The following is a 133617-nucleotide window of genomic DNA, read 5'->3' as shown; positions in this document are numbered from 1 at the left end:
ATTTATATATTGCGAACGTTAGTGCACATAATATTTTCTAGAATGTTTTGACAGACCATACATCGTATACATCTTAACATAAATGTATTTGTTGTGTTGTGATTAGTTTTGGGATCCAGATATCCCAACTTTGTCAGGAAGTTCAAATTCCCTATTGAGGAATTTGCCTCAGTTGAAAAACACTCTCAGTTAAACTAGTTAATAGACATTTGTCTTTTGTGGAAATCGTTGTTTTAGAAAGGTCTAGCTCTCAGCAAGTCTTCTCTCTTTGTACAAGGACTGCAGGATGTGAAGACGAGGAAGGTGAACTAGGTTGGCAAGCAGGGGATAGGCCACCGTGCGTAGGCTAATGCTCCAATTTACAACTTTTCGATCTGTGAATGAGATTTTCAGTTGAATTGACACTAGCCTTGGCTGTGATATTCAATGCAGTGCATTAACCTAATTACACACAGTGTGGTCTGTTGGAGCGACTACTAATAATTAATATTCCTCCCGTGTTTGCCAGATCAATTAGTTGGCAGCTTTATTTTTTCACCTTACATGGGCTACCATGATTGGCTTTGCACTAAGAAATTCCTTGTGTTTCAAGAGGATAAATGGAAGATGCTCATGATCCCTTTTCTATCACTACCAAGTGGATATCGAGGCTATTTAGCTAGCTATTTCATGGTGTTATACTACATTCGACCATTACACGTTCCCTTTGCCCGATGAAAAGCCTGTCACAAAATGGCGGAGACAAACGTTAGTGATAGCTAGCAGACCAGTTTATCGTACTGGTAGACTAGTTATCCGGGGACGGAAAATTTAATTTACATTGTGCTACCTACTGTGATAACGTGCGGTGAGGAAATTCGTGCTGGAGTCGGAATCATCTTGTGTGCAATAACGTTAGCCTAGCTAGGCTAGCTAACATAGCCAGCTAGCCGGTGCCCCAAGCTAACGCAAACTGCTTCAGCTAGCAAGACTAGGCTGGGCGAGTTAGCCACTAGCTAATAATTGACACGTTTTGTATGCTAGCTTGTTTACGATATAAACTAGCTAGCTAAAGTTAACTTACATAATGTACAGAATATCGTTGGACAAAGCAAATTATCATGGGACTAACTTAAGCTAACGTTAGTAAGTCACTCACTTTAGTATAGGGTCCGAGCATTGTGCTAGAAAACCGAGGCGGTTGCTAGCACATCTGTACGTAAAAGGCTAAGATACGACATAACTGTCTCGAATGTAATTTGTCTTGGACACATACATGTATCTGCTGCTAAAATACGAATAACTTAGTGCATACACAGGCTGTCACCCACACAGGCTGCCACCCATACATGCACATGTGTACACAATAGCTAGTGCTACATACATACAGGTTTTGGACAGTGTTCGTTACCACCAGTATTTAGCTAGCCAAGTAAACAGTTGGGTGTATTATATATTTTGTCACACGTACGGCTGCAACATTATATGCAAGTCGTCTTCATGAACTGTCATTATCTAGCAAGTTCCAAGTTGCATCTAACAACGCCGGCTAGTTCGGCAGATAATTTTGCTTGCTACTTAGTCGGGGCGGGGGTGCGGCCTAGACCGTGGTTGACAGTTTTTCTAGCAGGCCTCATTCTAATCAAACGGTAGGCCCACTACGCGTTCGTTTTGTGTATGGACTAACAGCACTGCCTATCATTGTTTTACTCTCCTGAATTACTTTCGTTGTTTTGAGCAACTGACGCAAATAGATAGGCCTGTATAAATATGCCAATTCATGTAGGCTAATGCAGGCTATCATCAGTGTTGGGGAAAGATAAGCTATTCAGTGAAAATCTATCAGTTAACATAAGAAGGATCCTGTTTGTGGACTTAAGATCTGCTTTCAACCCTCCCGCTCACTCTGGAGGGCGTGCCCAACCCCACCTGCAGGTGGGTCACAGACTTCCTGTCTGACAGGAAGCAGCATGTGAAACTGGGCAAGCATGTCACTCCAGGACCATCAGCACAGGCTTCCCCCAAGTCTGTGTTCTTTCCCCTCTACTGTTCTCCCTGTACACGAACAGCTGCACCCCTAGCCATCAGTCTGTCAAGCTCCTGAAGTTTGCAGATGACACCACCCTCATTGGTCTCATCGCCGAGGGTGACGAGTCCGCCTACAGGTGGGAGACCGACCAGCTGCTGTCCAGGTGCAGCCAAAACAATCTGGAGCTCAACGATCTCAAGACTAGACATATTGTAAACTTAAGAAAGAATCCAGCCCCTCTCCCCCATCACACTGAATGACACGCCAATGACCACCGTTGACTCCTTCCTTCGGTGGAGCTACTCCGAGCCTACCATTCAAATAAAAAAGAGAAATATAGGCTAGTTCTAGTTAAACTAAAGTGGCTCCCATCGAATAAGGGTAGCCCACCTACAGGAAACTAGGCCTATTTAAAGCTGAAATTCCATGATTATCACTGAACAGATTGGAACAGTAATGCAAAAATGAATGGCCTTTTCTTACTAGGCTATATTTTGTAAACAGCTTTGTGAATAGGAAAGACCACCTCATTTTTGAAGTTGCCATGCTGAAGATATAAGAGTAGGCATAGCCTACATTACATGAAATATAATTCAGATTGATGCAACAACTGCCACAAGAGTGCAGAGAGAGAATGCATAATTGAGATGTAGGCATACCTGTTATTTGTGGTGGTGGTGGTTGGTGATGCAATCCAAAATCAAATGCTCTCACAGGACACTGATAGATAATCCTACTGACAAGAGTTTAGGCATTATTTTTTTAATAATGGCTTCAACTAACCAATACCCAAATTATGTTTTGATGTTGGCATCTAATGTTGTATGTTTTTAGACTTCAAAATGTTTTAAGTGCACAAGTTCTAACCCCTGTTTAGTGGATCTACTCAGCAGTGGGAGTGAGATAAAATTTTATGAACTCGATACTTTGTTAATTTAGAGACATTGACACATTTCATTGTTCATGGTATACCTGTATCTTATATAATTAATTGAATCAAGTATTCCATTTGGTATGGCTATAACTGTATACTTCAATTTACTGTAGCCTACACAGTTGTAATATTGTAATGTACCATCCTTGCTGATTGGACCTCAAAATTGTATGTGTGCCTTGAAGCACCTATCAAAACCTACAGTAGGCTACATGGTCAGTTAAAATGTGATATTCTGGACTTAATTCAGTGTGACAGAGCGAGCATATGGTACAATGGTGGAATGGTCCATGCTCGCCTCAGACACAAAAAAAAAGTTTCAGTGGGGTGCAAATCACAAATAACTTCCTCTGTGAGAATTCAATATAGGGCCCCAGGAGATTCCCAATTTGGAAACTACCTCCCTCTGGTGGCAAGCGCACTTGTAAAAAAAAAAAAAAATATACTTTTTGTCAGATAATGTCAGATACACTTGCACTATTAACCTGCCAAAACACAAACTTGAGGTGCATAGTGAGTAGTGAGAGCCTGTTTCTACAGCCAGGCTATTCACCTAGATTTGTTACACTTTGGTTGTGTTGCAAACTGAAATGCATTTAATTTAGGCTAGCCCTTATCCACACAAACTACTACATTTTTTACTGAGAGTTTTTAAGCCAGGTTGAATTCGTATTCACCCCCTTTGTTATTGCCAGGCACTGGAGGATGTTTCTGGAGCAAAAGTGTCTCATTAAGCATAATAATTTGCACAAACTCAACCAGTGCACAATAGTTATTAGCATGATTTTGAATTTGTATGTAAGGTATGTAGATTCCCCATACATACGGTACAGTGTTATGGTCCCATTTAACCACAAGGAGATTTTCCAACAGTTCAGAAAGTAGGCACTAGCTGCGACTGCGCAATGGGTGAAACATTTGACTGGAGACATTGAGTGTCCATTTGAGTTTAATAATCAATCCTGTAAAGACAGATTATAAAGATCTATCTACTTTTCCTCACTATATTATTTGAGGGGAAGGGACCTGACTAAGGATGTAAGGCTAAGGGTGATCTAGAAAAAAAATGGTTCAATTGAGGGCCTGATGGGAGAACATTAGCATGGTACAAAAGATGAGAGATTTATTGGCAACCACCAAGTTAGAATGTCAGGATGGCTCCTAGTACTGAAGATAATAATAATAATACATTTTATTTGTAGTGCGTTTTGCATTCCGAGAAATCTCAAAGTGCTATAAAACCAGGCTCCACATCCACAGCCAAGTCACATCCAACACATTAGTACAATAATAGGTAATACAATAATAAAAATATACAATAATAATAATAAAAACATGACGCAAGCATTACATGGCACATACAATATGAAGATGACATGGGAGAACGGTCAACAGAAAGCTTTTGTGAAGAGGTGGGTTTTAAGGTCTTTCTTGGAAGTACCCACAGACTGAGGTGGTCGGGGAGGGCGTTCCACAGCCTGGGAGCAGCAGTGCCGAAGGCTCGCATCCCCATGGTGTTAAGCTTGAACCAAGGGGGTTTGAGGAGGTTGCCAGTGGAGGAGCGGAGGGTGCGTGAGGCGGTCTGAGGGGTGAGGAGTTCCTTGAGGTAGGGGGGGGCATTTCCGTATATGCACTGGTGGGTGAGTAGGGAACCCTTGAATTCAACTCTGATTGAGATGGGGAGCCAGTGGAGTGACTTTAGGATGGGGGTGATGTGGTCATATTTGCACACCCTCATCAGGATCCTAGCAGCGCTGTTCTGGATGTACTGGAGTTTCTGTAGGCCACTAGGGATCCCGATGAGGAGTGCATTGCAATAGTCCAGCCTGGAGGAGACAAAGGAGTGGACGAGCTTCTCTGCATCTGCATACATCTGCAAGATACACATCTTTAGTAATCTATCATATTTTACAGTGCATTCTGCCCTGTAACCATTAAATAATTATGAAACTAAATCACCACACTGGTGGTGCCATTAGTTTCATCTTCTAATTGATTTTGATTTAGACCACTAGGTGGCATAAGTGTCACTATGTTACCATTTGCACTGTAAATTAATTCTTCAGTTTTAGGCCACACAACCGACTACAGCTCAGTGTTTCCTCTAGGATTTTTTTCAGCAGCGAGGGTAAACGATGTGTAATCACTACATCAGGGTGTAATCACTACATCAGGGTCACATACCCTGGGTTCCTCATCCCCCAGGGGAAACAAGTTGCAAAGGGGCGGCTGCAGCTCAGTTGGTAGAGTGGGTCGTTCAATGATTGAAGGGTCAGTGGTTCAAATCCCAGCTCCGACTGTTCACATGTCGAAGTGTCCTTGAGCAAGACACCTAACTCCAAAATTGCTCCCAATGAGCAGGTTAGCACCTTGCATGGCAGCTACCGCCATTGGTGTGTGAATGGGTGGATGAGAGGCCATTGTAAAGCGCTTTGAGTGCCGCTAAGGTGGAAAAGCGCTATATAAGTGTAGTCCATTTACCAAAGAAATAGGCCAAATCCAAGAAACATTTAAATTGTTAAATAGTAAAAGGTATAGTAAAACTAACGTGAACCTCAAAATTACCACCCTTTTTTTTGTTTTGTTATTAGGCTATTTGGTGTCTTGATGATGATGATGGTCGTCGTGGATAATGCCGTCTAACACAGGAGAACAGTTCAAATGTAGAATACAAGACGTATAATGTTAAAGCAGGAGAATGGGATTGCTTCATGTCGATCAAATGTCGATCTTGCAACTAATCAGCCACAGTGCTTATTGCCCCCAATAGCCTAGTAGGCAGTAGGCATAGTATAGTAGCCTAGAATAGTGACAAACAAACCCAAAATGTGTAGGCTATAGAGGCAATTAAGGCAAACCTCGGAAAAACTAAGGGGAGGACGCCAAAACAGATGGGACCAAAATAATAATCAGGAGGGGGGGCTAGGCTACGAGTTGTGAACAGGTATGAAAACAAACACAATACAGCAGGACTAGTGATCAAACTAAACACAACACAGTAAACCAACATACAACAATAACGTGTTCTGAATGTAAAGAATGAATGTTCAAAGAATGACACTATACCTAACCAAGAGGGGTAGCGGGAAGGTTTAAATAACACGCACGCCCCTCTGGTAGGGCAACAGACAATCAGGTAGAACGACGCCATTGGAGGACGAAACACGCGGGAACCAGTTGGATGGATGATGGACCGGACCGCAAAAGATGATTGACAGGGGCAGGGAACCAATCCTGGGGGAGACGACAAAAAAACAGAACAGAAAACACACAACACAACAGAAGTAGGCCTACAAAACGTGACATTCTCCTATCTCGAGTATTCGCTCTGACTCTTTCTGCATCCGCATCGCTCAGCCTGATGTCACCTCGCACCAGTGGATGTCCACCAGCTCTGAAGAGTGCTTGTGACTAAGTGAAAAAATCTCACTCCAAATTTTTGGTCAATCTGTCAGTCTACCCTTTGTCTGTTACGCTGTCCTCCTGTCTATCAATCTGTCAGTCTCCTGATTAGGCCTATAGTTATGGGGGCATGTCTGTAGGACCCCGTTCCGTTACTGCTTGTGGTTATATATTTTTTGCTTTTGTCATATTAATGATAAAATGGGATCAGCAGTAGCCTACTGGCTGGGTTTGCGAGACTAGATCAGCAAATAACTTATCCTACTGTAATTTAAACTTTTAAATCTACTTAATGTTAATAAATATTCTATTTAGAATCATTGAAGATTTTGATATTTAGTGATAGTGAACTATTGACAATGTGCGTCTGTATCCGCCATGGATGTAGCCTATTAATAGAACCAGAAAATTATGAAGTCCTCCGCGTCAGCCTTTTACAGAGTAGCCTACAGACTCCCCATCAGGTATCCGCCCACCTGCTCCTCCCGCGGATCCGTGACTCCATGCGTGACACGCCCCTAGTCCATTGGGAGAATTAAGTTGACTTTGGTTGGCTGTTTCAAACGGTGCTGCTCGCTCGACATCGTGTTTCGGATGGCGTTAGGGCAGTGGAGTTCAAAGAATAACACGTTTGGAAATTATGAGTAGCCTAGGTTACTGCTTGACATCTAGCGGATAAGGTCGTAACTCTTGTAAAACTTGAAATTGTGTTTACGGGATATTTGCAAAGACCTCGATTCAGGCCAATGCTGGTAAGTTAAGCAACGTTTAAAATATGTTCCATGAACTGTAGAAGCATGCTGTGCATCCGTGCTGTGAAGAGCGCTATATAAATAAAGCTTACTTACTTACTTACTAGAACGTTAGCCTAAGTAGTTTTCTCTATACGATGATGCATGTCATGACTGTGGAGTATGCTACACTGTCGGATTAAAGCTGACGCTCTTTGGAGGGTTAAACAAAAACTTTTCGAAAATAACTCGCTAAATAACACTTTTGGTAACCTTGCTACTCGTGCTCAGATAGTTGATTAGAGGAAACTGCGAACCAGTCAAAGTTTTAACATCGCTGTTTAAAATCATGTGGGGAAAAGTAACAGCTAGCTCATAGGCTACAATATAGCCTATAGGCCTGCGTTTAAGCATGTTCCCACGCTTCCTGGAAAACGTGGAAAAGAGGACAAATTTCCAGTCATAGAAAATGCATGGAAAATGAGAGGAAATGTCCTGAAAAATCGTGTGTTGTGCTTGAAAATTATTTCAACATGCTCATAGTTTCCTTTAGCTGAGAATGAGAGCTCCCCAGACGGATAACATTGCCACCTGAAAGAACATTCAAATGGTGAGCGCGAGTGTTTTGAATAGCAAATGTAAATATTATGCATTATTATGAGGCCTAGTCACTCAAAAAAGGTAGCGACTATGATTAGCCTATAGCGTCTTTTTGTAGGCTATTGACTCAATGTAGTTGCGCGCCGCCGTAAGAATAGCGGGGCACCTCTTCTTACAGCCACCATCTATTAACCATTCATTTCAAGCATTGTATCCATATATGCATATTTGGGTTAGAGTAGGCTAGTCTGAATCACTGGATGTAGGTTTTGGAGATAACCGTCATTAGTAGGTGGGAGCAGTGGCGACGGGTGCCACTGATTTGAGGCCGGGAGGTTCAGACTTCTCCCCTTCTGCTGTCTGTGTGTTAGGCCTACTGTTACTACTACAACAAGCAACTCAGTGAGCGGGCCCTCGCACCCCACGCGTGTCGGGCAGCGGCGCCGTTAAAGGGTGTGCTATTTCGGTGTTCAGTACTGAGGGAAACTTCCTGTCACCAGTAGGTGGCGCTCTAAGCGGGACTCAATACCGACGCATAGATGTGTTCAGGACGGTACCTTGATGAAGCGTGAGAAATGTGTAAATCGGACAATGTATGTAGGAGTTATGATGACTTCCTGCTTGATCTGTAGGCGGCGCTATAAGTATGACTCAAATACTGACCTACAGATGTGTTCAGGACGAGACTTTAATCAAGTGTGAGCAATTTGGGGTAAATTGGATAATTTGTGTAGGAGTTATGAGGACTTCCTGTAAGCAGTAGGTGGCGCTATGACTCAATGCTGACACACAGATGTGTTCAGTATGCGACCTTCATCAAGCGTGAGCAATTTGGTGTAAATCGGATAATGTAGGAGTTATGAGGACTTCCTGTAAGCAGTAGGTGGCGCTATAAGTATGACTCAATGCTGACGCACAGATGTGTTCAGGATGCGACCTTCATCAACCCTGAGTAATTTGGAGTAAATCAGATAACGTATGTAGGAGTTATGAGGACTTCCTGTTTCACCAGGAGGTGGCGCTGTAGGTATGACACAATACTGACTTATAGATGTGTTCAAGATGTAACCTTCATAAAGCATGAGCAATTTGGAGTAAATCGGATAACGTATGTAGGAGTTATGAGTACTTCCTGTTTCACCAGTAGGTGTTGCTGTAAGTGTGACTCAATACCGACGCATAGATGTGTTCAGAATGCAACCTTCATGAACCGTCGGCAATTTGGTGCAAATTGGATAATGTAGGAGTTTTGAGGACTTCCTGTTTCACCAATAGGTGGTGCTATAAGTATGACGCAATACTGACACATAGATGTGTTCAGGACAGAACCTTCATGAAGCGTGAGAAATATCGGACAAATTGGATAATGTATGGAATAGGGTTGCAAAATTCTGGGAATATTCAAAGTTGGAAACTTTCCATGGGGATTAACAGGAATTTATGGTAATTAACGGGAATAAACAGGAATTTTGGGGTTATTTATACCAACTGTATCTACCTTGTCATAAACAGACATAAATACTTATGACTGCTGCTTATGGCATTTTGTTTTGTTATAAGCAGGCCATGCAGGCAAACATTTCTAATAAAACATTTCTAAATTACATTTTTTGCTTTTAAATCTATTTGTGAGTAGAACTTTAATGGATTCTACAGCCCTCTTAGTGTGCAGGATGATGGGAATCAGCTGTGCATTGGATGGAAGAATAGACTGCACATGTGATGGATGAATGCATAGTACAGGGATGAAACTCAACTGAATTTTCATTAAATCATGAAAATTCATTAAATCATTAAATCATGCTGCAAGATCTAGAATTGCATTTTATGTTTTTTCCCCAACTAGGCTACATTTAAGTTCCCTGTTATGGGGGTCTGCGGTGGTGTAGCGGTCTAATGCATTGTGTGCCGGTGCAGCTGCCCACCGGGAACCGCTGGTCTCACCAGATCCGAGTATGGTCAGATCCCAGAGGGAGCGGCCTATTGGTCCACCGCTCCCCGGGCATGGTTAGTTTAATCTTGGCTTTAGAGTTCGTCACATAACGGTAACTCTGCCTGGTGTCAGAATTACAGTTGCGAGCTGAGATAGTCAAGGAGTTGTCTCTCCCTTTGACATTGCCGACTGGCCTGGTTGTGTGACGAATCCTCAACAGTTACTGTTGTAGTAGTAACTGGACACTAGGTAAGGGTCAATTGGCTACCAAATTGGATGAAAACGGGATAAAATCCTAAAATAAGTTTGTTTTTTTTTGTTTTTTAAATGTTGGGAAAAAAACTGTTATAGGCTACAAAAAAAGGTCAAAATCCTAAATGTCCGAGCTTAACTTCCCATGGAAAATTTCTGGAAATTTTTCGCCCCTTTGCAACCCTAGTATGGAGGAGTTATGAGGCAAAATGTCAAAATTTTGTGGGGCGCCACGGCAAGTGTTTGGTGAAAACTCAATTTTTTTGATAACTTTTGATCACAAAGGTCTTAAAGGAGTAGTAAAGGGAAAATGCATGTTTAGCCCTGTTTTAAGGTTACTTATGAACAATGGTTAAGATCAAAATGTTGACAAAACTAGCACTTTTGAGAAAGTCTGATAAGTCTGATAATTGCTCTACCACCGTTTAGGTCATACAATGGATGTGGGTGGGCACCTTCAAAAATCATTCAAAAACATGTTAAACTCTCGATTTCAAATACATTTTTTATTGTACATGATTTAAATTGCAATAAAACAAATGCAGTTTAGTTATTTTTAGTAACCGGTAAGGCATTTGAAAGCTCTCTAATCCGGTTAACCCCTCCCACCACTACTAGGTTGTGCAGGTGCTTCCGACAGAATGGCACTCGGAGACAGTCGGTTAGCCTACCGAGACATTAGCCTACTCCAGGCATAATTACAGAAGTCTGAATTATTGTTTTATTGCCAGGAAGGTTTACACTATCCCTGGTCCAGGTAGGTATACTGAAGCAATAACTCATGCGAGAGTTGTGGTATATGGCCAATATACCACGGGTTATGCTGGTCAACGGCATGATCGCAGCACAACCTGTGGTAAATTGGCCATACACCACAACCCTCGTGAGTTATTGCTTTTACTTAACAGGTTACATCATCGGGAAACATTTGAGAAAATACCTACTATTTCAGTACCTTAATATTTTAGTGAAGAAAGGTAGCTCCTAAAACTATAAGTTGCTAAGGAGTTTCAAAACGACGAACAATGAGGCCTAGCAACTAAAACTAGCCTAATAGCTACTCCTGACCAACCTAGCTAGCTATGAACGAAGTGTAGCCTACCTTTACTGTGCAACTGCGAGTTGCAAAAGTGGTGACGATAAACCAGAGTGATAGGCTACAGGGCGGATAGAACAACTCAAAATTGACATTGAATGTTTCAATTTTTACTGAGGAGAAACCGTATTGTAATCAACAGACGGTTGCGCAATGGAACTACTGTTTTGAGGCAGTAATAATTCACTTTATTCACTTCAGCTGCCATATTGGTCAGTCTGATGTAATTGGTGGTACGGATGCGGAAGTGCCCGTTGACTCCAATGTTAAAGGTTCACTATAAAAACACCAAGGAACCAAAATAGTCAATATAACAGGCTGAATACATTATCGGGGTTACAAACTCATCATTACCAGTCTGTTTTTCACTGCCGTTGTTTTCGCGTTTGGAAATACATGGAAGTGAATGCAGCTGACAGCCAACTGTGGCTCATTCACTTCCATGTATTTCCAAACAAGAAAACTATGGCAGTGAAAAACAATCAGTCTGGTGGCATTTTTCAAAAATTGAAAACCTTTTCTCCAAGGTGGCTACAGCTGAAACCCCCCACCGTTCATATAACAACATTTTGCACTTAGCACATATGTACCATATCCACTCAGCTATTGTGGTATCCACTAGTCTGGCATCGTGACCCTTATGTGATCTCACATGCTGTTTCTAGATCTTGGAGAGAGATTACATGATCAGGCTTGCGAAGCCAGGGTAGTGGACATCGGTGGATGTGTGCTATTTCGGTGCAAAAGGTGCTTTTTAGATAAAAAGTGGGGGCTACAACTAGCCACCTCGGAGAAAAGGCTTTCATCTTTCGAAAAATGTCTTCACTTCAGTGAGTAGCGAAATAATATTGTCTGTAGATGTGTGACCCCACACAACTCCAGCTTAGTGACCCCACACCAGTCCATATGGGCTACATGGTATGGACACAATGGAGATCAGAATAGAATCTTGGATTACCCCTCATTTATTTAGGGCACAGCTTAAAGACATGGTGGATTCAGCGAGGAGGGTAGAGACAGATAAGCAGGGGAACAGTCAGGAAGCAGGGGATATTTCATGAGCATTTATCTATAATTTGCCTCACATCTTTAGAGCCTTTCACACTAGACTTAGACAGACGATTTTCGTTGATCAACATTCAGGGACTCCTGTTGCTTTTTTGCTTGTGTTCTAGATTGTCCATGTCTAAGTGAATTAGGATGCAAAGCAATGGTAAGCATTCCAGACACCCCTCTGCAGTTCTAATGATGAGGCTTTAATTTTATGAGTTAGCCTAAAATGCATAAATTCTGAAGTCCTCCGCATCAGCCTTTTACAGAGTACAGACTACCACCCCATCAGGTTTAAATGGGCCATTAAGTTCAGATATGTGAATGCCATTAGGTTCAGATATGCGTACACTTCAGCCAGTGATACTTCAAGACTTACTTCGTGACCTCTGTGTCCCTGAATTTTACCAGGAGAACGACCTAATGTCCTAGCCTAATGTACAGTACCATTGGTGTGTAGTTTGGCTTAGCGTTGACAAATTGATATTGGATTGACAGGTGGCTCCCCTCACAAGCCACTAAGAGGGGCTTTACCAAGACATACCCAAAGGACGAATGGGTTGAGCCCAAAAGATGTCAGAGTGAAGCTTAATCCTGCTTGATGGGACAGTCTACCTACTTATAAATGCAGCACTAGAGTAAGCACAAGAGTAATTGTCCATGTGAATGTCTGTTCTTTTATTTGCTTATTTTATTGCTCTTATTATTTATACTTGCACCAAGCAAGCACAACAATAAGCTAGCTTACCCTATTTCTGTTCAGTGTACTTGCTTCAAGGGTGACATAATATCTGTAAGAACAGAGATTCTGGCATCAAATTAAAGGTTTAGTTGACAGGCAAAATAAGTCCAGACATAAATGTCTCAACAGACCGTTTAATTGAGGTGCAGCTATACTTGGGGGGGGGGGGGGGGGGGGGAGTTGGTTGAGCAGATCTCTATTGAGGTGGCTGCCCATTTCATTCTCACACTCACTGCTGGAGATAAACTTGCTCAATGCTTTTTGTAAACAAATAAATTGTCCCGGCTAATAATTTCTTGTGCCAACGAGGGTCATTTAGGCTTAACTTTACACCTTTGGCTTTACATTATGTGCCCTTCCACATAGGCTTCTGGTACAAACTGTCATCCCCTCAGGCCCCACACATTTGCCATCTGTGTGTTGTGATTAGAGATCGACCAATAATCGGCTCGGCCGATAATTACGGCCGATATTCACGTTTTGGCGTCATATCGGCTATCGGCTTTATAAGGCCGATATTGCGTCACTACGAAAGAGCCATATAATGTTGGTGAGCAAGAAGCGTGCCGTGCACATCGCCGAGGAACGCGGAGGGTCTCCTAGGCTACCAGCCTACTCGGAGACTGCATTATTTCCAACGGTAAGTCACACAATCACCGAAAAATAATAGTTTTGTCATGTTAAATTGATTTTCATAATAGGCAGCCTCCAATAACGTGGAAGTAATGCAACTAACGTTAGCTAGCCTTAACAAGCTAGGCTATGCTAGTTGCTAGAACTTTCCCTTGGCTTGAGTCTGACTGATAGCTAGCTAACGTCACCAATTGGCTCTCCCATCCTTGTAGTTCAAATCAAAGTCACTCAGCCATTTTACACCTTATTAGGAAATGGTCTGCTAGCTAACTTAACATGGGTCAGTAAGTAGCCCACCGGAGGAATTACACCAGCTCAGCTCGGGAGATTTTATGGAGCGGTTAAACTGACAGGTTCAGCGGGCTAGCTCAACGTCTAGACTTTCTTTCCACTTGTGGACAATGAAAGCGCATTGTAAAGAGGGGAGACGGATCTTAAAAAAAACATTTAATTCAGTCTGATAAAGATGTAATATACATCGAATTTTAAGACTATTTGAATCAAGGCAAAACTATGCACTTCTAGACATATAGGAAAGCGGAAGCGCATTGAGAGGCATGGATGTGAGGGGAGGAAGGACGTTCGGAATTAACTGTTAAATCAATTTTACTCTTATGAAGGTGTAGGCCTAATGTACATTAATGTAACTCTGCGCCACAACAAAAACGATATGGCACCAGCGAAATCTCCCATGCTGTTCTGCCATCTCCCTCTCCGGAGAGGCACCTACGGCACTTGCTGATACGCGGTCGTATCCCATTGAGCTGGATCAGCTCATTCACTTGTAGGCTATTACGCACAACTTGTTGCCTAAAACGATATGATGTCGGATGCAGTGAGGGGAGAAGGACGTTCGGAATTAACTGTTAAATCAATTGAACTCTTATGAAGGTGTAGGCCTAATGTACATTAATGTAACTCTGCGCCACAACAAAAACGATAACTGGCACCAGCGAAATCTCCCATGCTGTTCTGCCATCTCCCTCTCCGGAGAGGCACTTGCTGATACGCGGTCGTATCCCATTGAGCTGGATGAGCTCATTCACTTGTAGGCTATTACGCACAACTTGTTGCCTAAAACGATATGATGTCGGATGCAACTCTGCTCTTCCCGTTGTCAAATAGTTTATTAATTAGCACCGATGAATGCAAATGAAAACAAATGAGCTACATACATTCAGCTGTTAAAAAGAGGGTGTCTGTGCACAGCGTAGGCTATATCAAAGGTGCAGGTATAAAGCCAGAGCTAGTCATAAGAAAATTGTTACATACCGCACACTTAGACAACATAGTCTATATTTGAGGAGGGCCTGTTTAATTGTGCGATGCGTTTCGCATGTTGCTTCTATAGACTCATCGAAGCAACATGCGAAAGGAGAGCATGACGAAGCGAGCGAAACGCATCGCTCAATTCAACAGACAACTCTAATATACTGTTGTCTAAGTGTGCAGTATGTTACAATTCTGTCATGAAACATTCAGCTGTGTTGAAAAGTAAAACATTGAAAATCAGTCAAAGGGACAATTCTGTAGTCTGCTCCCACTGGAGAAATAGCCTACATTGTTGTGGTTTGCTGTAGTTTCATATAGACCTTTTTCTATGGAACGTCATTATCCCGTTTCGAAATTGCCTACATATCGCTGTAATGAGTTCATTCTTTTGTTGCCAAAATGCGCACACTAAATTGTTTACCAACAGTAAAATGGTCTATTGTCTTTATTTTCTTTTAGGTGTCTGCAATAGGCTCAATACTAAATTAAACGGGCAGGAAAAATGTCTTGAAACGTGGTGACTTGACTGGAGTTTAATTGGATATTAACCTGTGTGTTTTTGTCTTTTTTTCTTATATATTTTTTTAGACTATGTCATCAAGAGTGACCTCATTGACCACATGTATGATGCCTTGCTTGGCGTCAGGTCAGCAGTGGTTAGTGTCAGGGCCAGCCTGGAAGAGCAGCTAGAGCGGTACCTACGAGAGTCAGTGATTGACCATTAAAGTGATCCACTCGAGTTGCCTATTTATTTTTAATTCATTTGTAATACAGTATATGAGAGCTGTTAAATGTGTGCCCAGGTGAAGACCAAAATAAAATATTTTATTTTATTTTCATCGCTCCTTGTCATTTTGTAAAAGAAAAAAAAAAGTGAATTGGTGATATTAAATATCGGCCTTAAATATCGGCTATCGGCCACCTCAATTTGCCAATTATCGGTATCGGTATCGGCCCTAAAAAATGCATATCGGTCGATCTCTAGTTGTGATGGTTTTGAGGGAGTATGGAGGAGGAATTGTCCGTCTGGAATAGCCCCTGATCCTCTTAAATGATTACTCAGATTCATTGGAGAGATGACCTGTGTTAAGAACCCCATCCCCTCTCTCACACACATGCGCGCATAACCCTTTATCTTCTATGCTCCATGGAGGGCTTGCCTAAAGCCCCTCCAAACATTAACCTCTCATTAATTCACAAAGCGAGCTTCAACATCTTTAGTTGTTGGTGAAGGCAGATATTATAATTAATTTGACCATCTGTCGATTACCCAATGTATGACATTAATGCATCATTTTGAGTTACTGAACAGCCATATATCATGCTCTATGCCTGCAGTACTCGCACTAGGCGGGTCCCCACAACAGAATTTTGCCCTGCTTACCCTTAGTTTTTCACTCTGATCAGAATATTTCATCTGGGACATATACTGTTCGATGGCCTGAAACCATGTTGTAAGCATTGGTGAATTTATGATATGTCTTTTTAAGAAACCAAGAGATAGATTGAAGTCTGAGTACTAACCCCAACTGTGCTTCTGGGATTTGCCAAAACCAGTGTTCCTCCAAGAAGGCTTATTTATCCTTACACACTCAACAATAAACCAATCTTAATTTAGGAGCCGAGGAATTACGGATTATTTAGAATATTTGGTCATAAGAACAGTATAATATTCAAAAACCATCTTGCACATCATATTAGGAATAGGTCTGCAGTTCCAGGAAATCTCAAAGTTGCTTGTCTGCTCCCTGAGAGAAACAGGAAGATGGTGTGAAGGAGGGATGAGTACAGAGAGAAAAACAGCATTGTCCCAGCGACCGCCAAAGAATTTGCGTGGCAGCACCATGTCACTGTGTCAAGCTCTGCCCTTTCCACAGCCCCTTCTAATTCACAACCCAAGGCATGAAGCATCTGGTTTTGCCTTTTTCTTTGTTTCATTTCTCTCATCCTCCCACTGCTTGGCATTTGATGTCATGTACATGTGGACTTCTTGTCCGCATAAGGAATCATTCTCTCAGCATGCTTATGAGGGCACCAGATAGAAACGGGACGTTTTAGTGCTTCCCTTTGTGCTCTGGCTGCGACCTTCTGTTCTCCAGTACTCTGCCTCCACCCTCACCCTAAATTCAAGAATTATGTTTCTCCCTCTACACCGTCCTTTCACAAAAGTAATTTAACTCATTGGAGGAAATGTTATTGTCAGGGTGCTTGCCTGGTTGGCAGACTGACAGGGAATCTGCAGGCTTCCCCCATAAGATAAGCATCATTGGCAAACACTGTTGGCCAAGATTTAACTTTGGTCCATGCTTGGCCTATTATTATTTTAAGAATGTAAAATTGGCTACACTCACTCATTTGTTGAAAACACAGTGGCAGCTGGCTAGGCGTTACTTTCAGGGAGGTGTGTTTAGAACCGGCATGAACCGTATAACAGGACATAGATGATTATGGATGACAACTGTGATCAAGAAATAACAACTGTCACAACCATTGTAATGATTACATTTCAGAAAGTATTTTCCAGCTTAATTTCAAGTAGCCTAAGTTTCATTGTTTTAAGGAATGGGCATTATAACGATTACCTCCATCTTGTCCACAGTCCATCTATCAAACTATCTTTTCCTTCCTCCAACACTACTTGCCTCTCAAACCCAGTGAGAGGGAAGTGAGGGTGGAAGCAGTACTGAGTAACGTAGTGAAACCTGTTACAAGAGCATTCCTTAAGATTGTAATAAGTTCCTTCATCTTACATTCCATTCTTTCACCCTAAACATCCCAGTGTTTTCAAGGAGAAGACAGAGGGTGATGGGACAGAAGAGTCTGTAAAGAGGAAGTGCCTTGTTCCCCTGCCCCCAGCCTCATATTTCTGCTGCACTCCCCTGGTGGGGAGCTTGTGTGTGTGTCTGTGGGCGCGCATGCGTGTGTGTATGCAAGCGCACGTGTGTGTGTGTGTGTGTAACAATGGGTGCTTTGTGAGGGGGTTCGGCCACAGCAGGTTTTGGAGGCGGTGGGGTTAGAGCGGAGCCACTTCATTAGTCAAGGCTCTCAGCTTGCACACCAACCCCTCCTCCCTCTCCGTTCTTTTCTCTCTTTCTCTCCTCCCTCTTGTCATTTTTGCTTGCTGGCTGACTCACTCACAGCACGCATACACTGAAGTCCAAGACCAGCGAATTGGGACTGTGCATGGTTGATGAGCGCTGGTGGTTCGTCACAGGGTGGGGACGTAGTAAAGAGTGGAGGATTACACGCAAACTGGAGTTTATACAGTCTCCTTCATACAGAAATAGTTTGTTGTCCTGTCCTGAGGTAAGTCTTCTCATACACTGTCATGCTGTCCTTTGCCAGGATGAAAGCGTTTACAGCGAAGATGTGTATAGATTTCCGTTGCTGCTCAAGTGCCTGGATACAGATTTGGAAGGGAGGGGGGTTGTGCCTTAACTGTGTTGTCTAAACTGTCTCTGTCAGAACCCTTTATGCTGGTCTTCAGGAGGCAGCTTGCTATTGTCTCTTCCTCACACACACTCGTGGGGTAATCCCGTATATCCTGTTTGGAAGACACTGGTAGTGCTCTCAGACTGTTTCTCGTGAGAAAGTCTCCTCAAATAACATGAGGTGTGTGGTTTTGATTGTCCTCAGCACATATATTTCTACACACACTGAACTGGCTGTACATGCCAAGTCATTACATCTGTCTACTGAGCCATAGCCTATTTAATAAGAGTCTTTCTTAAAGGTAGTAATCGGTAGCATATCATGCATTTCACGCAATCCAGTACTCGGACGGGCTATGCTCTATGCTTGTCATAAACATCACCAATCACAGCAGTGCAGAGGGGATAAAAAAGATTACATTCTGCTAATGGCTATTGTGCCAAACGTTACAATACAATTCAACTTTGTCGGTCTGTTTTTTGTTTTTTGTTTTTTTGCAGCAGTAGAAATTTGTGCCATTACTTATTATAGGAATCCCTTTTAAATTTAATTGACAATTTACACTGACACTAAGTTTGTGCTGCCAGCTGTTTCACAGCCCTCAAGTCTTTAATCATCTCACCATATGGTGAGATGTTGGTCAGGTGCAGATGTTGTTAACTAGCATACCCCTGATGAGCTGTCTTTGTTTGCACAAGAAAGGATGATATGAGTCCAAAGATCTCGACTTAAACAGTGAATAGGCCTACCCCTTCAAGGAGAGGGTTAACCAGTATAGCTGAATTAAGCAACTGTAACCCAAGCACACTGCTGAAGATTAGCTGTACATTAAATTGTTACATTTAGTATTTCTATATCGGTATAAGATACTGTACGCTGAGTGTACAGATTCTACATTATGATCATGCCGCTATAAGCAAGCAGTACTGTATTACAATAATATCTTCACTCTTTTGCAGAATGAAGAGGTGAAGTTCCTCTGATTGCAGTGATGGCGGTGCAGACTGGTATTCAGGTAAATTAAATATGGTTTATTTATGCTCATGTACACCTAGCGATTAAAGAACAATGTTAGCAAGACAATACAGTACTATATAACTGTGTTAGAACAACAACTGTCTTCTGCCCTTCAATCTCAACCCCCCACCCATGGCATCCTTGACATTGCATACTACATTAGTTTAGTCAAGCACAGCCAGCAAGAGCCGCACCCCTGGATGTTATGAGCTACTTTTGGGGTTCAGTGCCTTGCTCAAGGGCACAGCGGGCAGGAGTATTGATGGATACTCACCCATCAGCCCTCCAGGTCCGTTCCCACCTTTCGGTTTCGGCCACTGGTGGGATGCTCTGACCACTGGGCCATGTCATCTTTGTGTCAGGTCCTGATACAGGTCACTTAATTTTGGCCCTTCCATGTGTCTTCTACTTTACAAACTGTTTATAGTATGTTATCAGGGGAGACCTACAGAAAAATATTAGCAGAATTAAAGCCCAGGAGAAGGCTGGTTAGGGTTGGCAAGAAAGAGATTTTTCAACTGAATTGCACTTCATATACAAAAGTCTAAATTTTTAGGAAATAATCATATTTTTGGACACAGGTTTTGCTTTTTTTCCCTTTCCTACTGAAAGAATTGGCAGCATGATCAAACTCATTTGGCATGTGTAGTCATGGAATGCTAATAAAGTTTAATTGTACCGTTTCCCCTCACTACCACCGTACCATAGGGTAGAAATTCAACAATATTTGCCATCAGCCATGAAAAAACAGGAAAGGCCAGAGAGGATTGACATTTCTGGGATGAATTTATGAAGACCAGTTTGAAGCGCAGTGCTGGCTGGATTCCTAAGAGACATCAGCCGGCCACTACAAGCCGGATACCCTTATATGATGGTACAGTCTGTGATGATAGCGGTTCCCATTTTAAATCTGCAGTTTGTGTCTTGTGAACACTTGAGCTCACAATTATAGCCTAACCAGATAATATGCTTTAATGAAGGATATGCTAGAACTGAACCTCGTGTCTTTGGGAAGTCCAGAGTTGAAGAGCAGGTTAAAGACTGTTCATGTTAAACTCAGTCAGGTGATTGTGTTGAGTGGAGGTCCATGGGTAATCCCTGATGGATTGCAATTTAATATAATCTGTTATGTAAAATCTGGACAACCCCTTTGTCACCTTTCCTCTAATTAGCTGGATTTCCTCTGAGACAAAGAAAGACATGTTTTATTGAGCAAAAATTAAATCAAAAGGCTCAGTTTGTGGTTATAGGGCTAGAAAAGGAGAACAAAAAAGTTGGTTCTTGAATGGAAACCAAACACAGATCTCGAGGACCAAAGGTGTGTAAAAAAAATAAACAGAATTGTTTTCTGTGACCTTTAGTTTGAAATTTCCTGAAGGAAAGCTACCAGACATAAGTTTCATTTTATACTGCTTGAAGAGCAACTGGTAGTGTGCTGTGTCCTGATTTTAAACCACCAAAAATATCCAAATTACAGCTATTCAGAAATTTTGTTAACGAGTGATTAGCAGCAGCAGCTTTGGAGATATTTGGGCTGTATGAAAAAACGCTTCATAAAGAGATCCCCGGAGAAAAGTTGCGCAATTGGAATGGATGTTGGACATTGTCACTATTTCACGTTCTGAATAGAATTGACCCACCACTCTAACATTTAACTTGTAGCATCCACATTTATACTTTTATGTCAAGCTAACCAGCTGGAATAGATTTAAAAGATCGGCTTTTACGATCGCCCAATTTGGCAACCACAGATCAAGTCACTTTGAGAGAAAATTGGCCAAATAAATGGTAAATGGACTGCACTTGTATAGCGCTTTTCCACCTTAGCAGCACTCAAAGCGCTTTACAATGGCCTCTCATTCACCCATTCACACACACATTCAATGGCTGGCGTGGCCATGTTTGGGCGGCTCATGGTTCCGCCCTGCGATTCTGATCCACTCCAGAATTTAATGGGTTTTTAGCAGTGTTGGGCTCGTTACTCAAAAAATGTAATATATTAGTTATTACTCATTACCCTTTTTAAAAGTAATATCGTTACTTTACTTATTACTCCCAGACAAAAGTAACTAGTTACTTATGCAATATATTACTTTCCCAGTACACCCCTGTGTGAATCTCAGATGACGAGACACGACCTTTTAAACACCTTCTGTTATTTATTTAAAGCTGAAAGTGAAACGACAAATCAAAACATTAGGGCCTACATACAATTCAATTGAATAGGCAATGCTATTTGTCCTCCTGCTTAATATGGACCTTTGGACATGTTATATCCTTTACATCTTTCAACAACCTTTTAAATAACTTAAAGCTGAAAGTGAGATCATAAGACAAACACAAATCAAAACTGAGGGCCTACAGCACCAATTAGGCCTAAATACAATTCAATTGAATAAGCAATGCTGTTTAATGCTCCTTAATATGGAGCTTTGGACATGTTATATGTTTTCTATCTTTTCAACAACCTCTTAAATAACTTGGTAGCAGAAAGTGAGAACATAATAGCTGAAAATGAGAACATAAGACAGCAGCAAAAAAAATCAAAACTGTAGGCCTACAGCAACAACTAGGCAAAAGTAGGCCTACATTCAATTCTGCTTAATAAAGACCCAACCTACTACTACTTCACCGCAAGCTTATTTCATTGTTCACATAAGAAATGTCAAAACATTGAATAACGCACCTACTACTGCTTTTTGCATAACCATTTTCTGTGAATGTTTTTGACATAATATAACTTGATCTGCGCCCCGAATGAGCAGAACGTTGTGTTTTGAAAATGCGCTCAGCGCTCAGTGAGCATTCTAAGCGTGAGCGCTCAGTTACTTAACGCACCCAGGGGGGGGGAGAAAAAACTCACCACCACCTTCAGTCTACAGGGCGTTTGCTACGTGAGTGAATCCAACTTCATCTTCCTCCTCATGTTCTTCTGAATCAGTTTACATCTGACGACGACATTCTTGTTGTCATCTTTCAGCTCCACAAAATCAAAATAATGTGCATATTTCCAGCCACGGAATGTTATCGTTGTTTGGTAATGGTGACGTGACATGCACGGAACGTTCTTCACATCCTAAATCAAAACTTTATTTCACCCTTTGTAAAACGAAAATAAATAGAGTAGGTCTACGACAAAAGTAGCGAGCTTTCTGGGGGGTAACTGTAATATTATTACTGAAATTTGATTAGTATCTCGTTACACCGCTCGTTACTGGGGAAAGTAATATTGTTACTGTAACGCGTTACTAGTAATGCGTTACTGCCCAACACTGGTTGTTAGTTGACCCATGCTACACCCGTCCACCAAATTTCATGATAATCGGTAATCAATAATCTAGTAGTTTTTGCGTAATTCTGCTGACAGACTTACGGACGGACACGCCACCTGCACTTTTGCTAGAGCTACTAGGTGGTTTCCAGTGTGATGTCCCACAGTATCCAACCCGCACTGTTTTATGTGACCTCCAATACCTCTGATAATGGCCACAACTGTTCCCTGCCCCCACCACATGTCAGAGGGCACTTACATAGCATCATGGAACAGCTTCCCAAAGCCCTTGTTCTATGAGACTTGGTCTCAACGCCAGACCCATGACAGTTCTTTCGCTGATGCACTACGTAAGCTACGCTAACTACGTTACTGCATGCTGCAGATCTCTATGGGTCTGGGACTCTTCATGCAAAAATCTGCTGCTCAAATCCTGGCAATTCATTGCTTTTGCATTAGTCGACACCAATCAGTAACGACTTTCGCGATCAGGCGTTCCCACCCATAGATATGCGCCACCAATCTAACTGGAGCGAGCGTCTCTCATTCGCTGCTACGACCTGTCACTCTTTCAATTTTGAACCGTTGATACGGCCTCAGGATACCAGCTTGGGCGGCGAAGTGGCACAGACTCTGTTATGTAGTATGCGGAGCGCAGCGATTCAATGTGATATTTGAGTCTGGAGAGAGAATATGAGACTGAACCCTCAGTAAAAGTTTGTCGGTTCTATGGTGTACATCACCAGATAATTGTATAACTGCATTTACTGTTAAGACCCTATTGTCCACATTACCATTTCAGTTTTAAAACTATTTGCACATTCAAACTCATAACAGCCTGCTTCCATTACCGAGTTATCAGAATTGAGTTCAAGACTGTCTTCAAGAAACATTGTAATTACCGGTACTTGGCATTCCTAACACCAGGGGCGGCTGTAGCTCAGTTGGTAGAGTGGGTCGTTCAATGATCGAAGGGTCAGTGGTTCGAATCCTAGCTCGGACTGTCCACATGTCGAAGTATCCTTGAGCAAGACGCCTAACCCCAAATTGCTCCCAATGAGCAGGTTAGCACCTTGCATGGCAGCTACCGCCATTGGTGTGTGAATGCGTGTGTGAATGGGTGAATGAGAGGCCATTGTAAAGCGCTTTGAGTGCCGCTAAGGTGGAAAATATAAGTATATTCTATATAAGTGCAGTCCATTTACCATTTTACCAGCTACTTCCTTATAGTCTGGCTCCAGCCCCTGAATCGCACGCCCACATTAATTTTTGCTAAATGCTATTCAGGGTCTAGTGTTGCTCTCGTCCAGAGTGATTTCTCTGTTGGAATTCCAACCAGTCCAATCAGCCTCCTCTAAATGTGATGACGGAATTGTGATTAGGGGATTAACTAATTGCTGAGGACTCATTTGGCAACGCCCATCACGGAAAACGGCTGCAATGGGAACACTTTGAAACGGAATGATGTAAGTGAAACAAAATGGCAATTCAGTCTGAGTGTCAGGCTAACTTCATGATAGTCTGGACGCAAAAGCTGTTTTAGACTTGCACATACTAGTGAAACGCACAAATCCTGGTCTACATTGCGAGATTCATTGTGAAAGTGATATTTGTGGTCTTTTAGTTCTAAATCTGGTTTGTTTTCGCCCGTAGTGGTTCAGCTCTACAGAAGAAATGTATTATGTTGTAGCACCAGTAAGTGCTCTTCTGTAATTTCAGGGGAGCAGCTCTGTATGGAATACAGGTCTATCTTAATAAAAAAATTAAAAAATTTGGAAAGATTGGGCAAAGGCTGAAATAAGAGTAGATGGTTGGCTTTTAAAAGCATGGATAACCACTAGTTTAATGACTTCTGTTGGAACTCTTAACTACAACTCTTGAAAGCTTGAAATCAATCAACAGACATCAACATATGTCAGCGATCAACTAACAGATGTTTCTCATCAAACAGAGAAGGCCCCTGGTCATCAGACTTTGGTGATACTGGGCCATGAATGACTATCAGAGACATGTCTGGTCATGAATAGATGGACTTGATCTCTCATAGTATAGTAATAGACTGATGTAAGTGTTAGTCATTTGTAGGTATTCTTATTTGTTATGTTTTCTTTGATCTTTACTGTGAGGTCTGGGTGTGAGATGGATATAAAGAGAAGTAGACAAGAGGAGAGGATAAGCCCATAAGCCTAGTTGTGTACAGAAAAATGAAAGTGGATGTGATATGACAGCAGAGACGACTGTAGGATACTAACTTGCTCCGGGCAGTCTCTCTGCCTCCTCAGCTGACTTCCTCTCTATACTAGAGGACTATTGTAACTCCACCATGGCCCATTTTCAGTCGTAGAAAAAAAAACAGGCCAGGTCCAGCCTGGCTTATGTGCGTGGCTGGCTTGTTTCTGTTCAGGACTGGTAGGATGGAAGCTAGTCATGCCACTGAAATAGCTGTGAATTGAAATGACATGAAATAATGTCTGATAAATTAAGAATGGTCTTGTCACCTGGACACATCAGTTCCAATGCTTCCAATGCTAATCCAGCACAATAAGAGCGAGATAGCCAGTTAGCTCATGAGTTCACAACAACTAGCAGCAGCTTCCATAAAATTAATGGTAGCGGTCAGTGGCTAAAGCAGTTACACTGATGATTCCTGTAACGTTAGCAATTTTGCTGCAATTGGTTCAGTTTCTGGACAAAGGTAAGGAATAATCCCAGATAACACAAGGCTAGCGGACCTACAGCGGGTCCCCGATGGACGAGTTGGCGGACCTCCGGCGGAATATAACAAGGCTAGCAGACCTACAGCAGGTCCCCAATGGATGCTCCACCACCATTCCACCGGTAGTTTATTGTCTATATCCTAGGCCTATTGGCCGTGGGGTCCATGGCATGGTGGCGAGACTCCGCCCCCTCGTGTCATATTGGGTCGGGGGCAGTGGAGCCCTCTCCGGGCTACCCACCTGCCCCACCGGTGAAGACCGTGTTTCTCTCGCCCTCTCAGGGGCTGATTTGTGGGGTCCATGGCGTGGACAGTGGCATGGTGGCAAGACTCCGCCCCCTCGTGTCATATTGGGTTGGGGGCTGTGGACCCATCTCTGGACTACCCACCTGCCCCCACCGGTGAAGACAAGTGTGTCTCTAGCCCACTCGGGCTGAGTTGTGGGGTGCATGGCGTAGTAGCGATGAAAATCAGACATTGCTTTTGAATTGTGGTTCAACAGAATCATTTAAAAACACGACAGATTTGCATTGTGGTATAGTGGAACATTTGTGGGGTACATCATTAATTCTCTCTTCAATTTGTCATCAATTTTCCTCTTGCGGCCGCATCCAGGGAGTTTGGCTACAGTCCCGTGGACCTTAAACTTCTGAATAATATGTGCAACTGTAGTCACAGGAACATTAAGCTGCTTGGAGATGGTCTTATTGCCTTTCCCTTTAATATGCTTGTCAATAATTTTCTTTCTAATCTCCTGAGACAACTCTCTCCTTAGCTTTCTGTGGTCCATGTTCAGTGGGATACACACCAAGGGCCTGGGTGATGTGATGCCGAGGGTCGAGTGCAGGGGGAGGGGTAGAGGCTTTCTGCCTGCTTTCTGCCTTCTTGTTTGGGTTTGGCCTTTGCATGCCTTGGGTGTTTTGGCGCAGAGGGTGAGGGGGGAGAGACTGTTTCCCTGTGTACGCTGACCTTCACGCCTATCTTGTTTGGGAGCGACATTCCAAGACGCAGTCCCTGACGTGAGAGTCAGGTCCTTTTTAGCATCTCATTACATTAATTCTATTTTGGTACATATCTCTAAGGACCGATTTCTCTGCATGTCTACATGCCACATGATCATTCCCCAGGCCTTTCATCTGCCTGGAAGGCCCACCTTTACCATCAAGTCTGTGTGGGGATTTCTTGATAATTCAGCTATCTATGAAGAACACTCACAACTCTTGTTTCTCTCTACACCTCAGTTTCCAGAAGAATGCCCCCCCACTACACTTGGTGTAAGTAGGCTATGTAGTCTGTGGACTACTGCACTCTCCCAGGATGAAATGTTTAGGCTAAAGCCTACAACCCTCTCCCTGGTTGAAGTGTGTAAGCTATAGACTACTCCCCTATCCCAAGGCTAAAGGCTACTATCCTCTCCCTGGATGAAGTGGGTAGAATGTAGGCTACTACTCTCTACATGGGTGAAAGTGTGTAGGCTAAAAGGCTACAACCCTTTTTCCTGGGTGGAAGTATGTAGGCTATAGCTCAAATCAAGCTTTATTTGGATTGTGCATTTCATACACAGATGCAACACAATGTGCTTTACAGAGAGCAATGGGAGGGTGGGCATAGGTCCCACCACTACATATTCCAGAGGGAAGAAAAAAAAACAGTTTCACCTGGGGGCCAGAAAAGTGAGCTGTAAAGTCTTCTTTGACTTCTCTCAATGAGACAATCAAGCAAGCTCCTGGAAAATGTGTCTATTGGCTAAGAACATACAGTATACAGAGCAGTAAACTTGGGCTCAATACTTCATAAGAGAGACATGGCTAACAGCAGAGTTGAAGAAAAGTTGCCTACATCGTAGGCCATTGTGTTGGCTATCCATGTAGTCTAATATGAAAGGCCCCCTGCCTCCTTGTAGCTGATAAAAGTTATGGGGGGTTGCAATTGTATCAATTAACAACGATTTACACTTGAGGTGTTGAAATAGGCCTAGCCTACTAGGCTACTAATGACTTTTGTGGAATGTTTAGTCTCAAAGTTAAAATTTGGTAATTTGCATCCAATTTACCTGAATGATTACTTTCAAACTAAAATGGAGTCCATATGCATTCATTTGTAGCGATCTTGGTTATTTCAGAATGAAATACATTTTTATATAAAATTAATATAAGAAGAGGCAACACACATTGTTATAATTGTAGCAATGAAAATACAATGAAAGCACAATGAGGGTGCTTTTGCACAAAAATGCTTATATCGACATCAAAATGTAATCTGACGTGTAATCTGTGTCCAATTAGTAGGTTGTAGAGCATGCCATCAGCTACCCATACAAGCAATATGAACCCCATCTGGCAACGGGGCGCTACAGCAATCGATTGCGTTTCAGACACTTAAGCATTTTGGCTTGTTATAGCGCCACCCTGTGGCCAATCTGCTTCATATTTCTCCAATTACCTTAAGATATGTCCTGGTACCACTCTACTAGGTTTCGGAAAAATCGTCTTGGCGGTTAGGCCTACCTAAACAGGAAATGAGCTCTCTAGTGCCTCCCTTTGGATTGATTGGGCCAATAATAGAGAATTAGCCTCTGGTTATGTTTTTTGATATGCCTATCAAGTTTCATGGTTATTCAGAATAATAATAGGAAAACCACCAATTGCAATAGGGTGCCTACGCACCTTCGGTGCTTGGCCCCTAAAAAAATCAGCCTTGTCCTGGTCTACCCGAGACCCCTGCGGATACCCATGTCATATACTGTAGGGAATGCTGTCAGGCCGACGGTGTCTGATGAATGTCCGGATAGAGGGAACGACGGACAGTGGACAGGCCAGCGGATAGGCTGGCCAAGGGTAGCTCTATTATAGTATAAATACTGTTATACTTCGAAAAATGCTTACTCCCTTATTGTCACTCATTGTCTCTTTCCTATTTGTCTTCTGCTGTAGGTGTGGTTTGGAGAGAAATTTGACACACCCCTGCAGAGACCCCATAGCCCCCTGGCCCAGCGCCATGGTCCTGGCCTGGCTGACGTGTTCCAGTATGACCAGTGGCTGGCTGTGCGTCATGAAGCAACACTTGTGCCCATGCAGGAAGACCTTGCCATCTGGCTGACAGTCATGCTTGGTAAGAGACGAGGGAAGGTTGTCGTGCACTATCACCATTGGTGTTACCAATGAGCTGACTGCACATTATTGTATTTTAGACTGTATGGCTGCATGCTCCCATACGTGAACAGTAACACCAGATATTTTAACTGGGACAAATGTTCTGGCTCTGTGCTCCAACAATCACCACCAGGAGGCATCAATGAGTATGCCCAGCAAACGGCTGTAAATCAAAATGCTCTAGTAGCCGAATGGTCCATTGTCATTGCCATTCACTTCCCTTAAAGGTCCAGTGTGTAATTTGTGGCGGTATCTACTGGTGAGGTGGCAGACTGCAACCAACTGAATACAATTACATGGTGCAACATTGACATTACATCCTAAGCTACTTAGAATAATTGCATTTAACCTAGGTAGTGAGTGTACTACTACTCGCCAGAGCTCACAAGTGAATCTCCTTTCTAAACAAGTGACTAAGAGCATAATCTAGTGCTGAAGCCAAAGTGCAAGAGTAGCAAAATATAAAAACAATAGATGGTTAAGAGGGAGGATCCTGGTAGTACTGGCAGTACATCTTTAAGAGGTGAGTTTTGAGCCTGCGGTGAAAAATGGGCAGCGACTCTGCTGTCCTGATGTCAGTGGGCAGTTCGTTGTAGGGATTGTTTGATATGTTTTTTTTCAGGGCCGATACCAATTATTAGTAATCAAGGAGACAGATAACCGATATTTTAAACCAATATACATTTGCAGTAAAAATTAAAGTATTGGCGTCAAAATATAGAATAGCATAAACTCATACATTTAACTTTGTTGAAATGCCTTTAAAGGAGAATGCTTGTTTTTGACAACCTGGACCTTATTTACGGCATATTATAAGATGTTTGACTCACCGAGATAACTTTGGTGCAATTCGGAGGCCTGTAGAAGAAATTTAAAATCCAGCGCGAGCCAAGTATATCCATGTAATGGCGGCGGACGGGGCACTGAGAATGCAGCTTCTAAAAAATCTATTTTCTGCCGAGAAACGGTTGTTTTCATCAATCTGTCTTTATGAATCGCTAGTTGTGCTTACATAGAGCGAGGGCTTGTTGTGGTTTTTCACATGCCTCTGTAATATGATCTTTAGAAACGTTTTTAGAAACGAAATAGCTTCCCCACTTGCTCCAGCACGCATGCGCACAGTGCATGTGTGTGCTCAGAAGACGAATTGTTGTCTTGTTGATAATATATCCAAAATATGCACTCCGATATATCCACACGGTCGATTTCTTCGCAGCTGCTATAGCACTTACTAATATTACATGTGCACAGAGGCATTTGTAGTGTGAGTGACGCATACTGTGTGAGCGCATACTATTTTATTTTTGATGCGGTTATCTAGGCTTTGTAGACTAAATCAATAAAGAATAAACGGAATTCTGAACTGAGAAACAAATTCTGAACATTACTAACTTGGAATGTTTTAATTGAGATTCGATTGTCAACACGACAAACAAACCTTTGAACGTTCGGGGCCAGCCCTAGTGAGCGAATGACAGAAGCACAGAAATCATGACAGAACATGGCAGCCTCCGTGGGAGGACTCGCACTCACCTCAAGTACGTCCTCCAGAGATCACTCAAGACAAATTGAAGTGATCATGGAATCATGTAGATAGGGAGGTGTTTGGTGTTTTTTTCACCTCAAACATATTAGCCTTTCATTTTACATTGCATTGAGTCATTTATGCTGTACATTATTCCCATGAACGCCTCATAATGCTAGCCTAATGTCAATGTCAGTGTATTCATTCTGTATCTGAATTGATATGTTGAAACATGCTCGCTCGCATCTGTCTTTCACCCACCCGTCCAGGAGAAGAAGTGAGAGCAGAGCATTTCATGGAGGAGCTGAATAACGGTGTGAAGTTATGCCAGCTGATTGGAGTGCTGCAGAGCAAGATCGCCCAGAGCTGTCCCCCCGACATGAAGGTGAGAAGGAGAAATGGGAAGGTGCAGGATGACTTGCACATATTAAAGCACAGTTGTCTGGTTTTCCCGATAGGGTAAACCAGCCTGTTTCATGTCACAGATCAGTCTGCGTTGGCATCAGTTGATGTTTTGGAATAGGATATTTCTGGCTGGACCAATCGGTATCCTCTGAAATTCTGAGGTACGATGCAATAGGAAGAGACACATGGACTGGGTGAAAGCATTTGTGTTCCTTTCCACACAAATAGCTCTGACAAGTAACCATAAATCAGTCTTTGTTGTCCCCCACCTGGTATTCCTTTTACCCCTGTACATTAGTGCATTTGTTCATCTATTCGTCTGTCACGTGTGCCAGACCCCAACATGTAGGGACGTCACAATTAATTTTTTCCATTTTATTTACTTTGTACATAAAAAACAGTTTGGTGTCTCAGTAAAATTATAGTCTGTTCTATTTAGCCCGTCTACTTTCTAAATCCACAGAGTTCATGGCTTGAGGTGTTTAGTAGCTCTTTTGGTGGTTATCCTGAATGCCAGGATATGTTAGTATCATCAGTTAGTATCAGGGTGCATTGTGAGTACAATTATTATTAGTTATAGTTATATTCATAACATAGATCAGATGACTCTTTAGGTAGTTTGGTTATATACAAGATACAAGATCTGTATGTTTTCCAACCGTGACAATGTTGGTCATGTCGTTAGCTGGGGAGTCTGAGAAACCCAAAAAGATCAGGGCTGAAGCCAGGCAGCCCTGAACTGGAGATTGATTTGAGCGGAGCCTCTACTGTGTTTGGAGTTTGTTGGTCCGTCTCCATTCTTCAACAAGCCAGTGCATTGATGCTGACTGACAGACTATTATATCTGGTGTCTTTGTTAAATCCTTCTTTTCTTGCAGTCATTTCCTGTGAGGAAGGTGGCATGTAAGAGAGACGCCTCACCGGGGTCCTTCTTTGCCCGAGACAACACGGCCAACTTCCTGGGCTGGTGCAGACAAATAGGCGTGGAGGAGACTTACCTGTTTGAGTCTGAGGGCTTGGGTAAGGAGATTTGTGGATTAGTGTGGGTGCATGGTGGGTTATGTGTGAGGAGACAGGATTTGATACAGCTCTTTTTCCCAGCATGGCCAAGCCGTGCACCACAAACACGGAATTCAGGACATGGGCCGAACCATGGTGGGATGAAGCACACTAGCTACATCTAATGTTGTGGGTGGCAACATATTTATACTTGTTGGATATAAAAAGTCCAGAAAATGCCTGTGGTTTCCTTTCTTTACAGAATAATCTTCAGGGGCAAACTAAAGCAATAGTTTGGGACAGAATATACTCAGCCTTTTTACCCAACAAAAGACAGCTATCTTAGAAAATGGGTTTAAGGTGCTACATATAAGATTTTCTATTTTAGATGTGCGGCACCAATTGACCCTTCTCTAAGTTTCAACCCCCTTGTTGCTACGCCTGTCAAGCCTGTCAAGCTTTCACACGTCACTATGGCATTTTCAACTATATCAGTGAGATATTCCAAAGTATATAATATTCTAATATTTCTGGAATAATAATTCTGAAATATCAGAGAGAGGTAGACAGAAAGGAGTACAATATGCATTTGAGAGCTACATTAACAATATAATGTGTTGGTGGACTAAAGACATTATTCGCGAAACCCGGAAGTAGCTACAGTATGATGAATGACCAGAGCAGCCACGTCTAGTGTGCTAGTTTATTGAGCACAGTATGGCTTCATCACGATACGAAATAAAAAATGTTTGATCGGAGGTGTGGATTAGGGCTGCCCTCTGAAATTTGACCAGTCGAATCATCAGTCGGAGACCCTTAAGTCACCTGAGATTCTTGGAAGTCGAACAGTCATTTCTTTTGCTCCACTGTCAAGATGCGCTGGTGGACTAAGACAACTCCCCTGACTTGTGATTTATATAGGACAGGCAATCATTCGTTTTAGACCTAGGCCTTTACCATATATATTTATTGAGCAGTAAAAGGAGACTTAAGACTGATACAGTGGAGAGAAGAAGGCAGGGAACCCCTCTCTCCACTGCTGTGAGTCTAGCCTACGTGCACTTCCCAAAAGGAAAATCACAACACAGAACTGCTTTCTTAGATCAATCTTCTTGTATTGACTAGGATATCCGCTGGATCTTTTTTCCATAGACAGATTGAGCTCTAAAGTGAAAATGCTTCAGTGACAGCCAAAACATTGGAAATTCTTAACTTAATGATGTTATGTTTCCCCTCAGTGCTGCATAAGGAGCCTCGCCAGGTGTGTCTCTGTCTGTTGGAGATAGGCCGCATCGTGTCCAAGTAAGTCTGTGCACAAGGATTTTCTGTATTGTAGAAATGCAGAAAGGGAATTTGGTGATCTCCATCTACAATGAAAGAATCTCTCCGCTTCTTGATACTGATACTAAGCGTGCTTACACACCTACACCGTTTGGTCTGTGTTAATCGAACCATGGTCCATTTATTAATTTAGTCCGGTTTGTTTGGAGAGGTGAGAACCTGCATTCGGACTCTAGTGCCCAAAATGGTCTGCCTGAAAAGCTAGGTTTCAGTCTGGTTCCAAGTGTAGTGCGATTTGCTTTAGTTGAGAATGTAATTTCTTAATCCATCCATCCATCTTTATCTGCGGTCGGGTCGCGGAGGCAGCAGTTCCAGCAGGGGACCCGACATCCCTTTCCCTAGCAGCATCAACCAGCTCTGCCTGGGGAATCTTTAGCCGCTCCCAGACCAGTGCAGAGATGTTATCCCGCCACCTAGTCCTGGGTCTACCCTCCTCCCAGCCGGATTCGCCTGGAACACCTCCCTAGGAGGCATCCTCACTAGATGTCCGAACCACCTCAACTGGCTCCTTTCGACGCAAAGGAGCAGCGGCTCTACTCCGAGTCTCTACTGGATGACTGAGCTTCTCAACCGATCTCTCAGGGAGACCCCAGCCACCCTCCAGAGAGAACTCATTTCAGCCGCTTGTATCCGTGATCGCGTTCTTTTGGTCATGACCCATAATTTGACTTTATATAGGACCTACTATAGGAAGCAAACTAGAGGTCAACCAATTAATCGCAGATGGGACGTTTTTAAAACTATCGCTATTGGCTGAACTGGGCTTCGATAGTGGCCAATGGCGGTGCAGCCTCTTTTGTATGCCCATTGTAAATAGACCATATTCAAACGATGTAGGCCTAATCCACCAAAATCACACTTAAGGATGTTCTGTTAAATTTACCTCTTTAAAAATGTTTTAGTTGACAAATTAATTGACAAGGATCTGGACCACAGCCACCCAACAACTGACGAAAAGGAGTAGGCTACTTCATTGATTAAAGACAAAAATAAAGAAATGGGATTTTAACAAACTTTTCTAGATATAGCCTACTCTTGGGTGTGAGGAAGACATTCTTAGATTCTTTATGAACTTTTTTTTGCTCTCTGAGCACCGTTTCTAGTTGGACCATGCTACACGCTTCCACCAAGTTTCATGACAATCAGTGTGGTAGTTTTTGTGTAATTCTGCTAAAGAACCAATGGATACATGTCACCCCGGATGGCTCGTGGACCCGCCCCGTGATTCCAATCCGTTCCAAAATGTAATGGGTTGTAGTAAGTAAAGTAAAATTAGCACCCTTCGTAAACCGAATGCACAGAGTGCTTTACAGTGGGAACATTAAAAACATCATAGTCCAATGAGATACATACAAGTGCACTGAATACATTAAAGAAAAAGAGTGCACATAAACATAGTTACATGAAAGAGGTCAGTGTCAGGGGAAAACAGGCAAGCCAAAAGGAGAGAGTGTGGCAGGTAGAGACAGCCTAGCACTCAAAGACTTGTCTGTATAAGTGTGTCTTTAGCTGCCCTTTAAAACTGTCCACAGAAATGGCAGCTCTCAGATCCTCTGGGAGCGCGTTCCACAGTCTAGGAGCCACAGCCCCAAAAGTCCAATCCCCTGTTGTCTTTAGCCGCGTCAGAGGCACTGTCAGGAGACCCTGGTCAGATGATCTCAAGGTCCGGCTGGAGGTGTGGTGGTGGATGAGGTCACAGATGTAACTGGGGGCTAGTCCGTGGATGGCTTTGAAGGTGAAGAGCAACACCTTGAACTGTATTCTAAAAGAGACAGGTAGCCAGTGCAGGGCAGCGAGTATGGGTGTAATGTGACAAGACTTTTGTGACCTGGTAAGTAATCTGGCAGCTGCATTTTGGACAAGTTGAAGATGATCAATGGATGACTGATTGAGACATGTGAACAATGAATTACAGTAGTCAAGCCTGGATGATATAAATGCATGGACAGACATTTCTAGCTCTGAATGGGACACAATGGAACGGAGTTTAGCGATGTTTCTCAGATGGTAAAAAACAGTTGCGACACAGAGACTTGACATGTTTGTCCAGGTGCATAGACTGGTCAAAGTGCACACCAAGGTTCCTGATATTAGGGTGGATGTTGTTTTTGAAGGGCCCCAGATGTTCTTGCACCCTGGCTGTGACACTGTCAGAGGCAATGACTAGGACCTCGGTCTTGGCAGCATTTAACCGTCAATAGTCGCCAGACACTCGAGGAGAGTGCTGAGCCTCTGCATGTTCTCTGGTTTGAACGCAAAGTGGAGCTGGATGTCATCCGCATAAGTGGTGAGAGACACCAGGGAATTTACTGATGATGTGGCTTAGGGGGAGCATGTATAGGGCAAACAGAATAGGAGCCAAAACAGAACCTTGCGGAACACCACAGTGAAGGGGGTAGGAGTCGGACTTGTAAGGGCCGACAGCCACAGAGAAGCATCTATCACTGAGGTAAGAGGCAAACCACTCTAGGGCAGTTCCCGCCTCACCCACCCAGTCCCTAAGCCTATCTAAATGAATGCTGTGATCAATGTTGTCAAATGCTGCACTTAAATCTCGGAGGACTAGCACAGAGCATTTGCCTGAGTCCGAGGACATCATAATGTCATTGGCTACTCGGAGGAGGGCAGTCTCGGTGGAATGGTTTTTAAGGAAGCCTGACTGAAATTTGTCTCTGATGTTATTCGCCGTCAGATAGGTGGTGAGCTGGTTTGCCACCACTTTCTCTAACACCTTGGAGACAACTGGGATCTTAGATATGGGTCTGTAGTTTTGTGGTGAGGAGGGGTCCAGGTTGGGCTTTTTCAGGAGGGGCTGGATGGCCACCTGCTTGAAATATGATGGGACAACACCAGTGGCCAGGGATTTGTTTATGATGGTGCCTAAGCTGAGGGCAACAGAACTGATGACTTCCTTGAACATGGAGGTGGGGAGGATATCTAAGGGGCTATATGAGATCTTCATGGCGCTAACTATATCCAGTAGGTCTTCCAAGGAGACAGGTGGAAAAATGCTCAGGGATGGTAGGATGATTGGACAAGGTACAGGGCGCGGGGGATGGGGTGATGCTCGCTCTTACATTTGCAACCTTGTTCACAAAAAACAAAAGAAGGCTGTTACAATCATTATTTGAAAACACAGGAACAGATGGAAAAGGGGGGCTGACAATTGCGTTAATGGTGTTAAATAACACTCTAGGGTTGTGCTTGCTAGATGTGATGAGATTGGCAAAGTAGGCAGCCCTAGCTCTTTTAACCAAGTCATTAAATTCAATTGTTAGCTCCTTGAAATAAAGCCGGTGGACTTTGAGGTTTGAATCTTTCCATTGCCTCTCTGCTCTGCGACGTCTGCGTCTGAGCTCACAGATGTTTTCATTCAACCAAGGGGAAGAATTTACAGGGCGGGCAGAGCGGGTCCCAAGAGGAGCTACATTCTAAGTTCGACCATGATACACGCTTCCACTGAGTTTCTTGAAAATCGGTTTGGTAGTTTTGCATAATTCTGCTAAAGAACCAACAAACGCACACCTGCACTGTCGCTGGGATGGAGGTAATAAATAGGAATGGTCGATTCAGGACTGGAATGAAACGTCTGTGACAGAGTATTTGTGCACACTAATAAAAACAACCATGTGAGAGTAGTAAATATTGCCTTCATAAAGTAGTAAATATTGAACTTTTATTATCCGTAGTACCATCTTAATTGGTTTTAAGAAGGAGTAGGTGCTGTTGGTTTAGTTAATGTTCTGACTTTTCCTTGAAGGTATGGAGTTGAGCCTCCTGTGCTGGTGAAACTGGAGAAAGAGATTGAGTTGGAGGAGACCCTGCTGATGACTGAGGAGCCAGCCCCAGCAGTCAAAACCTTCACAGTGTGCTGCCAACATGGAGGCCTATACCAGCCTGGGGTAGGTCGATCTAACACTTCTGTCTCATTCTCTCTTTCTCTCTCCTTTTTCCTCACACTTTCACTTTGCATTCATATCAACTAATTCTCAATCAACCCCATCAACTACAAGATCTACGTTTTTTATGCCACTGGTTATTTGGATGAATCACAATTTGGCAAAAGTGCTCCATGTGAGGGCTGGGATTTCAAGCCAGTCCAAACATCAAACAGTGACACATCGTAAAGATTTTTGCCTTCAGCTTCCTATAGATTAGTCTTGTCACATTTGTCTGTGTTACCAGTGTTACTCGGTGTTAGCTAACTAATTAGCCTTGATCCAGTTGTAGGCTATTACTACTGGAAATAGTACTATACAGGCAACTACTATCGGAGTAGCCTGATGAAGACCTAAGGGTCGAAACTTTGTGTATTTTCAATAAAGTGAACCCGGGAGATAACAATGTGCGGATCTTTCCTCTCTCACGTATGTACTCTAAGATCCAGCACCTGGCCTACTAAGGTTGGATGTGCGCACAGCTCTTTTCCCTTTTGTCTATTAATGTACATAAACTGAGGCGTGACTTTAATCATTTCAACTCAGTTACACCAACAAAAAATGTATGCGCAGAGGCCTTTGCTCTCTGAGCACCCTTTCATGTTTTATCTTTTTCTCACTCTTTTTCTTTCCGTCTATGTATCTGTATGTTCTCTTTTTCTCTGATCCAGGAGCCGGGTATGGACGACCCTCCATGTAACTGTGCCAACAGAGTATCCATTGAGTATCTGTCAGAGGGTCGGTACAGACTGGGAGACAAGATCCTCTTCATCCGGGTAGGACATGCACAAATGCAGACAAACAAATATTTTTTTTTTTAAAGTTTGGAAACGTTAGTTTGGTCGATAATTTCTCCCCATTAATAATACCAATTGGTATTGTATTTTATATAGTTGGAAAGATTAATTAGTCATCTTTACAACAAGGTACAACTGGTAAGGATTCTGCATTTGTGGAATGAGCAACACAGCTAAGCCTGTGGGTAGCGCCCCCCCCCCCCAAAAAAGTGCCAAAATCCCCTGCAATATTCTTCTGTTGGTATTCACTCTTGTTTTGGGTTGCTTGGTGGATTGGATGATTACACTCTCCCACAATAATAAGGAAACCAGGCCAGGTCCAGCCTGGCTTATGTGCGTGGCTGGCTTGTTTCTGTTCAGGACTGGTGGGACGGAAGCTATTCATGCCACTGAAATAACTGAATTGAAATTACATGAAATTATGTCTGATAAATTAAGATGGGTCTTGTCGCCTGGACACATCAGTTCCAATGCTTCCAATGCTAATCCAGCACAATAAGAGCGAGATAGCCAGTTAGCTCATGAGCTCACAACAACTAGCAGCAGCTTCCATAACATTAATGGTAGCGGTCAGTGGCTAAAGCAGTTACACTAATGATTACTGTAACGTTAGCTTTTTTGCTGCAATTGGTTCAACTTCTGTTTCTGGGGTTCAGCTTCTGTTTCTGGACAAGGGTAAGGGATAAACCCAGATAACACAAGGCTAGCGGACCTACAGCGGGTCTCCGATGGATGCTCCACCACCATTCCACCGGTAGTTAATTGTCTATATCCTAGGCCCATTGGCCGTAGGGTCTGTGGTGTGGTGGCGAGACTCCGCCCCCTCGCGTCAGAGAGGTTCAGGTGTAGTGCAGTTACTTCTGGGCAATCTCCATACACTCACTGGTGAAAACCGTGGGTCTCTAGCCCACTCGGGGGCTGAGTTGTGGGATCCTTGGCGTGGATAGTGCCGTGATGGCGAGACTCCGCCCCCTCGGGTCAGAGCTGGTCGTGGACAGTGTACCTCTCTCCGGGGCACCCACCTGCCCCCACCAGTGAAGACCCTGTGTCTCTAGCCCACTCAAGGGCTGAGTTGTGGGGTCCGTGGCGTGGATAGTGGCGTGATGGCGAGACTCCGCCCCCTCTGGTCAGAGCTGGTCGTGGACAGTGTACCTCTCTCCGGGCCACCCACCTGCCCCCACCAGTGAAGACCCTGTGTCTCTAGCCCACTCAAGGGCTGAGTTGTGGGGTCCGTGGCGTGGTGATGAGACTCCGCCCCCTCACGTCATATTGGGTCGGGGGCTGTGGACCCCTCTCTGGGCTACCCACCTGCCCCCACCGGTGAAGACCGTGTTTCTCTAGCCCTCTCAGGGGCTGATTTGTGGGGTCTGGCGTGGACAGTAGTGTGGTGGCAAGACTCCGCCCCCTCGCGTCATATTGGGTCGGGGGCTGTGGACCCCTCAATAAACCCTTTATACACATTATTTGACCTTTCAATTCTCTTCACTTACATAAACAGACAATGAGTGTGTGGTGTCTGAAACAATAAATAAATATAATGTATAACTAACAAATACTTACACAAATAAACTAAATAGCCTAACTCAAAAACTCATTGAATTACTGAAACAGAACAAGGAACAGTCTTTTTAAACCTGTTGCTGCCCACTGAACAAGGAACACAGTCTATCTAAGCCTGTTGCTGCCCTCCTGTGGCCGAAAACGGTAAATGCTCTTGTGGTAGCAACATAGAACTGCAGGTTCTGGGACCACTGCTTGTTGTGGTAGCAACATAGAACTGCAGGTAAACAACGGGACAAAGGGACACAGGGAGTGACGACGACTACTGGACATTTGCTATTCTAGCTGCGCGGCTGGCCAGCCACGCACAAAAACACATTTTTACACTTTTACACTACGCAGCCACAACAGAAGAATATTGCATACTTGGCCTGTCATGTTACTGTCAATGGAAAGCTGTCAGCCATCAGCTGGAGTTGATAGGACTATGCACTCTGTCATGCAGAGAGTCTGACCCAGGTTACAGAGTGTCGTCAACAGAGCTGCTACAGCGCCAGCAGCATGTGACCGTCTAGACTTTGTTTACAACCCAGTTTTAACACGAGTCAGACAGTATGCCTGTAAAAGAGGCAAATGGATACTCTGACAATGTATTATGGTAATTATATACTTAAGACACTGATAGCACCATAAAACCAACCAAGACAAGTGCAAAACACGTTGAACACCTAATGGGACTGTACATTGACAAGATGGGCCTTGTGTAGTTTCAGCGTAAACACCAGAGTGTGGGAACTTTATCCCTATCCACTGCTCGCTTATGACCATCCATCGCACTGGACTGACATTACACCGCCATCCACCAGTACCTGTTCTCTAAGGTGGAGCTAATAGTACTACGGTGACAATTTCAGGGAACCCAGGCTAAAATGAACTTGCTGTATTTAACTAAAGAAATGTTCGATCCTGAATTTCACTTCAAAATTGTGTCAGGCAACAGAGGTCCTACCCCTCTTGGTAATAAGTAGTTGTGTCTTTGTAACTCATGCAAGACTTGCAAACAGGCAACGAACTCTGTCTCATATCCTCCCCCTCCCTCCTCTCTCTCATGTCCCACCCTCTCTCTCCCCCCGCCCCTCCTCTCCTTCCCCCTCTCTCTCTCTCCTCTCCTTTCCCACCCGTAGATGCTGCATGGGAAGCATGTGATGGTGCGTGTGGGGGGAGGCTGGGACACCCTGAGGGGTTTCTTGCTCAAATACGACCCCTGCCGTGTGCTCCAGTTCACTACTCTGGAACAGAAGATCCTGGCCTACCAGAAGGGTCCACCTGGCCAGGGCAGCGCCATCAGCGTCCACCCCCCAGCCCCCCCACCTGATATGGATCCACTGGCCGCTGTCAACCTCATCCCGTCCTCTCCGTCATCGTCCTCCTCATCCTCTGCTTCGGCTTCTAAACCATTGTCCATGACAGCTGCTGGCCAGGCATCTTGTCGATCCCATGCCCCTTCAAAAAGACCAAAGAAAGCCAAAAAGACCCTCCAGTTCCCTCCCTCTCCCACGAAACCCATCCATCTACCCTTGCTCATACCTAAGAAGACAGCTGCCGCATCGCTTGCAGGTGGATCAGTGAAGCCAGTCTCATCAACATGCGTTGGACAAAGTCAGCATAAATCAGTGGTCTCGGTGTCCTCCTCTGCCATGACCCCCTCTGCCCCCAAACTGAAGGTCAAGCCTTCACCTCGTGGTGCCGCCTCTCAACCCAGGAGCCCGGTGTGTCCCGAGCCTTCCTGTAAATGTCTCAAACCCTCCACCGCACCCTCCGTGCCTCGCCCTGCCACCGCTCCGTCACGGGTCCCCGCACAGAAAGATGCCTGTCTCCCAGCCGGCACCATCCAACGCTCTCGCCTGGCTCAGAGACGCCCCGGCTCTCCTGCCTCGCGTCTCCGTCTAGAGGGAGGAAGGCGGGCGAACCCAGCCCAGCAGGTGCCAGCACCAACCCCAACCCCCCGACCGGCGTCAGCTCAGTCCTCCAGGACTGTGGCCCCCGGGACTACCTCCAAACCCCCACCCAAATCCACCACTTCCTCCACCTCACTGCCTAAGTGCAAAGACACGTCAGCCAAAAGCAAGGGGCAGGCCCCAGCCAGGGCCATTCCCAAAGCAGTCATGCCCTCGCAGTGTGGAGGTGGTGGTGTCCCCGAGTGGGCTCCAGGAGTCCTCAGTGGCTCCTCCTCTTATCCCAGAAAGGCCAATCAGAGAGCAGTACCAGCCACACAGAGAACTGGCCAGAGGCAAATGGCTACCACTAACTCCCCCCATTTTGGGAGGGTGACAGTTAAGCAGGCATCAACTACAATGGTACCCCCAAAAACCAGCCAGAATGTAAAATCGATTCCCTCGCAAAAGAATACCCAGCTTGTAAAGAAGACCCCTCAACTTACAAAAAAGACTTACCATCTCAAAAGCAAAAGCGAGGAACCTTATTTTGAAATGAACAGTAAGAGAGGACTGAAGATGTAATGTCAGAGGCATTGTTTGGATTTTGTGTTCTGTTACAGGGGATGTGACATCATTATACAAATGCTCCTCTGGATAATTGCTAACCAGGTTTTAGCCTGGCTCAAGCGCCAAGCTACTCTAGTGGAAACTAGAGTCTGGGAAGGATCTTTAATGTCAGTATGATCCACCAATCAGGAAGGGGCAAAAGCCTGTGCTGTTTAAGTCGGTTAGTTTACCCATTTTCAAATATAATGAACCACCTGTTTGTTTATGGTTTACAAGTGTCAGTTTAATTACTGAGGGAGCTTAATTGGAACATGAGCACAAGTCAATGTGCCCGTACAAAATTCAGTTTGAATATTGCCATTAAACATGGGAGTGAATAGGGGGGATAAAAGCAGTGTTTCCAGACTAGTCCACAGTCAGTCTAGATTGATTTAGCGTAACAGCAATAAAACCCCACATCTGTGACCAAGGTATAGATGCTAAAAATGCCCCTCTATCATCTACGGTTTTAAGTTTGTGAATTAATTTTTGGTTATCTGTCAGACTTTTTATATGGTCCTCCTATTTATTTTGTCTACTTTTATGATCAAAAGGGTTACGCGGTCGTGCATTCAGTTGCATTAACTTCAGTCAGTTTTACCTCAGTTTAAACTTGCAGACTTAACACAGAACCATGGTTACCAATGCATCCGTCACCATCGTAGCACTATTAAACAATTCCATGTTCAAAGCCAAGCTATATGCAGTACAGATTTACTGAGCATCTTTGGCAATACGATCTAGTCTAAAGGCAAAGAGCTTTAACTGAAACATATATATTTGTAGACATATCATAACATTTATGATCAATATTTCTGTGCAATGCAAACTAAGGCAATATACTTTTTAAATCGTTTTTTAATCTGTATTAATATATGTAGTTGTGTGTTTGACTTCCTGCATCAAAACTGGATTGGATGTTGCAAGGTTGTCATAAGAAGCTATTTTTCCTCAGTGAGAGGGAAGTATTCCATTGATACTACTACAGTAGGATGGTGTCTGCTTTTAAGGGGTCAAATGAAGCACTATTAGAATGTTCCTTGTGTGCCTTTCAGAAATGTCTTCTGTGTGGCATTAGAATGTATTAGAGGCTAGGATTTGCTGTTGATTTCTACTGATAACAATTGCACAAAGTACAGTACAAGCACTCTGTGATTTTGATTTCGCGGTCAAATCACAAATTAAATACTACTGATGGGCCATAACATATTTTTGGCCAAGCAGATGACTTCATTAAGTTACAGTGGGAACATATCCTGAAATAAATATTCTTAAATATTTTAAAATGTTTTCTAATTACTGTTTTGTTATATTCGAGTCATTTTCTGTCATATCCTAGTTTTATTTACTGTCTACATGTTTTGTTAATTTTTCTGTTTTTTCCCCCCAGCACTTTGAAACCTGTTTGTCGCAATTGTAATGTTGCATTTGTCATTTTGTTTAATAAAAGGTCAAGAGTTTTATTCATCTTAACTATAGTTTCTGTACTGTATAAATGTGATCATCAGGAAAGGGAATGGGTGGTTCACAGTGATGGTTCACAGTGGTTCATAGTGATTTTTGGCAAGGTATACATCAGAGTTAGAATATATGTGATTACACCAATGGTAGCTTTGTGTGCTGCCATGCATTTTATAATACTATCCAAAAATAAGCATTTCTGAAAAGTAGCCAGTATAAAGTACAATACATATATTCAACATAGTGGCACTTTTTCACCATTGATCCCACTACATTGAAATTTGACACAATGATAGCTGAGTTCAAGCACTTTTCATTAAACATTGTTATGCAATTATACATTGAAAACTGCACTTGCAGTACAGTGCCCCATTTTAGTAGAGTGGATCTTTTTATTTTTAGAAAAATGTTTTTCTGTATAAGGGTATCATAACACCTCTAGTCCACAACTTGGGCTTCGGATGGTTAATTTATCTGTGCTTGGTATCAAATCAAAATCTCAAGCTTTTGTCATAGCATATAGAACTACTGTACAACATTACATTAGTCATTTAGCAGATACTTTTATCCAAACCGATTTACAATATTTAACTTAGCAAGTCAGTATACTACTACTCGCCAGAACTCACAAGTGCATCTCCTTTCTAAACAAGTGACAGAGTGTTTGTATATATTTCAATATTTCATATGTGGGGGTTCCAGACAGCCATAACCTAGGTCCCATTTAGTTGTAAAATGAATATATTTAATCAAAGACTGTTTTCCATACTTTCATCATAACCTTATAATCATACTGTCATTCTTCCACAGAACTGTCGTTCTTCATCTAAATGTTCCACACTGAGGTGGATGCCTGGTTCTCAGTCTACCAGTCTACACATACGTCATCTGATCCCATTTGCAACAAACATAAATTACATCTTGGGAGTGGACAGTTACAGGCTAGTAGATCCACGACGGCATTGGGTGCTGGCTACATAATTAAGAGTAATTCTGCTGCTCTGACAGCCTTCCCTCAGAGCCATACCCAGAATTGCTGTGGCCACATCTCTGAAAGTAGCTTGATGGTCCAAGGGGACAACCAAGGTGCCATCACTATATGTCTAAACAAAGACCTGTCTGCTTTCAAGATTACTGCCCTCCTTGGTTTTATTGGGTCATGGAACTTTTTTACTGGTGGTCTTCCTCTAGTCGTTCATACTTGAAGGTTGCATAGCATTGCTCACCAATCTCATATGCTTTCATCAGTCAGGCAATGTCCTTGGGGGCTACCCTTTCCATAGACATGCTAGTAAGATCCAATTTCTCTGCAAATGGTTTGAACCATTAGTCCGTGTATAAGTATGAGGCATAGCATAAGGCATAGGTACTGTATGAGGTATACCCAGCAATATCTTGTGAGATTGGTTCTTGGTCCCTGGTGCTGATATTCAAACCAGTCCAGCTGTTGTTTGATTCTCTGGATCTGTATGCCTTGCAAGTGTCCAGTAGGTTCTTCTTGCAGGCAAGAAGAGCAGCATCCTTGATTTCCTGGACACTGTTCCCTGGTTTATAGTGACTGGAGAGAGAGAGAGAGAGAGAGGAGAAGCCATGTGAGGGAATGACAGAACCAATTGAAGAGGACCCAGGACTGACCCTTGTGGAACTCCTGTAGGCAGACTATGTAGTTTCGTCAGGTAGGATGCAAACACGGGGACGAAGATCCTGCAACGCCTTTCTCACCGAGGGTGGAGAGGAGGATCTGGTAGTCTACTGTGTCAAACATCCAGTAAATACTTTAACCCCTCCCCCCCACACACACACACACCCTTCTTGGTCTCATCCGCATGATATCACTAATGATGTCATCCAGCCTATACAGGAAGTGGTGAGGCACGTCCTCCTTTTGCCTCTGGCCCATGAATCGGGTATGCATGAGTCTGGTACATATGGTGAGTAACAGAGAACAATTAACTTCACAGCAATGTGGCAAAGCAATTGGGGACAGGTGGTGTGTTCGCACCCACTTTGTCACAATAATGAAAACAGAAGTCCATCTTATCTTTGCACTTTTAACCTGTATTTATCTTATAGCCCACCTCCCCTTGCCCCTCAAGTGGCTGCTGTCACTACTCAGGCTGCCATTGTAACTAAGAATCTGTTAATTGACTAGCCTGTTAAGGTTTAAAAAAAAAAATAAAAAAAAAAATAGAAATCTTATGTACTGTGTAGTCATCCCGTTTACACCTTGCATTAAAATGCGTCTCGTATCAGTATCTAGATAATGATTTAGCCTGATTTTACACCTGGCATTAAAGGCCCTACGAGGAGTTTCGGGAAGCGGAAGTGTTTTCCGCCCAAAAACACCACATTTCCCATTAGCCTCCCCGCGCACTGTCCCTAGCTAGCTAGCAATGTTACTTTTGACAATATATAATGGTATATTATGCTCACGCTGTCTCTTGTCGGCGGCGTAGGCCAGTGCAGTAAATCATTTCGTCATTCCAAGGAAGTTCTGGACGGCCCGACCACGAAATAATAGTCTAAAAATAAACTACATACAAGAAACGACATTTGTCGAAAATGGACACATAAACAAGTGTGGGTAATGTAGATTCATCCACATTAAAATGAGACTGTTTCGTAACATAAAATAAACTCCTCGGGGGGTCCCTTTAATATGCGTTTCGATTATCTTCAACCAGACCTGTTTGAGATCCGATTGACTCTGTCCAGCTGACAATCGAATGTCACATCCTGTTTATGCTTGAATATTTTCGTCCGACCAAATTGAGAGTAGACACTTTTGTCTCGCCCAACTTTTACCGGGATCCATTTTAATGCTTTCTTGCTAGCTGCCATGGAAGCCTGCTCCTTGCTGGTCTGGAACCGGCGCGTTCCAACGGCTACGTATTTCCGCCCACGTTGTTGATATGTGGATTAAAAACGCATTTCCATTTACACTTATATTAAATGTGGTCGAAATGCGTCCCTAAACACCTCCGGAGGTGGTTTGGCTGATCGGATCGCAATCCGTCCTCAAAACATTTTGGGCGCATTTACACCTGTATTTTCATGTGGTTTAGCACGATCAGATTGCAATCTGATCACCAAAAACACATTTTAATGCAAGGTGTAAACGGGGTCTCTTTTGTCACTGCCAGTATAGCATTTGTAGAGATGCTTATTTTAACAACTTTAAAGAAAAACATATAGTGTGAGCTATATTCCCATCAGTTTTCGAAGAGAACCATCAGTTTGAAGCAGAATGAACGCAAAAATGCAACTTAAGTCCTTGATGATGGTGGGTCTGCAACAGTGGATGCGGTGCAGAAGCATGCAAAGGGGGCTAGCAAAAGGAATAGCAAAGAGAAGTCCAGACAGTCCCGCCTCTCCAGACATCCAAACAAGCAGCAAGGGCCAGACAGATGAATGGCACAAACACAACAACTGAGCCCCTGAATGGATGGACAGAGGAATTACACCGACTGAATGCCTCGCCTTCGGTCACAACCTTGGGTGGATAACCTGGAAGACCCTCATTAGACTACTTGTGGAGCAGGGGAGATGCAAAGCACTGATGGAAGCCTGGAACTATCAAACAGAAGACACAGGTAGCTGTGGACTAGTGCAGACCATGTCCCACCTGCTAGAATGTGTCGACGCCCCCCCGGTATAGCCCACAGGACCTGGCTGAACCTTCCCCATCAGCGGTGGCCTGTGCCCGATACTGGCAAAACGACATCTGAGATTGCTACAGACTCTAAAAGAAGAAGCTTCAGGTTTTGGTTTGACTGTCGGGCTACACTTTTGAGCTCCTCAAACATAGTGGAAGATATCAGCGTGATATCAGCAGCAGTATCGACCAGTGCTTCAAGAGTGAGATGGTTCTCAAGTGTAATGGACAAATATAGCTTGTGGGTCGCCCCTTTCTCTGTTATGCAAGGACTGCTGGCAAGGCTGTGCAGGTGTGCACCTTGAGGAGCCAGACTATGCAGGGGCGGCCTCTGAGGCTAGCTGAACTACAAAGATGACACAGTCGGGCTGTGTGGTGTGGTCGTCAGGAGAATCCTCGGTTAGACTCTCCAAAGAATGGTTCTTGGTGAAGCCAGTGTGAGGTTTCTCCTTGCTGACAAGCCAGGCTGTTCCTATGATAACAGAGTGAAACCCTTTAGATTTTTTTGATTGGAGCCTTTTATGCACTGAAAGTGCGAGGATTGGTCAAAATTGCGAGCTCTCACATAATATGTGCTAATTGGTTGATTTTGCATTGAATTCTGCCATCACAGAATTGTGGAATTCTGGAGGGACTGACTGAAGCATTTGCCAGTTATGAAGTGCAGTGCATAGTGACTACATTGAGTGATTTTAGAACAGTGATAGCAGCAATCTTATGCTATTCAGTGAGGCATGAATATAAAATAAAATGATCTGCTGCTGCCCAAAAGAACAGGTGAAGCCATCACCTCAGCCTAATCTACAAGGCTTTGCAAAACCTCCACTGACTATTAGGTCATTAAGCCACACAGGAACATTTTTCACTGTAGTGGTATAGAAATAAAATGTTGACATGAGAAGAAGATAGTTTAGATGGAGCGATGTAATAAGCTAACTTGGTCACATTGCACACAGCTGGGCTGGCTGGCTGATTTGCTGTGATTTCTTTTTGTCATGAGAAGGAGAGAGGCAAGCAAGTTATTCATTTTGAAGACAAAATATTTATTAAATATCAAACTCAAAATGGTTGAGTCATCACATTTCTTTCACAAAAATAGAAAGAAACACATGGTCTTTGTCAATTGTAAAACCTACATGAGAAAAGATCAGCTCTAAAGAGCTATAGTGAAAAATACTGAAAGGCATTCAAACCAAGCAGACCAAGAAGAAGCTTCCATTAGTAATTTTAGTGCAAAGAAGACCTTCAGGGAGGAAGTTCAACAGTGTGGGTGGAAAGTTATGGTGGTTGTGTTTGGTGTTAATTCCTGAGAAAAGACAGTAAATGGTAAATGGACTGCACTTATATAGTTCTTTTATCCAAACCGCTTTACAATGGCCTCTCATTATTATTATTATTATTATTAGTGTTATTATTAATAACAAAAATACATTTAAAAAATGGTATCACACCTTCAATACAAATAAATGCAGCTCAAAGGGCTTTACAACAGAGAATTAACATGCATAGAGTGCTTCACAGAAAAATAGACAAAGTGAACAAAAAGCAGGAAAAATAAAATGGAAGATAAAACATAATAAAATAAGATAAAGATAAGAAATCATTCACCCATTCACACAGATATTCACACACCAATAGCGGCAGCTGCCATGCAAGGTGCTAGCCTGCTCATTGGGAGCAATTTCGGGTTCAGTGTCTTGCCCAAGAACACTTGGACATATTATGGACATTTTGGAATGTGGATCAACAAGGTTAAATGGTTAAACTGTCCCCCAATCACAGACAATCTATATCAAGAGCAATACATACCGCCACATAATTAGAATTTCATTCTAGTGTGCAAATCACAAACACTGCCTGGCCCTAATCCTAACCCCTGCCCAGCTCTGAGAGGCGAATTGTATATCAAACACATAAGTGGCTAAAATACATAATGCATCTAGATATACTTAATTACTCTTTAAAAGAGTGCACAGTATCTCAATTTAAAGAGCCACTACATAAAGACAGAACATTAGTAAATGTATGAAAAATTGGCATTCTTTCAAGGTGAAGGTGGTCCTAAGTACCATAAGACAAGGAAATGTACTCTTATGTAAATGACCCCAAAACAGGGACTTAATGTGGCCTATTTACCTAATATTAAAATATTAATATTATATATATATATATATATATATATATAATGAATTTATATATATATATATATATATATATATATATATATATTTATAATATTAAAATACAAACAATTTAAAATAAAATGATCAGCTGTTGCTCAAAAGAACAGGTGAAGCAATCATCTCAGCCTAATCTACAAGAATGAGGTCATCAAGCGACACAGGAACATCTTGCACTGTAATGATAGAGAATCAGAAAAGATTCTCTAGAATGATAGAAATCATTTTGATTATATTCTCTTCTCACCCTAACTAAAATGTATTCCTAACTCAAATTCATGACCACTGTCACCTACTGTAGGAAAAAAGGGTTGTTTTTTTCTTTAAAGATCAACCTTTTGTCAGTTATCAATTAGAACCAATAATAGAACCAATTACATTGTCTAAAAAGTGCAAGTTCGGCCCAGTCAGATAAAAAGGATATTGTATATCCCTGACCTTGACGACTCAAAACCCAGTTAAGTGAGACGGGAGTCAGTGTTATTTCTCACTTTTAGATGTGTTTACACTAGGAGGAAACAGAAACACCTGCACACTGTCTTGACTTGCTCAGCAATATCCAATTAATGATATACTGTATTGGTACATGACCTTCTTCGGGTGTACTGTATACACTATATGGACAAAATTATTGGGCCACCTACACAATACAGGATCTTTTATGACATCCCATTCTAAAGTCATAGGCAATAATATGAAGTTGGTCCCCCCCTTGCAGCTATAACAGTTTCCACTCTTCTGGGAAGGCTTTCTACAAGATTTTGGAGTGTGAATTTTTGCCCAATCATCCAGAAGAGCATTTGTGAGGTCAGACACTGATGTTGGACCTGAGAGCCAATCTTGCAATCTCCGTTCTAGTTCATCCCAAAGATGTCTGATGGGGTTGAGGTCAGGGCTCTGTGCAGGCCAGTCAAGTTCTTCCACACCAGCCTCACCCAACCATGCCTTTATGGACCTTGCTCTGGGGTACAGTCATGCTGGAACAGAAAAGGGTCTTTCCCAAACTGTTCCCACAAAGTTGGGAGCAGAGAATTGTCCAAAATGTCTTGGTAAGCTGAAGCATTAACATTTCCCTTCACTGGAACTAAGGGGCCTAGGCCAACCCCAGAAAAACAACCCCAGAACATTATCCCTCCTCCAGGCAGGTAACATTCTCCTGCATTCGACAAACCCAGACTCGTCCATCAGACTGCCAGATAGAGAAGTGCGATTCGTCACTCCACAAAACACGTTTCCACTTCTCCAGAGTCCAGTGGCGGCATGCTTTACACCACTCCATCTGACGCTTGGCATTGCGCTTGGTGATGTAAGGCTCTCTCGTCCAACATCAGTGTGACCTCACAAATTCTCTTCTGGATGAATGTGGAGAAATTCCCACAGACACACTCCAAAATCTTGTAGAAAGCCTTCCCAGAAGAGAGGAAGCTGTTATAGCTGCCAAGGGGGGACCAACTCCATATTAATGCCTATGAATTTAGAATGGGATGTCATAAAAGCTCCTGTAGGTGTGTATACTGTAGGTGGCCCAATACTTGTGTCCATATAGTGTATATGTATCAAAATGTTGTATATTATTAAATTGGATTTTGTTGAGCAAGTGAAGACATTGTGGGTGTTCCTGTTTCCTCATAGGTGATCACCACTGATCAGGTTTGGTCCTGATGTCTGCAATCCTCAAAATGCGCTAGAGGGCAATATATATTTTTTTTTTTTCTATAAAATGAAAATTGAAGTTGTTAAGAATCCACTCAATATAACAAACAACAGTTATAAGTGAGAAGTGTAAACAGCTTTGAAGCCCGTTTTCTCTGCTTAGTTATTTCAGGTGTAACAACATTCACAGAAGCATATCTTCTTCAAATATTTGCAGATGTCAATGCATGGCACAAAGCTTACAATTTACACTTTCATAATCTGTAAAAAATATTAAAAAAATAAAAGAAAAATGACCTTGGCAGACATCAGGACCATACCTCCAGTGGCGGTCAAAACTTCATCTACGCACCTGTCACTGAAATTTGATTCAGGTGTGCAGAGACTTTCAATTATTATTTCAATGATGTGTTTACACTACCATACTGTACTGTACCATACCTGGAGGAAGGCATTCACAAAGAGAAGAAACTTAGACAAAGGTGCAAAGTTGTCTATCCCTCAAATCTGTAAAAGGTACGTTTTGTAAAAGAGAATTTTCAGTTGATGGTAAAACTGCTTTTCTATAAGCACAAACGAGTAAAACGTAAGTTGTTTTCATACACAAAAAGTGGAAGCTACAACTTAAAAACATAGGAGCTGCATGGAACCTAAAACTTACACAACAAATGTTTTCTTGAAAAATAAAACGCAACTGTGACCAGCAGCCCTTGTTCTAATCAGGCTCTGTATGGTGCTAGGTGAATAGGAGGCCTGACTATTTTGTCCATGTTGTTCACTGTTCATGTCATGTTCCTGCTGGGGTGAGCTAAAGCCGACTGGGTACATTGTACCTGAGTGAGTGACATGTATGATGGGAAGGGGCTAAAGCAGGAGTGGTGTGTGCTCCTCGGCAGGCTGTGTCTGGCTGCTGAGCTGTCTGAGTTGAGCTAAGAGGCGGGAGGTGAAGGAAGGGGTGTGGTGGCTGGGGTCCAGGACGTTGGTCCTCCGGCGCTCCTGCTCCTGCAGCCACATGAGGTACGGGCTGGGGGGGAAGAAGGGACGCGAGCGCTCCCTGTAGAGCTGGAGGGCTATACCTGAGACACCCAGCACCACCCACAGCGTGATCATGATGAAATCTGCAAGTTGGAGGGGGGAATGGGAAAGCAAGAGTGAGGAGAGAGAGAGAAAGGTTTGTTTTAAAGTCCAAATTCAGAAAATATGTTATCAATGTCCTTGATAGGGCTTATTGCAGGAATGAAAAAGGACATAAAACATTTTTTTATCCATTCGCAGATATTAGAGCGCAATCTATAGGAAAAAATATTTTTTCCAGCGGATATAATAACATTGATCTAGGGAAGCAATTTTGTGTTGTGATATTTATTCTGTTTGAGAAAAGGAGATAGCCGGCGCATAGGAGAGGGGTCCCCTTCTGCCTTCGGTTTCCCTCCGCTATGTCAGTCCTCAGTGTTTTTCCTTCACAACAAATAGTTACAGAAATAGCCTTGGTCTAAAACTAATGATGAGCCTGTCCTATATACATCACTTAGCCCACCAGCACATCTTGTCAGTGGAGCACACTGACTGACAAAAAATCACACAAAACTCATAGACTTTCATGGGGCAGCCCTAAACAATAGTAATAATGTTGTGATTGTTCCTCATCTTGAATGACATCCTTAGTTGTTTCCATGGGCAGTGAGATTGACTCCATCTGAACATTTTAGGGCAATCATGTTAAGTCTACTCTTTTTTTGTGTGCAAACGTGCTACCGACAGATTTTGTAACAGTACTTTATGAAAGTAATTTAGAATGTAAGAGAGACACATTTGGTTAGCCTACTTTAGTGGAAATGTGGAACAAGAAATGTAACACTCACTTTCACAAAGTCCATTGTGTAAGTACATGGTAACGGTGAATTAAGGTATGATACAAGTGCTACACAGAAAGGTTTGGATAAATTAATATGTGCCATTATGTAATTATTGTTGCGGTAGGAATAATCTCTATCAACATCCTAAAATTATTTGCAGTAAACCATTACTACAGTACATATCACAACAAGTCAACCCACTGACTGCTATTCAGATATTTCTGATTTTTTATTTTTTTTATTCATTTATTTAACCTTTATTTACCCAGGCAAGAAATTAAGAACAAATGCTTATATACAAAAGCAGCCTGAGGAAGGGGGAAATGGGAGGCTGAGAATAAACATGTTATGTGCACATCATTTACATCAACAATAATAAAACACATTAATATACAAAAATAATGTTAGAAATAGAATAATACAAGAGGTTAAATGGTTAAGGTTAAATTAATTCTGGAGGCTTTGGAAATTAATTCTGGACTCAACTTGAAGGAAGTGATAAAATGTTCTTTTAGTTACCAATGTTCTGGAAAGGCACAGCAGTGAAAGCTGAGCTGAAGTTGTTGTTGAGGAAACGCTTGAGGATGTTCAGGGTGATGTATGACAGACTGGTGTAGATGTAGGCATTCACAGCCAGTACCACAGCGTAAGCACCAGCAAACCCACATGTGGTGATATTACCCTAAACACAGACATATACGTATAGATTTATTATTACATGTCTGATTAAAGATGTAGTATGCAGTTTGCTCAGAAGTACTTTTTAAATATTTGCAATTCTTATTACATCCCGACATCATCATCGGATCGTCCAGAGACGGGCCTCCCATCTTTGTCTCACGTTATCCCGATCCTCCATACACATCCTGACAGCAATCAATAAATAAAGTGATCTGACACTAAAATGAAATAAATGTGGAATGTGTGGAAGTTGCAAGACTGTAATAACAATAATAACTAGAAATGTTGCTCAGAGAGCACAGACGTCTGCCCCCAAATGCATTTCGTGGCTCTGCGTGCCAAAATTCAATGGGTTCTAAATTGGCCAATGCTACACCCCTCCACCGAGTTTCATGAAATGCGGTCAGGTAGTTTTTGTGTAATCCTAGTCCTTGTCCAAAAAATGAATGGAAGTGAATGGCCAAACTGGACGTGTTTGGGCATCTCATGGACCCGCCCCGTGATTCAGATCCACTTCAGAATTGAATGGGTTGTTAGTTGACCCATGCTACACCCCTCTACTGAGTTCCATGAAAATCGGTCTGGTAGATTTTGCGTAATCCTAGTCCCAAAAATGAATTTAGGTGAATGGACAAACCAAGAAACGGCTTGTGGACCCACCCCATGATTCAAATCCACTCCGGCATTTAATGGGTTGTTAGTTGACCAATGCTACACCCCTCCACTGAGTTTCATGAAAATCAGTCTGGTAGTTTAAGTGTAAACCTGGTCTAAAAAATGTATGGAGGTGAATGGCCGGCCGTGTTTGGGCGGTTCGTGGACCTGTCCTATGATTCGTATCCGCTCTAAAATGTTGGTTCTAAGTCAAAAAATTGGTTCTAAGTTGGCCCATGCTACACCCTTCCACCAAATTTTGTGAAAATAGGTCTGGTAGTTTTTCGTAATCCTGCTGACCGGACGGACGTATAGACAGACACGCCACCGAAAACATTACCTCTCGCCCTGCACTGTCGCTGAGCCCCGAGGTCATAATTCAGTTGTCAACTTAAAATGATTGGATGGCTTACCCGCCTGTCAACCTACCTACCTGCCTAGCAATTGTGATTTGTTTTCCCCCAGTTTGGAAGAGTGGCTTTGGAGGGTGGCCTGAAGGGAGGGATGGGGATTTCATCGGTTGCATTTTTCAAAATCTTTCAACAATTTTTGTAAGTCTAACAGGAAACCACAAACCGCATTCAGCACCTTTAAGTGGTTGACATATTGGTTATAGATCAAGTTATTTTATCCACCATGGATAATCTGGTTACTGCAGGAGGTTACTTGCAGGTGACATCCCATAGAGTTTCCAACTTAAAACTACTGTCACATTCAGGGGTAGCTTTGTGAGACCATCCTGATTTTGCGAGCTCACGTTGTTACTAGCAAATCAGTCTGGGTACTCCGATAAAGAAAGATTTGAGCCCAATCAGGAAACGATGTCACCAATCAGCGTTGGTTTTGATGAATTTAAAATACAAACAGCTATGGAGGGTGGGTTTATGACATCGAGGAGCAGTTGAATTTAGCGCTGATAAGACCTTTTGAGATTTTTTTCTGATGATTCATCCTACTGTATCACCTGCCAAGTAGTTTAGAATGTGCCTGCCCTTTTCCAGTTACCAACAGAGTTCCAAGATGGTTATGTGAAGCAAACCATCTGGCAGCATCAGATTAATGCAGGGGTGGACTTTGGGCAAAACAGGCAGAACTGTAAAATGTGTATCTCATTAATGTAGTAGTATGCAGGCTTGATCCAAGGACAGCTTTTTATACTCCATATAAGAGAAGACACTGACCTTGGAAGACAAAATGTACCACAGTAGACATTTCTAAAATAAAAACAGGTTTGACCTCTAATTCAAACCATGCCTGGGAAACTGCACCTAGAGCCACATGAACACACAAAGTATCAAACAGAGCCACATGCATACTAGAACATGCACACGCACAAACAAACACACTGTAAAGTTTGTGGAATTAATATTATTTAACTTAGTATAATTTAAGTTAAGAATTGAAGTAACTACAACTATTATTTTATTATTATGTAAGTGCTCAAGAAAGGGACTTACTTCCCGGGGCCAGCGCACAAAAAATAGCGGAACCGCCAACATGATGCAGCTGAATGTTATCCAAAAAAACACACCTGGGCGGAACACGTCCAAGTCACCTGAATGGGCACACAAAAATTCTAAGGCACGGAAACACCAAAAAGACTGAAACCAAAAACCTCTGACCTATCAGTCCAAAGCCTCTTTTCAAATAGAAGCAAACACGGTTGTTGATACAGAATCAACAGTAGCCTAATCGTCAGTTCAACATAGCTAACATTAGGCCTACTAAATACATTAGATGTTTTTCGAAACCTTAATCAAGAGAATTCAGGCTCACTATTAAAGTGCATAACTTTTAAATCAGTGACAGATATTTTTTTCAATTAATATAAAGCACTTAATTCCTTTGCTTGTAGTCTATATTTCTGCACTAGATCTCATCTATGCTCAGGCATATGGAGGGACAGCACAAATTATGATGATTTCAGAGTGCTTGTTAGTTGTTGTTGTTGTGTTTTTTTTTTAAGTGTATCATCTATTTATTTTATTTTTTTTATTGATATTTTGACAGTTACAGTAGGTACAAACATGAGCAGTCTAATGTATATATCTTCAAATAACTGTCATCATGTTCTCCCCTTTTAAGCCCCCCAACACAAAAGCCCCCAAAAACAAACTACACATTGACATACCCAACCCCAAACACAATCCCACTGTGGCAAAACAAACCAGACCCGGTGAACATGGAATCTGTTCAACACATTCGCCCGGAAGAACCAAACAAAACAAAAATATAAAAAACCTAAACTAAATTATAGATATAGAAACATACAACAACAAAAACACAACAACGGACAAAACACAGTCAACATGCCTACATTCTTACCTACAGACCAATTCCCTCAACATCCAGCATTAGATTACAAACAATCCCCATACTTCATTAAACAAGTCCTCCCTAACTGCAACTCTATATGTGACTCGTTCATATGTTGCCATTTTAAACATTGCTTCTAACCATTAATTGTAGGTGGAAGGGGCGGAGGACTTCCAGTGTCTTAAAGTTACTCTACAGCCAGTTGTCATAGCCAGTTGCAACCTCAACCTCTGACGATTTGACATTTTAATATCGTCTGGTATCAATCCCAAGAGACAGAGTTTGGGGGTTTTGATCGACAGTATCTTCAGAATCCTATTTAATAAAACAAAAATCTTATTCCACATGCGTTCTGTTTTCTCACAATAGAACAATAAGTGCACTAAGGTCCCCACCTCCTTATTACATCTCCAGCAGATGTCACTGTTCCTTAATTTCAGTCTAGCCAACTTACATGGAGTCCAATAGCTGATTATCTTATAATGAATAAGTTGTGATTGCATTTCACGTGAACACTTATGCCAGGACGCAACAAGTTTATTCCAATCAGTACTTGAGATCCCCTCCCCAGTATCCTTTTCCTAACTAATCTTCAGCCCTTCTAGTCGCGGTGTGTGCGCATCCCTAAAATGCTCATAGAATATTGAGGCACCACCCTTTCTATGCCATGTTACATGGAATAATTCCTGAATCCTAGTTTGTTGATTTAATTTAGATTTTACATTGGCAAATATACAGTGCCTTATTTGTAAGAACCTCCAGAATTCAGATTTGTCCAAATTATATTCTTTCTTTATCTCGTCATAGGATCTCAATCATGCCTTCCGAACCAAGTCTCTGAGGAGATGGATACCTGCCTTGGCCCAATGTCCCCATATGAATGCCTTCTTGCCTATCAAAAGTGTCTTATTGTACCATATGGAAGCTTTAGGTGTGAGAAATGGGCTAGATTTTGTGTAATGATGTGCCATTTTCCAAGATTCTCTAGCAAAAGACAATACTGGGTTCTTAAATGGTACCACTCTACCCATTTGAGTTAGAAAGGCCTCCAGGGAGGATGGATATACTAGCTCTTCCTCTATCCTCACCCAAGCAGGAGCCTGTTCTGGCAGAAGGTTCATTTTAGAGAGTTGGGAGAGAGAAAAGGCAAAGTGGTACCAGTCAATCCTTGAGAGCGATAATCCTCCCTTATCCTTAGCTGCATATAATTTAGTATGATTAAATAAGGGCTTTTTTCCCATCCAAATAAAATTATTCTGCTGTATCGCTTTAACAACACGTGTGGAAGTGATAGCGGTAACATGTACGCAATATATTGTATCTTAGGAGCTATAATCATTTTCACCAAATTGATTCTACCCATCAGCGATATACATCTTAGTCCAATTCTGTAATAGAGAGTCAATATTTTGAATAATAGGAGATAAGTTGGATTCCATTATCTAGTAAGTAAATATTAAAAAGTAAATACATTTGCTCATTTTAACTAGTTAAACAGAGGTCAAAGCTAATCTCTGACAGGTCAATATGCCTCTTGCCGACTGTGAAACATGGCTGTTAAAGACAACAACCTGTGCACACCAAAAAGATGGAGGCCAATCTGTCTGCCCTCAGGTATTTTTGACAATCAGTTTGGTGTGTCCTCACACAGAACACCATAAGCAGATTGTGTGCCTTGTAACTAAAAAGAAAATAAATATTATTGAATCCAGTAGGGCTGTCTTCAACCAAAGAAAATCTTGGTTGACTGACAGGCATCCCCCCCGCCAACCAACCAATCGATGTTGGTCGATTTTGGTCTTTTTTTTCCTTCAGGCCTAGCCTATATTTCCAAATTAGGCTGATTTTTCTTTAGTATTCATTAGTAACTAACTAGTAATTCACTATTTGACATAAGTTATTCTTTATGGTATTTTATTAGGATGTAGCATTTTCCATGTAGCTTAGGCCTGCTTATAGGCTGCTTATAGGCCCTGCTTGCACATAAACCTTGAGTTTCCGCCAGACTAGGCCTACATCCCATTTTACAGGCTGCCTATCCATCCAAATTATTTAAATACATTAAATTGCATGCCCTGCCATTACATACTTTAATTTGATCATAATCGTCTTTATTATGGGGCTATATGCCTAGGTAGGCCTAATAATACAAATAAAAATAACACATATGATAACGCGCAATGGCAAATGGGCCCCACATTCATTCCTCTCTGAATTGCAAGATGTAGCCTAAAGGTCTTGATCTTAAATGAACCGCAACAAAAACAAATTTACTACCTATGGACTTTTTTATGACATTGTGGGGTTCAATTGGGCTTCTTGGCGTGTCGGCTATGAAGATGTCGCTAGTGCCTTCTGCGATAAAATTATGGCCAACACGAAAACTGGAATGTTTGACCTCATGTCTTAATATAAACCATATAATTAGGAAACAAGAGGCTGACAGGCTGTGTGTGTGTGTGACAGGCTGCGCGCCTGTGTGTGTGACTTAGGGTAGGGAGACAGAGCTCTGTGCTGGAATCCTACAATACTACAATCACACTCAGGGCTGTAAAATTACCAGCCCATTCTCGACATCATATGCCAAATCACAATTCTGCATGTAATACATATGCCAAAATCAGAGTTTGTGCTTGGTTGTTCACCTTGGAACACGTGATACAAGTGGGGTATATATTTGCGAGCTTGTGCTTTTGAGGGTAGGCTGGGTGGGTCAGTTAATGCGAACAGAGCTAGCTAGCTATAGCTAGTGTACGCTACACAAGCACCCTCCACGTCAACACAGGGGTTAGAGTTGGACACAGGGATCAGGCTAATTTATGAAACTGGACCCAGGAGTGGAGGGCTTAGTGGGCAGGCTCTGCAAAACACAATACCCCCTCGCTGCCTGAGCGCCTCCACGCGGTTTCGGCGTATGTATTACACGCAGAATTGCAATTTGGCGTATGATATGCACGGTGAAAAGGCGTGTTATTTATAGGCAGATGGGTGAGATCGGGTTGAAAATTACACACCTGGACAAAATTGTTGGTACCTTTCCGTTGAAGAAAGAAAAACCCACAATGGTCACTGAAATAACTTGAAGCTGACAAAAGTCATAATAAATAAAAATGTACTGAAAATTAACTAATGAAAATGAGTGCAGTGATTGCCTCAAAATTGCAACAAAATATTAAGTTAAGAGTACCATCATTTTTGTCCAGGCCAGTTTCATCAGTTTGTTTTTGATTCTGTTGAACCACAATTCAAAAGCAATGTCTGATTTTCATTAGTTACTTTTCAGTAATTTATTTATTTATTATTACATTTGTCATTTTCAATTTCAGTGACCATTGTTGTTGTTTTTTTCTTTAACGGAAGGGTACCAAATATTTTGTCCACGTGTGTATGTTGTGTTAAGGTAATTCAAAACACTCCTGTTTCGCCCATTTATTTAAATGAGTGTTATGTATTTTTTGTCTATCAAAGTATAAGCTTTGCGATTGCTCAATCAATCCTGGTCGGACAAGAGCATTTCAACCAAACAATTGACCAGTTGAGCAATCGGAGTCAGCTCTAGAACCCAGGTTTAAAGTCTCAGTATGGGGACTAATTTACTCAGATCCATTTATCAAAAGTTAGGATCCGGGTGTTCATGAGATAATACAAACAGCATCTCAAATGTCTTGTTTGAAGGAAATCATATACCTGTAATCTTAACTAGTATTATTACATTTGAGGTGTGTAACTATTTCATAATTTAACCCATGAAGCTTTCCTGTTTGAATATCTGAATATTCCAAGTTCTACAGGGACTTTTGTTGTGCTCATACCGATAGGTGTGAAGAAGAAAGTGGAGGAGATGAGAAAGCCAAGCATTAATCCAACAACGATGACACAGGCCATAACTGAGCCGAAACGCCACCAGCACATCACCAGGACAACACCCCCTACTACGCCAATCACTGCTGTCAGGGCCAAACGGACTGAAAATGAGAATATTTGTAAAAATTAATAAAATTATAATCATATTATAAATTATTACATTTAAAAAATGAGTAGCCATACCTTCTCACAGGCAAATATATAAACTGCAGAGGCAACTACTGGAGCAGCAAAAAGTTGCAAAACAGCTGACAACTGAATCCTAAATGTAACTATAATGTTGTTTTAGACAATAATGTGATTAGGTCCCATCAGGTGCACACTGAGCTAATTTAGTGGCTAATTTCATTCCAACTATTATTTGGAGACATTAATCAAAACAAAATCAGAGGATACATTAAAACTACAGTATAACCAATACACGAAAGAGCAATTGTTTACAATGGTACATAGTCGGATAGGAAGGTGGGGCACCCCATGGAAATATTATAAAAAACTTTATTTTTTTGTAATCCTCAAGGTGTCTAGTAAACAAATGGTGATGTTCCCAACTCAAAATATTGTCCCATAGTCTGTTTGGGGGCCATCTTTGTGGCCATGCTGTATTTTTGATGAAAATGTTGACATGAAATAGGCTCTGTGCACCAGCTTCGCTACTTCCTGAAAGTCACTTGGCTGCTTTATTTCCTGTCCAATATGATTGGATTAAGTGATTAATCAGGTGTGCACTGGGTCTGCCGCACACCTGATAAACCACTTAATACAATCATATAGGACAGGAAATAAAGATGCCAAGTGACTTTCAGGAAGTAGTGGAGCTGGTGCACAGAGCCTATTGATTGGGATGGTTATTGTCATGATTGTCATGAAGTTTGTTGTATAATTTACAAGATGTTGCAGGAAGTAGGCTAGAGCAAGAAAGCCTATTATTTACGTTATATTCTGGTTTGTGGAAAATCCCACAGTGATTTTATATCTATCTGTGGAATAAAGAATATCACCGGCTTGATGCTTGTTGTGTACAGAATGATAGTTGAACAATGGTTCAATTAATTGTTGTAATTGCTGATGACGTTGGTGGAGTGGTCTGCCTCTGGCTAGTGTAGCAAACTTGAAAGGACTCCTTGAATGGTGGGAGAACCACGAACACACAGTCCCATAGAGCGCATGGAATGCATACGCTCAGGACTGAGGGAAGATGCTGAGAACACACCATTGACAGCAAATTGACAATCGCTGCTGAGCTGGACTCTTTTAGAGAAACTTTGAAAACTTGAATGAACCTGAGCTGGGGACAGTGCGCCTGGGGTGGTGTGGCTGTCATTCGGCTTGGAAGAGTGACTACACTGGAGTTAGCCGTCTCGTCAGCTGGATGGGAGACTGAGGACACACAGATCCAGCGCCTAGAGCTTTCATTGTGGGTGATGGGTAGGCCAGTACAGTATGTCAATTATCTGTTATGTGCCAAAAGCAAGCCGGTGACTTTGATGTATAGGTTGGTGAGGGAGGAATACGGGAGAGGTTTTAGAGTAAGTGATGAATCAACCCTAGACAATGACACGATTGTTGACAGTTTTATGGCTTGCTGATTCTCACTGCCCGGCTAACTTTACATGTTGCGTGTTAGCAAGCCTCAACACTGTCCAGAATAGCCTTGTTGTCATAGGGTTGATTCATCGATAACACTAAAACCTCTCCTCTATTCCTCCCTGACCAAACCTATACATTGATATCACCGACTTGCTTTTGGCACAGAATAGATAGTGGACAAACTGGCCTACCTGTCACCCACGATGCGAGCTCTTGGTGCTGGATCTCCGGTTCGTCACTCTTCCAAGCCGACTGACAGCCACACCAGCCCTGGCACACTGTCCCCACTCAACCCTGAGCATCACTGATCCGCACTCACAACAGGCTCACTAGAAGAACAGCCTGCCTCTACTTCTTCCTCACTCAACACAAGCTGACATGCTTCTTCCTGCTCTACAGAGCTCTGTTGACAAGAGGGTTTACAGTACTGTCCACTGCTAAGGTCTCAGCTACCAAGGGCTCATCCTCTATTACTCCGGGAGGCTCAGCCTCCAGCAACAGCTCCCCCTGCTGACCTGCGTCCACCACCGCAGGTTCACACACAGGCTCAATGCAACCTAACACCTTCACTAAACTAACTGACTGGGTGCTTCTTTAATCACCTCACCAGGCATTAGGTGGAACATAAAGGTGTCAGATAGATCTAACACTGACTGCGCCTCCACCTCCTTCAGGTGACCCATGAAAGTATCTCTGAGATTTACTAAAGGCCTCTCCTGTACTTCCTTTAAGTGAACCAAAAACATATCTTCCAGCTCCACCAAGGGGTCCCGCTCCTCTCCAGAAGCTACATCAATAGGGGACTCTGCCCACGCATGCGTCACAACACATGCCATCAAGACCTCAGGATATTCCCTATGTTATGTTATGTTATTTTTATTTATAATGCGCCCCCCAACCAACTGTTACATCAGCCCGGGGCGCAGCCCGGGTACAAACAAAAACAAGGGACTGCAGAGACACAAAATGAAACTACATTTAAGACACAAGACAAGGACATAAATTATAGATCATCTGTAACAAAGAGGTGAGTTTTAAGCTGTGCTCTAAAAGAGTCCAGGGTGGTGGTGGACTTGATGTTCAGAGGAAGCTTGTTCCATAGCCCAGGTGCCATCACAGAGAATGCACGGTCTCCCTTTGTGACAAGTTTTGACCGTGGGACCTTCAGGGTCATCTGGTTGTCAGATCTGAGCCGGCGACCAGGCCTGAAGCTGGTAGGTTGGTCCAGGAGATCTTTGATGTAAACTGTGGCGAGACCATTGAGGGCCCTAATCAACTTAATCTGGCAACGCTACAGAGCCAAATGAAACAAAGGGGCGCTACTACTGTACCTAAGCGTCCCTTGACATCACTGCACTGATGTGGCAGCTCCAGGCCCCTGGGTCCTAGCTGCCAACTTCTCACTAACTAGTGCTCAGCGCTGTTTGGGGGAGACATCAGAAAGTTCTCTCCCTCTCTCACCTGCAAAGTCATTAACTGACAGCAAGGAGGAAATTGGTACTAACTCAGAACACCAACTAACTACTCTCATGGGAGCAAGGTCAAACTCATTGTCACGTGACCTAGCCTGGATCTTCTCCAGTTCCCACTGAAACTGTCTCTCTCTCTCCTCCCCCTCAAGGTTTCCTCTGTTCTGCTCACATAGCCTGTAAGGAGAAGCGCTCCTTAAGCAAAGCTATCCAATCACTCCTTGTCATAGAGGAGGCCTCCGTTGCACCACTCGCCTTAGCCAGCTCAGCTAGCCGTGACCCAGTAAGATTCATAAACTGACTGACCGCCGTATAAATGCACCAGCAGAAGCCAGGGAGGTCCTCTCTTCCCTATGTTCGTTAACACCAGCCATAGCTACTCCCTCTAGCATCCAAGCTAGCACTGTACTCTACTGGTCTGATTCTAACCAGACCCACCGTCTGACCGCTACACTCAAAAAGATACACATGCAGTACACAGTCTCAACTGGGCCCAATAAAAGATGCCCACCGGTCTACAGACTACCAAAACCGAACATGCAACCCCGGCGCCAGCTATAGGTCGCAAATCACAGAGGAACTCCTCTTCAGCCTCGAGCATCGTCCGGAGTGCCACACAGACCACTACTATCCTGCTCTCTCACTGACAGGGGCGGACTGGCCATCGTGAGCACCGGTAATGTTCCCGGTGGCCTGGCGCGGCAACTGGCCTGGCCCGCGGTGAATGGCCTGCCCCCCCCCCCCCCCATCAACAAATCGCGCAGCACCCCTCCCCCCCGTCAACAAATTGCTTTTTTCTCTTTTTAATATACCTAACATGTAAAAATCATGACAATAACCCTCTCAATCAATTCCTCATGTCAAAATTATACAGAACATGGGGTCATTTGTCTCTGTAAGATATCTAGTTCAAATGCTATGTTGATTTTACATTTTTGACGGAAATCCAAGATGGCCACAAAGACCAATAAATATTGGACAATATTTCGAGTTGGGAACATCAAAATTTGTTTACTACATACCTTGATGATTACAAATAACTAAGTTAGAAAAATATATCCATGGAGTGCATGGGGACCCCACCTTCCTACTAGACTAATACTGCAGCATCTGCTTGAAACCCCCCCAACTAAATACAGTAACTGTTAAATAAAAAAACAAACATATTACCAATCTTTTTTCTAAGAACACTGACTTACTGTCATAGTCCAGGTGTTGTGCAGTTCTTGTGACCAGTATAAAGGAGAAAAATGCAGCAAATCCAAAGCCCATACAGAACAGCTCTATCAAAGCAACAGGACAGGAACAGAAGAAGAACAAAAAACAGAAAGGGTCATTCAATTAATTAAAACAGACATCCAGGGTCTCATCATTATAGCCACACAGAACAACTAGAAATGGTACTTGGAGAGCACAGACCACCATCCATAAATGCACTTTGTGGCTCTGTGCACACACACGTGTGCAAGCAGGAAGTTTGGTATTGCTGCAATCATTAGCGCATTAATGCATTAAAGGCAACAAGTCGAACATGCTATAGCCACATTTCAGCTATGTGGTCATTGAAAATGTCAATTAAGGGGGTGGCTAAATCTGGCAATTTTGTGTCCAGTTAGTATGTTGTAGAGCATTCCATGACTTTTTCAGACAAGAAATATGAACCCCATTTGGCCACAGGGCGTGCTACAGCAATCGTTTGTGTTTTAGCCACTTTTAAGCATTTTAGCTTGTTGTAGCGCCACCCTGTGGCCAATCAGCTTAATTTATCCCCAGTGACCATTAAGCATGTCCTTGTACCATTGTACCAAGTTTTGGAAAAATCAGCATAGCGATTAGGCCTAAACAAGAAATGAGCTCTCTAGCGCCCCCATTTTGTTTGATTGGGCCAATAAAGGAGGATTAGTCTCAGTTTAATGGTGGTGACATGGGTACAAAGTTTTGTTGTGTTTTGTCAAATCATTCAGAAGTCCTGTGAAAAGCCACGCCCTCCACAATCTTCATTGGCTCATAGCGGCTCTTTTCTTTAACTTTTCAAACTTTTGCCAAGATGCAACTTAAAATATTGATCCCTAAATTATGTGTACCAAGTTTCATGCATATTGGCAAAACCTCTTAGGAGGAGATAGAACTTAATGCGTTTTTTTCAAAAAAATTCAAAGTGGCGGAAAATCTACATAACCGGAAGTAATGGCTTCTTGAGGCAAATTTGTTCCTCATGAGGACATACTTATGTTTCATGCCTCTAGATTAAATGGGGCATGAGATATGACTATTCAAAATTTGCTATTTCAATCGGTTACTATAGCGCCCCCTTTGGCCAATCAATGTGAGATTTGTTCCAAGGCTTTGAGGCACAAGCCTCTACCAATCTACCAATTCTACCAACCTATACCAAGTTTTCTAAAAATTTACCAGTTGGCTATCGGTCCTGCCTTTGACTTCCATGGCGGAAAAAATAATAATAAATGGGTCGAGAAAGACAATTATTTAAATAAAATGGCAAAAAATGCCAATTTAAAGGACTAGTAAAGGGAAAAATCATGTTTAGCCCTGTTTTAAGGTTACTTATGATCATATACAATGGTTCAGATCAAATAGTTGACAAAACTAGCACTTGAGAAAGTTGATAATTGCTCTACCACCGTTTAGGTCATACAATGGATGTGGGTGGGCACCGTGAAAAATCATTCAAAAACATGTTAAACTCTCGATTTCAAAGACAAGAAGCTCACCGAGGGGGTAATTGGTGTCCGCTGGTGTTCTGACATCAGATTCGCCGCAAAGTATGAATCCTATAGGGTTTTATTGATCATTTTATGAAATCCATTGACTTGTATTGACGCAACCATTGTATGTAGATCAATCCGCAGAGGGGATTCAGGAAGCGGAACTACTTACGGTAGCTATTGTTAATTTTGATGTTGCTAGGCTACCTAGTTTGCGGAAGTTTACACACGTATGTGCTGCGACTAAATAGTTATATGCTAAATATTTAAAAAAGTATTTCCAGATGAACTAGAATCTTACTTTATGGCGATTTATATGTCAGAACGCCAACTAACACCTCGGTGAGTTTCTTGTCTTTGAAATTGAGAGTTTAACATGTTTTTTGAATGATTTTTCACGGTGCCCACCCACATCCATTGTATGACCAAAACGGTGGTAGAGCAATTATCAGACTTTCTCAAAAGTGCTAGTTTTGTCAACTTTTTGATCGGAACCATTGTATATCATCATAAGTAACCTTAAAACAGGGCTAAACATGATTTTTACCTTTACTACTCCTTTAATGTAACATTATGGAATGATAAACAAATTACTCCCATTTCACTGTTGTTTTCCCATTACCATTTGTTGTCAACCTAGAAACCTGAGCCAGAGTGTTAAGTCATATTCACCTACAGATACAGTTTCAGCTGGCCTTGATAGCCCCCAGCAAGAAGGAGAATTTAAGCTTTCAGATGTTGCCAGAATCAATACTATTAACTACAAATATTGATAGGGTAATGTCTTGCAGTGTTTAAATAAATGCACCCATATTCTTTTCTCTCAGACCCCAGTTTGAAAACCACTGTCTTTGGCCTTCACATAAGATTTGTTTGTTTGTTACTGGTGCTCATATGAATGAACCATGTTTTTTTCATTAGCCCATGAAATCTTGAGATGATTTGCTCCATTCTTTAATTTCAAGAGACATTTTTCTGACTCACCACATTTGAAGAAACGGTGCCCGAAGAAGCAAACAAACACACCAGCCAAGCCAGTGATAGTGAAGAAGACTTTTGTGGATATCCTCCCTGTAACAAAACACATGACACAAATATAGCTGGTGTGTCATGTGTTTTTCTATTCATACTGTTAGGAGGGAAATGTCAGACAAAACACAATACAAGACTGCTGCCAATAGAAACAATAAAAACCAAACAAATTCTGGGATGGAGAAATTGCCACATTATCCATGACAGTCTGGTGTAGGCGTTAAGGGTTTAGGATAAGGACACTGAATTTCATGTTTAGCCCTATTCATGGCTTCCCTGGCATGTATCTGACTAGTACAGGTTAAAGGTTTCTGTTTTGTGCAGTACAGAGTTCTGTGTCAATAACGTTGGCGCGCGCACCCTGGCTCGTTGCTAGTTATGGGCACACTCGGATTCGGATGAATTTCGCGGAGGTTTAAAGCGTGAAGGGATGGCTGTTGTATGTTTGGTGAAATTAGTACTGTTTACAAGTTTTTCGAGTTTGCCCATAGCTAGCAACGAGCCAGGGTGCATGCGCCAACGTTATTGACACAGAACTCTGCTCTGCACAAAACAGAAATATTTTAACCTGTACTAGTCAGATACATGCCAGGGAAGCCAGGAATAGGGCTAAACATGAAATCCAGTGTCCTTATCCTTTAATTAACCACAGCCACCCAGACTGAATAGTGAAACTCACTGAAATTAAAACCATATCGATCACTCACCAAGCGTTGAGCAGCTATCCAGGGTGGATGTGAAGCTGCAGGCATAAGTGTGAATGGGAATATAGGAGGCTGAGGTGTTCCACAGCGGATCTCTGACAATCACAGAGAAGATCACACCTTGTCCCGGAATGGAGCTGAACGAAGCAGTTGTCTTCTCATCAGAGGATAATGTCAAGAGCTAGATGAAAAAGGCAAAGTAAAGAGATTTGAAGAGAAAAACAATATGAACACTGTCTTCTTAGAGGTTCAAGCTGCTTTAACTCTTGTAAGTGGAGCCCAATACATAATTGTCATGCATCAAAATTAGTAATCTCACAAAGGGCACTGTTATGTCATCTTCAAGGGATTTTATTTATTATAGCTCATGCACATTATCATAGCGCATATACATAACTCACCCATGCCCCCTGTCCCTGCCCGGGTTATCTATTTATTATTCATATCCATATGTAGCATGTACATAAACTGTAATCCATCCAGACCTTTATCTATCCCATCCCAGCTTAATTTTATACTTATATAGCCCGTTGCTCCTAACACACTCAATGGATCCATACAGTAGGTGCATAGACAAAATCCCTCAAAACACCATAAACTCTCGTTTTCAAAGACAGGAAAATTTTGGTTATTTACATAACCCCAGTTCTCTGAGCAGCATGAGTGAGTGTCTCATCAGACCACCCTCCTCCCTCCTACGGAAGCGAGGAAGAGGTGTGCTTGTTTTGAATGACGACTGACGCCTTATAAAGGAGGAGGGTCCTTCTCCTCCGGACATGGGCATCATCTGTGCCAGCAAATGAGGAAATGAGGGCTGGCGCAATGTTATTGAGCTTCTGATGAGGACACGCAGGAGGCGTTCCCCATGGTAAATAACCTAACGTTTTCTTTCAGAGCATTCGTTTCGTGTCTCACTATGGGAAAATACTGACTTCAAGATTGCCAGACATGCCTGCAAAAAGACATCTGTTCCCAATGGACCCCCACACAATAGAAGCCAAGTTCTAAGAGGAACCCAAACTGAGGACTGAATGTGCTAGAGTTGGTGACATGACATGCTTGCTGACCGCTGAAGGGGAAGGACATGTCTGCTGCTGCTTCCTGCTGCTTAGTGCTGCTTCGCACTTAAAAAAAACCTTTTTTATCGTGAACATTTTATTAAACTGTGCACTGTGAAAAGCCGGTAATGGTTTGAATGCGCAAATCATATGCTCTGACCTAGTATGCTATTGGACAATAGCCAATCAACAGGTTTCGATCATACAGTACAGGAAGTTGATCGAGCGGTCATTAAAAATTAATTTGCATTTGAAAAAGTGCTCAATCCGCTCAATCTGATCTTGTGGTCAACAGAGGGGTATAGAGGCATGCTAGAACTCTTATTTGGAGTGGTATTTTCTGCAAAATACTCAAATACTCAAAGACATGGGGACCCCAAAGACTTATATTAAATTGTTGAAAATTAGCATAATAGGACCCCTTTAATGAAAAATAAATTGTCTCTCATAATCATCTTATTCAGTTATCACATAGACCTACATTTTCTTTAGTTGCACCAAATCCAGAATAAAGAGCAGTGGAACTGGGGCTGATAATGTGCAATGGGTAAAACTATTTAGTCTACTTATTACATTTACATCTAAAAGTGGGGAGTATTTGTTGTGTAGGCTACTTTTATCTTTCTATTTCATTTGATTTGACATAGCCTACTGCTACATACTGTCAGGCAACTGACCATATGCATCTTTGATGTTTCATGCCTTTGCACCTGCTCTGAGAGATGATAGCCTACCTATAGCTACCCAGCAAACATGCGACGTCAGGGAGACGTTCAGATCATGTCTTAATAACGTCCGTCAGTCCAGCACCCCATTTGTAAGACGTCTGTGGACGTGTCTTTGCTCAGCGGGTACAGTAGTTGTCCATGCAGTGTCCGACAACATTTTTCAGCCAAATAGGAAATGGCTACATTGACGGTGATTTAAAAAAAAGGCCTACACACATAATTTAAGCATTTAATCCAAATAATTAATGACTGAATTGAGTTTGAATTGCTCTTAATGCTAGCCATGTTGAATGTGACTCTAGCTTGGGGCCAGCTGTGTTATTGTACGTACTGTATGACGTAAACATGTAGTGCAAGCACCTCAGGAACCGAAAGAGATTGCATTACAGGGCCTACAGTACGAAAAAAAAAGATTTTATATGTAAGTCTGTCAGAACAAGCTGGACGATTTTCAACCAGACTGAAATCATCCGAAAGGGGCGGTTCTCCACAGAACACAACTTGACGCTGATTGGACTATGATATTCAGAAGTAGGACAAACTAGAATTTATTGTTGTTTGTTGTTAAGCTCACCTTTCTCCCATGTTCTCTCATGCTTTGTACATTAGCCACACTCTGAATGCTGGAGATGAGGCTCTGTTCGGATAGGTCACTCTCTGGCAGGAAGTACTGATAGATGTCATATTCCAGGTGCCTTTGTTTGATGCCCCCAGTTGCAGCATCACATGCTGGTGGTGTAGCCCCTCTGAGGACGCAGAGACAGTTGTGAATGTCATAAATATGATGGTTACGTATTGTAACCCCAGTTCTATGAGTAGGGCAAAGTTCCACAGGGCAAGCTCTTACTGGCTTATCCAATTGTAGCTAGCTACTGAAAACAGAAAAAACATACACGCACCTGTGACCAATCAGGTACCCCCCTATTTAAGGAGTCTGCTCCCACATATCCTCTCCTAAGCTGGAACTTTAAGCAAACAGAAGGGTGGTCAGCAACGTTTGTACCCTGTAGGGCTTCGCTCCACTCATAGAACTGGGGTTACAATACATAACCATTGTTCTATTTCATCGAGCTCCACCCCACAGGGCTTGTTTCTTATTGGCATAAGCGGATCTACACAACCGCACCATACACTCTTGCTGGACTCATTAACAAAGAACAGGCCAGCCAGGTCATAAAGCCAGGGCTCAAAGGTAATTTGATCACATTGGTGGTTGACATAACCCAAGCACTGGCCCTTATCCACCCTACTTAGCCATCTGAAGGCGTGTGAGGAGAGAGCCAGACAGGGAGCAGTTATGCACCGTAACATAACCCGCCAGGCCTCACCTAGACCCATAAGGGACAGAGATGGTCTCACCCGATCAGTGGGGTGAAAAGCCAAAAGAGGTCACTCATGACCGATGCTGACTCCCACTGGCAGATGCCAAGGAGACAGCGGACATGCTCAACAGATAGTAGCGGACAAAAGGGTGAAAGTCGTTGCCGCACAAATGTCCACCACCGACACGCCATTAAACAGGGCAACCGACGTGGTAACGCCCCTCTTAGAGTTTGCCCCAGGCAGAGGGCAACCCACAGTCTCATAAGACTCGGTGATTCCCTCACATATCCATTGGGAGCGACGCTGTTTAGACAGCGGTGAACCCACGTTCCCAGCACAGTGACAAACCATCAGTTGCGGAGTGGTCCAAACTGCAGCTGTGTGCTCGACATAGCAACCCAGCGCATGCACAGGACACAACAGGTGCAACTGAGCATCTTCCTCACTCGAATGAGGCGGAGGATAGAAAGCACGCAGCTCCATGTCCTGCGTGCTGAACATGTTCTGACCGCCAGCAGATAAACTCTAGTGTCTGGATCCAATTGAAATAACTGTAAACCTTCTTTTCATGAGCCGGGCTGTGCACTCTGAACCAGCAAGGAAGACAGAAGTGGAGGAGGAAGCGCCTGGTTGAGCACCCTGAAGACCGGTGGCAGAGCTGGACCTGCTTCGTGGTCTGCTACGACCCACTGCAGTGGCTGGGACACAGGAGTGTGCTGAACCACTACTCCCACCAGGAGCGGCGAGGTGGCGAGTTGTGGTTCAGCACTCCAACATTGCTCCAACAGGTCGGACATCGGCACTCCAAACAGACTTTTTTTCTCACCGGAAAATTGATGAGGACGGTGGCCATCACTCCCCTGAGGCAAGCAGCGACCCTCGGTCCAGCTGCACCCCTGGTGGCTCTCACAAAGGGACGCAGCGGAGCCTTCCGCGATGCCGATTCTTCCATCCTGACTCCACAAACGTCTCCAGATACGGCATGGCGAGGAGGAGATGAGGCGCAGGTCTTGAGGCAGTGCTGTAGCAGACGGAGCTCCAAAGAGACAACCCCACTTCAGCCACTACCTCCGGGAGGGGAATCTGCACACAATACATGGCTCTCCTTAGCAGCTAGGGAGGTCGTGATTGAACGACCCGGCCCCAGACTCGCCAGAGATGAAGCCACTTGCATCAGGAATGTTGGAGGTGAGGTCGCCATCGTCCGCAGAACCTTCTTCCTCATCAGACACGGGTAGGGACAGCAATGGCTCCGGCTGCTGGACCGGAAGGCCGGCATCCTATCCCTCATCGAAGCGGCCCTCCGTGGAGACAGCATTTTTCGCCGGAGGCACACAGTCGAAGATGTGCACCCGGCAAAGCCGCTCGATGGGCTTGAGCCAAGCGCAGGTCTGGCAGGCAGGGTACCCAGACCAGCTTTGGAATTCTGCCGATGCATACACATCAAGCAGAGGGGATGTCCTACGACGTTGTTGACAGTGGTGCAGATGCAGAACTTCTCAGGAAGAATAGGCAGTGGTGGCCAGGGCACCCCGAGGGACGCGGCCGGCTTGTCGGTGAGTACTCATCTTCGCTTCTTCTTTAGTCATTGCGAATTGAAAGTTTCTAGAAGAAGATATGTGGGAGCGGACACCTGTTCTGATTGGTCGCAAGTTCGTGTAGGTTTTTTTCTGTTTTCAGTCAACGTACTGTAGCTAGCTACGAATGGATAAACCAATAAGGAATAATGAAATAGAACGAAATAGAACTGCAATCATCAGCCTTTTTTTTTTTTTTTACCTTTAAAATATTCAAAAGCCTACTCCCGAGGGAAACCTTGGCCCATATAGAAGTGTCAGGGTCCTCTACATGGATTAAGACATTTTCTAGATACTTAGCTTTTTCAATGGTATTGATATCATTACAAACAAATATTGTGATGCCGAGTACACATACAACACAACAACAGCAATGATAACATGGCTTATACTGCTAAATTCCGAACCTGTCATTTAAATCCAAACTGCTCAGACATATTTTGTGTCATTACCGTTCATATCCAATGTTTGCTTTCGCGAAACGGATAACAGTCTCATAAAGATTGTAGTGGAGATAGACATTTGGATCAACCTCTAGACTAGACTCGATATTACACGCTCCAGGGACAGGGTCTAAAGAGAGAAGACAAACATGTTTCAGTAACACTTTATATTAAGTACATGTTTATAATGCACTATAAGGTGTATTATATACACCTATATGTACATATACGTGTGTGTGTGTGTGTGCGTGTGTGTGTGTATAATGTGCTGACACTGACTTTAAATTCCTACGTTGACTTCATAAAGTATAATCATTACATTGGCTTGTAGAGACTCATGAACACATGAACAGTGATCCATAAAGCTCTTATGGCTTGTATTAAGATAGTAGATCTTGTAAAATACAGCGAGTCAATACTATTAATGTGGTCATAATTGAAATCCAAGCAAACGTACAGGAACTGTGGTGTAATGAAAGAGGTAGGGGATCAAAACAGGAACAACATCACCTCTGCTGGTGTAGGGGAGGATCACCCCTGTGCCCGCCACAGCACCTCCGTCAGGTGACAACAGGAACCAGGAGAGAGAGTTCTGAGCTGGAATTAGGGGTGATAGAAGACCCACGTCAACCGCTGTGAGAGAGCCACCCAGTTCTGGTATCTGCCAAAAACAGGAAAAAATCCATGAGTGTTCACAAAGCATCCATAAAGCCTTTATAAGTATGCCTTTGTATTTTTCTGAATCAGCTCTATTATTAGTATTATAATGATTTATTATTATCACTATGATTACTTTTATTATTTAATATGTGCTTGATAATAATTTATTCCTATCCATATTCATATTGTTATTGTTAATATTATTAGGTGGGCTAGCTTGTAAAAGCTAGCCCAACTTGTGATATTCCCACTATTTCTTTCTTTCTTTCTTTCTTTCTCATTCTTTTTCTCTATTATTCTTTTTTGGCCCTTAACTATTTCTTCATACTTTGTGCTAGAAACTTCATTCAAACTTTAAAATGTTCATCGTCTTAAGCTGTTTCCCAGATGTATTCAGATTTTTTCTATTTTTAGCTTATAAATTATTAAATATACAATATCAATCAACAGGTTTCGATCATACAAGAAAGCCCAAAGGGAGCTATAGGCCACTTGCCCACTTCATCTAGACGTTGTCAGACATAGGCACACAAAGGATGTTTAGCGGGTTGAATGTGAGACGATTTGGTGCATTTATGACCTAGTACTGTGGAATTAGGTGCGTTTTACGCGATTGACCTGTCGCTTTGAACGACAAAGTAATCTAGATAAAGGTTAGATTTTGTTGATCCATCGCTTTGCACGTCAAAGAAACCTAGGGTAAGGTTAGATTTGTGTTTTATCTTCCATCTTATTTTACTGTTTTTGGTTTGGTTTTTGGTCTATTTTTATGTGAAGCACTCCGTGCATGCATACTCTCTGTTGTAAAGCACTTTCAGCTGCATTTATTTGTATGAAAGATGCTATACAAATACAGTTTATTATTATTATTATTATTGTTTAGATGAGCACTAAACCTAAGAGCCACAAGGCCCACTGTGTCAACACAAACAAGCATATATGCCAACCTTCAGGCCACCTGATAAATACACTGCTAGGTTTATTTAATATCTGGCTACATATTACTTTTGGCTTGTGGCTTTATTTGTATCATTTCCATTACCAAAGCAAACCGTACACGAATAAGATGGAGCCGATATAACTGGTATTAAAATCAAACTTCATAAGTCATGAATTAACTTTGAATACAACTAACACGGCATTGTGTGTGTGTGTGTGTGTGTGTGTGTGTGTGTGTGTGTGTGTGTGTGTGTGTGTACGCATGTGCACCCTTAGGAGAGCTGCTTGGTGTTGACTACCTGCTGAGTCAGACTGGACGGCCCCTGAAGAAGGTGAACCCCGACTCAGAGGAGACAGAGGACATTCTGGACTATGTGGATGAGGGCAAGGAAGAAGATGAGGGCTTTGAGGAAGACCAAACACCTGACTTCACTGTGTCAAATCTACTCAATGACCCAAGCTTCCCTGTCTCGTCCCAGCCTGGTCCCTCCGCCCTGGCTGGTGCGGTATCTAAATAAATAATTATTTGTAAAGAAATAAATCACTGTATCTGCATTTTGTCCCACTCCACTATCCTCAAATGTTGTTGCCCAACTGTTTTTTTCAGGCTGTGGATGATTTCTGGCGTACCAGGCATGGACAGAGTTGACGACTTGGCAGAGTATCTGGTGGAGTTGAGGAACCAGACCTCTCTGGCCCTAATCAACCAGCAGGTCAGGAACATTTATTGTCTTGCAACGTTCCTTCTGTGCTTGTCATACATGTTCACACGTGCACGTTTTAGTTTTCTCATGTACTGTTGTGTTCTCTCTCTGCTTAGCTCTGTGGGAGAACCTGCTGGACTATGACAAGAAGAGGGTGGCGTTTTCTGCCAGACACCAGAGCAAACTTGACACAGGGAGGTTCAGGTCTCCTAAGAAGAGGCAGGAGTTCACTCCAGGGGTGGAGTGTGAAGAGGCATTCACTCACCACCACTGCCCCGCTTGCCCAGTGGCTATATTGCTGCCACCTGATTGAGACCATCTTCGTCAGGGTCTATGCCATTCACTGCAGTCCGAAGAAGATGGGATAGACAGAGGCATGGATATTGGGCTTGTGCTCCTCTACTCCTCCCCTCCCAGAGGTATGAAAACTGGACTTTATTTCTGTATATTAGTGTGTAACTTATGTTTTGTGTTATTGTCTAATGTCTGATTGAAAAAAATTACACAAGTATGTTCAGATTTAAAGGTGAAGATGAAGCTCAAGCCATTCAGGGCTGTGTTGTAAGGACCTACAGTTGGCATGGCGGACCCCATTCTGTGAGATTGCAGCACACATTTTGATGTTACCACCACTTTTTCCAAAAAAATAACTCAAACATAGCTCCGTTCAAAACAGCTCAGTGGCCCATGATGTTTCTCCCTCTTCTTGCTTTTGTCCGGTTACTGTAAACCCAGCCTCATTTATGAAGATACATTCATGAGCAATTGCAACAGCATCCACTATACACAGTATACAGTATACACTTGTTGAGTGTATACCATGGTTTTATTCTTTAGTCTTTGGTTTTTGCCACTCGTGGTGCCTTTATTTTAACAAACATTTTGTGGAAACTGCTGAAACCTCCATGTTACATGCACCTGTGACATTTACAGTAAATGCAACCCTTGTGATTGTGATGTTTAAGTCAGTGTGAAGCCATCTATGGATTCTCACATGGCAGGTAGCTCAACAAGAGTTCAAGCCCAGGGGGATGCAGAATAAAAATGCTTATGTATACTCCACTGTGCTGTGACATCATTTTTTAACGATATTTTTAATGTGTTGCTGTTACTGGTTTGTTGTAGCTGTTAGTTTCTTTTGTTTGCATCGCTTCATCTAACCAGTCTTTTGTCTCAATCAGTGCCACAGTGTTCAATCCAATCAAATTAGTCAAATCCGTGAATCCATGCTCAGTCCAGAGTCCCACAACTCATTCCCAGCACAGTATGTAGGCCAACTAATATGTACATGCAGGAGTCCTATGGTGTAAATATCTGTGACTTTTCAGGTCAAACTGCCAGCTTCTCACTTGGCTAAAACAAGAACATGACCTTCCCTTGGTGTCTCGTTCTGAGTTCAAGCCACGGGGGATGCAGAATAAACACGCTAATGCCTACTCAGGCATTGTCTTTTGTCTTCCACTTGTTGAGTGTGTACCTTAGTTTTTGGTTTAGTTTTTTACCCCTTGTGGTGCCTTTAACAAACTTTTTGTGGAAACTGATGAAACCTCCACAAACCTGTGACATTTACATGCAACCCTTGATTGCTTGTCAATGTAAAACCATCTATGGCTTCTTACATGGCAGGTAGCGCAAGAGTTCAAGCCTGGATGGATGGCGAATAAAAATGCTAATTCATACTCAGACATTGTGCCGTGACATGATTTAAAAATAAAAAGATGTTCAATTAAATATTTAAATTATGGTCTGGGCAAATACATGAGCACACTCTTGTATTTGTCATTGTCTCCTTGTCTTCTTCCTCCTCTTATACATCATGCACACTTCCTCATAGTTTTTTTGTATTGTGGCAACCCAGGGGACAGGGAAGACCACACATGCCAAAATGGCAGTGACACACAGAGACAAGGCAAGCAAGTTGCAGAAAATAGCTAGAGGTTGGCCCAATCCCAATGTCCCCCCTAAACCCTCAAGCCCTGAGCCCTCACAGACTTATTGACGTCACCTGGTAAAGTGGTTGAGTGCGAGAGGCTGCAAGGACTCGAATTGGTCTAAAAGGAATGGGACAGCACTTGCGACATCACATTGCGTTGGCGTAATGTGTGGCCAGGACAGAAAAGAGCTGTGGCCATGTCACAACCTCAAACCTTGTTCCATCTCCTAACTGTAGCAGTTAATAGGAAAACATATGCCTGCACCAGTTTTTGCATATATGTGTACACCTAGACACTCATATATTTGGCATCTGTCTCCTTCCTCTTCTTACTCCACCCGGCCCCGACCCAGCGCTGCGCAGCAGCTATAATTTATTTTAGTGTTGAATCAAATGGAAAAAAACAGTATTACATTTGTGTTTTAGTACAATAATGACTGACTGAAAATATAAATTAAGTCACATCAAAATTGTATGCTTTTCTCCTTTTGTTTTTTGTGTGTTGTGGATACAACTGTCTAGATGTACTGTTAGAAAGGTTCCAAATATTTAAGTACGTGATTATTAGATTTGCTTATTGTTTCCACCTGAAGAACAGAGTTAAGCTGTGAGTAATATCTACCTGCCACCTTAAGTGCGCAATGCGTTCTGGGTCTTTCATTCATCCAGTACCAGAGCGGTGAATTCCATAGATATGAACACGAGATGACTCGTAATGGATTGAGCGGCGCAAAATACGGCCGCCATATTGGTCCGGTACCGCTGTCACGTGACAACCGCTCTCCTCAGCAGTTTCAGTCAAACTGAAAAGTAAGTAACTGAAAAGTAACCCTGCATCAAGAGATAACTCTAGAAGATAAGTAGAAACAAATATTTTTGTCTTTGAACTATCCATAACAGTCAAATAACATAAATAATAAATAAATAAAATAAAAAATGACAAAGTGCAAAACAGCAGCATCCAAAAGTTTTAGTTGTATCTATCAGCTAACAACTATGTATTTATCATCGTTCACTTAAAAGAGCCGGCACATAGAGCCGTATCGTTCGCGACCGACCCATCACTAGTTTACTATGTAAATACTTATTCATCTGATATTTGTTGTGCTCACAGCAACCATCTGCATGTTTCATGAACATTATGGAATGAAATCATGTTTTGGAGGCAAAAAAGGTCAATATTTTCAGATCTGTCAGGTGTTTTAATAATTTTGGCCCCCACTGTATTTCTATGCATATAAAACAAAATAATATCTGATTCTCATTCACTATTAGGGAAAATTACTTTTTCTTAGCTTGGATCCTCTGGTAAGCTATTACATACAAACGGAGGTGTGCTTTTAACCATTTCAACTGAGTTATACCAACAAAATGCATATGCGCGGAGGCCCCTTTATAATTATAATTATTTTTATTATGTACTGGCCGGCCTTGGCCTTCCCACACGGAAAGAAAATATATGAACATATATGCCAATATATGGCAAATATATGCCAATATATGGCAAATATATGCCAATATATGGCAAATATATGCCATATTCAGGTTCATATATGTGCATATATGTGGATATATAGAACATATATGTCTCATATATAGCTTATATATATCCACATATATGCAGGCAGCCAATTTCATATATGTTGCATATATTATAAACATATGTGGCATATATAAAAAAAAAAGTTTATATATTTCCTTTCCGTGTGGGTTTGAAGCGTTTTGCCGTTGTCAGTACATTGTCAGTACAAGAATGGACATTACAGCTTAATCTGTCCATGGTAAAAAATATTTTTTGTGTTTGTGAAAGCAGTTTTGTGTTTATTTGTGTTTATGTGTGTGATGTGTATTCCGATTGCTAAAACGTAGTGCACGGCAGAAGCGAAGGATAAGGGAACCAATCTAGATGACATCACGTGGCATTGCCATAGCGACTTGGGAGGTTTCTGCTGTGTATTGTCCATGAGTGTGTGACTTGCCTATCGTCTGTGAGTGAGTGAACTGAAATCCGCAAATACAATGCATAATCATATATCACAATGTTTGGACATTACAATGGGACAATGGTCTTATTCCAGACATCGCCCATGCCTACAAGCAGCTGGTCATTGATGACTCATAAAATATGTTATTTATATTTAATAAATTTAATATTTTTATATTTAATAGTAAACTTAATTTAGAAATCAAGCAGCTTACGTTTCATCAACTGTATCTCAATTCTATTATAAAACATAATTTGATTCTTGATTAATTTGATGGTAACAGTTCCAAACATTTTTGAATGGTCACTTTTGTTGATCTTAAGCTCTTGGTTACAAGGAGCAAGAGGGTCTGCAACATTGCACATTTTCAGTTCAGACTGATCTAACCAAACAACTGTCAAGAAAGGTGTAGTGCTTAGACGGTAGTAAACCTGAAACCCATTACAACAATCTGCCTTTAATTCATTGATCACAAAATAATTATTGACAGTAAATGATATTTGCCTTGATTTAATGAGTCATTTGCTGGTAAACCAAAATGTTTATTAGTAACTTTTGACAACCCATCCCTTCAGATTTCTGGGTGCCTTTTTACACTTGTCCTATCAGCTACCTGACTATAATGTTAATGTATATCATGACTTCCCTTTCAAAACCAGTTGACTAAGCTCAAAAACTCAACGACAGCCCTTATTTCTCAAACAAATGTGATCTGATTGAAACATTCATATGATCAGTTTATTCAACATTTAGCCTGCCACATATTACTCCGTGCTCTGTTTGACTCATAATGAATACTGTTCAGAACTGTCCACCCATGTGTGCAGTCTTTAACTTGACAAAAATGGGAGAATAGAGACAGGCTGCTTCATTAGATCTGTCAAACTATTTGTGTCAGTTTTGGCATTAATGTGGAGGAATGTAGAATCCTCGATAGTTCTATAAACATTAACTTGGATTATTACAACCATTATAAATAATCTATCTCCACTGAACAGTTCATAGTGGAGTTCATGACAGTAGCATAGGTGGCTGTGTCTTTCCTTGGTGTACCACTGTGGAGGTTCAGTGTTGTATCATACCCTGACCTGAGAGTGCAATTGCTGAGCTGTGTTGTAACCTGTTGTAGAACAAGTTTATGATGTTGGTTCTTACCCTGGTGTAGGACAGTGTGGCATTGTGCCATTGAGTGTGGAACTGGAGAGTGATAAAGGCGACTTCAGATGGGATTCGAGAGACCACTGCCTGCACCGTCTCATTCTGTGAGAAACTCACATTCTGGAATGTTCCCAACATGAATACCACCCGATCTAAAGAGGATGAAACAGGCCACATTAATTCAAATAATAATTGAAGAAAATAACCAGAAAACCAGGAAATAGGGATGTTAACGGTTAACCAATAATTTAAAAAGGGGCTGATAATCCTATCAGTTAAACAGTTAATTTCAAATAAGTTTTGAACCAGCCAGTTTATATCGCTCAAGTTCTGAGAAAAGGTTTTATTTGAAATGAACTCACGAGGGCACACAATCAGATATAAATCTGCCATCAATGAAACAATTCTGGTTGCAATCTAGTTTTGTTTTTTCAACCATGAGGACAGGTGATCAAAAAGACAGAAGATAAATATGTGTGTAAAGATGTGTGACAGGGCTATACAGAGGTTATACATTTTGTACTTTGATTTATCCACTGAGGGCCCTCATCACACTGCGATCAAAAACAATTTGAAGCACTTATGTGTAAGACCTTACAAAATGTTCTAAGCTTCGTCTCATCTTAAGACTATGGCCAGCATGGTAAAGTGACTGTATCTGTATCCAGTGGAATTATGTGTCTAAGTGGGACAACAAAATGTTAAAAATGTACTTGTGCACTGTCACCAGCTTGCATTCTAACCCCCCTGTGTCACTCTCACTCTCTCTCACACACACACACACACACACACAGAATATTACCTGACAGAGAAGGATGCATTGCTGGTTGATATAGGCTAGGTCATATTATCAATCCATGGCCTATTCCTTTCAATAGATTCTGCCATGTGATATTTTGAATGAGATAACTATGCTACAGCAAAATATGATTAGCAACATCTCTCCACTAAGGCAACAGCCTCCTTTTGCACACAGTACTAGTCTATATAATCTAGCCTATGTATCCACTTTATCTCTCAGAAGATCCCTCCATAAACCCACTGTACTGTATCATTCTTCACACTCCTAGGCCTATTTATCACCCCCTAGACTACATCTACACCATGTGACATGAGAACTCCTGACTTAAACCAGAATAGGGGCTTATTTTATGGATGCTGTATGGACCTTGTGAAGAGCTCACAAAACATTGAACTATTTACACACCTCGAAAAATTACTAGGTGTGAAAATGTCGTGTCATCATTATTCCCTTACTGTATGGTGGAACGAAAAATTATGACTTGATATTTTCAGCGACATTTCGTATTTTTGCAGGTTTGAATACCGTGGCAGTGGATAGGCTATAGTATTTGTATGCGTGGCTCGTTTATCTTTGCCTCTCTTTGCTCAGTTTCATTAGATCCCATCATAAATAGAAAGTTATTAAGGAAGTTACATGTTTTCTTTAGTAATCTAGCCTCAATTCCTAATGTTAAGGATCGGACAGAGGCCTCCAAAACTTGAGAGAGCGAACTTTTTCAAATAAAAGGACGCATGTGCTAGAGGAAACCTGCATATTAAAACTGAGGGAATATTTCATAGTTTGATACATTCGCGTAGGCTAATACGAACATCAAACTAGACAACAGTAATATGGAGGCAAACCTTACTTTCAATTTGTGCTTGAACGACACCCAAGGAAAGTACAAATATGTGCATTATCCATGACGGTGACATTGTTTCGCTCAGTAAAATGTTCCTTCCTCTGTCGAGAATCATGTGTAACAGTGCGTCCAGGTCTTCAAATATATCGGTCCCGTCACATGCCACTGTAACATATCTATAGGCTACAGGAGTGATAAAATACTAGCTATAGTGGCCTGCTAGAAAAGCTCATTCCTTCTTTGAGTGGGTTCAGTTCAGTGGTAGGCTACAGTGGTTCACTTCATGAACAAACCTCACTGATCGCGCGGTAACGCCTCCCTTACGACATATGACAGGGCGTGTGCTGGTCGGTGGAGGAACCTATCACGTGAGAAGAAAAGATGAAAAATGCGTGAAGAAACAGCGAACATATGTTTTATTCGTTAGCCTACCTTTGTGACAGTGCAGGGCGAGAGGTAATGTTTTCGGTGGCATGTGTGGGTGCGTTTACCTCCGCCCCAGCAACAGCGCAGGGCGTGGGTGCGTGCATTTGTCTGTTAGCAGGATTACGCAATAACTAGCCTACTGGACTCACATAACTCAGTGGAAGGGTGTAACATCGCCCAATCTAGAATCCATTAAATTTTTGGAGCAAATCCAAAGAACAGGTCGGGTCCAAACCAAACACGGACCAATTTCATGAAACTAAAGGTTTATTTTATGATGTTGTTGGTTTTATGTTGTACTATGCTAGTTGAGAAGCAGTTATCTAAATACCCTTGACATAGCCCCCTGGTGGCACAGGAGCCTAGTCTCTCTCACAAGATGCCTCGCCATGACACATGGCCATGACACTTCTACAAAGAATATGAAATAAATGGAACTCTGTGCAAGAGTATTTGAAGCTTACACAATTTTTTGCCTGTGAACCAATTAGAAGCAACTTCAATATTTCAAAATGCCTGCTGTGCTTGAGGCCTATTGTAGAGTAACACAGTTCAATCTTCAAAGGTGACGGGGGTTAGCCAGTTCAAGAGGGTTCAGCAGCATCGCAAAACTGGTCCTGGTTCTGCCCCACTCCAATGCAGACGCAGAGCGAGTGTTTTCCATGGTGGGGCTCAACAAGACCAGGAACAGACTAGCCCTAGATGGAACCCTGTCCTCAATCATGACCATCAAGATGGCTAACCTGGAGCCATGCTTCAAGTGGGAGCCCTCCCCAGCGCTCATCAAGGCCTCAAAGAAGGCCACAGGCCAATACAACATGGAGCACTCAGCTCAGTAGATCTATGGCATAGTAAATCAAAAACGGTTACAGTATATGTAACATTCTTGTTATTTAACCCTGAGCAGGATGGTATAATCCCACTACTGCTATTCAGTATTCTAAGTTCTTGTTATCCTTGTAAGATTTATGCCACGATGTTGATGAATGTCATCTAGTCTTGTAGTCTTGATTATTATTGAATAAATATATTTATTCTTGTGGCAATAAATATATTTGAAAAGTTGTAAAAATTCAAACGTGTTAAAATCTGAACAATATGAGTATGTAAAGACTAATCTTTGTATTTATTTATTTATAATATTGACATGGAAATGTAATTAAAACAGGTTAAAATCTGAACAATACAAGTATGTGAAGACTGTAAATTATTTTATTTCATTTTTTATAATAGTTGACATTTCAATATCACCAAATAAAACTGCACATATTGAACCATGTCTTGGGTCATGCTAGTGTGTTTACCGCATTGTTGACAATGAGGTCTCATCAGATCCTTCTGGTGGCCAAAACTTGTAGGCTGAGGGGTTAGAAATTATGAAACTTGGGAAATGTTTAAATGGTCATGTTTCTTACAGTACAACTACAAATGGTGCTCAGACCTCTGCCCATGAATTAATTGTGTGGTTCTTTTTGAGCGCTTGAGAGCATCATTCTGAACCCTTCATCCCTGTGACCTTCCCATCTCCAGATATGGCAGTATGGCCATGGGACGTGCCGTCATCGGGGCGGAGGTAAAAATGAATATTAAAGATGTGAGGACAGCCGCCCCCCCAAAAAATGTCAGAGTCTCACTCCAAGCTTTTCTGAAAAGTTGGCAACCCTGTAACTAGGTGGAGGGGTGTAGCATGGGCCAATTTACAAGACGGAGCGAATCTGAATCATGGGTCGGGTCCATGGGCCACCCAAACACTGTCAGACTGGCCATTCACCTCCACTCATTTTGTGGACTATCATTACTCAAAAAGCCAAACCGATTTGTATAAAACTTGGTGGAGAGGTGTATCATGGGCCAGAGTGCACCACATTGCCCCACGCCGGCCGAGACCTGAGGGGGGCGCCACAGAGCCAGCCTTTTCATGAAACTCGGTGGAGGGGTGTAGAATGGGCCAGTTTAGAACCCATTCAATTTTATCAGGCATAGAGCCATGAAATGCATTCAGGGGGTCTGTGCGGAGGTCTGTGCTCTCTGAGCATCATTTTTAGTTAGTCTTTTAGCAGGATTATGCTAAAACTACTGAACAGATTTTCATGAAACTTGGTGGAAGGGTGTAGCATGGTAGCTATGTTTTTCAACGCATTTACGTATGCCCCATTGACTTTTATTGTAGCCCAGTGAGACCCGACATAAAAACTGCAGCTAACTCAATACTGGAACAATCAGTGAAATTCTGGTCTCTATGGTTCAGGTTCATGGTAGACAGACCACAAAGAGCTACATGTCCATAATAGCACACTACCGCTTTAATGCATACTCAGGCATTGTGCTGTGACATGATTTTTAACAATATGTTTAATTTGTAGTTGTTACTGTTTCTTCATCTTGTTTGGATCTCTTCATCAATTCAGTCAATCAGCGAATCCATGCTCAGGACAGAGTCCCACAATTCATTCGCATCACAGTATGTAGGCCTACTAATATGATCATGTAGGATTCCTATGGTGTAAATGTCTAGCTGTGACATTAATACATTTTATGTCAAACTGCCAGCTTCTCACTTGGCTCAACAAGAACATGACCTTGCCTTGGTGCCTGGTTGTGAGTTTAAGCCCTGGGTGATAAAGAATAAACATGCTAAAGCCTAGACAGGCATTGTACTGTTTGAATTTCAGACACATGATTTAAAATATTTTTTAATTTAAGAAGTTGTAAATAATTAGGGTCCGGGCAGAGACCCTCATGTATTTGGCATTTGTCTCCTTCTTCTTCCTCCTCATAACGCCCGGCCCCGATCTAGTGCTGCGCAGCAGCTGTAATCCAGTTTATTCTTGTAGGAGACCAGGAGTTCCCTCCAGACTATGAAATGATTGCCCTGTCAACGGTGACAGTTTCAATGGCATTGCTAGCTTCCACTCTTTCCAAATGTAGGAACAAAGGATCCAGCTTCACCATCAAAAACATGATCAATGGATTCTTTGAGCCTGTGGATTTGAGAGGCCAGACAGCTTCAAAGTTGGTGAAGCAGCCAATGATTGCTGCATTGAGATGTAAGTAACCTTTCTCTCAAACATATGTATTTACTGTAATCATAACAAACAGTGCCATTTCTGTACTGAAACATTCAAACATGAAATTTGTACTACTGGCAAAGCATTATCTGTGTAGCACATATCTTGGAAAATGAGTTACACATTTAGTAATCTCTGTAATGCCAGAGTAATGCCAGTTAACATTGAGAATGAAGCATATTCTTTTCCCCTGTATGTATGTTGTCATTGATGACTCCAGTTTATGCGATTAACAACCTCAAAATGAAAGACTCAGATTTACAACAGAGCTATGATCTCACTTCCAAGAGGGCCATTGAGCTGCTTAGGGTTTAAGAGGTATACAGTATGTTTTAAGTACTCTGTTTGCAATAAAATAAAATGTTTCTATCATTTTATGTTTGACTTGATTGGGTGGTAGATGAATGGTAATGGGTGGAGGCTGGATCAGAGGGAGGGGTGCTGGATAGATGAATAAGTGAATGAGACCAGTCAGCGTGTGTGTGTGTGTGTGTGTGTGTGTGTGTGTGTGCGCGAGCGCGTCAGGCACATTAAATTGATTAGTTTCTTACCAGCTCCCTCCTTTCCTCTCCTCCAGAGGATGCCATAAGTCCTTTCTTCCTTTCTAGACACTGGTGAATATCTTGACTAACTCTCATGTAACAAGTAGAACAGAAATAGTGTTTTACAAAGGGTGATTTTATATGGGCACATAAAAGTGTTTTGTTTTTAATTGTAAGCTTTTTAACCTTGGCTGGATTGCCAAGACACTGACTGCAGTTACACGTGTGATGGTCCCTGTGGTGCCATCTAGGGGTGTTTGCTGGGTGTGTGGGTGTCAGTTACTAATCTGCCTCTCCTCTCATGCAAGTAATTAACAACTAGGCATTCCCCTTTACAGGCACCTGTTTGATTTGTCTTATATTGATGTGGGTTACAGTATATTAAGGTAGCCATTTTGTTCACTTTCATGCACCTTTCAACACCCATCCGCCCATACACTCACACATCCAACTTGCAGCCTGGTATTGATATCACTGACATTCACACCTCATTGTACATTCGGTCGTTCTAGTGTGCTTATATATATTTGGTTGTTAAATAAATACTTTTGTTATCATTTTGAACCATGGTGTGTCTCCCTCTTGTGGCCATCTGAGCCTCATGACACAATATCTTGACACAAAACCATGCATAAAAAGAGTTGTTGCTTCTTTTAGCTGTTTTGATGACTGTTTAAATTCAGGCACTATTATGTATGTAATACTGATATGTTAATGTTTATTAATTATGAGTTTGCGGGAAAATTGCCACAAACAGTAGCCTACACTAGAAATGTATATATGTTTACTAGCCTACTGCTTTGCCTGCTTTACCAAGTTTGGCACAAAATAATTAGCATGTGAAAATGACATTGCCGCAAATTTTCAGCAACATTGCCAGAGGTAGGCTACACCACAGTGTTTGCCATGAAGGCCAATATTTTTGTAAGGGTGCACTCCACCGAAGTTTTGGACTGCAGCTTTGAATTCCAAATGTTCAGTCTATCTGTAAAGTTTTCAATAATGTATGGAACATTTCCCTATACCCTGTCAAATATGTTTGTCCCGTATTTGGAACAAGAAAGTACAGTATGCTACAATTGTTATTGCGTGACCTTTATTTTGAAAATTATCGAAAGAACGCTACCGGAAATTAGTTTCGCTCTGGTAGCTGGGATCACAATACTCAAATTTTCCGGTATATAATGTCAAGAAAAGGGATGCCGCATGTAGTCAAGTGTGTGCAGAAGACGAACAGTGGTCGTAACGTGACACTAAACGTTCATAATTTAGCATAATCGTATATTACTAGGCGTGATAGAGGATTCACCCTTGACTCCACCTGCTCTGTTCGCACTGCAGCCAAAACAGGAAGTTCATAAAGACAATCTTCGAATAAAGGTATGCTAACTACAGTTAAACATTTCGTTGACAGTGTGTCGCGATTTAAGATACCTATCGCTTTAATAATACGCCAAGTAGAGTAGTCATTAGTTGCACTTCCAACGTATAGCTAGATGTTTGGAGAATTTCACTACGTTTGCGAGTAGGCCTAAATATGTCGCGTTGAGTGGCATGCTAACTAGATAACCTAGTGCTAGCTATCGACCTAGCCAAGCTAATTTTAAGTCTCTGGACAGCTCTGCTCTCAAAATCAACATTTACTCCAAGTGATGAAGCCTACCTTTCCGTGTGTGTAAAAAAAAAACTACTTTTGTAAAGTATTGGAGTGATGCAGTGTGTAGCGCATAATGATATTGAGCCGTAGGTATCTAGCTCTACTAAATTTAAAACTAGAATAGCCTAGGGCGTGAAATAAAAGGAGACTTGATTGAAATGGCACAGTACCTACATTTGATACACATGATAGCACACTCTCCACCTAGAAAACACGTCATGTAACATCATCCTGCATGTGCTGTCATTTGAAGCACCATATGCAGAGATATTGACCTTTCTTAAATAGTGTAAGGGGCTTATCTTCTATATTATCTATAATCATACATATTAATTGGTTTCTAATGTAGTCCTAGACCTGCCATGTTGCGGACCAACACTGGTGTTTCAAATGATGAATTAGTTCTACTGCATAGGATTGTATGCGTCTAGGACTACATTTGAAACCCATGAATTGTGAGGTGGACTCTTAAGGAATGATTGATAACGATAGTACCACAGGACTTATATGGCCATCATTAACTTTATGTACTATAGGGCCCGCTTTCACCTTCTTGCATTAGGGCCTGGAGCTGATTCATTACGCCACTGAATCAGAATGTAATTGTTAGGTCAGCTGTTTGGGTCTAGTAGGTGGGTGGAGCCTCAACGGTTGAAAATAATCTGGAGAAATTAACATTTAGGATATATGAAAATGTTTATTGTTTTTTAAACTCCTGTTTGGTTCCAACAGGAATGATGTGCACATTGGAAAAGGTTTTGGCAGATGCAAAGTCACTGGTGGAACGACTTCGCAACCATGACAACGCAGCAGAGATGCTTATTGAACAGACAACCTCCCTCAACAAGCGAGTGGAGGCAATGAAACAGGTATTGTTTTCAGATGATTCTGTTTTTGTGTATAGTTGTCTACCGCGTGTCACAGTGACTCCCGAATGTCTTTGCACGAGTGCTAGTTCCTCTGAGTTGAAATGTTGTATTAGACCTGAAGACTACCAGACTGTCTGAGTAGAATGTGAATGTGCTCTGAATCTGATCACTGATCAGGGAGTTTGTTGTTGATGTGGTGGTGCAATTTTGCACCTCTTGGCTATTTAGGACCTGCGCTGTGTCTGTATCTGTGACAGTCTTAAGAAGGAGTTCACTACTAGGATAGAGTACTTGTATAGTTACATCTGAGTAATTATATTGTTTTATTGTCCAACTAGATTTGTTTGTAATGCGAGCAGCAACAACATTTAATTTGCTTTAGGTGTCAGTTGTCATTTGCCCATGACGGTTTGCACATTATTGTTTTGATGGTATGTTGCTGGGCACCTCAAGGATGTTATTTTAGTTCTCCCAAACTGAGAGAGCCATGACCTGTTTCTGTTTGCAGTATCAAGAAGAGATTGAGTCGTTGAATCAGGTGGCGAGGCACAGACCCCGTTCCAGCCTGGTCATGGGCATCCAGCAGGAGAACAGACAGATCCGTGAGCTGCAGCAAGAAAACAGAGGTACGTTATTTACCCTAATGGTATCATACACAATTCTGTACATACATTTGTAGGTGACTCTTGTGAAGCTTTAGGTGTAAAGAGCATTTGTCGTACATTATGTCTATCTGTCATGTCCGTCACATGGTGATCTATATAAACTGGACAATCCTCACATGCTAACCATGGTTTGATATGCTTTACCCCTTCTCGCCACAGAGTTGCGAACATCTCTAGAGGAACACCAGTCCGCCCTTGAACTCATTATGACTAAGTATAGGGAGCAGGTCTTCAGACTTCTCATGGCCAGTAAGAGAGATGACCCCACCATTGTCACCCAATTAAAAGAGCAGCACACTACTGTGAGTAATGCCTGACAAATAGTTGTTAGTTCTCAGTTTTGGTGGGTTTGGGCAGTGACAGTTGGTCTTTTTGACAATCACTTCAAGCCTGAACGTTTCTTCTCTTTTTGATTGATTGACCAAAAACCATATCACCTTGTCACATTTACCTCGATAATGATGAATACAATGATAATTTTGTTCTTTAAATGTGTTTTTAGAATACTTTTTTTCTCTTTTGTATTAACTTAGAGTAGTGTCTGCTGATAAGCTTAGTAGTGTCTGCTGATTAACTGTAAGCATTTAGCAACCATAAAACTAGCCATGCATTGTTGTAGCCCATTGTTAAGCCTGTGTACAGCTTTGCCTCCCTACTTTGATGCCAAAGTAAATCCAGCTGGATATCTAGGGTGGCACCCTATTGTAATTGTAGGCATTAATAATATTATTATTATTATTATTATTTGTCAGCAATAGAAGTCTATGGCAGCCCATAGAACCATATGGTCAAAAGTTGTGAAAATTGGCACCCTCATTAGGGACCAGTCCAATGATGCTGGTCACCAAGTCTCATGTTAACACCTTGCAAACACTCTAGTGCCACCAACATGTCAAAGTTGGAGGAGCACGCAATTTTTGACCCGTAAGCCTGGTTTTCAAAAAAGATTCCCTGGCTCAAACCAAGTTCAGCGCACCCTATGATGTTATTTTCTGCCGTATTAGATTCTCTGCCATTTTGTATTTTGTGGAAAACATTTTAAATGTATCTCCTCCTCAGAATTTTCACTGTTCCGCATGAAACTCGATGGGCAATCTCTGGACCAATGTCTACAAATGTTATGGGTGGAAATCTTTGTAGATCAAAAACTATGCCACTACATGCTAGTTCTGAATACCACAAAACTTTGTACGCATATCACCACACATTAACGGAGGCTAATCTTCCATTATTCAATTTTACATTTTTATTCTTTGAGTGCAAAATCACGCTGAGGTGCCTCAGTGCACTTTACAACAAAATTAAAAACAACAGAAATTAACAGACAAGAACATGGACAGACAGGCAAATGTGAAAACGCATGGACAGAAAACGACAAGCAATATACCGTACAAGCATCAAAGTACAGTGAAATAGAACAATATAAACAATAAATAGTGAAATATAATATATAAATAGAACACTAAACATTGAAGTGTAATAACAGCTTGAGCAATCATTGAGGTAGTTATTGAAACTCCCCCTGCCATACGATCATAAAGATCAATTAGTAAGGGCAAAGTATTGTGTAAAGAGATGAGTTTTAAGTCTTTTTTAAGGTTTTGAACAATTGAATGGACATAGCATTTCTGACAGTGAGTGGAAGCTGGTTCCAGAGGAAGGGAGCATGTTAAGAGAAGGCCCTGCTTCCAGATGATTGTTTATGAATTCTGGGAACAGTGAGGTAACCAGCATCTTGTGAGTGGAGGGGACGGTGAGGAGAGTAAGGGGTGATAAGGTCCGAAAGATATGAAGGGGCCTGACCATGTAGAGATTTATAGGTTAACAGTAGGACCTTGAAATCCGATCTAGCTTGGATAGGTAACTAGTGAAGGGACTTGAGAACCGGGGTGATGTGATCAAATTTGTTGGTACGAGTGAGGATTCTGGCAGCAATATTTTGAACAAGTTGCAACTTTTTAGTAGTGTATACGGGTAGGCCAGAAAAAAAGACATTGCAATAATCAAGTCTGGATGAAACGAACTCATGGATCAGGGTTTCGGCATCAGCAGTGGTTATCATCGAACTGATCTTGGAAATGTTACAGAGGTGAAAGAAGGCTGTTTTGGAGATATCATGAATGTGAGCATTTAAGGATAGACTGGAGTCAAGGAGGATGCCCAGGTTTTTAACCGTGGTGCTAGGTGTAATTATGCAATTATTGGCCTGATCAAACAAAATGGGGGCACTAGAGAGCTCTTTGGTGGTTTAGGCCTAACCACCATGCTGATTTTTCCAAAACCTTGCTGCATGGGCATGCCTAATGGTCACCAGAGAAATATGAAACTGATTGGTCACAATGTGGCGCTTTAACAAGCCGAAATGCTTAAAAGTGGCAAAAACACAATCGATTGTTGTAGTGCCCCCGGTGGCCAAATGGGGTTCACACTGCTTGTGTGAGTAGGTCATGGGAAGCTCTACAATTTACTACTTGGACACAAAATCGGCAGATTCAATTTTAATGTCGATATAAGTGTTTTTGTGCAAAGCCACCACCATCGCGCTATCATCGTATTTTCATTGACATTTTCAATGACCACATAGCTCAGATTTGACTATGGCGTGTTTCCCGGGGTGCCTTTGATGCGCTAGTTGCACTTGAAGCTTGGCCCCTGTATAGCTGCATGCAGCTATATTTAAAAAATTTGATCTGGTAGGTTTGGCTACATTTTTCAACTGCTTTATTCATGTCATCTTTATGAATGTTTGCAGGAAATGCAGGCGCACCTGGATAAGATTAATGAAATGGCAACAGTGATGAGGAAGGCTATTGAAGTGGATGAGGGGAGACAGTGTGAAGATGAGGAGAGGATCAAACAACTGGAGGTGAGCAAAGTTTTCCATATCCCACAATGTCTAGGTATAATTCCCCTATGACCTATAAACATTTGGGCTATTTATTGCTAGCATGATTTCACCAAATTGTGCTTCAACCTGTTATTATTACTTATTTTGCAGCTGGAAAACAGTGGCCTTCGTGAGTTGTTGGGAATCAGCCGAGAAGCCTTCTTGGTGCTGAAGAGAGAAGATGCATTAGACACCACGTCACTGTCAGCTCTTTTAACCAGCACTGACATCAGCCTCCGAAAGAGTTAAGCTCCTGTGGGACCTTGGGAGTGACTACATCAAAACTTTCAGACCAGCTACACCTGTCACCCCCTCCCCCATACACAGACTCCTAGGGTACCCTCTACTACCCAACGCCCTTGGGCTGTACCAGCCTGCACCACAGTACAATGGAGCTACATACAGTTTACAACCTCGAGAGACCAAGTGGCAAAGCCTTCCTATTACAACATTTTTGTTGTGTTTTTTTTGTGTGGCTTCTCCCACCTTGCATCGTGCTACCTAAAGAGCCTGTGGTGCCTGTACGATTTTAGTGTTATGGAATGAAATAAAACAATCAAATGAGAAGAACTGGGTGTTAATTGTTTCCCTACCAGGCAGTAGTAATTGTAGAACAGGAAATTATACATAAAATATAGGACTTGACTAAAACAGTTTCCTGTCCTATATTTTCATAAGTAACAAGTTATATATTTTAGTTGTGAGTGTAATATAATATCTTATTTGACTGTCAGATAAGACAAGTGATATGCACCACCTTTTATATTACCCTCTAAGACAACATTGTATTTGATTTAATTGCTGCAATGTGATATCTGAAGGGTAGTTTATTTAGCTCAACTAATTGTTTTATTAAACATTAAACAAAACATCATACAGTGTATTTTTGGGCACACACACGGTGACCACTGATAACATTTTGTCTGCTCTTCACCCATCTTGTCATCCTTCCCCCCAAAGACAGCCGGGAGCAGATAGTAGGCAGCATGCAGAGAACGTGCCCAGGGGCCAATCAAGTGTTCCTGTCTGTCTTCGCCAGGGACGGACAGCGTTGGCGATCTGTTCTTCTGCATGTTTTTCATATTGGGTTCTTTATGCGGGAACATGCAAACTTTACACAGGGAGAACATGCAAACTTGCTGTGAGGCGACAGTACTAGGTACTGTGTCACCATGCCGTACGTCACCGATTTTGGGGCTCAGTGTCTTGCTCAAGGACACTTCGGCACACTCCAAAAGCTGTGATCAAACCGGGGACCTTGCGATTCCCAGCTGACTGCTCTACCTCCTGAGCTACTTGCCGTCACATATGGAGCTAGTGTTGTCATTCAGCTAAAAATTACCTGTTATTTCTTCTACCCTTTACTTTAGACTATTGTAAACTTTCAGACTGACTGCTATTGTTCTACCAGTGATTAACAATTATTTCTGATTTTAACATATTCCTAATGTTTATCGTGTCTTTTTTTCCAGTCTCACATTTGCCTTGATGTCCCTCATCTCTCCCTTCAGGTGGAGTCAATCCGCCCTCATCTCCTTCCCTCCATCAACACCCCACTCCTCGTTCCTCACTCCGGGGGAACATTTGGGTTAGAGACTTACCCCCTTCACCCCTCTGGGAGCCCTGGGCTTTAGTGCCTTTGGAGGACCGGACAGCCCCAGTCTAACAATATCCTTACAATCATTTTCCAAGACAAGAGACATGCCCTGTACTGGAATGATATGGTACAAGCTGACATCTGTTAATGCTTTTAAAGGAGTAGTAAAGGGACATGTTTTTGAATGATTTTTCAAGGTGCCCACCCACATCCATTGTATGACCAAAACGGTGGTAGAGCAATTATCAGACTTTCTCAAAAGTGCTAGTTTTGTCAATGTTTTGATCTGAACAATTGTATATGATCATAAGTAACCTTAAAACAGGGCTAAACATGCATTTCCCCTTTACTACTCCTTTAATAATGCTTGTCTTTGTGTTTTCAGCAAACAGCTCTGTGTTTTACCACAAGAACTCTCCTGCCAGTGTGGTAGAGGGCCTAAGCAACCCTCACCAACCCTGGAATCACCTGCACGGTAATCCTCCCAACTTCACCCAGCCGACCCTAGCTGGTCCAAAGGGGATGACAAGAAGTTTGAGAGGGATGGAGGCAAGGATATGGAAAGAAGAGAAATCCTTCACATAAAAGATGAAAAGGACAGGTACATAAAGAATATAAAATTACCTTAACTTCCAGATAGACTTCTTGTCACAATCAGTGCTTGAGGTTGGAATTGAGAGCTCAAATATCTGCCCCTAACCCATCTGTTTTCTGCCTGTGTGTATAGTCCCTCCATAGCAGCACCCGTCTCCCACATGAATGGCATGGTGGTCCTATGGTAGCAAATGGCAGGCCAAGCGAAGACCCAACACCCAATCTAAACAGGGACAGGAACCGAAAGATAGAGTGAGATGGGGACAAGAGACTAGGCATCTCCTCTGTTGCTGTTTTATACCATTTCGAGGCCGTGCAGCCTCACACTCAACCGTTTTACCAGCTGACATCAATAAGTCTGTGAGGGCTTGAGGGTTTAGGGTGGACATTGGGACGGGGCCATACTTAACATAGTGGCTGGAAGTACAGCCGTTGGTGAGAGGCTACGGGATAAAGTCAGAGAGGCAGGGCGGAAGTGGGATCTATCGGAATTACTGGTAACAGAGGGAGAGGGGGTAGGAGTCAGCAAGAAGGCATTATTGTTTAGGCAACTTTCTGTGAGTGAGGTGAGTAAAATTAAGAAATAGGCAAATTACATGATGTTACACAATCTCGTACAGTGGGTGGCGGTATGCACCTTGAAGTTGTTTGCGATCCGCCAGAAAACCCAGAGAAGAAGAGGACGACTTCCTCCGAAATGGCGGATCGACTAACGCAGCTTCAAGATGCTGTTAATTCGGTACGAATTTGTTTTTGTTTTTTAAGGCAAGATGTTGCTAAATAAGTTAAATGGCCATCAATCAAGTTACTAATGGCCGTGACGATAGCTAGCTAGCAAACGGCAATGTACAGATTGTAGCTTTCTTGTATAGACTAGAGCTAGCGAGCTAAGCTATGTTAGCTAGTACTAGCTACATTAGCTAGCTAGCCAGGGGCCGGTTTGAGCTTTGTGTAGCTAGCACTAGATACATTGATTACTATGTTGGGATGCAAAGTCCTTACTAGAGCCTCACGTTTAAGTAGCGTGACTCTGTCAACCCTGGGAGCATACACCAGCGTTTCCTAGTGGCTAGGTGGATCCGGTGACATGAACGTTTTTGCTAAAAAGCTATCAGATGGTAATTTTCGATGACCTTTTGACACACACGATTGTCACTTTGTGGCTTAAGTGTAGCCTACTGCTCAGTTAGCTTGACAGACAGAATCGTTAGCTGCACCCCGTTGAGATGGTAAAAGCCTACATTGGGCAAAGTTAGTAAACTAAGGGATTTGTGATTTGCCTTAACCGTGATAATTTCAAACAGTATTTCGCCTTCTTTCAAATTTTCAAAATTGATCCATTCCTCCAGTCAGTCAATGGAATTTAAGAAAAATATTTTCATAATTCGGATTGTGATTGAAAATCAACTATGATCACCAGAATCAATAAAGTTTGTCTCCAAGTATTTGCCGTTTAAGGCATTCTACTAACTTTTGACCATTCTACTAACTTGTCGACCAAGATATAATTTTTCAAAAGATGTATCTATGAGAAATCCCATTTATTCTCTCGGCATTAGGAATGCTACCACTAGGGGGCGATGAGATTACTTTCCCTCCCTATATTGAGGGGGACATCCCCTGCTTGCTACAATCGTCAATCGACTGATAGGGTCAAAGGTCACTTGCATTGCAGTTTTGGAGAGAAGTTATTTAATAGTCAGTTTTATTATTAACATACGCATGAATTTATATTTTCCATTAAAGAAAAGTTACATGTTTGTGTATGCTGTCAATTATAGTTTATAGAAAGAACTTCCCCCCCCCAAAAAACGGAATCGGCAGGTCAGACTCTTAAAGGAATCGGCCAAGAAGCAGTGCATTCCTACTTAAAAGACCAGTGTGAACACAAATAGCTTTTCCACACACCTTGTCTTGGGAGTAAGTGATCTGGACTCACTCAGGAAGCAAAAGTATTGAGCACAGACAATGCATATTACTTTTATGTTGTTAAATGTAGACTCTCCCACCTGTCTTTAATTTTGTCTTTTATGTTTAGCTTGCGGACCAGTTCTGTAATGCGATCGGGGTGCTACAGCAGTGTGCGCCCCCTGCTTCGTTCAACAACATACAGACTGCCATCAACAAGGATCAGCCATCGAACCCCACCGAAGGTAGGGTGAACGCTAGACCTGCTCAGGTCTTAGAGATGCATGTATTCTGACCCAGGGTTTCCATTAATATGTTGGAGTCTTGAAGACATCTGAATCTCTCCAGTCATAATATCCGGTAAAAATAATTTACTCTAAGCACAGTTTGAATTGTATTAAAAGAGGCTAACATTACATTTCCACATATTCTGATTAGGGTTGCAAAGGGCCGGAAAATTTCCGGTAACTCTCCGTAAACTTTACAGAAATTTACCATGAGAAATTTACCATTTTATTTTATAAATTGATTATAGGATTTTATCCCATTTTCACCCTATTTGGTAGCCAACTGACCCTAACCTAGTGTCCAATTACCCCCTACTAATTGTTGAGGATTCGTCACACATCCTGTCTGATCGGCAATACGAAGGGGAGAGACAACTCCTTGACTATCAGCTCGCAACCGTAATTCCGACACCAGACATCGTTGCTGTTGTGTGACGAACCCTCAAGCCGAGATTAAACTAACCACCCGCGTGAAGTGGCGGCCCGTTAAATCTGACAGACCAGTTAAATCTGACATCTCTACCGTGAGTGCGGAAGAGAGCAGTGTAGGTGTAATGTTCTGAAACAGTGTGTTTTTACTCTCCCTAGAATATGCACAGCTTTTTGCTGCGCTGATCGCACGGACAGCTAAGGATGTGGATGTGCTCATTGACTCTCTGCCCAGCGAGGAGTCCACTGCAGCTCTGCAGGTATGGGGAGATTCTATATGAAAGAACTTGTAGTTTTGAGAATGGCAGCAGCCTGAGCCTAATGGAGAAGTGCCAGTGATTCACACAACCTGATTCTTGCCACAGCACAGTGTCAACCCCATTTATGTTGACATCCTAAACGGTATAATAAAATCCTAACCCCAACTGTCCTGGAGCATACACCTCGCCCCACCTTCACAGCCTAACCTGCATCCTCTTAGAACACATAAGACTGGGAACTTGGGTAGTAGGTGTCAGTGCCTTGTTGGTCCCCCCCATAGGGCCACATTTTCATACCCTAACCCTACCGGTGAAAATATTTTGTTCTTACCTAACACAAATCAGCAACTTTACCGTTTATAGTTTATCCGGGTCTAAGTCTGATTTTGCCAGAATCCATTGCCCTTGCATATGAACAACATGGCTTGAGAAACCTTACATTGAAGGTCAGGCAGCTCAAACCTCCTCACTGTCCCCCAGACAAAGATGGCGACCATGGGAGATTGTGCTTTCTCTGTGCTGGGTCCACGTATTTTACTTTGAAGGAAAACAGCTTTATTGAACATTAGTGTGTCAGTTTATTAATAGCAAGCTTATATTAAATTACAAAATTAACTGTTGCAAGCAACTTGAAATGTGAAGTTTCGGCAGCGCATTATTGTGTAATACCGTAAACGTAATACCGTAAACACAGGGAATGTCACGGTTCTAATACCGTGGACATTTTATACCACGGTTCACCGTTTTACGGTATACCGTCTCATCCCTAATGTGGAACCAGCTCCCAGTAATGATTAGGGACTTGGACTCTCTTGCTGCCTTGGGGCGGCTGTAGCTCAGTTTGTAGAGCGGGTCGTTCAGTGATCGAAGGGTCAGTGGTTCGAATCCCAGCTCCGACTGTCCACCAGGGCTGGACTGGCCATGTGGCGTACCGGGCGGTGGGCCGGTGGGCCGGACCTACTTGTGGGCCGATCTAAAAAAACGAGCTAACGAACGGCCCATAGAGCAGGGACAGCGGCCCATTGGTCCATTTTCTATACTGACACTGGGCTGGCCTAATCATATGTAGGCCCCACCCCACCCTCTGTTAGTTTCAGGTGTGATTTGCGTGGGCCGTTAGAGAGCCGCAGCAGCAAATCCAGCGCGAGCCAAGTATATCCATGTAATGGCGGCGGACGGGGCACTGAGAATGGAGCTTCTATATTTTCTGCCGCGAAACGGTTGTTTTCATCAATCTGTCTTTATGAATCGCTAGTTGTGCTTACATAGAGCGAGGGCTTGTTGTGGTTTTTCACATGCCTCTGTAATATGATCTTTAGAAACGTCTTTAGAAACGAAATAGCTTCCCCACAACGAGCATTCTACTTTAAGACTTACTTGTTCTGCGCTGCCTTTCCATAGGGCCCTGCAGGGTCTAAGGTGTTGATTGGCTGTCGATCTTTCGATTATGGTTATCTGAATAATCATTGAATTAATATCTTATTCCCAGTTCTGCATCTTTTAATCCCTTTGGCCCCAATTTTGCTTTTTTAAATTCCTGTGCATACTGCTCAACTCAATGTTCTCCTGTCTTAGCCTACAGACCTATTGATTTGATTGTTTTTATCTTTGCCTGTAAAGCACATTGAGAGTTACTCTGTAATTTAAAGTGTGCTATACAAATATTATTATTATTATTATTAAGGAATCTCTATTCAGAAAGTTGCTTTGTCCTCTCTCTATTCCCCCTTGTTTAATCATATTCCATCTTCCTCATCCTTTCCTCTTGACTGTTTCTGTTTTTTTTCTCTATCCTCAGGCGGCCAGTCTAAGACAATTGGAAGAAGAGAACCATGAGGCAGCCACTCGTCTGGAGGAGGTGGTGTACCGTGGGGACTTGTTACTTGAGAAGATTCAAAGTGCTCTGGCTGACATTGCTCAGTCCCAACTCCGCACCCGTAGTGGAGGACTCAGCCAGCCCTCAATTCCTGAGTCCTGATCCTATAAAACCAAAGAGAAGACAGTCTCACACCTTGCACCAGATGCCAACTTCAAAAGACATACACCGGCTACACTTGATGTGACCACTGGGTGGAACTCGAACACCTTTTTTTTTCTTGAGTTGGTGAATCTTTGAAAAGCTCCTCTGACCTTTGTGTTTGGGAAGTTAGAAGCAGAGCTATTTCTAATAATGGCTAGGGGATTTAAGAAGGTAAGGCTTTTATTGATTTTCCCATACAGACAAGGATGTTTCTAACAGAATGGATAATCTATTATTGACTTTGCCATTGCTGTGTTTTTCTTTGTTTTGGAATTGCTTGTTCATCATCTGACTAACCCCGTACAAAATATTTATTTCAAAATGCCTAACATCAACCATGGTTTGTATGATTGAATTAAACGTTTCTCATCACTTTATTCTCCTTGGTTTGTGGCTTAAGTACAGTGCACTGGTAGGTATATCCAGTGAGCCGAATGTGTATTTAAAGAACAATATTGAGTAGAGAGTGCGAGCATACAGTAGGTCTCCCCTCCACTGGAATAAGGAACGTGTATAATAATAATTTTTACACACACATTTTGTTTTACATGAAAAACATGATCGGATTTTGATAGAATACTGTGGCAACCCGGGGCCCTCACAACCCAAAATGGCCGACTGTGCTACAAAGTGGCTGCTAGCTGTGGGATTGCAGTTCCCAGAACCCCACAGGTTGTGGGCATGTTAATGACTACCTGGGCTGATTATCCACACCTGCCTCAGCAATCAGCCACGTCATCTCACCAAAAACCCAGGCCAGGCCAGGCCAGAAGAAGCCTGGGAGAAGAGGGGTGAGGCAGAAAGCATACTGCCTCGTGTGGATTTTGTTTGAGAGCTTTCATTTAACACTAAGTTTGTTAGAGACAAACCTCTGGCTATTTTCTGCAACTTGCTTCCCTTGTCTCTGTATGTCACTGCCATTTTGGCATGTGTGGTCTTCCCTGTCCTCTGGGTTGCCACAATACAAAAAAACTATGAGGAAGTGTGCATGAGGCATAAGAGGAGGAAGAAAACGAGACAATGACAAATACATGAGGATGTGCTCACGTATTTGCCCAGACCATAATTTAAACCTTCATTTTTTGTGATCATGTCACTTCACAATGTCTGAGTATGCATTAGCATTTTTATTCGGCATCCCCCTGGGCTTGAACTCTTGTTGAGCTACCTGCTGTGAGAAGCCATAGATGGTTTCACACTGACACGCAATCAAGGGTTGCATGCAAATGTCACAGGTGTATGTGGAGGTTTCATCAGTTTCCACAAAATATTTGTTAAAGGCACCACGAGGGGTAAAAAACTAAACAATAAAACTAAGGTACACAATCAACAAGTGGAGCACAAAAGACAATGCCTGAGTAGGCAATAGCATGTTTATTCTGCATCACCCGGGGCTTGAACTCACAACCAGACAAGGGGGGTCATGTTCCTGTTTGAGCCAAGTGAGAAGCTGCAGTTTGACCTAAAAAAGTATGTCACAGCTAGATATTTATTATTAGGATTGTGGGTAGTGTATTTTTTCCTGTATGAACAATAGTAGTTTGAGGGGATAGACTTCAGAATGCTGTCAAAAAAGGTTTTTGAGATAAAATTCTGAACATTTTCACACTACATCTATCATGTCATGAAAATCTTGTCATTTTGTTTTCATGAACATTGGACATTTATTGAGCGAGTATTTGCTGTAGCTGCATACAGTACTGTTTACAGTAAAATGTTTTGATGCGCTGTGGGCTCAAATTTTTATATTTCAGTATATATATATATATATATTATATATATAATAATAATGGCTACATTCTTCTGATACAGTCCCAGTAAGTGCAAAAACAAGATTACAATATTGCAAATCTTGGTGTGCCCCTTTAATAAACGGTATCCCCTTCCCATTGGCCTCTTACATTGAGACATATTTTAAATTATACTCAACCGTCTTATCAAATATATAGATGCCCATACAGCCACAGAGTTCCATAGAATTGGATCGATGCTGTCCTGTCTATTTGAAAGCTCCTTTGGTCCTTTTAGGAGATAGGGTAAGTACATGTAAAGTCAAACTTATTTCTAATATCACCTAACTCTAGAACTTCCTTCCAGTAGCTAGCCAGCTTTGATACATCAATTGCAGCATTATTCAGGTAATCCCACCCCGCTTTCCTTTGGGACATGCATCCTCATCCTGATGCAGGGTCTTTTCTGGGACTAATTTAGTTCTAATATATTTTGCTGTGCCTAGACCATATTGATTTTTACAACATTTTCTTCAGGAGGGGGTCGCCCTGGACCCACAGAGGCCTACATCATTGAGGTACACTATATGGATCAAAGTATTGGGACACCTACACATTACATCTACAGGAGCTTTTAGACATCCCATTCTAAATTCATAGGTATTAATATGGAGTTGGTCCCCCCTTGTCTGACCTTTCCAGCCTTCCCAGAAGAGTCGAAGCTGTAATAGCTGCAAAGGGGGAACCAACTCCATATTAATGCCTATGAATTTAGAATAGAATGTCATAAAAGCTCCTGTAGGTGTTCCAATACTTTTGTCCATATAGTGTATAATGGTTTGGGCGGTCGTGGCTAGAAGGGATAGGCCTACAGCTACGGCCTGTGTTGAAGGACGGTAAAGGCTAGTTCCCATAAACGCAGAGGCCATTTGCGGTTAGGATTTGACCGCTCTCTGCATTTAAGGGAACTAGCCTTATACACAGGCCATCGCATCTAGCCCGTTCTATTAATACATCCATGATCTAGCCAGACGGTTTGGGCTGAGTAGCATCGATCCTGCCCATAATGCAATGTGCAAGGCTCCTACCCGTCCGTCCTCGACTGCGCAGTCAAATGGGCCCTGTAGTGGCCTTAACTTTTGCAGCCGGGCGGACAGTTTCCCGATCATGGGCGGGTCCTGGTTTGCTCTTTGACATGAGGATACATTGAACTGTTGATGTATATTGTCATTATTACAGATTAATTCTGTCAACTCTACAACTCACTACTGTAACATTCGCCGCCCCGGCTTTGTCAGCACTGATTGAATCAGATTTCTCCGCCCTCAACGCCAACGTCATTTTAGGCTCCCGCCCGCTTATAAATAAAGCGCACCCGGTGTCTGCTATGCGCGAACGTCATGCGCGTTCGTTCTCCATCTAGTAGGAAGCACAGCATATCATTATAAACAGGGATGGAATTCAGAGGTCAGATGTAGGCAATACCATTGGAGACAGAAGATCCGTATAGGTCCTACATTTTGTATTTTCGTTTGCGGAATTGTGTGAACGCCCAGCCATTCGTTTTCATATTTAGTGTGCATGCCGAGACAGCAGTTGTAACGTTGGATAACCAACTGGTCACGTTCGTCAACATTTCTGCAGATAGGCTATAGGCTATTAGAATTCTTATCATTTTGAAGCTGGGCTGGGCAGCTAGCCATAATTGATTCTGGAGCAGGAGCCGGAGGTAAGATCTACGTTAAAGGTTTTAGATTGTGGGTTTTCAGATTTCGATACACTAATTTACTTGATTCTCATCGTCATTAATATTCTCTGGTACGTAGGCTAGCCTACACCTGAACTGAACTGTAACGTTAGGCTACATTACACAATCACCCAGCTGGTTGGAGCTGTTCGGTGGCTTCACTTTACAACCCCCTGCCAGCTGGACGAAGCGTGACAGATTCAGGATCTGTTAGTATGATGATGTAGACTAGCCTAGACATCATGATTTGTGGTGCAAACACCGACAACCACGGCTATGCGTTTATAAAACAATTTATTGTCCAATGCAAGCCACATGCTTAGGCTATTTGGACAAATGTCTGCACATCTGGGCCCCTGGGCCCCTGATCTTCATCAGTAGGCTAATCTTGGCACCGTTGGCCAGTCCAATCAAACCTCAGATTTTTTTTGTTGTGGTCTATATAGGCTAGGCTACTTTCGTTTTCCTGGGTGAGATTATAAAATTAGCTGGACAACTATTTCCTGAAGTCAGTTATCACTACGACCAGGGGTAAATTGGGATTTCTTGTGTGTGCTTGTGTGCGCGCGCGCGTGTGTGTGTGTGTGTGTGTGTGTGTGTGTGGGGAGCCAGTGTAGGGAACGGAAAAGGGAAGTTGTGTGGGAGAGCTTGGGGTGGTTGAACACCAGGTGAGCAGCAGCTTTCTGGACAAGTTCCAGGGATTTAATGGCTGGTGCTGGGGCCCGACCCAGACAGCAATCCGATCAGGGCCATATACAGGCCAGATCTGGCACTTGTGGCTTAGTTCCGGCCCATATATGGCCCAGATCCGCTTGCTATCTGGGCAGCAAGGGGGGGAATTGCAGTAGTCCAGGCGGGAGATGACCAGGGCCTGGATGGGCACCTGCGCCGTTTCATCAGTGAGGAAAGGGCGAATCCTCCGGATGTTGTAGAGCATGAATCTGCAGGAGCGTGTGACGGATGTGATATGTGCGGAGAACGACAGTTGGTCATCCAGGGTCATACCCAGATTTCTCGCAGTCCAGGTCGGTGTCACCACTGTGTCTTCAATGGTGATGGCCAGGTCCCAGTGTGGGTAGCCCTTCCCCGGGAGGAACAGCAGCTCAGTCTTGTCCAGATTGTGAGCTTGAGGTGATGTGTTGTCATCCACTCCGAGATGTCAGCCAAGCACCCAGCGTTGCGTGTCTCCACTTGCATATCAGAAGGGGGAAATGAAAGGACCAGTTGGGTGGCATCGGCATAGCAGTGGTAGTCATGTGAGCGAATGACAGAGCCCAGAGATGTTATGTATAGGAAATAAAGGAGAGGACCCAGGACAGACCCTAGAGTATGTGGTTCCGACATCGACCATGTCACCTGGTAGGAGCAGCCCCTCAGGTAGGATGCAGGGAGCATGCAGAGCCAGTGACGCCTTTCTCCTCGAGGGTGGAGAAGAGGATCTGGTATAATTCCACTTCAGAGTGGTAGCAGACGACCTCAGGGTATCACCCAGAGACTTTGAGGACATTCTGATGTGGCATTTCAAAACAAAGCCCTCTAAAATGTCCTGTACAACCTACTATTTGCCTCCAATTTCAGATTAGGATTAAGGCCTGGATTACACTACTGCGTTTTTCGGTGTTTTCCCCCAAAAAAGACCTACGTTTGCGCCTAGCAATTACACTACCATGGCCAAAACGAAGCTCGAACACGGAGGCACCAAATCGATGTGATTAATAGGCCAACAAACAGTAGCTCTTGTGAAGTGGAAATTTGAAACACCAATATGAAACAGTCATTTTGAAGCAACCTTTCCAGAAAAATTTATGGGATGAAATTGAACAGGAGGAGAGGATACAAGAGGTGAGGAAATAAGACAGGAGGTGAAGAGAGGAGATGGGAGGAGAGGAGACGGGAGGAGAGCATATGAGACAGGAGAACTGGTGGGGGGGGGGGGGGGGGGGGTTTGGTGATTTGGTGATTTGCATTTGTTTTTTTGTTTTTTTATTTCACCTTTATTTATCCAGGGGAACCCATTAAGACCAAGGTCTCATTTTAGATGGTGCACTGGTTACACAGCATACAAAAGTAAACAACATATACAAACAAACAACAACATACACAGAAGGCAGCATTATTCAAAATACACACAAGACTCGGCTTTATAGTCCACTAGCTTATTTTTAAAAGCACCCAAGGTGACTAAGGCATCCATCTTGAAAGATTCCTGGAACTAGAACCAGAAGTTGCCAATAGGAACCCCCCCCCCCCCCCCCCGTGCTTCTGAACTCATTCCAGACACAAGCGTATCCTAATAACATTGTATACACTGAAAGAGCAAAACATTTTTAATTATGGTAATGATTTAAACATTAAGCCGACCCTATATGTGGAAAATAACAAACTGGTTGACCCAAGAGGCCCGTAATTGAGACCCAGCATGAATGTAAAACATAGGCTAAAACTTGGACCATTTCACTCCCAGAAATTGTTACAGTGGAAATCAGTAATCCTCAATCACTCAATATAAAGGTTTTGCTGTCCTCACCGTGTTTTCTCCCATGACTGTGATAAGGTGCAGAACGCTGTTAACCAATTGGAACTTATCACAGGGAGCGAATGTAGGCCAGTGCCTTCTTATGGTCATCAAATTGGCAGGGACCCTGGGCTGATCTCTCGGTGAGCACTGCCGGATAGTCGAGAGAGAAGCTGGTGCATTTCTCATGGAGCATCTTCTTGCACTCATTGAACTTCATATGCTTCTCAGTGACCAACTTGGAGTAGTCAGTGAAGATCATGAAGCGATATTCCTTCCAGATAACTTTACCCATCTTGCGTGCAGCCTCTGTAATGTGGTTGCGGTCCTGGAATCTCAGGAATCTGGCGATGATGGGTCTCGCTGGTGAGGGTCATTCAGAATCCGGGTTTTTGCGAAATGTCCAGATCCTGTGTGCTCTGTCAATTGCAAGTCCCCTTGGGAAGTCAATGTTCAGAATCTCTGGTTTGATTTTGCCTAGGAATGACAAGGTGTCCTCTGCCCTTTGGAACCACGATAAAAACATAGATTATTCCTTCGCCCTTGGTTCTCAATGTCATCCAACTTCTGTAGGAGGGCCTCCACTTCGGTGGCTGTGACCGGGGTTTGCCTGCTGCCTCTTGTTAGCCTCTTCCAGGAAGCTTATATGGCTCTCGACTTGAGAGATGCGGTCGGCAACATCAGCTTGTTTGCCATCGGTTGCACTTGTAGTCAACTGTATAGCCTCTAATTTGTTGTTGTGGGCATCTGACTTTTCTAGGATTAGAGCCGTTAGTTTGGCAAACTCTTCGGCCACTTCCTCGGGGAATGAGCTAGCAACAGGTGCATCATTAGCATCAGGCCCGTCACAAGGTTTCTTCTGGCTAGCTAGGCAAGCGTTAGCCGCTTCGTTAGCCTTCACTCCTTCGGAGCTGGTTTGGGAGGGGTTTGTGGATTGTCGAGTGGTGTTTGGCATTGTTGCACTATACTGCCAACTTTTAGCCAGACAAATCAAATCTGTTTTGGCTCTTTGTCAAGTTTTAAAGCTAATTATAAGTGGGGATGGGAACATCTCTTGCTTACGCAGCCATTCTTGTCAACCACGTCACGTGACTCAATTAGGACTTTCTTTTTATATGCCATCATGTTACGCCCATTTAGCAGTTGGCTAGTGAGTGAACTTGCTGCTGCTATGTCACCATGGTGACTGGAGAAGCACACAGCCATTGAACAGATTTGGCGAGGAGCAGTATTTATTTGCATAGCGAGCCAGATGAATTGCATGTGAAGACCTCCTTTTGATTTCCCTTGGAGCTTCACTCCAACATTCAATAGTGTTATTCAAATGAAACTTTCTTTTTGAAACAAAACGCAAAATAAATACTGCTCCTCACCAAATCTGTTCAATGGCAGCAGCAGCAAGTTCACTCACTAGACGACTAAGTCTCTCTTTCTCTCCCTCTCTCTCTCTCTTTCTCGGTGGAGGGGTGTAAGCAATTGGTCACCTGACCCATTAAATTCTGTAGTGGATCCAAATCACGGGGCAGGTCCATGAGCCTCCCAATGAGAGGTAGGAGTAAGGTTGTACTGCTAATAATTCAAACACGATGTGATTGTCGTTTGGATCCAGCAGTGTAGATCACATGTAGGTTCTGTTAAGTTCTGAGGCGGGAGAGTCTGTCTAACTAGTCTGACTGATACTATCAAATGACTCGGGCCTCTGTGTATGAGTTTGATTTGCGCATTTAACAGTAGTCTTTGTTTTTGGCCAACAGGATAGTATGGCCATGATGGGAGGGACTGCAGCAGCCCTTCCCATGAGCAACCACACCAGAGAGAGGGTAACTGTAGCCAAGCTGACACTGGAGAACTTCTACAGTACTCTTCTGACGCAGCATGAGGAGCGTGAGATGAGGTAAGTCTATTTATACTGGCAAAGTGGGAAATCATTTGGTATTATCATGTCTCTTTTGGAGACAAAAAGGAAAAGTTGCTCTTCTGTACAGTTTTATTGGGTATATTTTCACTTGGGTGTGTTATTAAGTTAGTTCGTTCGTTTGTCACAAAGCAGGATTCCATCCAATCTTCCCAAGGGACTGTCAGCTCCAACAGGAGGATGTTCTTTGTGGACTCGGAGACCAGAGTGATAAGAGTGGTCCTCACGGTGTGCTGCAGGAATTTGAGTTGTCTCCCTCAGTCTGGCAATAGCTTTGAATCCTGTGCCAGGGAGTCGGTGGCCTTCCAACCTACACTACATGTACTGTGGTAACTTACAGCTATCTTGAGAATAACTGCCTTCTTTTTCCCAGGCAGAAGAAGCTTGAGAAGGTCATGGATGAGGAGGGATTGCCAGATGAGGAGGTAGGTTTCCACTAGTGTAAGGAACAATGCCATTGGCTATTCAATTTATTTCTTTGACCTGATATTGTTGGACAGACTGGATATCCAAGGTACAGACTATTAAGGTATGAAAAGACCAAAAATATTGGACAGCCACTAATGGACAAAGCTAGTCTACGGGCTGTCTACCCACCTTTTGGTCCTGCATTTGCTACTGTATCTGTCAGGGGGGATTATGGAAATAATGCAGTTTACTTAATAACTGCAAAGAAATGCCTCCCATTTAGTCAAGACTCAAGCTCAGCACTTACAGTGCATCCGGAAAGTATTCATATCCCTTTACTTTTTCCACATTTTATGTAACAGCTTTATTCCAAAATTGATCAAATTATTTTTTTCATCAAAATTCTACACACAATACCTCATAATGACAAAGTGAATTTGTTTTTTTTTGTTTTTTTTGCAAATGTATAAAAAAAAAGGTAAGTATCACGTACACCTATTCACTCCTTTTGCTATGACACTCAAAATTGAGCTCAGGTGCATCCTGTTTCTACTGATCATCCTTGAGTTCTTTCTACAACTTGATTGGAAGACCTTTCGCAAATTCAATTGACTGGACATGCTTTGGAGAGGCACACGCCTGTCTGTTTAAGGTCCTACAGTTGACAGTGAATGTCAGAGCACAAACCAAGCCATGAAGTCAAATTAATCCTCCGAGACGGGATTGTATTGAGGCACAGATCTGGGGAAGGGTACAAAAAAATCTGCAGCATTGAAGTTCCCTACAAGCCCAGTGGTCTCCATCGTTCGTAAATGGAAGAAGTTTGGAACCACCAGGACTCTTCCTAGAGCTGGCCGCCCGGTCAAACTGAGCAATCGGCGGAGAAGGGCCTTGGTCACGAAGGTGACCAAGAACCCGAAGGTCACTCTGACAAAGCTCCAGCGTTCCTCTGTCGAGATGAGAGAACCTCCCAGAAGGAAAACCATCTCTGCAGCAGTCCACCGATCAGGCCTTATCGTAGAGCAGCCAGATGGAAGCCACTACTCAGTTAAAGGCACATGACAGTCCGCTTGGAGTTAGGTGCCAAAAGGCACCTAAAGGACTCTCAGACCATGAGAAACAAGATTCTCTGGTCTGATGCAACCAATATTGAACTCTTGAAACTACTGTGGGGATATTTTTCAGCGGCAGGAACTGGGAGACTAGTCAGGGTTGAGGGAAAGATGAATGCAGCAATGTACAGGGAGATCCCCTGCTCCAGAACGCTTTGGACCTCAGACTGGGGCGAAGGTTCACCTTCCAACAGGACAGCAATCTTAAGCACACAGCCAAGATAACAAAGGAGTGGCTTTGGGACAAGTCTGTGAATGTGGCCCAGCCAGAGCCCAGACTTGAACCCGATTAAACATCTCTGGAGAGATCTGAAAATGGCTGTGCACCGACGCTCTCCATCCAACCTGATGGAGCTTGAAAGGATCTGCAAAGAAGAATGGGAGAAACCGCCCAAAAATAGGTGTGCCAAGCTTGTAGCACCATACTCAAGAAGACTTGAGGTTGCAATTGCTGCCAAAGGTGCTTCAACAAAGTATTGAGTAAAGGGTGTGAATACATATGCACATACAGTATGATCTTTGAGTGTGTTTAAGAAAAAAATTGCTAAACTTGGAAATTTTTTATTTTTTTATTTTTCTCATTATGGAGTATTGTCTGTAGAATTTTGAGAAAAAAAGATTTTAATCCTTCTTGGAAAATCTGTAACATAAAATGTGGAAAAATTGAAAAGATATAAATACATTCCGGATGCACAGTAAAAGTGAAACACTGCACTGATCTACTATAAGTGTGCGGAATTTGCCAGGTTGAGCGGTGATCTTGAATTATTGTAAAATAAATTAAATATGATTTCCTTCTAGAGAAAGTTTACGACAAATGATTGCTGTCTATTTTCTGTCAATCACATGCACCTACACTAACTAACTGTATGTCTTTGCAGAAAGTGATGCGCCGCTCCCAACATGCCCGTAAAGAGACCGAGTTCCTTCGGCTTAAGAGGACACGGCTGGGCCTAGATGACTTTGAGTCTCTTAAAGTCATTGGAAGAGGCGCCTTTGGAGAAGTGTGTTTTCACCTTTTAAAAGGTTTTAGTGCGTGGAATGCTGCTCTGCTTTGGAAGAATGGAGAGAAGAACATACAATATTTTATAATCAATACCACTGCTTACATTTCAAACATTACATATTATTTTTTGGTCATCAATCCGCATGAGGTGTCAGTCATGAGAATCAAACATTTACATCAGAGTGAGACAACAGCCTGTTCTCCATTTTTGTGCGTGGCGACGCACCAAATATGGCAAATGTCCGGTTGTCACTCCCTCCCTCCCTCACTCCCTCCGTCGTGTTGTTGACCTGCTGTTCTATGTTGCCACCACAAGAGGCAGTGGTCCCAGAACACCAAAACAAAAACACTAGGACACCGCACATTCTCCAGGGGCCTGTTCCAGAAAGCGGGTTCAATAATGCCTGTTTCTAACCCTGAGGTTTGAATTGATACATCCTGACATCGGCAACCCCGAAATTTTGGTTCCAGAAACGCGGTTCCCGGCTGATTTGCGCTGGCACAATCAACCTTGACTATATACAGCTTGAGCTAAGCTCGTGCACGAGAACTATGAAAAGCCATCATCAGTAGAGCTACGATACAATGATTCACCATGGCAACCGTAGACAACAAAAGATCACCCCTGTGAAAGTCGAAGTTCTATCGCGTGCATGGTGATTTCGGGCACAAAATCCGTAGGAGTCAAAGTTCTAGTTTATTCAGTGAACATGTAACCACACTGTTTTAATATTAGGCTAGCCTACAGGTGAAAAGTGGTGGAATCTCATTGATTAATGTTGATTAAAGCACACTTGGCATATAAAAACCTAGCCTACATTTGTTATAATGTGTGCAGCATCACACACAATCTTAAAAGTGCAAAGACTGAGGGCTAGTTTCGGAATCTGAATCGGTTTATTGCCAAGTAGTTTACAACATACTAGGATTTAGCTTTGGTCAATATACTGCATAACATTGATGGAGACAAGGGTGCAGGGACTAGACGGTGCAAATTAGTACAAAATACGAATACAATATACAAATGGAGTGAGATGTGTTAGGCCTAGGCTACAAAATGTAATGCATGCGTGAATTTTGTGTGGAGGTGCGTGTAGGCTATGTAGATTATAAGCCCTACAATCAGTGGTCATGTAGGCTATATTGTATACAGTATATGAATGAATAGTGTTTGTAATTTTCAGACAGTAGCCTAGTCAATGTAGGCTACCTGCACCGATGACCTGCACATTAATGCTGCGGATGACTTCCTGTTCACTCATTTATAGTAGGCACAATGAGGTTGCAGCATTACCAGAATATTATGTAAAATATCGTCGTTAACTTCAACTGAATGCTTTCAACATAGTCACCTGCTATTCTGTGGAATTCCTCCTTCATGGGCAGAGGTGTCCAGAGCAAGGGACACTTTCCGTAGTTATGGCTCAGACACACAGTAGCTTTCGCAATGTGTTCTGCATCGCCAATGTTATATAAATAAACTCCCGTTTGCAGAAACGCAGGGCAGCCCACATAATTTGCTTTGATGTAAGAGCACGGCACGATGTGAATTGTGCAGTATTATAATAGCGATTTCAGGTCAGAGAATTAGATACATACTGGAGTTTGCAGAAAAACGGTAACGTTATTAGATAATCCTTGGGGAATGATAGGATATCTGTGGAATGATAAGATATCCCATCGCAGTCTTAAAATCCTCTCCCGGTGAAACATGCATGCATTTAAAACTTCACGAAAACTTGGCGCTTCCTCATCTGGTAGGGAAAGACGGAGAGAAAGTCAGGATCTTTAGAAAAAACCTGCTAGCGAGCAGGTTAGGTTGACAGAATGAGTTACCATGGTAACCGACCCACGCTTTCAGTGAACTCGCTTTCTGGAACGGGTTTGAGTTGTCTTTCTTTCACAAGTTTGAGTTGTCCCTCTTCCTGGAACGGAAAACCCAGGCTTTCCCTCATTTGAGGGTTAACAAAGTCAGGATTTTCACTAAACCCACTTTCACTGGAATACCCCCCAGATCCTTGGTGGTGTAGTGGATAAAGCGCCTGACTCCCATGCCAAAGGTCAGGAGTTCAAACCTCGGTGTTGGAGATATTTTGTCACTGGATTTTATAGAAGCTATGTAAAAATGTGGTTACCTGGTGGTGCTATGTCAGTAATTGAATTTATGTGCAGTAATTGAACGTTTGAAATACTCCTGTTTTGAAATTATACCTGCAGTATAGGTGTCTAAGTAATTACCCATTATATATTAGGCTAAACATTGCATCTATTTACCAGGTAAATGTTTAGTAATTGGGGGAATATGAAAGGAAGGGTTACCAAAAAAATGTTCAGAGTAAGTTAATTTAGCAATAGAAATCCATAAGCCTAGGGCCAATGGGCCTAGGATATAGACAATAAACTAGTGAAATGGTGGTGGAACATCTATCGGGGATTCCGCCGGAGGTCCGCCAACTTGTCCATCGGGGACCCGCTGTAGGTCCGCTAGCCTTGTGTTATCTGGGTTTATTCCTTACCTTTGTCCAGAAACAGAAGTTGAACCAATTGCAGCAAAATGGGTAACGTTATAGGAATCATCAGTGTAACTGCTTTAGCCACTGACCGCTACCATTAATGTTATGTAAGCTGCTGCTAGTTGTTGTGAGCTCATGAGCTAACTGGCTATCCTGCTCTTATTGTGCTGGATTAGCATTGGAAGCATTGGAACTGATGTCTCCAGGCGACAAGACCTATGTTCATTTATCAGACATTATTTCATGTCAATTCACAGCTATTTCAGTGGCATGACTAGCTTCCATCCTACCAGTCCTGAACAGAAACAAGCCAGCCACTCACATAAGCCAGGTGGACCTGGCCTGGTTAAACATGGATAGGAAACGCCTATGCAATGTAGTTTGCAATGCAAACGCAATTGGAAGGAGACATGGTGTGTGTAATTAAGAAATACCATGCAAGGTTGTGGGTGGAGCAGTTGTTGTTGTACCCAAAGGGTACTGAGTTCGATTGTGCAAGTGCTTTTTGTTGGAGTAACCCTAACTCTAACCACTCAGGTGTAAGGCCTAACCACAAGAGTCGAATGCTTAAGCTTAACCGTAGGAGAAATGTGTGAATTGTGTATTGCCCAGTGCCACACTTAGTAATGCATTTGTAAGCTTGTAGTTGTTAATACTTTGGAGAGACCAAATAGCTGGACTCATGCCTTGTGTTCATATATATGTTCCCAGGTCCGCCTGGTTCAGAAAAAAGACACAGGACACATCTACGCTATGAAAATATTGAGAAAAGCAGACATGTTGGAGAAGGAACAGGTATGTGCATGTGTCATTGTCTGCTCCCTCAGATTATGGCAATAATATTCATGATGATGTTCCAAATAAGAACATCATCATGGTGATCTGTTCAAATAAAACTGTTTATTAACCTGGGGTTAGTCTAAAAGACTCTTAACCAGAGCAATTTACTGTATGTTTCAATTAGGGCTGTCAATCGATTAAAATAAAACAAAACTAATTACTTGATCTGTAATTAATTAATCAATCTAATTAATCGCATATATATATATCTTTTTGCTGGGAAATGCCCCCAAATGAAGATTTAAATTAAGACATTACATTATTGTGGCAGGCACGGAAAGTATTGAATAGACATTACAAAAGGTGGCTTTATAAGTCAATATATTGTTTTATTAAATTATTATTTGCAATAGCTTATGTGTAAAGCTATCATTCAATCCGAGAAATATATTCAGTATTGAATTCGCAATTCAATTTGCGACCGAGTTTGTCAATATGTCTGAGGTAGACTTGGCCTACTCATTCTGTGCTACCTACTCTCTACCGCTTACGGGGTCCGCTGGGCAAAATTTGATTAATAAAAAAAAAAACTTTTTTTAAAATTAATTTCTGTTAACATGTTGCATAATTAATTGGGTTACACCTCATAATAATAACAATCCTTTGTAAAGGATTTAGAAAGTATTTGTTAATAAGGAACTAATAATGTACAAATCATTTATAGACATTGATAAAAGATTACCCCAGTACTCATAAAAATCACAAAATGATTTCCTCAACAGAAAAAGACACAGACAACACAAACCGATATAGAAAATGTATAAACATTTATTGAAAAATGCAAAATTCCCCAATTTATTCAATCGTTTAAAAAAATATGCAACTCAAATGTCCTTCAAAACATGGCTTGATAAAACATCTACAACACTGTACAACTGTACATAAAAATACATTTTGAAGGTAAACACGACCACACAGCATACTGAGCGCCTGGTCAGTCCATACATGTACCTCAATACCTATACCTCTCTCAACCTGGCGCTGCCTATGTTCTGATGCATATCAGAAGAGGAAGACGAAGGAAGATACTTGTCTTTCTTTTACGTCTGAAGTGAGTGATCTATGACGATGAGCCATCTTCGTTACCTCTATGCTCTGTCCTCTCAATCTTCTCCGTTTCTCCATCGCCCCCACACAGGCCTCGCACACTTTCTTGGCCATCTTGGACAAGATTGCTATACTCCCAGTGATGTGGTGTTCATGTCTATTTGCTGCCATCTAAAGTTTAAGTGCTCTCAACAATAGGCTATGCGGATGCATGTTTTTTTCCACCTCCGAATAACGAGTTTCGTTATGAGACTTCGGATAGAAAACATATGTTTCCAAGGCATTATCTGTGCCTTTCCGAATAACTTTTGTTTTCGGGCACATCCCTACTAGTGTATAGTAGTTTTATGAGAATTATTATTTAGCGAAAGGGAAGCTGTCTTGCTTTTTTTGTGGGACATTCCTGCTTGTGCGGTCTGTAGCGCACATTGTATTGGGTTGAATTTTTTAAACAGACCAGAGTATGCAGGGTTATTTAACGTGTTGCTGAATAAATTAAACATTGTATGTAGCTACAATGGGCTAGGGCCTGTACAGGAAGACACACAGCAACACTTTGTTGCAGTACCATAAAAGTGCAGGTCTTGGAGGCCTACGTGGAGCATACACTGATAAGCAAAGAATTGTGTAGGCTAATCATTGCAATTATAATTCCTATTAACCAGGTTTCTCGTGGCCAGTTGATCCATTCATGCTAGGCCTAAGGTTAGAATGGATTGATTGTAAATTATAGCAACAAAAAAATAGCAACAAAAAAAAGATGTGATATACTCACTTCCAGAGAGTGCCCAACAGGTAGGCCTACTGGGCGTGTACTGTAGCTAGTGTCAATGACAATGAATAATCTAAAGATAGAGAGAGAATGACAGATGTTAGAATTTATCGACTAGAAATGATACCTAGTCCTTGACTTATTTCCATCGCGGTCCCTGATGGCCTTCAAACAACACAGACCTAACATATAGGCTAACATTTACCCTACATTTGAAGCGTACCACACTACCATTACAAATGTATACACACATTGCCTTAGGGCCTAGGCTACATATAGTAGTAGTAGTAGTAGTAGTAGTAGTAGTAGTAGTAGTAGTAGTAATAATAATAATAATAATAATAAACTTATTTATAATATAAATAAAACAGTTAAAAAAATATGAAGCTCAGGGAAGGTAGCATAAAAAGATAAAATGAACTAATAAAACAATAAAACACATTACCCAATAAAATAATAAAACAATTACAGCAACAAGAACACATAGAGTAAAATCATTATAAAACGCTTTGATGTAAAAATGAGTCTTTTAAAAGTATTTAAAAGAGATTTAAAAGTAGAGACAGAGCTAGTCTCAGATCCTCAGGCAGGGCATTCCAGAGGTTAGGAGCCCTAACTGCAAACGCCCGGTCACCTTTAGTCACAAGCCGAGCAGAGGGAACAGAACAGAAGAGGATCTCAGGCTGCGCTTCGGCTCATAGGGGGTTAAAAGGTCTGAGATGTATGAGGGAGCTAGACCATGTAGCGCTTTAAAACTTAAAAGCAGAATCCTAAAATCTATTCTAAACCTAATAGGTAGCCAGTGAAGAGAGGCTAAAATGGGGGTAATGTGGTCGCGCCTATTACTCTTAGTTAAAAGCCTTGCAGCAGCATTTTGAACCAATTGCAGGCGGGAGAGTGACTTTTGGCTAATACATGAATACAAAGAGTTACAGAAGTCTAAGCGTGAAGTAATAAAAGCATGGATTACCCTCTCCAAATCTGCAAAAGACAAAAATGCCCTGATCTTGGACAGATTCCTTAACTGAAGAAAACAGGACCACACAACATTGTTCACTTGCTCCTCAAAACAAAGTTCAGAGCCAAAAATTACACCTAGGTTCCTAGCAGACTGTTTGATGTTGGAAGACCAATTACTGAGATTACCCTGAACTAATTTAATAGTCTCTTGAGGCCCAAAAACAATAATTTCTGATTTACCATCATTGAGTTGGAGGAAATTGTCTGACATCCAGCCCTTGATATCAGAAATGCAATTATTGAGGGTGCTTAAGCTGGCCAGATCGCTATGATTAAAAGGAATGTATAATAGCGTATCATCCGCATAACAGTGAAAGTAGATATTGTATTTGCGGATGATATCGCCTAGGCCTAATTGCCACTGATAGCACTAAGCATTGGTGAGTTAAACTTAACTTAAAAATCCAGTATTGTTTTCACTGTGTGTTGTGGTCTGCTGTACAGGTAGAATAGCCTATTCAATAAAATAGCCACTTTTAAGATTGGCTGATCGGATTAGGGAAAAAAACGCAACATTACAGTTTCACTCGGCCGAATAATTATAGCCTATTGCAAGATTACAACACATATAGCCTAATGCTTGCTGACTGAAACAGCCACTGGGCCGACCTATCTGCAACGTTTGAAATAAAGCACAGAGATGAGAAGAAATCCGACTATGAGCTGATGCTTGTACGACATTATGGAATAGAATGAGACGTTCGATCTCAGGCTGACGTCGGCAAGATGTATGTGTGCTCTCTGTGTACTGAATCCACTTCCTGTAATAGCAAAACAGTATTTAAATAGAGTGTCTCTCTTCGTGTAGGATTGTCTAGAATTATATCATTAGTATTGCTCTGAAATGAATATTGATTGATTATTATAACTACAGTAAAAGTTTGTCAACCATTTTCGACAATAGCCCCTATGAGCTGCTTTCGGTCTAGATGCTATTAGAACAAGCTAGCTACTTCTAATGGACTAGTACAACCTAGCTAATGTTAGCTACTTCTACTAATAGGCAAACTAGAACAACTTAGCTAACCTTGGCTACTTTTACTACTAGACAGCAAAACAAGATGACAGATGGAACAAGTGAATGGCTTGCTCCAACACCGTCTTCAGCTTTGGGTGGTATATTCTCATCCTGGCATATCCTTATCCTCATTTTGCCAGTTGGTGTGGCTACCAAAAGAAAATTACATGTAGACAATTTAACTAGATTTTTGATGTTAGAAACATTTCAGTGTTGTTCCTATAACAATTTCAACATTACTACACAGATAAAGAAGAGCAACTCATATTCAGTAAAAACGGTTCATAGGTCTTTCTTCTCTGTATGCTTTTTCTACTTGCTTGTTCTGTGTGACAACTTCCTGTATGCCCACTCTACTCTCTAGGTGGCTCATATCCGAGCAGAGAGGGACATCTTGGTGGAGGCAGACGGAGCCTGGGTGGTGAAGATGTTCTACAGCTTTCAGGACAAGAGGAACCTCTATCTCATCATGGAGTTCCTACCTGGAGGTGGGCAGTTAAACGTACAGCACTTTACAGGAAATAGATTGAGCAATTCCCCTGCCCGCACGGTGGTTTTGCGATATGCAGAGTGTGCCCACTCAGTTTCTCCACTCCTGGGTCCAACCTAGTAAATCAGCCTGATCCCTGTGTTGACATGGATGATGCAAGTGTACATTGTGAATACAAACTGTCTGTCTGTCCCCCTGTCTGTCAGTCTACCCCTATCAGTCGTTCTGTCTGTCCCCCTGTCAGACAGTCTACCATAGGGGTCAGCAACCTTAAATGTCTTATTTGTTGGTCTACAACTCATCAGTCTACCCCACTGTCTGTCTATTCCCTGTCTGTCAGTCTATTTGTCGGTCTACACCCTGTCAGTCTACTCCCCTGTCTTTCAGTCTACCCCCTGTCTGTCAATCTCCCCTCCTGTTTATGATCATGGGCGCATATCTGTAGGACCCCTTCATTACCGCTTGCTGTTATATTTATGCTTATATTTATTTTCAAAATATGTTATCATTCAAAAAGACATAATATGACAAATTTTCTGATTGCGTTGTATGATACATCATTTTAAAGGTTAGTCTGTTATTAATGAAACAATGAAAAACACCTGGAGTGTATCACAAATGACTACTATGCATAAGAATGTGTTGTGCACTAAGATTGAAGCCATTGATCCTCAGGTGATATGATGACGCTCCTGATGAAGAAAGACACCCTGTCCGAAGAGGCTACCCAGTTCTACATAGCAGAGACCGTTTTAGCCATTGACTCCATCCACCAGCTGGGCTTCATCCACAGAGACATCAAACCTGACAACCTGCTTCTAGACTCCAGGGTGGGACAACAATATACATACAGCATAGACTGAGAAAGGATGCAGGGGGCTTGATTTCTCTCTTTACTTTATTCAGATAAAAGGCTAAAAGAGCCTTGGTAAGTGTGGTGTGGTGTGGCTTATTTTTATTTCAAAGGCGGGGCCTTGGGAAGAGCATGCCGTAAAAACAAATCTGCAAGCAAAATGACACGGTAGCCAAATATATGTTACAGTAAGCACAACAGCATAAGCTTCTGTCCCAATAGCCATTTTTAAATCTTATGTGTAGAAATGATTAGTCACCAAAAGGCTTCTCATTTTACTACAACCTTAGTACTGTAGTTTACACTCTTTATGATAGAAGTTTTCTATTTGTGTAGGGGCACGTAAAGCTGTCGGATTTTGGCTTGTGCACAGGACTGAAGAAAGCACACCGAACAGAATTCTACAGGAACCTTACTCACAACCCTCCAAGTGATTTCTGTGAGTCTTGATTGTATTTTTTATTTTAACAAAAGACGGACCAGAATGAATTCTGTTTTAATATACTTCAAGCGTTGCATTACAAGTACACACAAAATCACCAGACAGTTATAAAGAAAATATGCATTACATAAACTCGAAATTCTGAATATGTTAATAAGAATAGTATAGTGTATTTTAGATAGCTATTCTTGCACTTTGCCTTCAGCACTAGATTATGCTCTTAGTCACTCTTTTTAGAAAGGAGATGCACTTGTGAGTTCTGGCAAGTACTGTAGTAGTACATTGGCTTTTCCTACGTTAAATGCAATTCTTGTTAGTCGTTTTTGATAGAAGCGTAATGTAATTGTAAATGTAAAGTCTAGCAATATGGAATTTAAGATAGTCTTTCTTAACGTAATATAACTGGTACATACAAATACTTTATCCAGAATATTGCTTTTTCTTGTCAACTATGCACTTTCACTAAGATACATTTTACATTCAGAATAATTAGGTAAATATCAAAACTAAATTGTTGAAACTACTTTCATAGCCTTCCAAAACATGAACTCCAAGAGGAAAGCAGAGACATGGAAGAAAAACCGGAGACAGCTGGTAAGAACTTGTTGTATCTCAGCACTTTAGGATGAGCAAGAGATGGGTCCACATTCATAGATTTAACTCTCCCAGGTTGTTGCTATACATATAAAGTCACACTGTAATATTAGTATTGCAAATTCCATATATTGGCCGATGTTTATATCAATGTACAATGAATGTGGCATGTATTTAGTATTAGTACAGTTTGTGAATAAGGGTATTGTGGGCTACTTGAACAACCTTCTGTACACACAAAAATGACACACCAGTGGTCAGCTGCTGAACATGTTGCTGGCAACTACTGGCACCACAGCAGCGTTTAACTTACAGGCTCAGCAGCAGCATCCCTCTTTCCCCCTTGCTACCTAGCTGGCAGCACGTAGCTCGGGAGGGGCGGCACGTAGCTCGGGTAGGTAGAGCGGCTGGCTGGGGAACGCAAGGTCCCCAGTTTGATCCCAGCTTCCGACATTGTGCCGACGTGTCTGAACCCCAAATTTGCTCACGTACGTAGAACATGGTAGCGTTGTATTTAGTACTGTTGCCCCACAGCAAGAAGGTCTCCAGGGCCTTTCTGTACAGAGTTTGCATGTTCTCCCTGTGTTTGCAAGATTTTCCTCCCAAAAGAGCCCAATACATTAAAACATGCAGAAGAACATGTGCTCTTCTGAACAAGACTTGGACTGAGCACTTGGGCTAGTCCCCGGGCGCCATAAACGATGGCTGCCCACTGATACTGGCGGCCCCTGGAGGAGGACAGCTTGGATGGGAGAAATGCAGGGAACAATTTCCACCAGCGACCCCTGATTGCATGTGTTTTGTGATGTGTCGCCGCTCACGTGTGCAGTTGTGTGCCACTAGCCATGTGGTGAATTAAAGACGAGGACTCGCATTATAACCACAGACATACATACTGTATGTGTGACGTGTGACACTGTCAATGGCCCTAACCTCCCTCCCCCCAGAAGCCATAACCCCCCTCCCCCCAGAGGCCCTAACCACCCCCCAGGAGAGGCCCTCACTATCCTCCCCCAAGAGAGGCTGCAGTCCACATAGTCCCGTGATTCCAGACTTTCAAGATCTCCGCCTTTCCACCTCCAAAAGTCTGGAGACATCTCCATTGAAAACCTAGGGTAGAACAGCACCAAAAACCAACGCTACCAATCAAAATCAATTCCTTTTCTTCAATAGGGTGAAGGACCCGCCTTACCAGAGATCATGTCCTCCCCCTATCCTCGTCCGTAGAAAGACAAACTGGAGTGAAGAATCAAAACATTAAAAATGGGTGTCCCGACGAGCAACATTAGATCATTTGATTGTTTTATCAACTGTGCTCAGTCCACAAGATTGATGCAATTAAGGATTTACAGCGAGTTTGTTTAAAACGTTTAACTCAGGACAAGATACATATTTGCTTGCATGTAACCTGACAGGGCATGTCCACCAGACAATCACCCATTGCTTGTTTTTTGCATGCCCCCTGCGATTAACATCTTAACAACTTCAATTGACTCAAATGTGTCTATAGGATTATTAATATGTCACTTTATTAAGTTTTAATGTCATTTGAGGCGAGAAAGTAAGGATGTAGATTCTCAATCTGTGTTCAGTTTTTCGAAATAAGACCTGATTTCCACGTTTGTGGAGATTGCTGGCCCGGGATCTCCATCTTATTTTATGCTAATTCAAAGCGTCTAGATTTTGCATGTCTCAAGCGAATACATTGCCACCAGAACTCATCATCCACTTTACCCCCCTGGTTTTGAACGGGTTTGAGATTTTCAGCACGGGACGTTTGTGCTAGTGTACAGATGTGGGAAGTTAGAAATTTTCCATCCTGCAGCATTTCACCTTTGCGGTATTTGGCAGGGAAGTCCCGTTGGAATTCTTGTGGGATTTCAGACGGGTGTTATTTCGTTTTAGTGATGCACCACCGCCAGGTGGCGTCTTTGAGCCGATTTAGCAGACTGGGCTCAGTGTTTTTCTCCTATAGTCTACGAATGAAGACAAGCCTGATCATTGCATCAATAAATTTCACATTCTTTCATTTGATATGCTCTGTTGTAAAGCACTCTGAGCTGAATTTATCTGTATGAAAGGTGCTATACAAATAATGTTTTATTGTTATTATTACCTTGTTCTCAAACACATTTTTCTCCATCTGGTTGTAATTTAATTAGTACAAACACATATCTACAGTATCTACTGTATCTCAGTAACTGACGTCGGGTCAAGACGTGGTGTCTGTTAAGTCAAATGTGCAAAATAACAGTATTGCAAATATAGGCCAAAGATTTTCCAAAACGGGAAGGTTTTTCTTTTGCGTTTTACAAAACCTCCGTGTTCACACAACAGTATTGTGATAAGGATCTGCGTTCGGATACTACACTGTATCCTATACTACACTGTTTGTGAAGTTGTGATAGCCGATAGGAATTTTAACAAAATTATTATTATTATTTTTTAAATACTAAGAAACAGTCAGGCTGCCGAGTGACTGAGCTTTATGGTAGCCCTCTCATTGGCATTTCCAATGCTAAACTTGTTTGTCTCCCAGTGGTGGTCCAACATGTCTGCACATACTTTGTGTAAGCCTCTATAATGTCAGTTCCTGTAGGACTAACCCCAAAAGTTAATCAGAGCACCAGCTGCCCAACTATACCTGCCCACTCTCCCAGCTCTGTTGTAAAACATTATCAGAGTCTCTGAACAGGCACAGATAAAAGCAATGACATCCAGTTAAGAGATTTGTTACTGTAAGAGAAATGGAAAGTGTCCGTTACCCAAGCCTGCCACAGAAAATAGTACAGAGTAAGCTGGCAACTACTAAATTGTTAATATCCATAGCTCACCTGTCTCATTGTTGTATATTCAGCCCCTCTTATGGGTATGAAGTTGGTTAAGAATAAAACACAAAATGTTGTCAGACACTGTTATATTGATACTGTATCTGTTGTGCAGGCCTACTCCACTGTGGGAACTCCAGACTACATTGCCCCAGAGGTCTTTATGCAGACTGGATACAACAAGCTGTGTGACTGGTGGTCGCTGGGCGTCATCATGTATGAAATGCTTATAGGTATGTACAGGCTTTGTGGAGTTCATAAAAATGTATTGATGTTTACATTTGCATTGTGTTGCTAGGTATCATTCAACAATTTGTTGGTTTCAGTTAATAGGGCTACAATAAGTAAAACAAAATAGCTACTATGCAGGGGAGTTTTAGGATTTATCTGAACAACATTCTGCGGAATCATTTTAGCCTATTAATCTACCATCCCCACCAGTAAAGACAAATTATTCACATTTCAGTTGGTTTGGTCATATTTCCTGCAAAGACAAATACAATTAGTATTTTATATTGTTCCAATTAACATAACTTTCTAATCTGCCACCCCAAGTAGGCTACAGTCCTTCATCAGTTTTTGCCATTTGCTTGATGAGACCATAGCAATTGAGTTTGAATAGCTCTCTTTCTGGAATTCTGGAAAACCCAGAATTTCTCATTGGTTGCTATGGTGAATCATGCTATCAGGTATTGGGGCTCTACTGATGATGGCTTGTTATAGTCCTCATGCACGTGCTTAACTCAAGCTGTACCTATTCAGTGTTGATAGAGCTAACTTGGATCAGCCAGTATCTGCTTTTCTGGAACCGAAAACGATGGTTACGCATTATAACCCTAGTTCTATGAGTGGAGTGGAGCCCCACAGTGCTAGCTCCTATTGGCTAGTGAAACCTAGATAGTTACAACTGACTGAAGAAAAAAAAACATACATGCAACTGTGTCCAATCAGGTCCGGTGCACTACTACGCAATAAGCGCCTGCATAACTGCTCCTAACCGAAAATTTCAGCGAGCAGAAATTGTTCCCTGTGGGGCTCTATTTCGTGGCGCTCCGCCCAACAGGGCTAGCTCCTATTGGCATAAGCGGAGCCCCAGTAACTAAAGACTGGCCAGCCAGGACACAAGTCAGTGCTCCAAGGTGAGACCATACCAAAAGTTGGCCCAACCCAAGCACTGGCCCCACCCTGCCACACTCAGTTTATCATAGCCGAGGGCAAGGAGAGGTACGTGAGGGGAGAGCCGGACCAGAAGCAGTTACACCGTAACAGACCTAGCCTCACCCACAGACAGGAGTGGACCATCACTCACTAGACAGTCCCGCCCTGGGACATCATGTCTAACATTGACTCCCGCTGGCGGCTGTGCCTAGCACAGTCGATGCTACGGACACAGAGGACATGAATAAAAGATAATAATGGACAAAAGGAGATGGAGATGACCAAGTCGCCGCCACACACATGTCCTCCACAGACACACCATTGAACAGGGCAACCGATGTGGCCACGCCCCTCGTAGAGTGTGCCCGAACAGCCCCAGGCAGAAGGCAACCCCCAGTCTCATAAGACTTAGAGATGCCCTCACAAATCCTCTGGGAGAGACGCTGTTTAGACAGCGGTGAATCCACCTTCCCCGGGCCATGACAAACCAATAACTGCTGAACATAACGAGTCAACGCACGCGCAGGACACAACAAATGTAAGCGGGCTTCTTCCTTGCTCGTTCTCCAAATCCTGTGCACTGAATGCGCCCCCGACCACTTGCGCAAAACAGCTTTGCTCCCATCTCCCATGATGAGAGCAACTGTCAGCGCTCTCAAATCATTGACCCACTTGCCCGATGTCAGTGTTTTAATATAGTCAGAGTATTAATAGAGAGCCACTTGAGAGAGATTTGCTCTATTGGTTCAAACGGTCCTTCACACATCGCGTTCAGAACCAAGAGCAAATCCCAAGGCAGTGTCGTAGATTTACAGTACACACTGAGCGAAGATGGTGCAGCCAGTCAGGAAACGCTTAATCGGGATGCCTGATTGAAGCCGGATGAGGAATTCCAAAATAGTCTCAACCAAGCAAGACTCGAGCGATATCCCTTTTTTCACACCAGCGCGCAAAAGCAGCCCACTTGCCAGAGTAAACCGAGGCAGTGGAAATCACGCACACACTCTGAATCATACAGATCACAGCCGGAGAGACAACCTCTATCAGACAATCTCTGCCATTCAAGAGCCGGGGGCATGCAAACTTAGTCACTGGGGGGAACTGAGAATCACTCAGAGCAGATTCAGGCGCGAGAGTGGGACGGACAGGGGGGGTCCGGGGGAAGGGGCGAGGGTCCAGGCCGGGAGCCGGGGCTGAGCAGGGCGGACCCGGCCAGAACCTTAATAGGTTGTGCCCCTTTTTACCATAAGTTGCTGTTGTTTCATTGGAAAATCTAAGAAAGCAAATGCATTAGCTCATAGTAGCAGTGACTATGAGCTGAGTATTACATATAGATATTAGATATTTCAACACTTTTGTCATGTGACTGGATCTTGGCCGATTGTCGTCAGCCATAACGGTTTGCACCCAATACATCATTGTGTTGTATGTCTGAAATATGCTGCGCATTCTTTGACCTATAGGGGCAATAAAGATTTAGTGAACTGAACCTTTGGTATAGTACAGTGTGGATCTCATGTACAGTATGGAGACTTGATGAGTGATTGCCTGGTGTGTCTCTGTAGGGTACCCCCCCTTCTGCTCTGAGACGCCACAAGAGACCTACAGGAAGGTCATGAACTGGAAAGAGACTCTTGTCTTCCCCCCAGAGGTACCCATCTCAGAGAGGGCCAAGGATTTGATTCTCAGGTTTGTAAGTCGTCACGGCTGAAATGTAGTGGGCCAATCAGGCACTACATTTTAACTTTTGTCCTTCCCCCAGTGGGGATGCAGCCCCTGATTGGTTCCCGTAGTTTATGCATGACAGTGAAATAAAGGCTGCTGGCAAAACAGTCTCCCAAAGCAACAAGTGGTAACATTAGTAGAATAAACACAGCCATAGGTGCAGTTATTGCAGAAACAATAACAATTAAACAAGAACAAGAGTATGCACTAACAGAGTTTCTCAGAGGAAAATATGTTTTTGCAGTTCTTCTGACTGGTTTGGCAAACGTTTTGTTACGCTGGTTGAAGGAGTGGCTAAAAGCAAGTACTCCCGCTCACTGAAATAGTTCTGGGCGGCTAGAAGTCCAGACTATCGCAAAAACGTTGTTTTTTGCTAGGAAGTCTGGCTCCCAGGCTAATGTGAGTGCAGGGCTGCACGATTATGACAAAAGATAATAATTGCGATTATTTGTTTCAAAATGGTAATTGCAATTAATAATTGTGATTAATATTTAATATATAATATTAATATATAATAACCAAAATGCTCCCAAATCACGGACGTTGATCCCTTTCTTGCTACTAACTCACTGACCTTGTTTTCACTCATTTTTTCACTATTCACGGCTGCAGGTACTCTTGTGACACTTGTCTTGACCTACTGCTATCTGTCCTCTCAGTGAAATTGCTGCGCACAGCGCACTCAGCGGGAACGCATGTGATTGGTCAGACAGCATAAGTGCCTGTGATTCGTCCGTGTAGTCCTAGCACACTCAATTCAAAGCAAAATTATTAATCACATTAATTGCGGCATTTTGCAATTAGTTAATTGCGGAGGTCGATTTCGATTAATTCACGATTAATTGTGCAGCCCTATGTGAGTGTGTGTACTGTATGGTGCTGTACTTGATTCTCAGGTTTGTAAGTTGTCACGGCTGTGTGAGTATGCATATATGGTGCTGTACTTGATTCTCAGCTTTGCAGAGATACAGTAACTAGTGAATATGAGTGAGTATGGAAAAGCATTTAAATGGCTAATTGATATTTTATTTTGTTACAATTTATTCTACCCTAAAAAGCTAGAAATTAAATTGCAACATAAGAAATCGTTTGAGATTTTTTTTGTCATTATGCATTTTCTATGATGAAATGTATATATTTTTTTTAATTAGAATTTTTTGTTACAAAAATCCAAAACACAAAGGAATTGCAAACATGATATTGATGTTGATCATTTGACCATTTCAGATAGAGATTAAATTAAAACTTACAGAATCTCCCAAATTCAGCCACTATGCACTGTAAAAGAATGATCTTTTTCCCATGCCAGATACTGTAATGACGCTGAGAACCGAGTTGGTGCTGTGAGTGTTGAGGAGATAAAGAGCCATGCCTTCTTTGAGCCTGTGGACTGGGAGCACATCAGGTATGTGTATCAATCTGCTGTGTGTGTGTGTGTGTGTGTGTGTGTACCTTTCCTCCTACCTCCCACCACCACCTCTCATGTGCTGTGCTCTCCTACTGGCCTCCTAATTTTGAATTGGTAGCACCACCTGTCATTTCCTCTTTCTGCTTGATATCTAGAAGTTTACATTATTGTTTAAATGCAAGTTGAGACACTAGTCTACATAAGGCCCCGTGTCCACATAGCGCCTTTTTCTGTCAGAAAACCGCTGGGGAGAGCTACATCCCAGCGCCCTGCAGCACCTCTTTCCTGCTACGCTTGGAGTGGACATTTTGTTTCTATGACAATATATCTTCAGCATCATCAACCGGCGTTGTATACGAGTGTTTCTTTGTCTTATATTAGCCATGTTTTATTACTATTATTATATTTCTATATTACTAATTATCCTATAGAATATCGTTATCTAGCCTATTATTTATTTATCACGAACAACCGGCTTGCCGTCGCACTTGCCTGAAAAGAGCGGCCGTGACGTTACCTGCGCCTTTGAGAAGTTGAGATGTTTTCAACTTCCGAGCGCTCGGAGCGGCAGCCAAAAAATGCCAGAGCGCTCAAAAAAAAATAAGACGCCGGCTGCAGCGCCTTTCTCCAGGCAGCTGCCAGCGCTCTCTCCTCATTGAAAACAATTGAAAAAGAGAGCAGGCGCTCAGGAAAAAGCACTATGTGGACACGAGCCCTAACAGGTGTCACTGTGTTGCTTGGCAGTATTGCCTTTACGCTCACTTGCCCATGCTGGGTTCGATCTTGGCTGTACAGAAATCATCACACTTCACACTAACAGATAGTATACATAAAGCATTAAACATGGTAATTTAGCGAACTTTATTGAGGTATCCTACAGAATACATCGCTTCAACTATCCACACAAATGAGAAATATAACGTTAGGGTGCATTCCATTTGGCTCGGGAGGTGCGAGTGGGAACTGGCAATGGTCACTTCCGAGGTGAGCGTTCCAGTTGCAACAGCTGATCTACAGCTAACTAGTAGCTCTAGCCTTTGTTAGCAAACAAGTTGCTAACAATGCACTAAGTCAGGGGTGTCAAACTCTGGCCCGCGGGCCAAATTTGGCCCGCAGTGTAATTATATTTGGCCCGCGAGGCAATACCAAATGACTACTAGAGCTGGCCCGCTAGTATTATACAGCGCATTCACCGCTAATACTACAAATCCCATAATGCTCTGCTGTTGTTTTGGCGCGTCAATCAAGACAGGACCCAGAAACGCCCTCTCTTCTGTGACAGTAGTCATAGCAATCTCATACTACAACTGTAACCGTGTTACCCCTTCTTAAAAATGGCAAAAAGAAAGGCAGAAAACATAAGCTTACCGTTATGTAACGTCTCACTGTGATAGAGACACCTGTGTTGACCTAGCCGGCCGCTGTGTTTGCTCTGTTCCTGTTCATTCAATCCTGTCTGCCTTCTTGCCGGCCTGCCTGTCTGCCTGCCTGTCTGTCTGCATGCCGGCTGTCTGTCTGTCTGCCTGTCTGCCTGTCTGTCTGCATGCCGGCTGTCTGTCTGTCTGCCTGGCTGTAGGACAGTCAGGGTTTTACAAGCTTCTCTACTGAGCAGATGGAGCACCAACACTTGTGTCTGAGGGTGTATTCACATATGTTAGTGCACACCATTGATGCGCACCAAAAGCGAAAGTGATAAGTTTATATTCAATGTTAAAGCAAAACTTGTTTGGGTCCATATTAAAATTTTCATTTGTTCAATGTTGGCCCGCGACTTTGTTCAAGTTTTAAATTTTGGCCCACTGTGTATTTGAGTTTGACACCCCTGCACTAAGTGGTTTTGTGCACACAAAACACCATAATCAGCAATAGCTTTAGCAGCTTGTTTGTTGCTCTCTACACTGCAGCCAGTAGTCTCGTCAGGCGCAAGGCGAAATTTAAATATTGCTGATTTAAATAATAAGACTGCTGCAGCATCATCTTCCATCCGCCGGACAGAAAAATTATGGTAGGCGGGCTCTAGCGTTCTACCTTCCGGATCGAGCTGGAAAAGTAAATAGACACCAGCCTGTTGACGCGAGCATAACTGATCATGGCTGGATCATGGATGTATTATAAGAAGTGATAAGGCATGCAAAGATGGCGGCCCATTCAATCCAATGAAAGCTGCTCAGTGGCGCATAAAGCAAGCCCCCATGGCCAGGAACAGCCAGTTTTTGGCGTATTGGCCAAGCTCTGTATTGCAAGTGGCGCAAAGAACCTGAAACCTAAATCCCCCACTACACTGAAGTTACAGTAATATGGGTACTGTAGAGCCACCTATGAATGAATCATGGTCAAAACTTTATGGTGAGTTCCTTGGCCCATGCTGCACCCCTCCACCGAGTTTCATGCATATCGGGCTGGTAGTTTTTGTTTAATCCTGTCCGCCTGCAGACAGAAACATACACACAGACAGGGGCGAAAACATTACCTTCCGCCCTGCGGGGCTTTGCCCCTGGGGCGGAGGTAATAATAATAACAATAATACCGTAAACAGATATTGAAGCACGTGCACATTTTTTGTATGCCTGCAAAGTGCACGCTGCCAGGAGGTTTCCAGGTGTCTGCTGGCACCAGAAGGGCTCTTGAGCAGTGGCGTTTTTATATTTAAAAAATGGTGAGGTATAAGGCTTTCATCCAAAATGTCCAGGGTGCCTGAGCAGAGTCCTGTGATTCCATTCCACTAGCCAAAGCACAGACAATGACTCTTTTCAGAGCCACCCAAATGGCATAAGAAAGTAAATTCCATGTGTCTGTTTCATTCATAATTTCTTCGGTTTCATTGAACAGCAAAATTCTCCTTCAAAAGCAATCATGTAACTTACAGGTGCTGTGTGACCTTTGGAAATGTTAAGTCATTTAAAAAGGTTACGTCTACCTACTCCAACAGGGAAAGACCAGCAGCGATCTCCATTGAGATCAAAAGCATTGATGACACATCAAACTTTGACGACTTCCCAGAATCAGACATCCTTCAGCCAGGTAATGTAGTGTTTGCCATAAGTTTCAAACATTCAGAAACATATTTGGTAACTACCTTAAGAGTACATTCATTATGAAAACCTACATTGCAATATCTTTACTAACAACTTTGAAGTTACATATTGATATGATATATTTTAGGGATGCACAATATTTATATTCGATACCGATAAATTATTGGCAGATAATGGGAAACTTATTTTGATTATTTCTTATTGGATAATGATATTATAGCTCATAATTGATCAGCTCGATATATTGTATACTGTGTATCTCTACAGTACATTTAATACCTTGGCATGGCTGATGTGACAGATTATGGCAAGGCAAGGCAAGTTTATTTATATAGCACATTTCAGCAACAAGGCAGTTCAAAGTGCTTTACATGAGACATTAAAAGCATCAAGACAAAGTGCAAGGTCATAAAACGTCACATAAAACAAAATGTAAAAAAGGACATTTAAAACAAAATGCAGGAATAAAACAATACAGGAATAAAAGTTACAGTGCAGTGTATGAATGAATAATTATTTGATTATAACAAGCAGCAGCAAAAAAAAAAGTCCACCCACCCTCCTCCTCCTCAAAAGCGCTCGCAAATATAGCCTACCCTTCTTTGGACATGACAGTAGGGGAGCCGGGACGAAAATAACACTTTTTTGTTTGATCCCATTTACCTCGAAATTAATAGAGGTTGCAATTCCACGTTTTATGACACACAACTTGCATGTCTTTCACTATTATCAGCTGTAATTTTTGTTCTAGGATACATGACTTTAACATAAATAGGCTGAAAATGGACAGAGTGCAGTGCAATGATACTTTCTTTCCTACGGCGCGGGATTAAACTAACACAGGAGTGGGGCGGAAGTAACAGTAAACTAAGGGACCTGTTTTTCAGGGTTGTAGTTCTCTTTACTTTCAACACATGTACTATTAGACATCATTTCATGTTTATATTGAGTCAATATATGCTATATGTTCTTTCCTAAATATCGCAATGTTGCACAGGCAATAATACAGGCAGCTAAAGTAGTGAATCCATCAGACCAGGACCAGGATAGCAGATACTGTAGAACTGTTACTTTCGTCACTCCTCTCTCTCCTGTCACTTCTCCCTGGCTAGCATCCAAGACTTGCAAGTATGAAACTTGAAACCTATGCTTTCATTGTCATTAGATGTGTTAAGAAAACTACATAGGTTTGCTTAAACAAGTAAACACAATTCTACAATTAAAAAATACCTACAGGACCTTTTTTTTTTTACTTCCGCAAAAAAAGCTTTCGGACCAAATATGCTCTGATTGCACCGAAATTTTGTGTTAAGCTCATGCACTGTTATATGCATGTACACAAGAAAACACGGCATTGCATCTCCTGCAGTTTCTGAGAAAATGCATGTGTTACTTTTGCCCTCCTTTACTTTCGTCTTGGCTCTCCCCTACTTTTCTTGAATCACGTGATTACCTCAGCAAGAATCAAGTGACGTATACATGTGCATGGACCTGTTTTGCCCACTAGATGGAACCGTGTGAAGGCATGTATCCACTGGGGGACTGGACTGGCATAAACTACAGATTAACTTATTTTCAAAATACAAAAAGATGAAATTATCAGTTATATTATCAGTATTGGCCATGAGAAGCAGGTACTGTAATTATCGGTTATCGTATCGGCTGTAAAGAATCCATATTGTGCATCCCTACTATAGATTCTTGATTCTCCCTGTACTGTAGGCAGACCATCTGACTGTTTAGAAAGTATGACTTATGTGTGGATCAACATGTCATAGGCCTTGAGTATGATATACAATGGTCGTTGTGCTCCTGGTTACCCACTCTTGTAATTTCAGTTGCCAATGTTACGGAACCAGACTTCAAGTCCAAGGATTGGGTGTTCCTGAACTACACCTATAAGCGCTTTGAGGGGCTGACCCAGCGAGGCACTATCCCTACCTATATGAAAGCAGGAAAGGCCTGAGGTGGATGGGTGGACAACGGGACGGCGGAGAGAGACATCTAAGGATACAGGGTCCTGCGATGAAGCCCAGCTGACGCTTCAAGCAAATGGTCACCGAGGATGGTTGACAAACTTTACCCCTCCTACAGCCAGAGGAAAAGCAACAACTCCAGTAATGACAAGAGTGGCAGTCATATCCTATCTATTGCGTATAACACTGTATTTTATCCTTGGCTGTTCAGCTACATGGCGACTATCAACAATCTGCATGTTCACACTGTGCTGTAGGGTCTTAACCTCCATTTTACGGATCTCCTTTACAGGATATTAATTTCGTGAGGTGAGGTGAGGGCATCAGATTGGGTATCTGTAGGTAACAAAGATAATTGTTTTAATTATAACAATGAATTAAATGATCTGCACTTTGAAGTATGCTTTAGCAATAAATGAAATGTTTATTTCCATTCTCAGGATGGTTTCACCCCTCTTGGCTTTAGTGTCTGTAGAGGCCAATAATGTAATAACTACTGTTTATTTAGTAACTGCCAATAATGTAATATTCTTGCAATTGTTATTGTAATAATATTTTGATAGTGTAATAACTGCCCAATAATGTAATACATTTTCTAAACCAATAACGTAATAATCTTTTGAGCCTAATGTAATAACTTATTAAATTATTGGCAGGTTATTACATTATTAGCTGCTAAAAAAAACATTAAAAAATGTAATAATTGATCTGACAATGTAATAATATACTTATGTCACTCTATTTAAGTTTTATTTATTGGCTATAAAGTGTCACACTTCCATGACACTCACGCATACTGTTGCTTCTTTCAAATAGTTGCTCAAAAGCCTGAACACGCGCACACACACACCTACTTTGTCTCTCTCTAGGAATTAAGACAGTTTGTGGTTCTTGATGATTAGACCTATCTCTGGCCCCACCTTCTACTACTTGGCCATTTCAATACTAGATGAAGTGGGAGCCACATGTTTGAAACACAGACAATTACTCTTACTGTATGTTGTATAATATGAAATCAACACATTTTTGAAGATTTGTTCTCAAATAAAAAAGACAAACTTCATTCCATGACAAATATAATCTTTATTGAAGTATATTTAAATAATGTCTTCAACCAAAGTGGCACTATTATCCCTTGTGCTTTTTAAAGAACATTCTATTGATGTACTGTACAAGGTGGAGGTAAGGTGCTGGAGGTAAAGTTCAATCTCAAATGAAAAGTAACTTCCACTCATTTCCGTTCTGTATCAACAGTAACTTCCACTCATTTCCGTTCTGTATCAACAGTAAAAACCAGTGATTTTCAGATGTGGTATTTCAAAATAAAGACCCTCTAAACTGTCCTATACGACCTACTGTTTCCTGCAATTTCAGATTAGGATTTAAAAGAGACCGCCCATAATGCCTCAACACTTCCACTTCAGAGTACTAGTAGACCACCTCAGGGTGTCACCCAGTGATTTTCAGAACATTCTGATGTGGCATTTCAAAATAAAGGCAATCTAAACTGTCCTATAAAACCTACTGTTTCCTGCAATTTCAGATTAGGATTAAAAAGAGACCGCCCATAATGCCTCAACACTTCCACTTCAGAGTACAAGTAGACCACCTCAGGGTGGTCTGGGTGTCACCCAGTGATTTTCAGGACATTCTGATGTGGCATTTCAAAATAAAGGCCCTCAACTGTCCTAAACGACCTACTGTTTCCTGCGATTTCAGATTAGGATTAATAGGAGACCGTTCATTATGCCTCAAAACGTCCACTTCAGAGTACTAGTAGACCACCTCAGGGTGTCACCCAGTGATTTTCAGGACATTCTGATGTGGCATTTCAAAATAAAAGCCTTTTAAAGTGTCAAAAACTGCTTAAATCAGGATTAAAAGAAAACTACCATAATGCAACGGGTTCTATAGTACACAGTGGTGGTACGCCCCGTCTTGGTCTGACTCATGCAGTTTCAAGAGATTCTGATGTGCCATTCCAAAATAAAAGCCTTTTAAAGTGCCAAAAACTGCTTAAATCAGGATTAAATCAGGATTAAAAGAAAACTACCCATAATGCAACGGGTTCTCTACTACACCGTGGTGGTAAGCCCCGTCTCGGTCTGACTCATGAAGTTTCAAGAGATTCTGATGTGCCATTTCAAAATAAAAGCCAAGAAAGCAAAGACAAGAAACTCACCGAGGTGTTAGTTAGCGTTCTGACATATAATTTGCCATAAAGCAAGATTCTAGTTAATCTGGAAAGGCTTTTTAAAATATTTAGCATAGAACTATTTAGTCGCAGCACATACGTGTGTAAACATCCGCAAACAAGGTAGCCTAGCAACATAAACATTAACAATAGCTACCGTAAGTAGTTCCGCTTCCTGAATCCCCTCTGCGGATTGATCTACGCATGTACAACGGTTGTGTCAATACAAGTCAATGGATTTCATAAAATGATCAATAAAACCCTACAGGATTCATACTTTGCGGCGAATTTGATGTCAGAACACCAACAGACACCAATTACCCCCTCGGTGAGCTTCTTGTCTTTGAAATTGAGAGTTTAACATGTTTTTGAATGATTTTTCAAGGTGCCCACCCACATCCATTGTATGACCTAAACGGTGGTAGAGCAATTATCAACTTTCTCAAAAGTTCTAGTTTTGTCAACGTCTTGATCTGAATCATTGTATATGATAATAAGTAACCTTAAAACAGGGCTAAACATGATTTTCCCTTTACTACTCCTTTAATCAAACCAGTTATTAGTTATTTGACTTCACGACTTAAAACGCGACAGTGGCAAGTCTTACAAGAGAAAAAACGATTTACCGTAATGACGCTAATGTTTGTGCAAAGAGGAATTGGCTGTGGCGCACATGACTTGTATTTCTGAATTGAAGGCTGAAGATAATAACGTTATTGGTTTATAAATTGTATTACATTATTGGCCAGTTATTACATTAACGGTAGTTATTACATTA

The 133617-nt window shown here is 42.3% G+C and overlaps 5 protein-coding genes across 5 annotated transcripts; 4 read left to right on the top strand and 1 right to left on the bottom strand.

Annotated features, from left to right (window-relative positions):
- Positions 1–6957: 6957 nt before the first annotated feature.
- On the top strand, positions 6958–41312 carry gas2l3 (growth arrest-specific 2 like 3; the record flags this gene model as incomplete). The annotated part of the gene is made up of 10 exons (XM_084447646.1): positions 6958–7096; positions 19045–19100; positions 28023–28200; positions 30036–30151; positions 31050–31191; positions 32409–32472; positions 36272–36413; positions 37121–37225; positions 39931–41073; positions 41304–41312. Exons 2-10 carry the CDS (start codon positions 19077–19079, stop codon positions 41310–41312), a joined length of 1923 nt encoding a protein of 640 aa, XP_084303772.1. The 5' UTR covers positions 6958–7096; positions 19045–19076.
- Positions 41313–51102: 9790 nt separating this feature from the next.
- tm7sf3 (transmembrane 7 superfamily member 3) lies at positions 51103–80459 on the bottom strand (the record flags this gene model as incomplete). The annotated part of the gene is made up of 12 exons (XM_084447645.1): positions 51103–51356; positions 52614–52776; positions 54887–54984; positions 59558–59710; positions 63868–63951; positions 66379–66465; positions 67134–67311; positions 69491–69662; positions 72269–72389; positions 72770–72920; positions 79636–79790; positions 80441–80459. The coding sequence occupies 12 exons, from the start codon at positions 80457–80459 to the stop codon at positions 51103–51105; spliced, it is 1635 nt and encodes a 544-aa protein (XP_084303771.1).
- Positions 80460–86490: 6031 nt separating this feature from the next.
- fgfr1op2 (FGFR1 oncogene partner 2) lies at positions 86491–91914 on the top strand. The gene is made up of 6 exons (XM_084447876.1): positions 86491–86700; positions 87710–87846; positions 88355–88472; positions 88671–88813; positions 91264–91377; positions 91510–91914. The coding sequence occupies exons 2-6, from the start codon at positions 87712–87714 to the stop codon at positions 91645–91647; spliced, it is 648 nt and encodes a 215-aa protein (XP_084304002.1). The 5' UTR covers positions 86491–86700; positions 87710–87711; the 3' UTR covers positions 91648–91914.
- A 2341-nt stretch (positions 91915–94255) lies between these two features.
- med21 (mediator complex subunit 21) lies at positions 94256–98839 on the top strand. The gene is made up of 4 exons (XM_084447607.1): positions 94256–94328; positions 95628–95742; positions 96373–96473; positions 98272–98839. The coding sequence occupies exons 1-4, from the start codon at positions 94287–94289 to the stop codon at positions 98449–98451; spliced, it is 438 nt and encodes a 145-aa protein (XP_084303733.1). The 5' UTR covers positions 94256–94286; the 3' UTR covers positions 98452–98839.
- Positions 98840–101850: 3011 nt separating this feature from the next.
- Positions 101851–131262, top strand: stk38l (serine/threonine kinase 38 like). The gene is made up of 14 exons (XM_084447535.1): positions 101851–101952; positions 106240–106379; positions 106774–106825; positions 108802–108924; positions 112151–112234; positions 116501–116624; positions 117302–117456; positions 117816–117918; positions 118454–118515; positions 121459–121576; positions 124067–124190; positions 125536–125631; positions 128564–128655; positions 130508–131262. The coding sequence occupies exons 2-14, from the start codon at positions 106246–106248 to the stop codon at positions 130633–130635; spliced, it is 1395 nt and encodes a 464-aa protein (XP_084303661.1). The 5' UTR covers positions 101851–101952; positions 106240–106245; the 3' UTR covers positions 130636–131262.
- Positions 131263–133617: the final 2355 nt, after the last annotated feature.

The sequence above is a fragment of the Borostomias antarcticus genome, assembly GCF_949987555.1.
Source record: "Borostomias antarcticus genome assembly, chromosome: 13".
In the NCBI taxonomy this organism is placed as follows: Eukaryota; Metazoa; Chordata; class Actinopteri; order Stomiiformes; family Stomiidae; genus Borostomias; species Borostomias antarcticus.
The sequence above is the reverse complement of the archived record's forward strand: the minus strand, read 5'-3'. Positions and strand labels throughout refer to the sequence as shown.

What these genes read in the sequence shown, in the direction of transcription:
- stk38l (XM_084447535.1), top strand. Translation starts at nt 106,246, where the DNA reads ATGGCCATGATGGGAGGGACTGCAGCAGCCCTTCCCATGAGCAACCAC. An exon ending in CATGGAGTTCCTACCTGGAG is followed by an intron (nt 116,625 to 117,301) that starts GTGGGCAGTTAA and finishes ATTGATCCTCAG; the next exon opens with GTGATATGATGACGCTCCTG. An exon ending in ATCAGACATCCTTCAGCCAG is followed by an intron (nt 128,656 to 130,507) that starts GTAATGTAGTGT and finishes TTGTAATTTCAG; the next exon opens with TTGCCAATGTTACGGAACCA.
- fgfr1op2 (XM_084447876.1), top strand. Translation starts at nt 87,712, where the DNA reads ATGATGTGCACATTGGAAAAGGTTTTGGCAGATGCAAAGTCACTGGTG. An exon ending in GAGTGGAGGCAATGAAACAG is followed by an intron (nt 87,847 to 88,354) that starts GTATTGTTTTCA and finishes TTCTGTTTGCAG; the next exon opens with TATCAAGAAGAGATTGAGTC. An exon ending in GCTGCAGCAAGAAAACAGAG is followed by an intron (nt 88,473 to 88,670) that starts GTACGTTATTTA and finishes TTCTCGCCACAG; the next exon opens with AGTTGCGAACATCTCTAGAG.
- med21 (XM_084447607.1), top strand. Translation starts at nt 94,287, where the DNA reads ATGGCGGATCGACTAACGCAGCTTCAAGATGCTGTTAATTCG. An exon ending in GCCATCGAACCCCACCGAAG is followed by an intron (nt 95,743 to 96,372) that starts GTAGGGTGAACG and finishes TACTCTCCCTAG; the next exon opens with AATATGCACAGCTTTTTGCT. An exon ending in AGTCCACTGCAGCTCTGCAG is followed by an intron (nt 96,474 to 98,271) that starts GTATGGGGAGAT and finishes CTCTATCCTCAG; the next exon opens with GCGGCCAGTCTAAGACAATT.